Source organism: Ambystoma mexicanum, chromosome 10, assembly GCF_040938575.1.
Source record: "Ambystoma mexicanum isolate Mex_15411 chromosome 10, UKY_AmexF1_1, whole genome shotgun sequence".
NCBI classification, from domain to species: Eukaryota; Metazoa; Chordata; class Amphibia; order Caudata; family Ambystomatidae; genus Ambystoma; species Ambystoma mexicanum.
Window position 1 is genome coordinate 6,268,724 of NC_090932.1, and position 144,179 is coordinate 6,412,902.

Sequence of the window (144,179 nt, forward strand, 5' to 3'; positions counted from 1 at the left end):
CCTGTTTGAATTAACTCTGATTAGTATGCGAAGCTGTCAGCAGCAGCTAACAAAGGACAGGGCAGATCCATGGAGCCTTTTTTATTTAATTAGGCTGGGCATGGCAGGAGGAAGGTTTTTTCTTCCCCTTCTGAGATGCCTCTTTTACTCTTGGCTGTCATATTTCAACTAAATATGACAGGGAGGACGGCGCCTGTAGGCTGTGTCCACCTAGAGTACACAGGTCTATGTGTATGTTATGCGGTGAGGATTAGCCCCACACATTTTCTGGATATTGATCTAGCATCATTCAATTCCATTTAAAATATCAAAAAAGCAAAGGCGAGCGCACACCCACCGTGCGGACGGTCGAATTCCTCACAGGTGCCATTCAGATACGGTAGTGAGGAGATGTTTTGAGTCATCCTTGAGTGGGCTAGTATCCCTGAAACTGTACTGTGCTCTAGCACCTTGAAGCATCTTTTATGCTAGATGGAGTTACAAATAATGATCTGAGACCAAAAAAAATAATCGGACAGACTCTAGGAATTTGGCAAAGTACTACTTTATTCTCATTTAATAAAGCAGGGAGAACTGAAAGGCATCAGACAGATGCTTGCACACTCGCACGGTAGATCGATTACATAGAGGTCTTTCTACCCCAATATGTGTCATCTATGATATCATTCAACGTAGCAAACTATAAAACCTATCAACGTAAGGGATTAATTAAGGGAACATATCCACGTATTACATGGCCACATTAGTGGCCATGTAGTTATGGTTAAGTTGCTGTTTCCATAGGAAGAGCACTTTTTGGGCGGCTTATAACTTCGCTCTCCCTGGACGGATCCTCACCAAACTTTGCAAAAAAAGTAGTTGGGTCACTCTGAATTCGTTTGCAAAGTTTGGTGAGGATTCGTCCAGGGGGGGCAAAGTTATAGGGGGGTCCCAAAACTTTTTTTTTTCCCATAGACTGAATGGGAAAAAACTTTGCGCACGGCTACAGCCCGAACCGCTGGACGGATTTACACCAAATTTGTGGCAGGAGCGGCGGCCTGGTCCCAAAAGCGTGCTTTTGTAAATTTGGTGTAAATCTGTCCAGTAGTTTTTTTAAAAATGACTAAAATGTAAGGCAAAAAAATTAGTGATATCTGCGTTCGCTTCGCGGACGGACTTCCCTGTTCGCTCTGCGGACAGCACCCCCATTGGCCCATGGGCTTGCGTCATGTCTGCGGACATGCGACGTGTTCGCTGATTGGACGGAGAGGGGCGTGGAGCGCGTCAGATTTTCTGCGGCGCCCGCCATCTTGTATTCGCAGTCGACCGCGTACAGCGCAGTGAAACGTGGATAAAAAATTGTATTTAGTGCCGTGTGTTGGTGTGTAAGAGTGTTTGGGGAGGGTGGGGGAGTATGAGATAGGTTCAATGCTTTGTTTTTTTATGTGCTAGACATTTTTGTTGCGTTCGATTTGTCTGCGGAGAACACAGCTGTTCTGACATTTTGTAAATAAACTAAATGGTGGGGTGTTTAGAGGACGGAGTATGTGTCATTTTTGTTCGCAAGGAAGGTAAAAATGAGCTATGAACACTCGCAGTGTACTTAATTGTTCGTAAATACACAAACTGGGGGTGTCCTCAGGACGCTGTCCGTATTGTAATCTGTCTAGTTGAATGTGTTCTAAGAACACTCGCAGTGTCCCGAAATGGTTGCAATTACACAAAATGGGGGTGTTCTGAGAACGTTGTTTGTATTGTTCGTTGTCAGGGTGAAAGTGTTTTAAGAGCACTCCTTTTGTCCGCTAATAGTACAATTTCCTAGGGGCGTCAACTGACTTTTTGTCCACTAAAGAAAAGATAAATCCAGCTGGTGTGCGTCGACATTATGTCATAATCCTATGACTGGCGCTATTGACCTGGCTCACTTGCTTTTGCGACACTAAATCATATCTCCCGCCACTAAGCCTGATATTATCAAAGCATTCATATTCCCCACCTCTCTCTGTGACGTTACAGGGTGCGTAATGAAACGCGCCCAGTCGTCTCCAGTACTACGCGACTTTACACAGAACCCGGAAGACAACACACATTATGTCACAACACAGCATGCCACAATTCGGAATATGAAACTGTAATTTAAAAGCAAAGAGCAAGATTGTAAATGTTGTAAAGTACATTTATTTGACATCAAATGTTTAGAGAATATTCAGCAATTTGCATTTGTCTTTGTTGTCGATCCGCAAAAGTTCATGTTGAGACACGCGATGTTCCTTTGCGGTACAGAGGGTGTTAGATCAGGTTACAACTCAGTGCGCCACAATTCGGAATATGAAACTGTGGTTTAAAAGTAAACAGCAGGATTGTACATTTGGTAAAGTACATTTATTTCACATGAAATGTTTAGTGAATATTCAGCGATTTGCTATTGTCTCTGCTGTCGATCAGCAAAAGTTTATTTGGAGCCGCGCGTTGTTCCTTTGAGGTAGATAGGCTGTTGGTTTATGATAAAAGCAGTAAATGGTCTCTCTGATAATCGGAAGGTTGCTCCAACAACGAGCCATTAGACCACCGTATTGGTTGGTATGTTGTTTGTAGCTGCTAGTACTGCGTAAGGGCATATTGGTCCTTGGCGATTGTCCCATAAAATGGTGAGGGTCATGAAGTTGCATATTTGGACTTGCACCTGGCAGTTGAAGACCCCATCCGCTGGAGTCTGTAAATCGTGACATAGACAAAACAGGGCCACGTACCTGTTTTAAAAAACATAAATTAGTCTCACCAGCCGATCTTCATTAAAAATCATCATTTTATTTATTAGGGCGTGAAACTATTTGCTATCGAAGATAGTGCAACAGAGTATGTTAATAATACAATAATAATATTTTCCCATTCATATAGCGCTAAGAACTGTGAGGTATCTAAGCGGTGCTTATTATTAACCACGGTGTGTGGTGCTCATTTATCGACCACGGAAGGATGAAAGGCTTAGTTTGGGCTTGCCGGGATTCGAACTTGCGTTAGCAAGCTGTGCACGGATGTCAAAGCGAGCGCTGTACTCGCTGTGCCACTTGACAGGCTACAGTAAAGTGGCACAGCGAGTAGAACGCTTGACCGCCTATAGACCGGTTAAATTATTTCTATTAACCCACTCTGTGTCGCCTGCCTTTTTCAGAGCCCTCTAAACGACAGGGGATCAATTCGGCGGTGATAGTACGCGGTAGAAAACATTATGCCACTTTCAACGAACAAGTTCAACTTCAGCGGTCTTTAATGCTACGCTATTGTAATTATATTTGGTATAAAGTAATGTAAAGGGTTACTTACAGTACAATTGCAATTTCCATTGTCTACGAGTGGTGCAGTCCGAAAATACGACTCCGCGTGTGCCAACGATCTTTCGCATAGTGATATAATATGTAAAAGTGGTTTAGTTTCAGAAATTTCATCTTTATCTTCTCTTACGTTTTAGCAACACTCCTTCAAGAGAAGTCTTTCATCACAATCTCTGTCTGTCAAGGTGAAATCACAATACAACCTTATAGTCTGCTTCGTGAGCCTCTCCGGGGACCGAGAAAAAAATGAAGCAGCTGACCTTCACTGTGAACGAGCATAAATTCTTACTTTGCAACATTCTGTGTAAAGCCATCTGTAGAAGTTGGTTTTTGCACGCCATGTTTGTATATTGTTTGCGTGATATTAAAAAAAGTTTGTTTAAAGGACGTTATGGTTCTAAGTACAGCCGAAAGACCCCTGAAAATAGCAAGTTATGGTAAGCTATGAAAAATAACTCGCGCCAACACCATGCACTGCTAAGACTAACACCCAGGACATCAAAGATGACATCGCAAATGTCATTGATGAAATCACTGATGACATAACATGTGTATGTACTTTTCATGGAATTTGTGTACTAGGGATTTTCATTATAATGTTCCGAAAAAAGTGTCAATGATATTGCAATAAATATCATACCGTTATTAGTGCTTTGAACGATGCATTTATATCAATAAATAGCATTGTATTATGGGATTCTATGTAGTATACTGAGCTGCTAATGGAGAAAGATAGCATTGTGTGCAGAGTACAAGATAAAAGTATAATATTTGTAATGTTAATATGTAGAATAATGAAATGATAATTGTCCTGAAATGTTGGAAAATTCACAAAATGGGGGTGTTCTGAGGACGTTATTCGTATTGTGTGATTGCTTAGCTGTATGCAATGAGGGAATGGTACAGAGAGTAAAGTGGACGCCGTCCGCGGACACCGCGGCTGTTCGTGGACAGGGTGTGGTAAATCCGTGTTTTTCCAGGAAATCCAACATGGAAAGAAGACTGTACGGATCAGCCAATCAGATGTCGAGGTTGTGGATTTGTGTTGAAAGAGACTGTGTGTGGTGAAGATGGCAGAAGTGGAGAAAGTCAGGGTGTTGGTGCTCGGAGATATGTTTGTGCATGGTTTACAGCAGTACGCTGAATGCAGGCATGTTGCAAAGAACTTTGATGTCAAAGGAGTGGAGGTGGTGTGGAGCACTGTGCCTGATTGCAATGTACAGGGAATTGTACAAGTTTGTGCGGATATGGCCACGATGAACAGTCCGCATGTGGTAGTTTTGCACTATGGTGCTTTCCATTTGGGCAACGTCAGTGCCCCTACTTTGTTGGCTGATTTGGAACGCTTGGTTCAAGCCGTAGTGAAGATCCTTCCAAATGCGAAAGTAATTTTTTCTGGATTACTATCTAGGGCAATATGGGACAATAGTTCAGTTTTTTGTCCTCAGCAAAACATTGCTAGGTGTGTCATCAACCGAGGCATGTGTGCCTTCATGCTTAGAGCTGGTATGTTCTTCTGTAACAATGAGAATATTGATGCCAGTAATGCTGTTAATTTTAAAGAAGATGGCATTTCTTTATCTTTTACCGGAAATGCCTTTTTATTTTGGAATGTAAGGGTTGCTTTGGAGAAGGTTATGTGAAGATTTTAGGAGTAAAGTAAGAAAAAAAAACAAGAAAAAAATATAAAATAACAGGTGTCTGTCAAGCATCTGTAAAAAAAACAAAAGACGGCTCTTTTTAGAGCCAACTTCAAAAGGGAAATGGGGCACACTATTTAAATTTACATTCACCATGCTCAGATTTTCGATGTGTCCGCGGACATGGCGGTAGTCCGCAGACATGAAAATCACTACGAGGGGGTTAGTATGTTCTATGTTACATGTCAGGGATATTATGGTAAGTTGTGTTACTAATAACCTATGAAATTCAGTGAAAAAACTTTGTTAAAGGGACGTTATGGTTCCAAGTAAAACCGAAAAACCCTTGAAATTCGCCAGTTATGGTAACATAAGCAACCATAACTCGCGCCACCGTGCACTGCTAACACTAACACCCAGGACATCAAAGATGACATCACAAATGTCATTGATGACATAACTGATGACATCACATGGCTGGCTCTCCCTTTTTGTCCTTTACTGACATATCGAAGCCACATAGTTTTCTACAGTAACAATTGAAAAGGTACTATATTTGTAGACTTGGGTTCCTGTCACATCATATATGAAACATGTACGTAGCGGAAGATACAGGCTTGAAAGAGAGGAATCCTTTCTGTGCATGAAGATAATCATTATGGTATCAGCACTTTCTCATAGTTTTATTTTTATTACTCTACCTTCCCTCAATATGCTCATATTTGTATACATTATAGTCACTCTCCATAGAGTGAATGGGAAAAATTTTTTGCTCACGTCTACAGCCCAAACCGCTGGACGGATTTCCACCAAATTTGGACCAGGAGCAGCGGCTTGGTCCTGAAAGCGTGCTTTTGCAAATTTGGTGAAAATTCGTCCAGTAGTTTTTTTTAAAAATGACCAAAAAGTAGGTAAAAAAAAATTAGTGATATCTGTGTTCGGTTTGCGGATACACTTCCCTGTTCGCTCCGTGGAAAGTGTCCTGATTGGCCAATCGTCTTGCGTGATGTTCGCGGACATGCAAAGTGTTCGCCGATTGGACGGCGTGGAGCGTGAAGCGCGTCAGATTTTTCGGTAGCGCCCGCCATATTGGATTCGCGGACGTCCCCGGACAGCGCGGTGAAACTTTGTTCAAAATGTGTATTTTGTAGAGTGTGTTGGTGTGTAGGAGGGTGGGAGTGTGTGAGATAGGATGAAAGTTGTGTTTTTTATGTATTAGACGTTCTTTTTGTGTTCGATTTGTTTGCGGACATCACGGGTGTTCTGAAATTTTCTAAATAAACTGACTAGGGGGTGTTCTAAGGAGTCAAAATGTGTCCGTTTTGTTCGCAAGCAAAGTGAAACTGTTCTAAGAACACTCGCGGTGTCCGGGGAGTGTTCGTAGGTGGTGTCCTGAGGACGCTGTCCGTATTGTTCTCTGTCAAGTTGAATGTGTTCTAAGAAAACGCGCGGTGTCCTGAAATGTTTGCAAATAAACAAAATGGGGGTGTTATGAAGACGCTTCTAAGAACACTCGCGGTGTCCGGGGAGTGTTCATAGGGGGTGTCCTGAGGAGGCTGTCCGTATTGTTCTCTGTCAAGCTGAATCTGTCCTAAGAACACTCGCGGTGTCCTGAAATGTTTGCAAATAAACAAAATGGGGGTGTTCTGAAGACGCTTCTAAGAACACTCGCGGTGTCCGGGGAGTGTTCGTAGGGGGTGTCCTGAGGACGCTGTCCGTATTGTTCTTTGTCAAGTTGAATGTGTCCTAAGAACACTCGCGGTGTCCTGAAATGTAAGCAAATAAACAAGATGGTGGTGTTCTGAAGACGCTTCTAAGAACACTCCCGGTGTCCGGGGAGTGTTCGTAGGGGGTGTCCTGAGGACGCTGCCCGTATTGTTCTTTGTCAAGTTGAATGTGTCCTAAGAACACTTGTGGTGTCCTGAAATGTTCGCAAATAAACAAGATGGGGGTGTTCTGAAGACGTTTTTGAGAACACTCCCGGTGTCCTGGAATGTTCGTAGGGGGTGTCCTGAGGACCCTGTCCGTATTGTTCTCTGTCAAGTTGAATGTGTCCTAAGAACACTCGCGGTGTCCTGAATTGTTCGCAAATAAACAAGATGGGGGTGTTCTGAAGACGTTTTTGAGAACACTGCCGGTGTCCTGGAATGTTCATAGGGGGTGTCCTTAGGACGGTGCCCGTATTGTTCGTTGTTAAGTTGAAAGTGTTCTAAGAACTATCGCGTTGTTCTGAAATGTTCGTAGGGGGTGTCCGTATTGTTCGCTGGCAAGCTCAAAGTGTTCTAAGAACACTCACATTGTTCACGGACATTAAAAGTTTCCCATAGATCATAGTTGAAATGTTTGACTCTATGCCCTGGCAACAACCACCGCAGCATATCACATTCATATTTGTTTATAACTTTGGGTGAAAAACAAATGTATAAGGAACAAAGGTATTAGATACTATGGATGTGATGTGCTGCTATGGTTGTCCTTATTATTGTATACTTACTGTTTGGTCTAGTAATGGGAGTCCATGTTTTTTTCTTCATTTCTGTGATAAAAGAAAATAGCATGTTAGTATTAGTATTTTGTAATGACTTATTACATTGAATAAGCAATATACTTTTATTTTTTTCGACCCTCATATTTAGTAGAGTACAAATCAGAGTACTGTGCAATTTGCTCAGTTTCTGTATTTGTTGCTAAAATCATTGGGTCTGTGGGAGAAAAAAAAATCCATGTTGGATTTAAAAAAAACCCTTTTTCTGTTATGCTACAGTTTATTTGTTTGTTTGTTTTCAGTGTTCACTTGTTGTTTCTGGCTAATGCTTTATACTTTGCTTTGTTGTATTTCTTTTGGAACAGTAATAGATTCTTCATTTGTTTTGATATTATAAAATTTTGGAGCAGTTAGATACCAATTGGTGTATTCTAACTGTCTATTTTTTTAATATATTGTAGTGGTTTTCATTTACCTATTTGGATATTGTTAAATTTTGGGACAGTTAGATACCAATTGGCGTATTCTAACTGTGTATTTTTTGGCCTAATTTAGTGGTATTCATTTATCTGATTAGTTGTTGTAGAATCTTTGAGCTGTTAGATAGCTTTTGGAGTATTCTAACAGTTTATATTATTTTAACACACATTTATAGTTTTGGGACAGTTAGATACCAATTGGCGTATTCTAACTGTGTATTTTTTGGTCTAATTTAGTGGTTTTCATTTATCTGATTAGTTGTTGTAGAATCTTTGAGCAGTTAGATAGCTTTTGGAGTATTCTAACAGTTTATATTTTTGTAACACAAATTTACTTAAAGGTTTAAATACAGTTTATTTATCAAATTTTGGTTTTAAGAACATCAAATAAGCGTTTGTAAGATTTGCTGGTAATCTCTGCTTTAGAGTAATGGTACTATCATTACATTAAAACCATCCACATTTCTTTTTTATGTATGCAGTGTAGTGCCCTGAATTGGTTGTGGCTCCTGCGTGGTAGATTATACCTATTGTTGTGAAGGTTTTCTTACCAAGTGATATTTGACCATGTGTGAATCCAGTCAGCTTGCAGTTGTTTTTGGTACCATCTGCATTGTAACGTAGAAGCATTAGTATTACGTATTTACTATGTGTTTGTATTACTAACGTGGAGCGATTATCTGAATTGCAGGTAGAGCATAATCTACCATGGTTTGCATTTTGTACAAGTTGCTGAAATGGGATGGATTCACAATTTGGTATTGATATATATATGAAGCGTTCATTGGGGATTTCTTCTTGTGTCACATTGTTGCAGAGAGTGCATGTATGTTTCCACATGTATGAAATCTGAAAGATTTCATTTATAGGTATGTTTTTGTTTTCCAGTACTTGTAGTAAGTACATTAGAAATTCTTGTGGATCTTCCTGTGAGTTTATAGTGAATTTCACCATTCCAGCACAGTAGTCCAATTGTCGTCCTATTCCAAAAACAATATCAAGCCGATTCATGGAATAAATGTGCGCCGAAAATCCCGGCGCAGAGGGGCCAATGCGTGCGCTGCGCCGAAAATCAGCGCAAAGCGCAGGGAAACCAGCGCACGTCGATTCATGGAAGTCCCTGCGCAAGAAAAGCAGAGGACGTGCGCGGAAAAAACGCGCGGCGCAGGCCGGCGCACAGGTCAACCAACGTCGTGCGCCACGGCCACTGCGCCATCACTCCGAGCGCAGCGCACAGCTCTAAAGTAGGCGGAACACAGGGCGGGACACTCGGAATGGGGAATAAAATGGGGCACAACACTCGGAATGGGGAAGAATGTGGGCGGCACGGGGAAAGTTCAGGAGGCAAGTGCGCGGAACGCCCACACGCTCGCATACAACACGTATTCATGGAATAGAATAGGGCAAAAAAGCGCACGCTCAAAGCAGCGCACAGGCACAAACAGGCACAAACACGACCGCCACAAGAAAGCAGGCGGTAGCGTGTCTGCGCCTGCAAGAAATGTGCGCTAAAAGGCGCGCCAACAAATAGCACCTATATACAGACATGACCAATGTACAATACTGTTGCCCTCCTGGACAAATGACGTACAAAGGGGTACCCACAAACACAGACACGCGCAGAGAGAAAAAATAAACGTGTGCGTGCATACCGAGGTGCGCGTTAAGTTCCACACGCGATATGGGCTGGGCGGGTACGTGGATTGCAGGGGTGCGCGGGAAGTTCCACACGCGATATGGCAGGGAACGTGGATTCGAGGGGTGCGCGGGAAGTTGCACACGCGAAATGGGCGTGTACGTTGATTTCAGGGGCGCGCGGGAAGTCCCACACGCGATATGGCAGGGAACGTGGATTCGAGGGGTGCGCGGGAAGTTGCACACGCGAAATGGCCGGGTACGTGGATTTCAGGGGCGCGCGGGAAGTCCCACACGCGATATGGCAGGGAACGTGGATTCGAGGGGTGCGCGGGAAGTTGCACACGCGAAATGGCCGGGTACGTGGATTGCAGGAGTGCGCGGGAAGTTGCACACGCGAAATGGCCGGGTACGTGGATTGCAGGAGTGCGCGGGAAGTTGCACACGCGAAATGGCCGGGTACGTGGTTTTCAGGGGCGCGCGGGAAGTTCCACACGCGATATGGCCGGGTACGTGGATTTCTGGGGCGCGCGGGAAGTTGCACACGCGATATGGCAGGGAACGTGGATTCGAGGGGTGCGCGGGAAGTTGCACACGCGAAATGGCCGGGTACGTGGTTTTCAGGGGCGCGCGGGAAGTTCCACACGCGATATGGCCGGGTACGTGGATTTCTGGGGCGCGCGGGAAGTTCCACACGCGATATGGCAGGGAACGTGGATTTGAGGGGTGAGCGGGAAGTTGCACACGCGAAATGGCCGGGTACGTGGATTGCAGGAGTGCGCGGGAAGTTGCACACGCGAAATGGCCGGGTACGTGGTTTTCAGGGGCGCGCGGGAAGTTCCACACGCGATATGGCCGGGTACGTGGATTTCTGGGGCGCGCGGGAAGTTGCACACGCGATATGGCAGGGAACGTGGATTCGAGGGGTGCGCGGGAAGTTGCACACGCGAAATGGCCGGGTACGTGGTTTTCAGGGGCGCGCGGGAAGTTCCACACGCGATATGGCCGGGTACGTGGATTTCTGGGGCGCGCGGGAAGTTCCACACGCGATATGGCAGGGAACGTGGATTTGAGGGGTGAGCGGGAAGTTGCACACGCGAAATGGCCGGGTACGTGGTTTTCAGGGGCGCGCGGGAAGTTCCACACGCGATATGGCCGGGTACGTGGATTTCTGGGGCGCGCGGGAATTTCCACACGCGATATGGCAGGGAACGTGGATTTGAGGGGTGAGCGGGAAGTTGCACACGCGAAATGGCCGGGTACGTGGTTTTCAGGGGCGCGCGGGAAGTTCCACACGCGATATGGCAGGGAACGTGGATTTGAGGGGTGAGCGGGAAGTTGCACACGCGAAATGGCCGGGTACGTGGATTTCTGGGGCGCGCGGGAATTTCCACACGCGATATGGCAGGGAACGTGGATTTGAGGGGTGAGCGGGAAGTTGCACACGCGATTTGGCTGTGAGCTCCCAGGCATTACCTGTACACCCTCCACGGCCCCTGCAGGCAGCACACACCACAGGGAACTACCCTGCACACCTGCTCATGTCTCCCACCACCCCCACCCCCAGCACTGTGGGCAACCTGCCAGCAGGCCCCCACCCATGGCCAACCCATGTCTCCCACCACCCCCACCCCCAGCACTGTGGGGAACCTGCCAGCAGGCCCCCACCCGTGGCCAACCCATGTCTCCCACCACCCCCACCCCCAGCACTGTGGGGAACCTGCCAGCAGGCCCCCACCCATGGCCAACCCATGTCTCCCACCACCCCCACCCCCAGCACTGTGGGCAACCAGCCAGCAGGCCCCCACCCATGGCCAACCCATGTCTCCCACCACCCCCACCCCCAGCACTGTGGGGAACCTGCCAGCAGGCCCCCACCCATGGCCAACCCATGTCTCCCACCACCCCCACCCCCAGCACTGTGGGGAACCTGCCAGCAGGCCCCCACCCATGGCCAACCCATGTCTCCCACCACCCCCACCCCCAGCACTGTGGGCAACCTGCCAGCAGGCCCCCACCCATGGCCAACCCATGTCTCCCACCACCCCCACCCCCAGCACTGTGGGGAACCTGCCAGCAGGCCCCCACCCATGGCCAACCCATGTCTCCCACCACCCCCACCCCCAGCACTGTGGGCAACCTGCCAGCAGGCCCCCACCCATGGCCAACCCATGTCTCCCACCACCCCCACCCCCAGCACTGTGGGCAACCTGCCAGCAGGCCCCCACCCATGGCCAACCCATGTCTCCCACCACCCCCACCCCCAGCACTGTGGGGAACCTGCCAGCAGGCCCCCACCCATGGCCAACCCATGTCTCCCACCACCCCCACCCCCAGCACTGTGGGGAACCTGCCAGCAGGCCCCCACCCATGGCCAACCCATGTCTCCCACCACCCCCACCCCCAGCACTGTGGGGAACCTGCCAGCAGGCCCCCACCCATGGCCAACCCATGTCTCCCACCACCCCCACCCCCAGCACTGTGGGCAACCAGCCAGCAGGCCCCCACCCATGGCCAACCCATGTCTCCCACCACCCCCACCCCCAGCACTGTGGGGAACCTGCCAGCAGGCCCCCACCCATGGCCAACCCATGTCTCCCACCACCCCCACCCCCAGCACTGTGGGGAACCTGCCAGCAGGCCCCCACCCATGGCCAACCCATGTCTCCCACCACCCCCACCCCCAGCACTGTGGGGAACCTGCCAGCAGGCCCCCACCCATGGCCAACCCATGTCTCCCACCACCCCCACCCCCAGCACTGTGGGGAACCTGCCAGCAGGCCCCCACCCATGGCCAACCCATGTCTCCCACCACCCCCACCCCCAGCACTGTGGGCAACCTGCCAGCAGGCCCCCACCCATGGCCAACCCATGTCTCCCACCACCCCCACCCCTAGCACTGTGGGCAACCTGCCAGCAGGCCCCCACCCATGGCCAACCCATGTCTCCCACCACCCCCAACCCCCCATCCACCTGGGGCACCCTCCACCAGGCCCCCACCCATGTCCCCCTGGCCCCTGGTCCTGACGATACACAATAATGGCAGTAATGACCAGCATACCCAGCACAAACACCCAGGCAAGGATTGCATGCACCCACATAGTGAATGCAATCACATGACACAACCCCAAAGGCAAGTAAGCAAAAGAACACATGTCCGCCACACACACATACACAATGGGTGCAAGTCAATGTCAAAACCCATATCATGGCATGTAAGAAACCAAAGAAAAAATGACACAAGTGTAAGATAATATCAAAATGTATTAAAAAATAAAAATAAAGTAAACTCTGACAACTATCTGGTAAAGCAAATAAAAGGTCCATGTCCGGGAACAAAAATGAGAAACCAAAAAACAAAGGATAGAAAAATGAATAGATTTTGTCCAAAGTAAACACATGTAGAATGAAATGAAAGATAAACCATTACGACATGGTGTGACCAATATGAAAGTTAAAAAATTTATCTCACAAAAAATAACTATATTTACAGGATTGTTCAAGGGTCCATGAGCCCAACACCACAAATTAAACCTAATACTAACTATTTAAAAAAATATGTACAAAGAAGTGGCCATTGTCCAAGCGGTCCAAAAAAAAAAAATTAAATAAAGGAAACCTAGCACTAACTAACTAAAAAACTATATACAAAGGCAGCGGGCTAGTCCTGCGGCTCACTTGGTGATGCTGGCCAGGGCATCCTCGAACTCCACGTCAATGTCCTGGAGGCGGGACTCAGTCCTGGCCCCGAGGTCTCGCAGGGACAACCCCATGTGCTCTCCAAATTCCCTGCGAGCCTCCTCGAGGCACTCAGCCCGCCTCAATGCCTGATGCATGGAGATCTCCGCCCTGGCCATGGCGAGCCGCTCCTCTTCCGCCCGCTGCCGCTCCGCACCTATCCGCTGGCCAAACTCCTCCCACACGGAACACACCGCCATGCCAGGGTTGCCCTGCCCTCCGGCCGATGCCTGCCCCTCCGATCTTGATGGCCCTGAGCCATGATGCCTCCCACGTCGAGCCCGCTGCTGCCTGCGACGCCACTGCCTCTGCCAGCACGACGGCATCCAGGCTGATGGTAACCACCGACGCCGTCGTGCACGTGCCCTGCCCGATGATGCCGGCACATCTTCCATCTGCTGGGGTCCACTTGCTGTGTCGTCCACCCCTGCTGGACCTCCGACTCCCAACTGTGGCAGGGATGGGATCCCCACCGAGCTGGCTGCATTGGTCGGGGCAGGTCCACAGGGGGCCATGGTGGCATCTGGGCCGGAAGACGGCAAGGAGAACGACTGGTGGATAGCCTGCACAGAGGAGGAGAGGGCCGTCAGATTGGCCAACACATGCAGGAACCCCCCGAACATGGCCGATCCCAATTGGGCCACGTCGGCACGGTGCACTTCGTGATGACGTGCGTGCTCCTCCCGGGAAGCACGCACGGCATCACGAATCACAGCCGTGCGCATCGCGACCCCAATCAGGACCTGCTCCACGCGGCCAGGGGTTCCCACGGCCGCAGGTGGAGGGGAGTCAGTTGACATGGACATCCCCTCTACCTGCGGACGGGCCTGGGACGGGGCATCCCTGCTGGTGCATGGTGGTGCACTCACAGGGTCAGGGACAGCGACATGCACAGGCCCCTCCACGGTGACCTGTGCTGCCTCCTGCCCCTGGCCCTGGACTGCACCACTTGCACCAGCAGGGATGCTCCCACCAGGGCCCATGTGTGCACCAGTGTCGGCCTCCTCCTCCTCTGTGCAAACCACCAACCTGGATGGCTCCTCACCGTCTCCCGCCGTAGCAGGCCCCTGTGGGGGCTCACCCACCCCTTCCGCTGCAGCCGTGGGGGCATCCCCGCCGCCTTGCTCCACAGCGCCGTCTCCGCCCTCTTCTTCACTAGCCGCTGCGTAGAGGGAGACAAAGAACACAAGCATCAGGCTACTGTACAATGGTCCCCTAGACAGGAAGCAATAGCAGATGAGCACCCCTGTCAAAGTACACTTCCATCATGTCCCTCCACAACACATGGGTCAGTCCAGGCAAAACACACACAGTAACAGGCATGGTGCATGCCATGCACATTTCCATGCATGTCCAATTGACTCTTGAAACATTCAATGAAATGTAACTCACATGCATCATGGCTCATGCATATCACATGCACACACTACACCTCAGTCACATCCATCTGGCCACAATCACACCAAACACAGGCAAAACAAGGGTAAGGTGGGTGCGTCACTGAATCTGTGCATTGTCACACACATGAGTCATGCATCCATGGCATGCACAAGTCACAGACATGCAGGTCAGGCACACAGACATGGCTACCATATATGTACCTGGCATCAGCACCCATCCTCACCCCCATCCATGTCCAGGTACAGAGACTGGCATGCTCTCATGTCCCAAATCTGCATAGTGCTCCCCATGCCGCATTTCTACACATGCAACAACCATGTGGGTCACACATCACTGGTCGCACATGCATTACCATGATGTCCCAGCACACATACATGCATACATGGCACATGGCACACATACAGGCAAGTATCATAGAACCAGCACACCGCAACATGCCCTGTCTCACACAGTGATGCTTGGACACTTACCGCTCAACTCCAGACGGGTCTCCCTCTCAAGGATCTGGGCGTGGAGCGCTGGGCGTACGCGTTCCAGGACCCTCTTCTGGATGGAACTCATGTGGCCCCGGCCCCCCTCCACGAGGCGCCGGGCCTTCACAAGGGTCCTGGACCTCAAGTCCTCCCAGCGCTTCTTGATCTTCAAGACGTTGCGGGTTGCCACCCCCTCCGCGTTGATGGCAACCACACAGTCGGCCCAGATCCTCTCCCGTCCTTCCTTGCTGGCGCGGGACGATCCAAAGAGGGCATCATACTGCCCCAGGACATGCTCCACCAGGACACCAACTTCGGTGGCAGTGAAGCTGGTGCCCCTCTGCCCCTCTGGCCTGGGGTTGCCACTGGTGCCAGATGTAGAAGTGCCCGACATGGCAACCCCAGAGGCAGGTGTGGGTGGGCAACTGGGTCCTGGGGCTGGGCTGTGGAGCGATGTAATCCCAGTTGGGAGTCTTCAGTTCCAGCAGGGGTGGACACAGCAACTGGACCCCTGCAGATGGCTGATGTGCAGGCACCAAATGGCAGGGCACGGTGGCAGCAGGCAGGCAGGCAGGCAGGCAGCAGCAGATAGCACGTGGGAGGCTGCTCAGGGCACTTGGGGGGCAGTAACTCGGCCTTCGGGGCAGGAGCGTGGTGTTCCGTGTGTTTTCGGGTGGCCAGCTTGATACGGAGTGATTTGGCACGTGAAATTCCTGCACGTCAGCGTGAAATCCGAGGAAAGGCCCTTAGCGCGTAAGTGCGTCAGCACGCATACGCGATTCTATTGGACCAGAGTCCCTCATCGCGTAAGCGCGTCTGACGTGATCCGCACGGGCGTTCCCCACTCAGCACGTGAAGACGGAGCACACGTGGAAATCCTGCACGTCAGAGTGTCATCGCGTGTAATTGGCCAAAAGTGCGCGTACACGCCATTGGCCTATGTACGTGTATTTCATCGCGTGTAATTGGCCAAAAGTGCGCGTACACGCCATTGGCCTATGTACGTGTATTTCATCGCGTGTAATTGGCCAAAAGTGCGCTTACACGCCATTGGCCTATGTACGTGTATTTCATCGCGTGTAAATGCCCAAAAGTGCGCTTACACGCCATTGGCCTATGTACGTGTATTTCAGGGGCGCGCGGCCACTTACACAGGCAAGTACGTCAGCGCACCTGTATGCCTGCAGCGTGGGAATTTCCACACGCGATTGGAGTGGGAACCCGATTCCAGGGGTGCGAGGCTCACACGCTGCCTACTACACGCGCAAGGCATTAATTTGCGCACTTTTCAATAAACAAGCCAGATGCCAGGATGAACATACCGTTCCTAGCAGCAGTGGCAGTGGGCTACCAAAGGAGGATGAGGAGGAGAGTCAGGGCCAGAATATTCACACCCAGAACCAGCCTATTCGGGATGCCTGATGACCAGGTGTATGGGAGGTACAGGTTTCCAGCACACATCATATTGGACCTGGTCAGTGAGTGGGAGGATGACCTCACATCACCCACCCTGTGCTCCCAAGCACTCAGCCCCCTGCAGAAGGTCCTGAATGTACTGCACTTCTTGGCCACTGAATCCTTTCAGCGGACAAGTGCCATAGTGGGTGGTGTGTCACAGGCCACGCAGTCACGCTGCCTACACCAGGTCTTGAACATCATCACTGCACGGCCTTCAGTCCGCAGGCACATATATCTCCCCAGGACTCATGCAGAAAGGCGGACGTGCATCCAGGAATTCTATGGTGTGGCTCAATTCCCCAAAGTGCTTGGTGCAATTGACTGCACACATGTGGCTCTACGTCCACCCAGGGCAACAGAGCACATCTATAGAAACCGCAAGCACTGGCATTCCATCAACGTCCAAGTTGTATGCAATGCCAAGGGAATCATCACATCAGTATATGCCAACTATCCAGGGTCCACCCACGACAGCTTCATCTACAGAATGTCTACCCTATGCCGGGACCTAGAGGCTGGCCAGCATGGAGATACATGGCTGCTTGGTGAGCATGAATGCCACTCCACATGCATGCATGTCAGATACTGGGTCATGACACAACACCACTAATGATACCCATCACCACCTCCGCAGGGGACAGTGCCTACCCTATCAGCCCCCACATGATGACCCCAATCCGGAACCCCACCACGCCACCCCAGGTAAGGTACAACACAGCCCACATTGCTACACGGGGCATAGTGGAGCGCACATTCGGAGTGCTCAAGTCACGCTTTCGCTCCCTTGACCGTTCTGGCGGGCAGCTGTTATATGCTCCCCGAATAGTGTGCAGGATCATAGTGGCAGCATGTGTCCTGCACAACGTTGCAACACGCCGGGGCCTGCCCGTGGACATGGTGGTGCCCCCACATCCACAACCACATGCACGCCCGCTGCGCATGGGAGGGGAAAGGGCACGGGGGGAGGCAGCCCGTACGCAACTGGTGGCCAACTTCTTCACCTAGGAATCACAGTGCTGGCTAGTGCACACTGCTCTGGCACATACCATCTGACAATCAATGATGACTCTACCTGACAATGTCTGAAAATTACTTGACAATGAACTGTCAGATACACATCAGCCTGAGATTGTTAACATGGAAGTGTCAATATGTGTGCACCCCTAGCTACACATACACCAGCTATGCATCACAACGCAAAGACACAACTCCATCAATCTAAAATGCATTGCCACAGGCGATTCACTACATGACAACATTGCCATGTCACCCACTCCCTTCACAGTCCCGCCACTGAGGACACCATGTCATGGTATGTGACAGCAAACAAACTGGCCATCACAACATGACACCAGTGTCACAAATAGCAGTGCCCCAAATGGAACATAGCCGCACTTGAGCAGCTAACCGCCCTGGAGCCACTACTACACACCTGTGTAAGAGTAATTTCTATCAAATTACACACCAACCCACCCTGAAGCCCACCCAAACAAGACACATTGCATGTAATCAATGGTAGTCTCATTACCTGATTCAGCTGGTATGTCCTCACCGTCCAGATGTACAGTGATGGCGCCATGCAAAAGTGTCAGTGCACATCTACCGACATGTAGTGTGACTCCAGAGAGTATGCCCTTGTGAAGATCTGTGTGAAATACCTGCAAAACATGAGCAACATATGTAAGTAGAGGCACATATCATACCATCATGCATAGTTAGGTGCAACAACAATGAACACTATGAATGTCTACACAGTATTGACTATGGACTGGCCAACAGCTCATGGGAGTCCAATGTCACCGTGTAATTTGCTGTCACTTGGGCACACCCTTTGCAAGCCCATGGAAAGGGAAGCAGGAGGGGTGTGGATGTCTGCTACCCAAGCATCGAAACCAAACTCAGGACAAGCCTGCATGTGCCCAGCCACAATACAGTGTATGCCCAGGTACCCACACAAGGCAACACTCTTGCAAAATAAAAATGAAAAAGAGAAAAAATGGCCATGAAAGGGCCGGCGGGGGGGGGGGGGCCACCTATGAGGTCCGAGGACAGGATGCACGCCACAATCCACCTGTGTGGATCATGGGAAAGGAAAACACCCCATAGGCTCGTGGCCCACACGGCTACTCTGTTGTGGGAGATGAGTCGCTATGGCTCTGCCCAGACCCTGCAGCTGACTCTGGAGGTGGGGGAGCTGCCTCAGAAGATGGTGTGACAATGAGAGGCAGCCCACGCAAAGCACGAGTTTGCTCCTCCATGGCTGCAAGCAGGCGGGTCTGGTAGTTCTGGTTCTGGGTTATAATCATGCGGAGGTCCCCATGCAGTAACTCCCGGGATGACCTGACCTCCGCACGAGTTGCCTGCATCTCGGCCGAGAGCGTCCGTGTCAGACGCTCCAGCTGCTCCTCTGTCCTTCTATGGGATGAAGCCTCAAGCTCTAACAGGGTCGACCTGAGGTGACGGAGTTCTTCCCTCAGGGCTTCCCTGTGGCGCTGGGACTCCATGGAAAGTGATTCCCGCAGAGTCGCCAGTGCCGCCCGCCTGTCCATGTTGGACGCCAACATATCCTCCCTGTGTGCCTGGCAGATGGACTCTGTAGCCTGCTCCAGTCGCTCCATCAGCCTTTCTGGGGGGACAATGGAAGTGGCCACCCTATCCATGGCCTGTGCAATCATCTCGGATGATGCTGCCTGTTGGGTGGCCATACCGTAGATGGATTGCTCCCATACGGTATTGCCAGGTGGCATACGGCCACCACGTTGACGGGCACCACACCTGCCTGGGGCAAGGCGGACTGCGCCTTGCTGTGCCGGCAAGGCCTCAGGCTGCAGGACTGCATTCCCTCTCTGATCTGCAGCCCCAGGAACAGGATCAGAGATTGGGTGGTGTGGCCCTGCATCCGTAACCACCGGAGGCTGATCTGCCGACACTGACATCCCCATTGAGGCCAATGGCCTGGCTGCAGGTGGGTCGGACAGAGGAGATTCTCTCCCAAGAACACTCACCTGCGACTGCACATAGGTGTCATCCTCCGAGTCTACACCTGAATACTGCTCGGGGGAGGAACCCCCAGAGACACCCCTCGACAGCACGGCCTGCAGCACTTGTGGGTTTTCACCCACAAACACACCACGTCCCTCACTTGTGGTAGGTCGGCCCGGGTTGCCCTCCTGGGACGGCTCCACCACCACATCCCCAGCATCAACAAGTGCTTCGTCCCCTGCAAAGACATGAAAGAGAAAAATGGAAACAGGCATTAGCACCATGGCATGCAACAAGGGCTGATGAACAACATAGGCAGTAGTCCTACGACACATGTCCTACATGACTGGGAGTCCTCCTATGCATTCACCATCACTGGGTCTGTAGGGGAGGCTCAGGGCATACTATGTACTGATTGGAGAGCAACGCCTGCTCACCTTGATGCCTAGCACTGCCATCACACATTGGGCGGTGATTGCCATGTCAAAGGCACATGCCATCACACACATGGCATGTGACATAGCCACCAAGTGAAGAGGGAGAGGAGGGCTACTTTTTTGGATTTCAACCACTCTGGTCCTGACATTGCATCGTCACATCAATTAGTATACATGTTGTACATGGATCTGCTAGTCCAAATTGGCAACGATGCACAGTGCCTTGTCTACATCAACATAATGCAGTAAACATTGTGATTCCACCTCCCCAACACCTGTAACGGAATAATTTTGCATTCGTGAAGCACCGGTCAAGTAATGTTTGTAGGTGCAGCGGAGCACTGAGGGGTGGTGGGGCAGAAGGGGATGCCAGTCAACAATACTACTGGTGCTGGTGTCATTCATGTCACGCAAGTGCAGGGGTGGGTGGCACAATGAAGTGCAAGGGGGAGTGGCGGCTGGAAGTGCTGTACAAGGTAAGTAGGACTTGACGTCAAGGGCAGATGGTGTTAGGCGCAGACAAGTGCTGGGGGGGTGGCCTATAGGGGTACAGAGACAATCATGCTGTGCTGTGGGCTCGGAGGGGACAGGGGAGGTACACACTGCCTCTGGCTCGGCAAGGTCCTTTCAGATTTCTATGTGTCCTGCAGAGTTGTCACATGCCGCAGATATGTGCCCTTGGATTGGGGATCTCATCTTGGTGAGAAGGGTGAGGCGCTATTGCCTTTGGAGCATGTGGCAGGCCAGTTTGCCAGAGGATGGCCATGATGCAGGACATTCCCTCTCTGCCACCCGGCACCTGTGGTTTGGGTTCCCAAGATCCGAGTCATGCCAGGACTCTGCATTGGCATGGGGCTTCAGACAGGTGGTCATGACCGTGGCTAAGACATCCAGTGTACCTGACATGGAGTGGAGCATGGAGTGGGCCCTGTCAGGATGGGAGTGAGCCTAAGGGGGAGCTGGATGGGGGGGACATTTTGGCAGCATGAGCCTCGACTGACACACACTTCATGGGTCGGAATACCAAGAAGGTGTGTGACAGTGGTGAGGGTGGCTTTGCCTGTGGGGTGTTGAGGGTGAGCTGGGAGGAGAGGAGAATGTGATCACTCCAGGAGAGAGGAGTGCAGAGATGGACGGAGAGGGGAAAGTCAGATGAGATCAGAGCATCAAGAGTGTGCCCTGCAGAATGAGTAGGGACAGACGGGAGTCTAGAGGGTGAGAGGGAGTTGCTGAGGTCACAGAAAGGTCACGTGGGGGCGTCAACAGGCATGCAGGTGGATGCGTACCGCACCAAGGATGAGGAATTCTGTGTCTGGGGACATGAGTGAGGAGGAGAGGTGAGGACACTCAGAAAGGAAGTAGTACATTTGACCAGTTTTCCCAGACACAGTACGCACTGTTTGAGAATGTCAAGGTGTGGTGGACAGAAACCTCACACAAGCCATTCCAGAGTGGAGTAGGTCTAAGTAGGTGTGACAGTGGCAGGAATACCCTCAGGGAAGCCAAGGGCACACCCCCCCTGCACAGTAGTGGCGGGCCAAGGAGAGGGTCAAGGATGCAGACAGAGCTGGCCGTCAGACATGTTTCCATGAGACCAAGGATGTCAAGGTGCATAACCTCATGTAAGTGACAGTTATCGGAGGAATGCCTGATGCAGCCGCAGTGAAAGGAGTGTAATTGTGGAGGAGGTTGACAGCCTTGTAGGACTTACGGGGAGTGCTAGAGATCAGAGGTGCCGCATGTGTAGGAGTTGGAGTGGGAGGCGGAGAAGGTTCATGGGAGGGTGCAGGGAGGCAGTGCAGGATTGATGAGGAGAGAGGAGGGGGGACAGCAGGAGAGGTAAGGAAGTTGATGAGATGTGGGTAGCATTTCTCAAGGAGATTGAGGTTGGCCTAAGGGCCTTGGACTGAGACGCTCCCATTACCATGCACATCAATAGTGGTATCTGAGGATTGGAAGGAGGCCAGGAGTACACCCCAACGGGTCCCACCTATGATGGTGGAAGAGGAGCAAGGAGAGAGGACAGGGACCATGTGAAGGGTCTATGGGACAGGCAAAGGCATGTATGAGCAGATGTCAGTGAGAGTTAGCTTAGAGTAGGCTCAGATGCACTGGTCAGCAATAGGGTGGGTCGCATTGGAGGGCAGGCTGCCCTCATTTGACTTTTGGCAAGCAGGTGTCGTGCGTAGGGCACGATGGTCTGAACTGTAGAAGTCATGGAAGATAGACCATGAAGAGCAGCATGGAGTGTGAGGGAATGGGGCTCGAAACCAGACGGTACCAAAGGACCCAGGAAGGAGGTGGATGTCAAGGCTACATCCACAGTATGACTGCATGTTGGTAGGCATTTATATACAGAGGACGCATTAGCATGTGGTATCATTGCATGTCAGGCATGTGAAGATGAAACTTGAATGGCTGGGGGAAAGGAGAGGAATGGTATGTAAGACATCAGATGAATAGACAGGGGAGTATGAGCAACAATGTAGTGACAAAATTACTAATCAAGGGCAACTTCCATGGTGTTGGCCCATATGTGCACTGTTGCCAGTAGGGATAGTGCTGTGGCCAGATGGTGTTGCACTGAACATACTGGATGAGGCACATGGGTGCCACTATCAACTCTGCCACACACCCCCTTGACAGGCACCCAACATGAATGCTTCACACACACACCATGCACATGGATAATACACACATGCATGTGCACTCACCGGATGATGCCTCGTAATCAGGGAGGTCTCCCACACCTTGGAGTTGTCCCTCGGTGACGTAGGATCCAGCTACGGACTCGTGTGGTGTGAGTTCTATTTCCTGTGCTGGGGACCCACCTCCAGTCACCAAGGTTGCGGCATGACTTGAGGCCAGCTTATCCTTTGCCCTGCGCTTAAGGTCATTCCAGCGCTTCTGGCAATCACTAGCTGTGCGCCTCACTACTCCAAGGGCACTTATTCTGTCAGCAATGGTCTGCCAGTGTGCCTGGCGTCTGGCATGTGTGGTCTTGGACCCTGCAACGATGACCATTTCCCTATCATGATCTGACACATACTGAACAAGTGCATTAAGTTCGGCGTCTGTGAAGCTTGGCTTCCTTGATGGGCCGGACTGTGCAGCCGTGTCTGGGGCATCAGCCTGTGCCGGACGTGCACTCTTCCTCTTGCGCTTGGAAGGGGGTGGGGATCCAGAGTGTCCTACGCCGCTGTGGACACTAGGGGCAGGAGCCGTGGTGGACTCTGTACTGGGTGTGTGTGATTGCCCACTCAGCATGGGAGTAGGTGCAGGCATTGGGGGTAGTGGGATGGGGTCAGGCCTGATCTGAGGTGCATGAACTAGGACCGACACAGTCTTGGCAGGGTGTATGAGAGGTGGGGTGGATTGAGCCACACCCTGGCTACGGGGGCCAGCAGATGACCTATCTGGCATAGATGCGCGTGCCCTGATGACACCAATGTGCACCGGTGCACGTGCAGTGGACCTGCTGACCTGGATGTCAGCGATGGAATCACCCTCGGACAGGTCTGGTGCCACAATGGCCTGGTCCGACATGGGCTGATCAGGGTTGGTATCAGCCACATGACTCTCAACTGGGGGGGGGGGGGGGGCATGGGTGTCCCTGACTGTTCCTCCAGACTGGGGGGAACAGGGGCGCCCTGCAAGTCACAACCACGTCCCCTGTTGGATCCTCCACGGCCACCACGTGTGGCTCGGCCACCTTTGCCACCCTTACGGCTTGCACGCCTCCCAACCATGGCACTGATGGTATTGTGCGTATGGGAGTGGGTGTGCACAATTGTCCTGGGCAATTGGGTGTCAAAGGGGTTGGGTACCAGATGGTATTCGTACCCTAGTGCAGTGGCAAGGCTATATGACACCCCTGGGGAAAGATGACGGGTCACGCAACGCACAGGCACCCCAAAAAAGTTAAGGAACGTGCACAATACACCTCCTAGACCACGTGTGCTGATGGAAAACCCTGCACTACGCTGTGGCATCCAGTAACACAATGAACGTATGCGTGTCACACGCGGCCTAGATTGACCTCTGAAGGGGTAGGCTACACACGGGGCAAGCACAGATGTTAGATACGTGCGTGACTCACCGTCTGCCAGGTAAAAGAGCGTGAAAAAATAGCACTTTTGGTTGGCAACACCCCCGCCAAAAGAAGAGGTGTACGCTGTCTGAGGAGACAGGACAACTGTAGAAGGGGACACTGTTTGAGGGAACAGGCCCAGGAAAACCAGTACAAGAGGAAAAAGAGAAAAGAGCTGTCAGAGGTAACAGGGAGTACGAACTGGAAACGCCGTGAAGTAAATCGCGTGTGAAACGACAAGAAGTACCGAATTCACCCACTCGCTCTCCACGAAAAGCACGTACAAGGAAATTGTGTTCAACACTACCTTTTATACAGGCCCACACGTACATCGTCACTTACGGCGTGTACGTGCTTGGCCCATTTTCACCAATCACACGCTTTGGCACTCCTGCGTGTAGGTATCTTTTCACCAATCACACGCTTTGTCACTCCTGCATGTGGATCCTTTTTCACCAATCACGCGCTTCGACACTCCTGCGTGTAGCTCACTTTTCAACAATCACACGCTTTGTCACTCCTGCATGTGGATCCTTTTTCACCAATCACGCGCTTCGACACTCCTGCGTGTCGCTCACTTTTCACCAATCACACGCTTTGACACTGCACGTGCAGGTAACTATTGACGCACATATGCTGGTGACGGGTTTTCGCGCGATGAGTGTGGGGTTTTCAGGTGCAAAATCACTCCCTATCAGGCTGTCCACGCGTTCTAACACGAAAGACCACGCTCCTGGCCAGGAGGCCGAATTTAAGTCCCCAAGAACCCTGAGCACGCTCCCACCTGCCATCGGCTGCTGCCTGACTGCCTGCTGGCCACGTGCCCCACAGTGCTGGTGGGTGGGGGTGGTGGGAGACATGGGTGGGGGCCTGGTGGAGGGTGCCCCTGGTGGATGGGGGTTGGGGGTGGTGGGAGACATGGATGGGGGCCTGATGGCAGGTGCCCCTGCACTGCTGGGGGGTGGGGGTGGTGGGAGACATGGGTGGGGGCCTGGTGGAGGGTGCCCCTGGTGGATGGGGGTGCAGGGGGACATGATCAGGTGTGCAGGGTAGTCCACTGTTTTGTGGGCTGCCTGCAGGGGCCGGGGAGGGTGTACAGGGTACACCTGTGGGGGCCCACCCAGCCTATTCGCATGTGATAATTCCCACGCACCCCTGTGATACACGTACCCTGGCCAATCGCGTGTTGAACTTCCCGCTACCCCTGTAATACACGCACCCTGCCTGTTCGCGTGTGATGATTCCCGCGTACCCCTGTAATACACGTTCCCTGGCCTATCGCGTGTTCTACTTCACGCGTCCCCCTGTAATACACGTTCCCTGGCCCATCGCGTGTTGAACTTCCCGCTACCCCTGTAATACACGCACCCTGGCTGTTCGCGTGTGATGATTCCCGCGTACCCCTGTGATGCACGTTCCCTGGCCTATCGCGTGTTCTACTTCACGCGTCCCCCTGTAATACACGTTCCCTGGCCCATCGCGTGTTGAACTTCCCGCTACCCCTGTAATACACGCACCCTGGCTGTTCGCGTGTGATGATTCCCGCGTACCCCTGTAATACACGTTCCCTGGCCTATCGCGTGTTCTACTTCACGCGTCCCCCTGTAATACACGTTCCCTGGCCCATCGCGTGTTGAACTTCCCGCTACCCCTGTAATACACGCACCCTGGCTGTTCGCGTGTGATGATTCCCGCGTACCCCTGTGATGCACGTTCCCTGGCCTATCGCGTGTTCTACTTCACGCGTCCCCCTGTAATACACGTTCCCTGGCCCATCGCGTGTTGAACTTCCCGCTACCCCTGTAATACACGCACCCTGGCTGTTCGCGTGTGATGATTCCCGCGTACCCCTGTAATACACGTTCCCTGGCCTATCGCGTGTTCTACTTCACGCGTCCCCCTGTAATACACGTTCCCTGGCCCATCGCGTGTTGAACTTCCCGCTACCCCTGTAATACACGCACCCTGGCTGTTCGCGTGTGATGATTCCCGCGTACCCCTGTGATGCACGTTCCCTGGCCTATCGCGTGTTCTACTTCACGCGTCCCCCTGTAATACACGTTCCCTGGCCCATCGCGTGTTGAACTTCCCGCTACCCCTGTAATACACGCACCCTGGCTGTTCGCGTGTGATGATTCCCGCGTACCCCTGTGATTCACGTTCCCTGCCTAGTCGCGTGTAGTACTTCCCGCGTACTCCTGATTTGGAGATTGCCCGCTTTGCTTTCCTTGTTTGCCTGCCCTGTGAAGTGGTCCGGGGTTAGCGCAGCCCTTAGCGATGATTTAGCGCTTTTGATGGCTTTTCCGTGCGCGAGGGCGTTCTTGGGGGCGTTACTGGCGCTGCTGCAGGCTCGCTGCGATTCTCTGCGCCACGGCTGTTTTGGGAGCTTGAAATCCATGAATACGCTGTGCGCGGAAATCTGTTTTAGCGCACGTGCCTGGCGCAGACTATCGCAGGCGCACGCTGTGCGCCAGCCGCGTGCGCTACTTGTGCGCTGGATTCTATGAATTACCCTGTATATGTGTTGTCAGGATTGTTTGCTGCATTTATGTGAAGTACTAACATTTGCAAACACAATGGGTTTGTACTGTGTGAGTAAATGTTGTCAACAATTGGTGGTAATTGAAATAGAATATTCATTGCTACATTTGCATAGCAATTTACACCAACTATATTTGAGAATTTAAATGGTCCAGGTAGTTCTGTATCTAACTGCTTTTTTTGGAGTTTGTCTTCCTTCTTTAAAGAAGTACCTGGTTTACTTTCTCTAATTGATTCTTTTTCGTTTGTGGTACTTGATGGAGTATTAGTTTCTTTTACTCTCTTTGGAGGATTTCCAGTGACGTCCTGTTGCATTTCAGTTTGATTTAGTTAGTTTTCTTTTACAACGTTTTAGTTTTTGTGGAACAGAATATGTGTTTAGATGGGGAGTGTATAGTGAGCGAAGTCTATTATATTCTAAAATGCAAGGAATATCAGCATTTACTTTACTTGCATCAAAGTTGATTAGAAATAGACCGTCAAGTGTACGTAAGCGTGATAGTGCTACGTAGCTCATGCCTTCTTTAAAGACTGTGTTACCAATATCTATCATTACTTTGTCTAGGGTAAGACCTTGTGATTTATGAATTGTGACTGTGCATGCAAGAGTTAGTGAAAATTGTTCTCTGCGTACATACATATCTTTGAAGAGAAGGAATCTAGCTGTTGAGCGTCCTATCCGTTTTACTTCTGAAAGTTTGTCAAAGAGTATATTGACAAACTGAATTTTGTTGTCACGTGGGTATGTTTGAAAGCCAACAACTGTACCCAGTGCTCCATTAACTAGTCCTTGGTCCACGTTAAGGTTACGTTTAAGCATTACTCTGCAATTTAAGGATAATTTTAACATCTTTTCTAAGCCTGCTGTGTTTGAGATTGATTTTTCTAAATTATTTAGTCTTGTTGTGGCTTGGTCACACATGGGTAGTGTCATACCATGTACATCTAGTTTGTCTGTGGCGCTAATTTTCATTATTGGTTGCATTTCTTTACGTAGCATGATTTCATTGAATTTGAAACAGCTTGCAAGAGTTGGCATTAAGGCCATACAATTGACATTTTTGTGGGCTAATTGTTCCATAACATCTGTAGCACATGCATTATCGCCATAGAGTGCATTAATGTGCCGGGTTTTCAATGTTGCTTCTGCTTCTTTAGAAAGTATACCAACTCTCAAACTTTTTAAAATGTTGGCATAAGTGAGATCTGCAGATTGGCGCATGTTTTCTGTTAATTCTCTGTATTGGAAATGTTGCCAAAGGTTGACATTTCCAATGCTGCCAACAGTTTTACGGCAGAGTTTGTGCCCTAATGTTTTAAAAATAGGTTCACCTTTTACTGGTGTTAATTGAAGCAGATCTCCAAAAACAATAATGTGTTTTCCTGCAAAGAGCTCTTCATAGTCTGTTTTGAGTACTTCTTGTAATCTGAGGTGAATCCAAGCTAACATCAGGTTGGAGACCATGCTCACTTCATCTATTAGTAGCATTTTCATTTGTTTCAATACTCTGCGTAATTCCATTGCAGTTTCTGCAGAAAGTTTGTAATAGTCTAATTTGTTCTGGTGTTCTACTGGTAATAGTAGTAATCGGTGTAATGTAACACCACCTATGTTGTAGGCAGCTAAACCTGTGGGGGCAGTGACAACAGCTGACAGTTTGTTGTTTGTCAATTGTTGAAGGAACTTACTAATGATTTTGATTAGGAATGTTTTACCAGAACCAGCTTCACCACTGACGTACAGTAGTATAGGTTTATAATTATGGCAGGAACATTCTTTATTTTCATGTTTTACACCATGTGCAATTTGTTTTGTTACTTCTTGAAAAATGCTACTTTGCTCATTGTTTAGTTTTGATTGTAGTATAGTTAAGTCTTTCTTATATTCATACTGACACATGGGGCCTCATTCCGAGTATGGCGGTAAGGGATAGCGGCCACCGGTAACGAGACCGGTGGCGGTATTCCCTTACCGCCATACTCCGAGTTCCCTCTGCGCCCTCGCCCTTAACGCCTGCTTTGAGCAGGTGTTAAAGTCGAGGGCGCAAAGGGGCCTCCAAGCCGATAACGGTGACCGTAATGAACGGTCACCGTTATTTGCATCTTCCCCATTCCCATTGAGCCCTATGGGGGCTCATTTGGGAATGGGGAAGAGCCTTGGTGAATGGGGAATTACCGCCCGCCAACCTTGGAATGGGGCGGTGATTCCGCCATCCACCAAGGCGCTGCCGGTCCGGGTACGGCGTGAACCAAGGCGTTAATAGCGCCATTGGTTAGCGCCGTACTCGGAATGAGGCCCATGGTGTTTTCTACTTCTATCATAGCTAATTCTGCCTCATTTGTTATTAGTGGTTCTCCCAGTGGTTCTTGGCTTCCTGTTACAGAAGGTTGACTACTGTCAGGAGTATCCTTATCTAGTTGAGCTTGGAGTTCTTCTTCATGTTGCTGTTCATTGTGCAAAATTGTTTTGTACTGTGTAAAGTTTACATCAGTTATAGTGCTTTCATTTGCTTTGAAAGCATCCTCATATGAGTCATAGTTATCTAGTAATTGTTCTTCTTTTCTCCATGGTTTGAAGAGTTGTAGCAGGGACATGTAATATACTTCTTTATGTTGAGGAGTCTTCAATGACAATTTGATATGATTAATTAAATTTGGTTTAGTGAGTTTAACTAAGCTGCGTTCACAGTCTGTCACTCTATATTTACCTTTTTTTTCATCGGGTTTCATATTATTTTTGTATGTGTAGTTTTGGGCTATTTGGTATAGACACATGTTTTCCAAAGTATTACTTCTGTTTGGGTAGTATGTGTCCAATAAATTGTTTTTTAAAATGTCTTGGCTGTTGGGATCATGTTTGGCTATTGTTTCTATATCTTCATATGATTTTAGAACTCTTTTTCTAGATTTAGCTGGACCAAGACTTAGCCATACTATATTTTCAGATTTACCATACAATGAAGTACCAGTTAAACGATCAGCTGCTTCATAAGATCCACATTCTCTATGGGTGAGCATTTTTATGCCCAAGCTGTATAATTTCTGAGATACTGTTTTATCTGATGACAGGTCATTCCAGAGGTCTTGGAGCGCTGTCTTTTCTGCTTTAGTTAAGTATGCTGTGACATATCGTGCAACTGCAGTAGAATTGTCTGCAATGTACTACACATCTATGTTTGCATTCCATAAGTGGGCAATGATTGCATTATAATCATTGATATATTTTTCTTCTTCTTTTCTTTTTATGTAATATGTATTTTTAGGTGACTTTCCTTTAACAGTATGTCTAACTGAAGACATGAGGTTGTTTACTTGACCTGTATTTGTAACTGGTCTAGGGAAACCAAATCGGCATTTGGTGTAGTATTTGCCTTTGTTTTTGTATTTGCGACGACAATATTTTCCACATTTGTGTCTTTGAAATTGTAAAATTTGTGCACACAGATCACTATTTGTGGCTTCTGATGGAATTTGACAAGTGACATATTGTTCAATAAACTGTAAAACAGTGGCACATCTGCCTTGACCAAATTTAGGAGCATTTTTAATCCATAAAAGCATGTGGATATGTGGTGCTCCTCTGGCTTGGTATTCTTTTCTCCAAAAGAAGTGTTGCACTTCTCCAAGGGGAGGAACAGTTTTATTACAAATAAAATGTAGCATAGCAATGAAGCGATGGTGAAAATATCTTGATACATTAACAGGATCCAAAGAACAAAGTTCTCCAGGTGTTAGGATATCTATGTTTGTTTTGTTTTTATTTGATATGCGTAGGAAATCATGTAAATCTTCCCATGCATATTCTGCACAACTTAATGTAACAAACCAAGTGGGTGGGCCAAGGTTTCTGATCATACAACGTGCATCTCCATGACGTCGAAACCAGTACTCTTTAGTACCACACATATTTGCTAATAGATTTGTAATATTTGATTGTAAAATCTCATCCTTTTGTTGCACTTTCTCTAATAATTGTGTAGCTGTCATATTTTGAAAGTGTGATCCTGATTTTAATATGTGTGCAACTCCGTAACATAAAGTTGCTAGTTCACTTTCAAAGAGTAGGTGGAATATGTATTCCACATTTTGTCTAAATCTGTGATCTTCAGAATACATCCGTAATGAGCGGTATTCTGAAGCTGATATTTGAATAGGTCTATCATCATATCTTCCTCCTTTGCCAGTTGGAAAGAGTAGAGGAAAAGCACGTGCTTCTATACTTTTTTTCCATATACTGATTGGCGATCCTTTTGTTTGACGCATTTGGTAAGTTTCCAGTACATCTTGTACGGTGTCATTACAGTGCAAAGGATGAATTGTATACTGGTCTAAAGTATTTGATATTGTAGCAGGATCTAGTAGCTCAAATTGACCAGCTTCTTGTGTTTCTTGAATTATTTCAGTTGTATCTTTCAAGTTTTCTTCAATATTAATTTCTTTGTAATATTCATTATTCTCTTTAAGATATTGGAAGGCTTGTCTAACTTTATATAAATCTACCAGCTGTTGCCATATTTTGTCTTTTGTAGGTACTCCATTTACTAATATAATTAAAGATTGGTGCATTGGACGTTGCACTCCTAGAGTATGCACATTTTCTTTTAGATTTAATGGTAAATAAACTACTTTTCCACGAATGCCTTTTACCAATTCAGAGGGAGGTAATTTTGCTGTTTTTGGTTGAAGGCGTATTATTGCTTGAAATGGGTGTACTGTTTGAATTATGATGCTCTCATATACATTAAGTTGTTGTAGAGGTTTTGGTACTGCGTATAATTTCAAATTATTTGTGATAGAACGTGAAGGAGTTTGGTTGTTGTCAAGTTTTGTGGTGCAATAACTGCAAAGTATTAAGGGCTCCGTTATTTCATATTTGTTTTCTGCTAGAAGGTAGAGAGCTAATTCAAACCATTTAGAATCTTCATTGTCTTCTATTTTGTATGATAGGTCCACAGTTCTTGTGTTACTTTTATAAAAAAATTCTACGGCAACATACACATACATGGTTTGGTACTTCAGCTGATGTACTTTTAAATTTTAGTATTTCTTTTTTGTATGTGTTTAGCAAAAGGTTGCCATGTGTATAATTGTTGCTTAATTGGTTTAAAGCTATTTCATTCTGTAAATGGCTTTCACTTCCAAAATATTTTTTCTGGATATAGTGAATTTCTTCAAGTAGGTATTTTGCTGTACCATGTAGAAGGATGTTATTTAACTTTGCTAGTGCTAAAGCAGGACTTTTAGCATAGTACAGTTTATAGACTAGATTTCTTATAGTTGAATGATGTGTTGATATCCTTTTGATATCATGGAAAGTGGTTTTACAAGTAGGTCCTGTAATGCAGGCCAATGAATGTCCTTGTAGTCCTGTGTACTTGCGCACTGGACAGGTATCTATATTTTGCAGTAATTTAATTTTGATTTTGTCTTTGCTTTTTACATATTTATTGAGGAATTGGTGTAAAGATTTGAAACATTGTTTGGGAATGTTACACATTGACGTACATGGCCATTTGTACACTAGACGTTCTGATTCAGTTGAATGGAGGGGTAATTCTAAGTTTTCAGGGCATATTTTTGTAAGGAGTACTTCTTGTTCCATTATGGTATTATTCACTTTTTCATAACCTCGACCACTGCTATTTATGGCAATTGTATTCGTTTGCTTTTGTTTGTACGCTTCTTCATTAAAATATGGTTCTGTGCTCGTAGTGTGATTCCATTCACCTCTGCAGATGCTTAAGAAGTTCTTTCTGTTGACATTTCGCTTATTGAGAAGTCTTTTTTGTAATTTAGTTATTAGTTGGTATTCGTACCCTAGTGCAGTGGCAAGGCTATATGACACCCCTGGGGAAAGATGACGGGTCACGCAACGCACAGGCACCCCAAAAAAGTTAAGGAACGTGCACAATACCCCTCCTAGACCACGTGTGCTGATGGAAAACCCTGCACTACGCTGTGGCATCCAGTAACACAATGAACGTATGCGTGTCACACGCGGCCTAGATTGACCTCTGAAGGGGTAGGCTACACACGGGGCAAGCACAGATGTTAGATACGTGCGTGACTCACCGTCTGCCAGGTAAAAGAGCGTGAAAAAATAGCACTTTTGGTTGGCAACACCCCCGCCAAAAGAAGAGGTGTACGCTGTCTGAGGAGACAGGACAACTGTAGAAGGGGACACTGTTTGAGGGAACAGGCCCAGGAAAACCAGTACAAGAGGAAAAAGAGAAAAGAGCTGTCAGAGGTAACAGGGAGTACGAACTGGAAACGCCGTGAAGTAAATCGCGTGTGAAACGACAAGAAGTACCGAATTCACCCACTCGCTCTCCACGAAAAGCACGTACAAGGAAATTGTGTTCAACACTACCTTTTATACAGGCCCACACGTACATCGTCACTTACGGCGTGTACGTGCTTGGCCCATTTTCACCAATCACACGCTTTGGCACTCCTGCGTGTAGGTATCTTTTCACCAATCACACGCTTTGTCACTCCTGCATGTGGATCCTTTTTCACCAATCACGCGCTTCGACACTCCTGCGTGTAGCTCACTTTTCAACAATCACACGCTTTGTCACTCCTGCATGTGGATCCTTTTTCACCAATCACGCGCTTCGACACTCCTGCGTGTCGCTCACTTTTCACCAATCACACGCTTTGACACTGCACGTGCAGGTAACTATTGACGCACATATGCTGGTGACGGGTTTTCGCGCGATGAGTGTGGGGTTTTCAGGTGCAAAATCACTCCCTATCAGGCTGTCCACGCGTTCTAACACGAAAGACCACGCTCCTGGCCAGGAGGCCGAATTTAAGTCCCCAAGAACCCTGAGCACGCTCCCACCTGCCATCGGCTGCTGCCTGACTGCCTGCTGGCCACGTGCCCCACAGTGCTGGTGGGTGGGGGTGGTGGGAGACATGGGTGGGGGCCTGGTGGAGGGTGCCCCTGGTGGATGGGGGTTGGGGGTGGTGGGAGACATGGATGGGGGCCTGATGGCAGGTGCCCCTGCACTGCTGGTGGGTGGGGGTGGTGGGAGACATGGGTGGGGGCCTGGTGGAGGGTGCCCCTGGTGGATGGGGGTGCAGGGGGACATGATCAGGTGTGCAGGGTAGTCCACTGTTTTGTGGGCTGCCTGCAGGGGCCCGGGGAGGGTGTACAGGGTACACCTGTGGGGGCCCACCCAGCCTATTCGCATGTGATAATTCCCACGCACCCCTGTGATACACGTACCCTGGCCAATCGCGTGTTGAACTTCCCGCTACCCCTGTAATACACGCACCCTGCCTGTTCGCGTGTGATGATTCCCGCGTACCCCTGTAATACACGTTCCCTGGCCTATCGCGTGTTCTACTTCACGCGTCCCCCTGTAATACACGTTCCCTGGCCCATCGCGTGTTGAACTTCCCGCTACCCCTGTAATACACGCACCCTGGCTGTTCGCGTGTGATGATTCCCGCGTACCCCTGTGATGCACGTTCCCTGGCCTATCGCGTGTTCTACTTCACGCGTCCCCCTGTAATACACGTTCCCTGGCCCATCGCGTGTTGAACTTCCCGCTACCCCTGTAATACACGCACCCTGGCTGTTCGCGTGTGATGATTCCCGCGTACCCCTGTAATACACGTTCCCTGGCCTATCGCGTGTTCTACTTCACGCGTCCCCCTGTAATACACGTTCCCTGGCCCATCGCGTGTTGAACTTCCCGCTACCCCTGTAATACACGCACCCTGGCTGTTCGCGTGTGATGATTCCCGCGTACCCCTGTGATGCACGTTCCCTGGCCTATCGCGTGTTCTACTTCACGCGTCCCCCTGTAATACACGTTCCCTGGCCCATCGCGTGTTGAACTTCCCGCTACCCCTGTAATACACGCACCCTGGCTGTTCGCGTGTGATGATTCCCGCGTACCCCTGTAATACACGTTCCCTGGCCTATCGCGTGTCCTACTTCACGCGTCCCCCTGTAATACACGTTCCCTGGCCCATCGCGTGTTGAACTTCCCGCTACCCCTGTAATACACGCACCCTGGCTGTTCGCGTGTGATGATTCCCGCGTACCCCTGTGATGCACGTTCCCTGGCCTATCGCGTGTTCTACTTCACGCGTCCCCCTGTAATACACGTTCCCTGGCCCATCGCGTGTTGAACTTCCCGCTACCCCTGTAATACACGCACCCTGGCTGTTCGCGTGTGATGATTCCCGCGTACCCCTGTGATTCACGTTCCCTGCCTAGTCGCGTGTAGTACTTCCCGCGTACTCCTGATTTGGAGATTGCCCGCTTTGCTTTCCTTGTTTGCCTGCCCTGTGAAGTGGTCCGGGGTTAGCGCAGCCCTTAGCGATGATTTAGCGCTTTTGATGGCTTTTCCGTGCGCGAGGGCGTTCTTGGGGGCGTTACTGGCGCTGCTGCAGGCTCGCTGCGATTCTCTGCGCCACGGCTGTTTTGGGAGCTTGAAATCCATGAATACGCTGTGCGCGGAAATCTGTTTTAGCGCACTTGCCTGGCGCAGACTATCGCAGGCGCACGCTGTGCGCCAGCCGCGTGCGCTACTTGTGCGCTGGATTCTATGAATTACCCTGTATATGTGTTGTCAGGATTGTTTGCTGCATTTATATGAAGTACTAACATTTGCAAACACAATGGGTTTGTACTGTGTGAGTAAATGTTGTCAACAATTGGTGGTAATTGAAATAGAATATTCATTGCTACATTTGCATAGCAATTTACACCAACTATATTTGAGAATTTAAATGGTCCAGGTAGTTCTGTATCTAACTGCTTTTTTTGGAGTTTGTCTTCCTTCTTTAAAGAAGTACCTGGTTTACTTTCTCTAATTGATTCTTTTTTGTTTGTGGTACTTGATGGAGTATTAGTTTCTTTTACTCTCTTTGGAGGATTTCCAGTGACGTCCTGTTGCATTTCAGTTTGATTTAGTTAGTTTTCTTTTACAACGTTTTAGTTTTTGTGGAACAGAATATGTGTTTAGATGGGGAGTGTATAGTGAGCGAAGTCTATTATATTCTAAAATGCAAGGAATATCAGCATTTACTTTACTTGCATCAAAGTTGATTAGAAATAGACCGTCAAGTGTACGTAAGCGTGATAGTGCTACGTAGCTCATGCCTTCTTTAAAGACTGTGTTACCAATATCTATCATTACTTTGTCTAGGGTAAGACCTTGTGATTTATGAATTGTGACTGTGCATGCAAGAGTTAGTGAAAATTGTTCTCTGCGTACATACATATCTTTGAAGAGAAGGAATCTAGCTGTTGAGCGTCCTATCCGTTTTACTTCTGAAAGTTTGTCAAAGAGTATATTGACAAACTGAATTTTGTTGTCACGTGGGTATGTTTGAAAGCCAACAACTGTACCCAGTGCTCCATTAACTAGTCCTTGGTCCACGTTAAGGTTACGTTTAAGCATTACTCTGCAATTTAAGGATAATTTTAACATCTTTTCTAAGCCTGCTGTGTTTGAGATTGATTTTTCTAAATTATTTAGTCTTGTTGTGGCTTGGTCACACATGGGTAGTGTCATACCATGTACATCTAGTTTGTCTGTGGCGCTAATTTTCATTATTGGTTGCATTTCTTTACGTAGCATGATTTCATTGAATTTGAAACAGCTTGCAAGAGTTGGCATTAAGGCCATACAATTGACATTTTTGTGGGCTAATTGTTCCATAACATCTGTAGCACATGCATTATCGCCATAAAGTGCATTAATGTGCCGGGTTTTCAATGTTGCTTCTGCTTCTTTAGAAAGTATACCAACTCTCAAACTTTTTAAAATGTTGGCATAAGTGAGATCTGCAGATTGGCGCATGTTTTCTGTTAATTCTCTGTATTGGAAATGTTGCCAAGGGTTGACATTTCCAATGCTGCCAACAGTTTTACGGCAGAGTTTGTGCCCTAATGTTTTAAAAATAGGTTCACCTTTTACTGGTGTTAATTGAAGCAGATCTCCAAAAACAATAATGTGTTTTCCTGCAAAGAGCTCTTCATAGTCTGTTTTGAGTACTTCTTGTAATCTGAGGTGAATCCAAGCTAACATCAGGTTGGAGACCATGCTCACTTCATCTATTAGTAGCATTTTCATTTGTTTCAATACTCTGCGTAATTCCATTGCAGTTTCTGCAGAAAGTTTGTAATAGTCTAATTTGTTCTGGTGTTCTACTGGTAATAGTAGTAATCGGTGTAATGTAACACCACCTATGTTGTAGGCAGCTAAACCTGTGGGGGCAGTGACAACAGCTGACAGTTTGTTGTTTGTCAATTGTTGAAGGAACTTACTAATGATTTTGATTAGGAATGTTTTACCAGAACCAGCTTCACCACTGACGTACAGTAGTATAGGTTTATAATTATGGCAGGAACATTCTTTATTTTCATGTTTTACACCATGTGCAATTTGTTTTGTTACTTCTTGAAAAATGCTACTTTGCTCATTGTTTAGTTTTGATTGTAGTATAGTTAAGTCTTTCTTATATTCATACTGACACATGGGGCCTCATTCCGAGTATGGCGGTAAGGGATAGCGGCCACCGGTAACGAGACCGGTGGTGGTATTCCCTTACCGCCATACTCCGAGTTCCCTCTGCGCCCTCGCCCTTAACGCCTGCTTTGAGCAGGTGTTAAAGTCGAGGGCGCAAAGGGGCCTCCAAGCCGATAACGGTGACCGTAATGAACGGTCACCGTTATTTGCATCTTCCCCATTCCCATTGAGCCCTATGGGGGCTCATTTGGGAATGGGGAAGAGCCTTGGTGAATGGGGAATTACCGCCCGCCAACCTTGGAATGGGGCGGTGATTCCGCCATCCACCAAGGCGCTGCCGGTCCGGGTACGGCGTGAACCAAGGCGTTAATAGCGCCATTGGTTAGCGCCGTACTCGGAATGAGGCCCATGGTGTTTTCTACTTCTATCATAGCTAATTCTGCCTCATTTGTTATTAGTGGTTCTCCCAGTGGTTCTTGGCTTCCTGTTACAGAAGGTTGACTACTGTCAGGAGTATCCTTATCTAGTTGAGCTTGGAGTTCTTCTTCATGTTGCTGTTCATTGTGCAAAATTGTTTTGTACTGTGTAAAGTTTACATCAGTTATAGTGCTTTCATTTGCTTTGAAAGCGTCTTCATATGAGTCATAGTTATCTAGTAATTGTTCTTCTTTTCTCCATGGTTTGAAGAGTTGTAGCAGGGACATGTAATATACTTCTTTATGTTGAGGAGTCTTCAATGACAATTTGATATGATTAATTAAATTTGGTTTAGTGAGTTTAACTAAGCTGCGTTCACAGTCTGTCACTCTATATTTACCTTTTTTTTCATCGGGTTTCATATTATTTTTGTATGTGTAGTTTTGGGCTATTTGGTATAGACACATGTTTTCCAAAGTATTACTTCTGTTTGGGTAGTATGTGTCCAATAAATTGTTTTTTAAAATGTCTTGGCTGTTGGGATCATGTTTGGCTATTGTTTCTATATCTTCATATGATTTTAGAACTCTTTTTCTAGATTTAGCTGGACCAAGACTTAGCCATACTATATTTTCAGATTTACCATACAATGAAGTACCAGTTAAACGATCAGCTGCTTCATAAGATCCACATTCTCTATGGGTGAGCATTTTTATGCCCAAGCTGTATAATTTCTGAGATACTGTTTTATCTGATGACAGGTCATTCCAGAGGTCTTGGAGCGCTGTCTTTTCTGCTTTAGTTAAGTATGCTGTGATATATCGTGCAACTGCAGTAGAATTGTCTGCAATGTACTACACATCTATGTTTGCATTCCATAAGTGGGCAATGATTGCATTATAATCATTGATATATTTTTCTTCTTCTTTTCTTTTTATGTAATATGTATTTTTAGGTGACTTTCCTTTAACAGTATGTCTAACTGAAGACATGAGGTTGTTTACTTGACCTGTATTTGTAACTGGTCTAGGGAAACCAAATCGGCATTTGGTGTAGTATTTGCCTTTGTTTTTGTATTTGCGACGACAATATTTTCCACATTTGTGTCTTTGAAATTGTAAAATTTGTGCACACAGATCACTATTTGTGGCTTCTGATGGAATTTGACAAGTGACATATTGTTCAATAAACTGTAAAACAGTGGCACATCTGCCTTGACCAAATTTAGGAGCATTTTTAATCCATAAAAGCATGTGGATATGTGGTGCTCCTCTGGCTTGGTATTCTTTTCTCCAAAAGAAGTGTTGCACTTCTCCAAGGGGAGGAACAGTTTTATTACAAATAAAATGTAGCATAGCAATGAAGCGATGGTGAAAATATCTTGATACATTAACAGGATCCAAAGAACAAAGTTCTCCAGGTGTTAGGATATCTATGTTTGTTTTGTTTTTATTTGATATGCGTAGGAAATCATGTAAATCTTCCCATGCATATTCTGCACAACTTAATGTAACAAACCAAGTGGGTGGGCCAAGGTTTCTGATCATACAACGTGCATCTCCATGACGTCGAAACCAGTACTCTTTAGTACCACACATATTTGCTAATAGATTTGTAATATTTGATTGTAAAATCTCATCCTTTTGTTGCACTTTCTCTAATAATTGTGTAGCTGTCATATTTTGAAAGTGTGATCCTGATTTTAATATGTGTGCAACTCCGTAACATAAAGTTGCTAGTTCACTTTCAAAGAGTAGGTGGAATATGTATTCCACATTTTGTCTAAATCTGTGATCTTCAGAATACATCCGTAATGAGCGGTATTCTGAAGCTGATATTTGAATAGGTCTATCATCATATCTTCCTCCTTTGCCAGTTGGAAAGAGTAGAGGAAAAGCACGTGCTTCTATACTTTTTTTCCATATACTGATTGGCGATCCTTTTGTTTGACGCATTTGGTAAGTTTCCAGTACATCTTGTACGGTGTCATTACAGTGCAAAGGATGAATTGTATACTGGTCTAAAGTATTTGATATTGTAGCAGGATCTAGTAGCTCAAATTGACCAGCTTCTTGTGTTTCTTGAATTATTTCAGTTGTATCTTTCAAGTTTTCTTCAATATTAATTTCTTTGTAATATTCATTATTCTCTTTAAGATATTGGAAGGCTTGTCTAACTTTATATAAATCTACCAGCTGTTGCCATATTTTGTCTTTTGTAGGTACTCCATTTACTAATATAATTAAAGATTGGTGCATTGGACGTTGCACTCCTAGAGTATGCACATTTTCTTTTAGATTTAATGGTAAATAAACTACTTTTCCACGAATGCCTTTTACCAATTCAGAGGGAGGTAATTTTGCTGTTTTTGGTTGAAGGCGTATTATTGCTTGAAATGGGTGTACTGTTTGAATTATGATGCTCTCATATACATTAAGTTGTTGTAGAGGTTTTGGTACTGCGTATAATTTCAAATTATTTGTGATAGAACGTGAAGGAGTTTGGTTGTTGTCAAGTTTTGTGGTGCAATAACTGCAAAGTATTAAGGGCTCCGTTATTTCATATTTGTTTTCTGCTAGAAGGTAGAGAGCTAATTCAAACCATTTAGAATCTTCATTGTCTTCTATTTTGTATGATAGGTCCACAGTTCTTGTGTTACTTTTATAAAAAAATTCTACGGCAACATACACATACATGGTTTGGTACTTCAGCTGATGTACTTTTAAATTTTAGTATTTCTTTTTTGTATGTGTTTAGCAAAAGGTTGCCATGTGTATAATTGTTGCTTAATTGGTTTAAAGCTATTTCATTCTGTAAATGGCTTTCACTTCCAAAATATTTTTTCTGGATATAGTGAATTTCTTCAAGTAGGTATTTTGCTGTACCATGTAGAAGGATGTTATTTAACTTTGCTAGTGCTAAAGCAGGACTTTTAGCATAGTACAGTTTATAGACTAGATTTCTTATAGTTGAATGATGTGTTGATATCCTTTTGATATCATGGAAAGTGGTTTTACAAGTAGGTCCTGTAATGCAGGCCAATGAATGTCCTTGTAGTCCTGTGTACTTGCGCACTGGACAGGTATCTATATTTTGCAGTAATTTAATTTTGATTTTGTCTTTGCTTTTTACATATTTATTGAGGAATTGGTGTAAAGATTTGAAACATTGTTTGGGAATGTTACACATTGACGTACATGGCCATTTGTACACTAGACGTTCTGATTCAGTTGAATGGAGGGGTAATTCTAAGTTTTCAGGGCATATTTTTGTAAGGAGTACTTCTTGTTCCATTATGGTATTATTCACTTTTTCATAACCTCGACCACTGCTATTTATGGCAATTGTATTCGTTTGCTTTTGTTTGTACGCTTCTTCATTAAAATATGGTTCTGTGCTCGTAGTGGGATTCCATTCACCTCTGCAGATGCTTAAGAAGTTCTTTCTGTTGACATTTCGCTTATTGAGAAGTCTTTTTTGTAATTTAGTTATTAGTTTTGTTAGTGGTTTCATTTTGTTTAACAGTAAAATAAATAAATTTCTTTTGAGAAGAATTGCACTGTCCATCAATGCTTCTAAGATTAATTTCCTACGATAGGTTTTAAGCTTTGAACCTGATTTCTCTCCTGTTTTTATAAGATTTTGAAGGACTTTGTGACGGTATATTTTGGCTAAAATACTTTTCTTGGTATGCTTACTTTGCACTATATTAAAATTTGAAGAAGTAGTTTTATCTGTACTGATAGGTGATTTTCTGTTAATTGTTTTTTGGTTTGTTTTACATTTTGATAGAGGAAGCGAAGTTGTTGTACTTGAAACTTTTTGTGTTTCACTAAATGATTGTATTAGCTGTTTTGTTTCAACTTTTTTTTACAAATTCTGCTAGAGATGGATGCTTATGTTGGACACCTTTATTTTCATTTGCTCTAATTTTGCGTTGCTTTCTACGGAGTTGTCTTTTGGTAGGCATTCTTTAGGGTCTGTTGAAAAAAATAAAGAAGATATGGGTTGGGGTGTTCTGGAATGTACGTGTGCTGTGTGCATGAGTGTTTGAGTAAGATGATAAAGATGTATGTAATGGTGTGTGATTGTGCATTGGGAACTAAAACTAGTAGCGGTAGGTATTCTTGAATTGATGTGTCACTAAACTGGGGTTCAGATGACAAAAAAAAAGTAAGCTAGTGGTGTGGAAAAGTACAAATAGTAAATGTAATGTATACAATTAAAACAGTTGTTTGTTCTATAACATGAAAATTGTAGTGGTTCAGTTGGCTAATTTGTGTGTCCAAAAATAGAAATTTGTGGGCCATTCTGGTTGTAAATCGCTGTTTACGACATGGAAATTTTTGGACAAAATGGTACAAAATCTCTATTTTAAGAAACCAAAATAGCTGGTATTAATGTTATAGTATATTTGATTAATAATATAAATAATATGGTGATATTTTACTTACTTTTTTTTTTAAATTAACAGGTAACCTCTTAGTTTTTCTTTCTTCTTCGAATTCAGCTGCTTCTTTTCAGGAAACTGGTCTTCACTGCAACTTTGAAAGCTTCAAATTAGTAACTTTGTTTGTATATAGCACTTTTTTTAATTTAGATATTGATTTTTTTAATTGAAATCCTCAGTGCCTTCTGTAAAACTATTAAACTAATTTATTTACATAAGATACATTGCATCAGTTCAGTGTATATGATATGTTCTTAATGAACAAATTGTATTGAATGACTAACTGTAGCAAAAATAAAATATCTTTACTATGCCTTGTGAAATTTATAATATATTAGTGAATACCACTATTTCTGTAAGTAAACTGTTCTAGGTAATAGCACCTCAATGTCCTGTCTAATTTAAAGTAATTAAGTAAATAAATAAATAAAAACAAAAAATATGAAATTGTATAAGTATTTTTATAAAGGTTTAAACATAGATTGTGTTTGCATGCAATTTTGTTTGAATATATGTAGTTTATGTATTTCATTTAAAAAATGTTAGTTTAACATGATTTGAGTGTGTGTGTTTAAAGAAAGTAAAAAGTATAAAGGTGTATAAGTGGTAGTTGATTTTAGGAAATTGAAAAAAGTACAGTAAATTCATTTAACAGATTTTACAAGGTAAAAGTCTGTTTGAAAATGTGTTCATCTACCATAGCTCTCAAGTCACACGCTTTTGGCGGGTGTCACACGCCCTGTAAAGGGCAGACTCACCCGCCAAGCCTCCTGCACGCCCATTCATTCCAATGGGCGTTTCATCCGCCAAAAACAAAATCGGGTGATTTCACTCGCCTGTAAAACAAAAATGGTTGAGAGCTATGTCATCTAATATACAGAAAATATGCATACCTGAAGTTTGTGTTCATGCATATGGATATGCATGGAGCTGCAAGTAGAAATCTTGAAGACTTGTACAGTATTTCTGGTAGATGCTGCTTGCCAATGATATGACACTTGTACTCAGAGAGATTCAGAGTACATTTGCAGTGCTGATCTATGATGATGCAGTTAGATGTAGAGGTCTTGAATGTGATTGGTGCATGGTCATGTGATTTTTGAGGTACATCCAATGAGGGAATGGCAGAGAGAGTGTAGTGGAAATGGTAGAAGGGCTGTTCATGTTACGATATGTCCGCGGACATGGCGGTAGTTCCAGGACATCGGGAGTTACATCCGGGGATTTTTGGGTTCAGAAGTCATGCAAATGAGAATAAGCACTGAAAGGGATTGGTCAGGAAAGTTTGGTGGGTGTGTTGTGCCAGGAGAGATTTTCTCAGATACTCTTTTTGCTGAGAGAACAAAAGATAGCTATGGCTGTGTGTTTCAGAAAACAGATTGTTTGGATTTTAGGAGATTCGTGGATACATTGGTTGAAGGTGCATGCAGAAAGCTGTGGAGTAGCTGTAGATCTTGGATTCCCACATGTGGAAGTACAATGGCATGGAGTACGTGGGATGAAGTGGTTTGATTTGCTACCTCTCTGTGCTACTTTGGAGACAGAGCAACATCCAGACATAATTGTAATTCATTGTGGAGGGAACAGTTTAGGGCATGTGACTGGAATTTCTTTGCAATTTGCTATGAAATAAGGACTGAGGAAGGTTATGGACATGTTTCCTAATTCGCAAGTGATATTTTCACGGATTGCGCAGAGACAAATGTGGCTTCGTTCTTCTTCATTTGGTCCACAAATGGAAAAAGCAAGGCGCAATGTGGCTTTCTAAGAGATTTTGGCATGTCTTCTTTTCACAATGAAAATATTATGTTTTGTAGTACATACATTTTTCGAGAGATGGAGTCCATCTTACTTATGCTGGCAATCAGATTTTTCTGAGAAATGTACAAAATGCATTGCAACCTTTTTTGGAATTACAACAACGATTTTGAAGTAGATGTTAAGCATTTACAATTTTTGACTTACAAACACCACCCAAAGGCTCTTTTCAGAGCCACCACTTCTTTCCAGAGAAAATTACAATGTTTGTGATGGAGTAGTAACCCAATTCTTTTAATGTTCGCGAACTGTTCGCAGACTTCTAAAAAATACAAAGAGCCCTGCTTCATTTATTTTCACTTCTATTTTTTAACTGGGAAAGGCGGCTCTGAAAAGAGCCTTATTTTTATTTGATTTTTGTAATTTTGTATTTTTTTTGGTTTTTCAGACACGACACAGTAGGGGAGGAGGGTAAAGGGGGGTAAAGGGGGGGGACACCAACCACAGGGATAAGAAAGGGCGAGCTGAGAGAGGAAGATGTAGAGTGGGTTTTATTTGGGTAGTGAGCAGGTCTTCTCGAGCTCTGAGATGATTTTCTCAAAAGCACTCCGAAGTCGCTCCCCCCTGCAGAGTACTGTGTCACAGTACATACATACAACTGTGACCCTCGAAAGGTAAGGGTCATCAGCATTCTGTATGGCCTGTGAGGCAGCTTGAGAAAGACGCTGTCCCACAGAGGTGGACCTTGTGGTGACAGGATCAGAAACAGAGGATGAAGTAGAGGAAATCAACCTGCTACGTTCTTCGCAAGGTACAACCCTGCGAATAGCCCCAGAGTGAAATGACCTCAGGTGTCGCTTCATAGTAGTGGTCCCAAAGCTGTAGTTACCGTGCTTCCCGCGACTGAGTATCATTTTGCACTCATTGCAGGTAACATGGTTCGCACGAGCCTTAGGACCATTCCCATGAATGGTAAATAACCGCCACACCCAAGACTCACGCCTAGTGCGGGTAGTAGGGATTTCCTCTACCTCATTCTCATCATCCTCTTCTTCCTCTTCCGCATCCTCAGTCCTGTTCCCCTCTTCAGGCCCTTGGGGAGGTGGTGGTGGTGGAGGGGGTGGTGGTGGTGCTGAAGCAGGTGCAGCACCAAGTGGCAGTTCAGGAGTCAAGGATGCCATGTCGATGATGGTGTAGTCTGCAGGTGGCAGCAAAAATCACTGTGTTCTGAAGAATAGCCAGAAACACAATGGGAATAAGCTCTTGGGCGTGGTCTTTTATAGGGGTGCTTGTGCGTGGTCCGCGGACATGCGCACTGTGCGTGGACAGATCGAACACAAAAAAAGGATCGGAAAGTTTCAAAACGTATATAGAAAGTCAAGATTGCTATGTGGGACTTGTGGCATGGTGAGATTTTATTGAAAAATATTATGGATTAACTGAAAATGTACTTTTGAATTGTTCGGGGACACGAACAGTGTCCGCATTTCAGGACACACGATGAGCGTGGGCGCGGTCATGTGATCTGTTTGTGAACTAGTCTGCGAAGGAAGCGCCTGTCCGCAGGACACCAAGTGCACGGAGATTGGTTAGCGCATGCGCATTGATGTCCTACGGACACTGTTCGGGTTCTGAAGTAATTAAAAGTGCGTCACACGTGAAACTAATATTTCAGGACACCGCGTGTGTTCTTAGAACAGTTTAAACTTGGTAGCGAACAGTAAGGACAGATATAGTGTTCTTCAGGACACGTGTAATTTAGTTTATGTAGGAACATTTCAGGACACCAATTGTGTTCTTAGAACACTTTCAATTGGGTAGCGAACACTATGAACAGTTGTACTGTTGTTCATGACACATCATTTTCGTGTATTTAGGAACATTTCAGGACAGCAATTGTGTTCTTAGGACAGTTTTAAGTTGATAGCGAACATTAAGGACAGATATAGTGATCTTTAGAACACTTTAATTTTTGTTTCTTTACGAACATTTCAGGACACCACGTGTGTTCTTAGAACAGTTTCAACTCGCTAGCGGACAGTACGAACAGGTGTGGTGTTCTTTAGGACACCTCATTTTTCGTTTATGTACGAACATTTCAGAACACTCGCACTGTCCGCGGACACTTTTATTGTTTTTTTTAAAAAACGGAAACTGTTCACAATACAATATAAAAATTAAAATGTATTTAACATATATTAATAATTTATGACAGAGAAGGTGAGGCAGAAACAGAAACAAAAACAGGAGAATTTGGGGTTTCAACATGATTGGTATTAGGTGAGGAAGGGACGGAAATCTCATCAAAACGTTTTGGATTATGGAGAGGGTTTGGGGATAATTGACTGGGATATGGTGAGGAGGGACAAGTACATGTGGGGCAATGGTATGACGTTTCTGTTTTAAAATGATCTTCAACAAAAGTTTTCAAATTATTAAAATTGGTCAACAGTAAATCAATTTTTTCTTTTATGTTGTCAAGCGTGTTTTCCATAACAGCTTCTTCAGAGGTAGTTTCTATTTTGTTATGCTCTGTATAAAAAATATATATATATGTTAAATGTATACAAAATAGTAATATTTAAATGGTTTATATTATAAAGTGTTTACCATTAGTTTCACTATCTTGTGACATTTTTTCATGTGGGAAATTGTCCTCTAGCCATTCCAGAGTACTAGACATTTCTGTGAGAAAAAAAAGAAAAGATAATATATTTTTTAATCTAATACAGAAAGTTTATAAATATATGAGTAAAATGAAGTACACTTACTATTTCTGGTAAGATAAGTCCTATGTATTCAGTGGGTCTGGTCTTGTTCTCAGTTCTGTTGTGTCTGTGAGGTAATTATGTTGGAAGCCAATTTATCTTCTTGTGGTATATTCCATTTCAGAACATATTGTATTTAAATGAATGGTTAGTGTGTTACATATATGGGTTACATTTCTTATGTATTACTATATATAATGTGTTTGTGTGCTGCTTTTTGAATTTGTTAAATGTTCTTATATTATGATATAACAATCATACATACCCCCCCCAAAGTTTTTAGGTAGTGGTACTGTTCTCCGAACATGTCCGCGAACATTAAATAATTTCGCGGACATCAAGTTCATAAGAAGAGATATAGTCAGTTCCATATGACATGTATATAAAGTGAAAGTCATTATTGTTAAGTTTTGCTACTAAAAACCTATGAAATTCCGTGAAAAAACTTTGTTAAAGGGACGTTATGGTTAAGTTGCGCTACTAAAAACCTATGAAATTCAGTGAAAAAAACTTTGTTAAAGGGACGTTATGGTTAAGTTGTGCTACTAAAAACCTATGAAATTCAGTGAAAAAAACTTTGTTAAAGGGACGTTATGGTTAAGTTGCGCTACTAAAAACCTATGAAATTCAGTGAAAAAAACTTTGTTAAAGGGACGTTATGGTTAAGTTGCGCTACTAAAAACCTATGAAATTCAGTGAAAGAAACTTTGTTAAAGGGACGTTATGGTTAAGTTGTGCTACTAAAATCCTATAAAATTCAGGACGTTATGGTTCCAAGTAAAACCGAAAAACCCTTGAAATTCGCCAGTTATGGTAAACTAAGCAACCATAACTAGCGCCACCACCGTGCTCTGCTAAGACTAACACCCAGGACATCAAAGATGACATCACAAATGTCATTGATGACATCACTGATGACATCACATGTCTGGTTCCGCCTTTTTTCCTTTACTGACATATCTAGGCCACATGGTTTTCTTCAGTAACAGTCAGGAATTAAAAGTGGAAATGGTAGTATATTTGTAGACTTATCCTTCAGGTGTGTTCTTACAATAATTCCCTTAGGATCCAGTCATATCATATGAAACATATACATAGGGGAAGACACAAGCTGGAAAGACAGCAATCCTTTCTGTGCATTAAAATAATCAGTAGAGTTGTCAGCACTTTCTGATAGTTCTGTTGTTTTTTTATTACTGTACTTTCCCTGTATATGCTCATATTTTTATATCTTGTATTCACACTACTTTCCTTAGAGACCAGGCACATCATGTGATATATATATATAGGGTAAGTAGCAGCTTTGAAACAGAGCAATCATTTCTCTGCATACAGGTAATCAGTTAGGTTATGAACACTTTTTGCTACTACTTCAATTTCCTTGTATATACTCATATTTGTATGTGGTGTTGTCTCTTTGTGTTTTATTATCTACTTATCACATGTTTCACAGTATGCAAAAGTCTAATAAGAAAACAGTTATCATTTCTCTATTCAACATGGCAAGCTTATGAATATTGCACCTCCATCATGTATGCTGCACACAATGCCTATGTTTCTACATGAGCACCTTAGTATACTGGATGGACTAAATAGCCCTTGATTTTTATTCCAATGATCATTGACACTTTTTTTTAAATTAACAATACAATAAGAAACCCTTGTACAGACTTTTCATGAAAGGTAAATGTACATGTGATGTCATCAGTGATGTCATCAATGACATTTGTGATGTCATCTTTGATGTCCTGGGCGTTAGTCTTAGCAGAGCACGGTGGTGGCGCGAGTTATGGTTGCTTAGCTTTCCATAACTGGCGAATTTCAAGTGTTTTTCGGTTTTACTTGGAACCATAACGTCCCTTTAACAAAGTTTTTTTCACTGAATATAATATATATAAGGATTAGTACGTCATTGGCTGCCCCTTATCTGTAGGGCACGCCTTGAACTACCTCTAAATACATATACTACTGATTATAGCAGACAAAATGGCAGTGGATTAGTCTAAGCAACATTGTATTTTAAGTTGTCCCTCAAACCTTGCTGTTACTCCTCTTGGCCTATAGACACTTGCTCACTCTACCTTCCATAGAGCTTTTCTTGCAACATCTACTGTGAAGACTGTCTGTCTCTCGTGTGATATATTGATTACAGAACGTTTGGTATTTGAATGCCCGTATCTCTTGGTGTGACTAATCCTAACGAATCCTATTGCTGCATGCAAGTTTTAGTAACTTGCGTTTTAAGCAGCGTTCGCTTAAAAAAAGTGCTTAGTAGCACTAGTTATTTTTCTTGAGTGGAAAATTTCATTTCCCAGAGCGCCCTGCCCTCTACTAATTGGGCATCCAGGCACACCAGCGCCGGCGCACCAGAAGCAAGCCCGGTCTTCGACGGTCCTCGATGTTCTTCAGCGTTATTCTGCCACACCACCAGGTTACTTTTATTGTGATCAACAATTTGTTTTCCCCATTGCTTGATCTCCTTGCGTGCCAGTACATGCAAACCTAGCCTGATTGAAAAAAATAGGTATCTGAGTAAACTCAATGTATTGCTGGCAGAAAAGCGAGCAAGCCGCCTTGCGTTTATAAATAAATATAAACTTCTGAAACTGGACTCCATTCAGGACCTCTCCCAACCTCCAGGAATCCCTCCGGTTCTGAACTCACTTATCTCCATGTCCCCTTTGGACCCCCCTCCGGTCTCCTTATCACAAAACTCTGTCTCGCTCTCCAGGAGCAGTGAGTTCAACCAAATAGCGGAAGCTACAGCTGTAGGCCCATGTTCCCCACCTGCATTAAACAAGGGAAAACAGAGCTACAAGATGTAAGCGCCATCCAAGGACTTGGTCCTGTGAGCGCTAAAAATCCAGTCATGCACTTTAACAGGAACATACTTTAGTGGTGACTGCTCCACAGGTCGATCAATTATCAAGCCCCCTGCCCTTAGGAAGACGCAAAGGAAAAAAATTGCCTAAATGTCTGGAGGCAGACACAAAAATTAAAATGGCCCTCCTCAATACTAGGTCCCTAAATAAATAAACGCACAGGACATACACGATCTTATCTTGGATAGGACCCTGGATGTCATGTTTCTCACTGAGACATGGATCACGCAGGCCAGTGGCCCTAAGATCGGCTTAGAGGTCCCAGTAGGCTACTCAATCCTAAGTAAAAACAGAGAACACGGTCATGGAGGGGGAGTAGCCTTCATTTTCAAGAGTAACTTGGGAATGTTTACCTCACCTTATTACACCATGACTGTGAGATCTTACACATCCAGATAACCCCAACTCATGAGAGCTGCATTAACTTTATCTTGATACATCACCCCCATCTGTAATGCCGGAATTCAACAGCGAAATCTCCAAATTACTGAGTAATTTCTCAGGCCTAAATTACACCACACATTTTTGGGGAGATCTAAATTGGTGGGGAGGAAATCCGACAGACAAGGAACCTTTAGACCTGGAATTGGCACTTAACATCAACTTCCAAGTCTATAATTCAGACCCCACAAATATAAATAACAACATTATGCATTCGGTGGCTGCCAGAAATCACGACGTGTATTGAAGGCACCTCACCATGTATATGGCCAGATCATCACATTATTGACTGGGTGATTGCCAGAAATCTAACAGAGTGTATTGAAGGCACCTCACCATGTATATGGCCAGATCATCACATTATTGACTGGGTGATTGCCAGAAATCTAACAGAGTGTATTGAAGGCACCTCACCATGTATATGGCCAGATCATCACATTATTGATTAGGTGATTGCTAGAAATCTAACGATGTGTATTGAAGGCACCTCACCGTGTATATGGCCAGATCATCACATTATTGATTTTCTTATCCAACTAAAAAGCCCCTTTCGAAACCTCAAAATAACACCAAAAAGGTTACCAGTCGGAAATACAATAAGATACAAACTGTAGATCTTCAAACATGTCTGCATTCAATTATGTCGTGCAGAAAAGCCTCCGATTCAGCAAAGGCCCTGGAAGCTACATTTTCCGGCCAGTTTGAGGAAATGCTGGACAGGATAGCCCCTATGAGATCTAAAGTGCTTAGGGCCAACAGTGGGCACCAAAAGTGGTTTATCACCACAAAAATAAATTGGCGTGAAAAATAGCAGAGAAAGCCTATAAACATAACATTGTGGAGACAAAAATAATTACTTTAATACCCAGATTAATGAGGCCATAAATAGGACCGGTAAACACTTTGAAATTCTGTGATCATTAGAAAAGCCCAAGGCACTTTCACCAGTCTTCCAGCCCACAAATCAGGATTGTGTAATAGTGCGGATGACTTTTGGGGATAAAGTATCAAAGGCTAGAAACAAAATTAAACCCTCCTGATCACATCTGGCCAAACTAAGGAACCACTGGTTATCAACCCTATAACTGATGGGTATCCTAATGTTTCCTTTTTGTCAATATCGACACTTGATATGGAATATATGTTGTTCTCTATGAGGCAAACCTCCTGTTCTGAGAATATACTACCACCTAAGATCATACTGGAGCACAAAAAGCTTTTTTCTCCTTTTCTTGCCAGGCTGGTAAATGCCTCTTTCCGGGACTGTTCTGTCTGTCCTCCATCAAGGCTGTTACAATCACTCCTCTTCTTAAAAACCTGGATTGGACCCTAAAGACCCTATTAGCCTCAGGCCAATCACAAATTGTAACTTTCTCCTAAAATCCTCCATAAATTTGCTACGGATCGACTGCAATCCTTTGTGGAAGCAAATAATATTCTCCACAACAGGCAATCAGGATTTAGACCCTCCTACTGCACGGAGATGGCACTGATCAATCTCCAATCCCACGTGTTAAACATTACAGACAACAGAAAAGCCGCGATCCTAGTGCTGCTTGACCTATCTGCAGGTTTTGATCTGTTAGATCATGATCACCTGCTACATACACTTAATCACCTGGGGAATCGTTCAAAGGGGGCTATCGCGTGGATCCACTCTTTTCTCTCAACTTAGGCGTCCAGAATCCATTGGAGTGAGGCCTTTTCATCGGCAGCTCCCATTGGGTGTGGTGTCCCCCAGGCAGCATGCTTGTCTCCTCTACTGTTCAATCTATGCTTAAGACCACGTTCTGCACTCCTAGAGGACTCAGGGATTTTCTTTACAAACTACGCTAATGACACGTAGTTAGTGCTCGAAGTCAGCAGTGATTATGCCCTAGACTCCTCAACCCTCACTAGTACTTACAACCTCATCGAGGCTAGGATGTCCAGAAACTGGCTATGTCTGAACGGCAGTCAGACAGAATGCCTTATCCTTGGGTCAGAGTCTGCTTTGGCCAAATTGGTACCAGAGTTTAAACATTTCAAAATAAAGAACTGCATTATTCCAGTACAAAGCAAAGTGAAAACCTTGGACATCCAGCTGGAGGCCTCTCAGAACTGCAGTGCCTATGTTAATAAAATGAGCCAAAATTGCAGGTACTATCTTCAACTGCTCAGAAAAATCCGTCCCTACCTGACTGCGAGATGTTGAAATTGTGGCCCGCGCCACTATTATTTCTAGGCTGAACTATTGTAACTCCAATTGGCGCCTCTCAGTCTTGCCTAAATAAATGTCAAATCATTCAGAACAACGCTGTGAGGATTATTGAATGGATCCCAAGAAGAGAACACATCTCAGACCATAGAAAAGCTCTTCACTGGCTACTGATACAAAGTCGTATCAACTTCAAAGTGGGTACCTTAGTGCACAGCTGTCTTTTTGGAAAAGCCCCCTCATGCCTTAAATCCCTAATCTCTTACTATTCTCCAGCAAGGCCCCTTTCCACTCCAGAAAGGCCCCTTTCTTCTCCAGCAATGGCCACTTTCCCCTCCAGCAATGGCCACTTTCCCCTCTAGCAATGGCCACTTTCCCCTCCACTTTCCCCTCCATCAATGGCCACTTTCCCCTCCAGCAATGGCCACTTTCCCCTCTAGCAATGGCCACTTTCCCCTCCACTTTCCCCTCCAGCAATGGCCACTTTCCCCTCCAGCAAGGCCACTTTCCCCTCCAGCAATGGCCACTTTCCCCTCTAGCAATGGCCACTTTCCCCTCCACTTTCCCCTCCATCAATGGCCACTTTCCCCTCCAGCAATGGCCACTTTCCCCTCTAGCAATGGCCACTTTCCCCTCCACTTTCCCCTCCATCAATGGCCACTTTCCCCTCCAGCAATGGCCACTTTCCCCTCTAGCAATGGCCACTTTCCCCTCCACTTTCCCCTCCAGCAATGGCCACTTTCCCCTCCAGCAAGGCCACTTTCCTCTCCAGCAAGGCCCCTTTCTTCTCCAGCAATGGCCACTTTCCTCTCCAGCAATGGCCATTTTCCTCTCCAGCAATGGCCACTTTCCCCTCTAGCAATGGCCACTTTCCCCTCCACTTTCCCCTCCAGCAAGGCCAGTTTCCTCTCCAGCAAGGCCCCTTTCTTCTCCAGCAATGGCCACTTTCCCCTCCAGCAATGGCCACTTTCCCCTCTAGCAATGGCCACTTTCCCCTCCACTTTCCCCTCCAGCAATGGCCACTTTCCCCTCCAGCAAGGCCACTTTCCCCTCCAGCAATGGCCACTTTCCCCTCTAGCAATGGCCACTTTCCCCTCCACTTTCCCCTCCATCAATGGCCACTTTCCCCTCCAGCAATGGCCACTTTCCCCTCTAGCAATGGCCACTTTCCCCTCCACTTTCCCCTCCATCAATGGCCACTTTCCCCTCCAGCAATGGCCACTTTCCCCTCTAGCAATGGCCACTTTCCCCTCCACTTTCCCCTCCAGCAATGGCCACTTTCCCCTCCAGCAAGGCCACTTTCCTCTCCAGCAAGGCCCCTTTCTTCTCCAGCAATGGCCACTTTCCTCTCCAGCAATGGCCACTTTCCTCTCCAGCAATGGCCACTTTCCCCTCTAGCAATGGCCACTTTCCCCTCCACTTTCCCCTCCAGCAAGGCCACTTTCCTCTCCAGCAAGGCCCCTTTCTTCTCCAGCAATGGCCACTTTCCCCTCCAGCAATGGCCACTTTCCCCTCTAGCAATGGCCACTTTCCCCTCCACTTTCCCCTCCATCAATGGCCACTTTCCCCTCCAGCAATGGCCACTTTCCCCTATAGCAATGGCCACTTTCCCCTCCACTTTCCCCTCCAGCAATGGCCACTTTCCCCTCCAGCAAGGCCACTTTCCTCTCCAGCAAGGCCCCTTTCTTCTCCAGCAATGGCCACTTTCCTCTCCAGCAATGGCCACTTTCCTCTCCAGCAATGGCCACTTTCCCCTCTAGTAATGGCCACTTTCCCCTCCACTTTCCCCTCCAGCAAGGCCACTTTCCTCTCCAGCAAGGCCCCTTTCTTCTCCAGCAATGGCCACTTTCCCCTCCAGCAATGGCCACTTTCCCCTCTAGCAATGGCCACTTTCCCCTCCACTTTCCCCTCCAGCAATGGCCACTTTCCCCTCCAGCAAGGCCACTTTCCTCTCGGCCTCTAGAGACTTGCTCACTCTGTCTTGCATAGACTTCCTACACTTTTAATTGTCCAATACTTGGCCAATGCATAGGTGTTCTTCTTCTTTAATCTAAGAGCAATGTGCCCTTCATTCATAGCTTATCTTGGTGAATTCTCCTTGTGCCTTGCAATTTTCCTTAAAATAGGATCCTTGATCCTGGGCCAGCATAGCCATCCTTTTGTGCTGCACACAGAGCCTTCCAGCCTCGCCTGATTCTGCAACCTTGGTCTGTCTCTGAGGTTGCTTTGTTGAATACGACGTGAGCCATCGTCCCTTTTCCTGTATTGGCCGTCATTGCCACCTTACATATTCCTCTATAGCGAGCCTCTATATGTGTCCTTTCTACCTTGCATTACTGCGTGTTTACAGTTATTGGCGCGTAAGTTACTTCATCTTCTTAGTGTTCATGATGACTTCAGCTTCAGTGCATGTTTCTCCTGGTGCTTCAGTTACATTGTTACTCTTAAGTATTTTCGTGTCGTTTCAGCATAGGTTTATATATCTTCTTAATGACATCACCCTGCCTTCGTCAGATTTCACTTAACGTTCCATGACGTCCATAGGTGCGTGCTGACATCCTTCCGTGGCGCATCCTGCCACACTTTCCGTGTGAGGGTACATTCTGTACGGCTGTCTGAGTACATAGTGTCTCTCATACACTTGATGCAGTATAGGAACGATACAGGGGGTCCCATTTACTACTTTTCTTCTGCTGTTCCTGCATGACGGCGGGGAGGGGGCAGGGCTAGGGTAAATGCATCCACCTCCTCCTCTGCAGGGCAATGGCCATGAACTGGTCCTTTGTGTGAGTGGGGACCACAGGGTGGAGTGGAGAGCATATGTAGCCTGAAGCAGTGGACACTGTGTGGACAGTGACTGAGAATAGCTCGCGAGGGACGTTTATAGAGAGATTCCAGACTGGGTAGAGTCCTGTGGCAGTACCTAGGAGCAACTCACCATGCTACATGGTGAAGGGGTGATATCGAGAAGCCAGACCCGTGAATTACATTGGGCACCAGAGACAAAAACACAGTAGGGCACCAACTTCATTGGGCAGCAGGGGGCAACGCCACAGTGGCACACCAGGCAGCACAACCTCACAGGGGAAACATTATAGTACGAAACACAGGCGTAGAGCAAAGCAACAGTTGGACACATGGGAGCAAATCCTACTGCATAGAATCAGAATGGGGCATGTGGGAGGAGGACAGTATAAGGCAGGACATTGCATAACGAGCAGGTTAGCAAGCAATCAGGACTCATGTAGCATGGCATATCATGACATGGGGCTGAGTGCTAAGGGCAAGACAAGGCATAACAAAACAGTGAGAGTTATAGCTAGCAAGGGACTCCTCTCCATACGCCTACCACTAGCCTATGCAGACCGCTGCCCTTTCCCTTTTTTACTTTGCAAGTGTCAGTCTCTCTCTCTCTCTCTCTCTCTCTCTCTGCCTCCCTTTTCATCTCAGTCTCTCCAATAGATACATTCTGCCCCGTGGCCTGCAAGCGTCTGGAAATTGCCAAATGAGGGGAGGGGGCAGCCAGGAGACTCCACTCATGACAATGAGTGCTCATGCTAAGGGCATGCTAAGGGTTCTGGGAGACACACACCTTCGGTAGAGAGAGGAATGCTGCCAAGGCTGCCAGAAAGATGGAGCCCTTCACTTTCCTTCGTGGGGTGGTTGGGAGGCTACGCGTCACTCGCTCAGGGGCAGCGCTCATGGTGTCCTGCTGGGACCTTTGCTTATCAAGGTAATGTATGGTGCTGGTCTGGGGTTCATCAGCTGATGGAGCCCAGGGCAGAACCCCTCTACCTTACTGTTTCCAAAAGGATTCACACCCCTCCACCTTATCGTGCACAGCCACAGGCCAAACACGAATTATTCAATCACTAGCCCTCCATAACTTCCTTTTCAGAATGAGGCTGGAACCCACGCTGCATGAGAGGGGAACCTGACAAGGTAAAAGTTGGAGTGGGGATTTCTCAAAGTTCCCGCAAAGTTGAAGATATCTTCTCTTCAACTTGAGGGGGAGCTACACCTGCAGAAAGGTGAGAAAGAAAGGATGCGGGGCTTTCAGTGTTCGACCCTCAACACCGCAATCTCGCATTCCCATTATCTGCTCCCCTGTTCAAGGTGCCGATATCTGGCAGCCTCAAATCACTCAGCAATAACCAACCAAAGAATGGAACGAGGGCAAAAGTCACAAATACTGATAGTTGTGCCCCAAAAAGGGCAAGATGTGTATACCCCAGAGACCAGGAAAGTGAAGGCTGCCCATAGATGGGGCCAGACCATGGCGGAAGCTATGGCAGGAGGGACTCCAATGTGTCCCATAGAGCAGGGGTGCATCGCCTGCCCAAGCCTAGATTCCCCGGTTCTCAAAAGAATCAGGGATTCCTGAGCAGGTCAGCAGTATTCATCTAATGTGGCGTTACGTGCCCGGTCTACTGGCAGCCCCTGTGGGTAACGGCCCACGGCTCCAGTGAACAGCCCAGCGAAGCGAGGGACATTAATGTGGGCCCAGGGCCATTACCCCCCAGTGTTGCCCGTAGAACGGGTACATAAGAACATTAGAACCCCTGGTTGCCGCTTTGGCAACCTGCGGTGCTAAAAAAAAAAAGATTTTCCTTTGTTGAAAAGGATGTCGCGCGCAACTGATTCAACAAAGGAAAATCCTTCACAAAGATGGCCACCATGGAAAGGGAAGGCGGGGCTTCCCCTCTTCCCTTTCCATGGCAGCCGTGGGACGCTGAGAGGAAGGTGCGGCTGCAGTACGAGGGCCACCGCAGACTAAATAGGGCAAGTGGGGGGGGGTAAAAAAAAAAAATTATTGGACGGGGTGGGGAAGATGGTGGTGGGGGCAGCAGACCGTCAGGCGGCTTGGAGCGCGGGCTTGTACCATTGTTTTAAGTCTGCGGTCCTAGCCACCTGATTGGCTGGCTCACCCCACCCGGGTGCAAATAGTAGGGGCTGTCCGTGCAACGATAGGAAGGGGCCATCAGGCATTCTCCTCTGCACAAGATGGTGGAGTCAGGAGGGAAGCGCCTCACCATGCAACAGCTATTTGCACTACAAACAGTGGAGGAATTGGCTGTCTTTCTGGAATAAGGTGGTGTCCTGACTGCATTTTTTACCTATGCATGTAAACGGTTACACAAGTTGATGTGATTTCTAGCATGATGTGTGCGACATATGTTTGCTTACTTTTGAAATGACACATGATGTTGGCCATTTGGGCTAGTTTGATTGACTGGTCATTTTCAAATATTCAAAAAATGTCTTAAACCAGGACTAGTACCAGGAAGATCGTGGCAATTTCATCCATGTCTCCTGCACTCAGCTTCAATTATCCCGCGCGAAAATGTGTTGCAGGATGAGATTTCAACCCACCTGTCCGTCAAAAGATATGTGTGTGATTGACGGATGCGCCCCGACATGTGAGTTGGAAATGGTTTGCGCTTTTTGACTCAGCATCAAATTCCCTATGAAAATATGGTTTGTCAGATCCATTTGAAGCAAGTTGATATTTGTATAGCCCCGCCTCCTCATTCATTATGCATGTTTCGGACTTCTAAGAATCACCATCAGGTGTTATTCCCAGGCCATTTAGCTCCTGCTCCCAGCCCAGGAGAGCCTGGTTAGCTTAAAAGCAACAGATACCGGAAGGCAAGCCCCGCCAACTGAAGGGATGCCAGATTGGGTGGGAGGGGGCCAGAAACGGCAGACAGCTCGTTGAGGGTAGCCTGAGCTGCCCAATGTTGGTCCTCGCGGACAGGCCTGGTAGGGGCTTGGGGCAGGACCAGTGGCATGAAAAAGTACATAAAAGAGGGCCAGATGCCGAAGGAAGGGATCGGCCCCATTACCTGTATGCCCTTTGTGCGACGTCACCCTCGGGATTCGAAGTTCACACCGTCAGCTGTCATGCTGTTTTCCTGGGTTCTACATGAAAAGACCTTATTTCAAAGGTCTCTCGAGAAAAAGACTGATTTACAATGCCCGATTACCTTTTGATTGTTAAAACAGTGTGCGAAGGTCTTTTTCTCCTGAGACCTTAAAAATGCATTTTTCTTTTTAATATTCGGGGGTTTGATATGATATGATATGATATGATATGATATGATATGATATGGCATACCCCAAGAGCCCTCCATTGTTCAGAGCACAGAGCGTTCTTTCTAAATCGGTCTTTTAATGAAAAGAACTTTATAAAAAAGATATTTTCACTTAGGAACGGGAACGTGCTGCAATTATATTGGCCCAACTAGAATATTGCCAGGGGCACCCAATCCGTGCCTACTTCAAAGTGTGGGCTCCAGTGTACCTCAGTGTACCTGTCCTCCATTACACACCATGCGGTGTGGAACAGGCTAAGATGGCCGTCCTGCCTCATGAATCGACACCTACGACCTTACGAGCCTGAGACCTGCTATCTAAGTCCCGATTGGCTGCCCAGTGCCTCATCTGCACCTATCCCAGACCGGCAGGCGTAAGCCGGCCCACCCCTCTAAGGCTCACCTTCCAAGGCTCTTGCCTGTCCGAAGTCATTCGGACCGTTGACCAGGACCCTTGCATCCTTACACCTGTGCTCCAATGCTCGCATAACTGTAAGTACTCTTTCAACCCTTGTCCCCACAAAAGACTGCCTGCTGCTACCAACTTTTGCGCATTAAGCCTTTCTACTTGCTTGTGGTAATCAGAAAGCACTGCCTCTTTACTGCACCTTGATCCCTGTCTAATATAAACTGACTCCCAAACATCCATTCCGACCTGCATTCTAACAATCCTAAATTGAGATAGCCATAGTTTCGACGTACGACTGCCAAGTGAACTAAGCCACTTGCCAACCCTGATTGTTACCCACTAGCCTAATTTCTGTGCCTCTACTTTAACGGCTGACCGCATGGACTGTTGCCTGCATTGATTGCTTTACACTTTGATTGCTGCCGGAACCCACTTTGCCATTGCATTGTACACTGCCCACTGTCCACACTGCCACATCCATACCTGATTGCCTCCGCCTTACCGTGACTAAGTGCTCGCTACGTTCAGCAACTAATGCCCACTGCCTACGCTACGGTTATCGTTTTACTTGCTATCCGCTGAGGTCCACAAGCCCACTTCCTTTACCCCTGAATTGATTGTTGCCCGTATTGATTGTTCCTACTTGACTGCAGTACACATTGATTGCTGACCGCAACCTACATTGCTATTACTTTGAATGCTGCCCACCTGTGTACCAACCCACTCTGTCTGTCCTGAATTGCACACTGTGCACTGGCCAACCTTGCCCATATTGAATTGCATAGTGTGTGCTGGCCTACCTTGCCTACATTGAATTGCATAGTGTTTACTGCCCTACCTTGCCCACATTGATTTGCATAGTGTGTACTGACCCACCTTGCCTACATTGACTGCATAGCATGTGCTGGCCTACCTTGATACATTGAATTGCATATTGTGTACTGGCCTACCTTGCCTACATTGAATTGCATAGTGTGTACTGGCCTACCTTGCCCACATTGATTTGCATAGTGTGTACTGGCCTTCCTTGCCTGTATTGAATTGCATAGTGTGTACTGGCCCACCTTGCCTACATTGAACTGCATAGTGTGTACTAGCCTACCTTGCCTACATTGAATTGCATAGTGTGTACTGGCCCACCTTGCCTACATTGAGCTGCATAGTGTGTGCTGGCCTACCTTGCCTACATTGAATTGCATAATGTGTACTGGCCTACCTTGCCCATATTGAACTGCATATCGTGTACTGGCCTACCTTGCCTACATTGAATTGCATAGTGTGTACTGGCCTACCTTGCCTGTCCTGAGCTACAAACTAGAAACTATGAATTCCATACCCTATCAATGATGATCTAGACATCCCTGTGCACCCCTCCAGACAGAGATAATCTTCATTAGGATAGAATGACATCTACCCTCATCTATCTGACCACTCTCTGGTCCACAATGATAGCAGTAAACCACCTACCGCAATGCATGCCTACTGCAACTTCTAACTCTGATGAGCGCCAACTGACCACCACCCTAGACACCAACCATCAGTCTACACAATCACCTATCACCCACCACTCTCTAACAAATATCCCGTGTGACACCTTAAGTAGAAACGCCAAATTACATTCAAGATTACCTAAAATCTATGAACCTCCAGCCAGATTAGTCACCACACCTAGTAACAGAAGAAACCTCCAATCCAATGCCACCAAATTAAACACCCCCCCACCCAAAATGATCCCCACTTTATCAGCTCCACTAACAATCACTGGAAATCAAGCAATAGGCCAGCCAAAAAGAAACATCATGTCACCCCAGTGACAGCTAAACCAATCACCTCAATGTCACCCAAACTAAACATCCCTCTGAAGGGTGCCCTTATTAATGCCAGGTCATTAATAGCACATGCCACTGGAATTTCCGATCTTATCCAACTAGGCGACTATGACCTCCTAGCCATAACGGAAACCTGGCTTCACCAAGCAGCAGGACCCGCTCCGATGCTCGCTCTGCCCCCTAACTACAACATTCTCAGAGAAGATAGAGCCAATTCTCAAGGAGGCGGCTTAGCCATCATCGCTAAAAACAATCTTACCATAAAAATAGAAGCACGTTCAAACACTAAATCCTGCGAATCCTTAACCGCTAAACTCTTAACATCATCCTCTCAAACTATCAATATAAACCTCATCTATAGGCCACCAGGTCCTATTGGAACGTTTGAGGAGGACATTTCCATGATCCTCTCAAACAACCTAAAAAATTATTCGCAAGCCATCCTCCTGGGAGACCTGAACTTAGGTTTCAACGACATTAAAGATTTGCAGGCGACTAATATTGCCAATGTCATTACAGAACTAGGGTTTACTCAAAAAATCTCACAACCTACCCATGAAAAAGGCCAAACACTCGACTGGGTAGACAACCACAACTGTGATGTTACCATCACTGATGTCAGCCCACAAATCTGGACAGATCACGTGCTAATAACCTTCCTCATAAATGAAAACACTACCCAACCTAAGGAAAATATACTAGCTCCCCCCTTACCAACCAGAATTAAAAGAAACATAACCACGGATAACTCTAAACTCCCTACCTGAATCACTAAACCCTTCAGCCCTAGTGAATGAATTCAACTCAACCATGGCCATAGCCTTGGACACTATTGGCCCTCTGAAAATGAGAAAAAGTAAGCCCAGAGCTCACCTAAACACCTGGTTCACCCCTCACCTCAAATCCCTAAGGATTGAAAAACGCAAATGTGAATCCGCCTGGCGACTAACTCCATCTGAGACTAATAAAGCAGCGATCATCAATGCCTCTAAGATTTACAAAAACGAAATAAGGAGAGCTAAAAAAGAGAACTTTAACAACAGAATTCTGCATGCTAAATCTGGAACTAAAGAGCTATTCATTATACTAAAGGAACTGGAAAACCCCATCCCTGCCCAGGACAACTGTGACAAAAATAAAACATGGTGCTCCAACCTCCAAAAAGCCCTAAACTATAAAATAGCCACACTCCAAACCAAAATTGAGATAAAGAAACAAAATATTCCTCCCTCAACCAATCAAAAAGGTAAACTACCTACCACTACCAAACCAGAACAAAAATTCAACTTCACCAAAGTAACCATCTTAGAGATTGAAAAGATAATACTCTCGCTCACACCGTCCAACTGTCGAGGGGACCTATGCCCAGCCCAACTGATAAAAGATGCGGCCAGAGACTTATCCCCATTTATCTTTGAACTAATTAATGCTTCCTTTGCATCAGGCACGATACCAGACAACCTCAAACAATCCTGGGTCCTCCCCCTCCTTAAAAAACAAACCTTGGACCCGTCCGTCCTGACTAACTACAGGCCAATTACAACAGTACCATTTCTGTTAAAAATACTAGACAGAGTGGCTTACTTACAGATCCAAAAATACCTGGAGTTGCATCAACTATTAGGCACCAGACAATCAGGTTTCAGGCCCCAGCATGGTACCGAAACCGCACTTATCGATCTCAAAACCCAGGTCGATGAGCAGCTCATCGACCTGGGAAAATCAGCCCTACTCCTCCTACTGGATCTCTCAGCAGCATTTGACCTGGTAGATCATGAGGTACTTTTCACCCAACTGGAATCTGCAGCCCACTTCTCCACACATGCCATTGCATGGATCAAGTTGTTCTTAAGTGGCAGAACTATGAGCGTTTTCTCTACCTCTGCAGCGGCTGACCCAGTACCCATAACATGTGGGGTTCCCCAGGGATCTTGTGTCTCCCCAACAATGTATAACATTTTCACGAAGCCCCAGTTTGATGATCTGGACCATCTGGGTGTCACCTACACTAACTATGCAGACGACACTCAGATTCTCATCCCACTTTCGGGGGATTATGAACAGGATTTGGCCTTGGTGAACAGGATATACCTCATCATCCAGGCATGGATGGCCCGTCACGGTCTATGTCTGAATGATGACAAAACGGAACTCATCATACTGGGGAACACACAAAACATCAAAAAAGTGAACAATGACTATTCATCATTTGTCATAGATGGCAACACCATTAAGGTAGCAAAAGAAGTAAAAACATTAGGTTTCTACCTCGACTCTTGCCTCTCTCTAAAAAAGCAGGTGAGTGCGATGGCCTCCAGCACCGCATATACCTGCAAGCTGATTAGAGCAGCAAAACCTTACCTGTCCACTACCAGTTGCCTCACCCTATCAAGAGCTCTGGTATTATCCAAATTGGACTATTGCAATGCACTATACATAGGGTCTAATTAACACACGCTGCAAAAAATACAAACCTTGCAGAACAACACCCTTTGAGCTGCCTTAGGAATCCCAAGAAGAGAGCATATTTCAGATGTCAGAAGATAATCGAACTGGCTCTCCACAGAGGACAAACTCAAACTGAAAACAGCATCACTAACATTCTAAAGTATTAATGATTTAGCCACCAAATACCTAACAGAAAGGTTCACTAGAAGAACTTCCAATAGACCCATTAGAGAAGCATATACCAACCAGCTAATTGTTCCCCCATTTAAACTGAGCACTGCCGGAGGCACCAGCTTCCCAGTTAAAGCAGCCCAGTTGTGGAACTCCTCCCATCCTCTCTAAGGTCTGACCAATCCTACCCACACTTCAGACTCAACTGTATTAAATGTCTCAAAGAAAACGACTTATAACTATCTCACCTCAAGACCCTTTACATCTCACTCCACCTTGCTTTTTGACTGTCAATGTATATTGTGTATACTCCTCTGTGTACAAATACTTGTGTATATAACTCTGTATATAATTCGTATACAAACTTATGGGGTAATTACTACCTTGTTATCAATGTATCCTGTACCTACTTATAATGTGTAATTGAAACCTGTAAGCTTAAAGTATTCTTGTACACGCGCCCGAATGCCTTTGGGTCTGGCGCGTGCTATAAATAAATAAACAAGCAAACATTTTCCTCTTTCCCCTCGTGAGCCTCCCAGGGTCGGCATATGGACGGTTCCCTGTTGGAGCGACTCCCTTGGCCTACGGACGTTCATCAAGGTAAGTAGAAGTGCAGGGGTGAGGTGGCCGCAGGGTATAGAAGTTTGTGGGGTATCTCTGCACTGCCATCCGGGTGAGGGGGTTGTGGGATGCGGGATGCTGCGATCTAGCTTGGTGTATCGTTGGGCAGTAACCTTGGGGGGAATGGATCCAGAATAAAATCGCAGCACTGATAGCATTGCTATGTGGTAGGGACATTGATGCGCTACTACCGCAGTTAGGTTACCCTACTGACGGTGCTCCACCACAGTGGGCTGTACCCAGCACGGCCCATCCTAGGAGGATGAATGTGGCTCTCCAGGTGGCTTACCTGCCCACCAAGAAAAGAAAGCTGACCATGAAAGCTGGATCGCTCACGCCTCCCCAGCCAATTGAGCGGACAGTCCCGGTAGCAGATCAGGCGGCTGGAGCAGCAGTGACTGGGTCTGGGGAATAAGCCCGCCGGCAGCTGGGCCAGTGCCCATGGAGACACAGTTGGCACCACAAGACAATAATGTGGTGAACATGGAGGGGCCCTCATCAGACAAGGTCGTTTCTGGGTCCCAACACTCAACTATGCAGTATAGACTGCCGCACCTCTGGGGGGATTGTACTCAGGTGCGCAGTGCACAAGGTTGCCAGCAAGGTTCAGGCGATGGGACCGGGGTTGGCGGAGCACCACTTCAGGTCCCAGTGAGTCTGTTTCCCATGACCACTGCCTCATGGGTGTCTCCTCAGACCGGGCAAGAGTTGAGGCTGTTGGGTTACCCCCGGGGATCATTATTGGTGCAAACTCCATGCTGGCCCATTTCGCTTAGTCAAGGCTGGACAAAGGGGTCTCGTTTTAGGTGGACTGAAAGATTACCCAAATAACACACTGGCGATCAGGTAAGTTATGCCAATGTTGAGGTTTATTGTTATAGATTGGTTGTAACTTGTTAAAGAATTGTTGTTACAAGTTAAATGATTGGTGAATTGTTGTTCGTACGTATCTTTCTGATTCAAAAGTTCTCAGTGGTAAATTTCCTAACTTAATAAGTTCAAATAGTCCTTGGAATACGCATCCTCTTAAGAATCTGGCGGTGATGGCCCTATTGTTTAGTCATAGCGGTTTGTTTGTTAGCTTCTGTCGGTTGTCCTCTATGCTTCTCTCCTATGTTCTGTGACCTCTATTGGTTAGTCATAGAGGTTTGTTTGTTAGCTTCTGTCGGTTGTCCTCTATGCTTCTCTCCTATGTTCTGTGACCTCTATCGGTTAGTCATAGAGGTTTGTTTGTTAGCTTCTGTCGGTTGTCCTCTATGCTTCTCTCCTATGTTCTGTGACCTCTATTGGTTAGTCATAGAGGTTTGTTTGTTAGCTTCTGTCGGTTGTCCTCTATGCTTCTCTCCTATGTTCTGTGACCTCTATTGGTTAGTCATAGAGGTTTGTTTGTTAGCTTCTGTCGGTTGTCCTCTATGCTTCTCTCCTATGTTCCGTGACCTCTATTGGTTAGTCATAGAGGTTTGTTTGTTAGCTTCTGTCGGTTGTCCTCTATGCTTCTCGCCTATGTTCCGTGACCTCTATTGGTTAGTCATAGAGGTTTGTTTGTTAGCTTCTGTCGGTTGTCCTCTATGCTTCTCTCCTATGTTCCGTGACCTCTATTGGTTAGTCATAGAGGTTTGTTTGTTAGCTTCTGTCGGTTGTCCTCTATGCTTCTCTCCTATGTTCGTGACCTCTATTGGTTAGTCATAGAGGTTTGTTTGTTAGCTTCTGTCGGTTGTCCTCTATGCTTCTCGCCTATGTTCTGTGACCTCTATTGGTTAGTCATAGAGGTTTGTTTGTTAGCTTCTGTCGGTTGTCCTCTATGCTTCTCGCCTATGTTCTGTGACCTCTATTGGTTAGTCATAGAGGTTTGTTTGTTAGCTTCTGTCGGTTGTCCTCTATGCTTCTCTCCTATGTTCCGTGACCTCTATTGGTTAGTCATAGAGGTTTGTTTGTTAGCTTCTGTCGGTTGTCCTCTATGCTTCTCTCCTATGTTCGTGACCTCTATTGGTTAGTCATAGAGGTTTGTTTGTTAGCTTCTGTCGGTTGTCCTCTATGCTTCTCGCCTATGTTCTGTGACCTCTATTGGTTAGTCATAGAGGTTTGTTTGTTAGCTTCTGTCGGTTGTCCTCTATGCTTCTCGCCTATGTTCTGTGACCTCTATTGGTTAGTCATAGAGGTTTGTTTGTTAGCTTCTGTCGGTTGTCCTCTATGCTTCTCTCCTATGTTCTGTGACCTCTATTGGTTAGTCATAGAGGTCATTTATTAGCAATTGGTGAATGCCCTCAATTTTCCTTGGTTTGTTAACTTGTAGTGATAGTTCACTGTTTCTCGACTTCAAAGAAAATTCTCGGTTTAACTGTCCTAAAAAGGTTGCCCTTATGTTGTTATTAAAATTCTCAAAAATGTCCTCGTCCGCGACACGTGTTTACCTGCTGACATAAATGATTGATTACTTGATAGTGAGGCTCTGTCCTAGTCTTAGTTCAGAATAGGAATAGTTTATCCCTGTGAGTCGATCGTTCTGTCGATTGTAGGGGGAATGCCTTACACTAATGAAATCTGGCTGAATTATCGTGACGGCACTCGCGCTATGTTAACACTCCTTAACATGCCGTCGAGTTGGGATGCGTTTTATTTCTTTGAAGCCTTTAGCACTTTTCTCAAATGCGCTGCAAAAAGCGAGGGCAGTGGGGCTGAAGTCCTGCACTATCTGGACGACTTCCTTTTTATGGGAAAACGGGACACGGATCAGTGTAGGGAGGCACTGCAGGCATTTTGCGCAGTGATTGAGCTGTTGGGGGTGCCTCTTGTGTACAACAAAACTGAGGGTCCGGGTACGTCACACATTTTCAGGGGATTGGAATAGGGGCGGAGTTGGAGAGGCATTTGTGAGTGATGGATAGGGTTTTGAAGATGATTCTTTCACGGACTGTCAGGCAGTGCACATCACGTCAGACTTAAGAGATGTGATCCTGTTTTGGGATGTTGAATGCAGCACGAACGCCATTGTTTTGGATCAGCTGCAATTCGATATGTTCTGTGCTGAGGTTCCTGAGCTGTGGGGCAGTGGGGCAGGGAGCTGAGTGAGCAGACAGAGCTGTGGGGCAGTGGGGCAGCGAGCTGAGTGAGCAGACAGAGCTGTGGGGCAGGGAGCTGAGTGAGCAGACAGAGCTGTGGGGCAGGGAGCTCAGTGAGCAGACAGAGCTGTGGGGCAGGGAGCTCAGTGAGCAGACAGAGCTGTGGGGCAGGGAGCTCAGTGAGCAGACAGAGCTGTGGAGCAGGGAGCTGAGTGAGCAGACAGAACTGTGGGGCAGTGGGGCAGCGAGCTGAGTGAACAGACAGAGCTGTGGGCACGGAGCTGAGTGAGCAGACAGAGCTGTGGGGCAGTGGGGCAGTGAGATGAGTGAGCAGACGGAGCTTTGGGGCAGTGGGGCAGTGAGCTGAGTGAGCAGACAGAGCTGTGGGCAATGGGGCAGTGAGCTGAGTGAGCAGACGGAGCTGTGGGGCAGTGGGGCAGTGAGCTGAGTGAGCAGACAGAGCTGTGGGGCAGTGGCGCAGTGAGCTGAGTGAGCAGACAGAGTTGTGGGGCAGTGAGGCAGTGAGCTGAGTGAGCAGACAGAGCTGTGGGGCAGTGGGGCAGTGAGCTGAGTGAACAGACGGAGCTCCTGCTGTGCGGGAATGTTCTCTTCAGTGATTTTGTGGGAGCTATGTGCCCAGTTAGCTGGGAGGGGTGGGTGGGTGAGTGTAGTGGTAGAGAGTGGGGGGATGGTGAAGGTCACAGTATGGTGGTCATGGGCTTGGGGAAATGGCGGTGATGTCCACTTGGCAGTTGAGGTCTGCTATCCAGTCCGGCTTGCACACTTTTGTATGGGTGGGGGCACTGACGCAGTGGGTGAAGCCTAGTGCCGAGAGAGAGTTAGCCAAGGATGCTGCATTCTGGTCTGCAGGGTCATTAAGACCCAAGTTGAGGACACTTAGGGTAATGTTTCTGGAGGTAGGTTTAATGTTGTGCCAAATGTCTTCTTCAAAAGTGCCTAAGGGGCCTGGTGGGTGATATACAATGTGTAGATGCAGAGATTCGGTTGGTGAGAAGGCAGTTTGATCGAGAGTAAGTTGCAATTATTCATGAAGCCTTTGTCGACTTGTCTGAATGCTAGGGACCCTTCGTAAATTAAAGCTACTCCTCCTCCCCTAATTTCTTGCCGATCATTTCTGCGCATAGTGTATCCAGGAGGGATGGCTGGTGTAAGGACTGGGCCTGACGCGGCATGTAACCAGGTTTCTGTGCTAGCGAGGAAGCCGAGATTGAGATTCGTAATGAGGTCCGAGATGCCAAGTGCATGGGCTGGGATAGACCTGGCATTAATCAGGGCAACGCACAGCGGAGCTCTGCATGCTTTGGGGGTGGTGTCACCCCTTGACTGGCCAGGGTAGCATCTCTAGCCGTGAGGGAGGAATGGGCTGGGTATCTGTGGGTGCAAGGGAAGTATTGAGAAGAGGGAGAGAGGGAGGTAGGGCATTCGAAAGGCTTTGGGAGCCTGTGGATTGGTTAGGTCTGGATCGTTCACCTAACCTGGAGTTTCTCATCTCGTTGGAGAGTCTCGTGGTGACATGGGTGTGTTTGCATCAATGGATGTGGGCGTGTGCTACTGAGGTCTGAAGCCGCATCCTGCGTGCTATTTTTAGTGAACTTAATGGTGGGAAGAGTGGGTGGGTTGGCTGAGTAGTGTGTCCGGTGTTAGCAGCATTAGTGACGTAACTACGCCTTGGGGGTTGCGTGGAGTTGCAGCCCTTTGTTAGGGGGCAGTGGCGTGGTTGGGCTAAGCTTGCCAGGGGGAGTGCACTGAGTGGAGTGCGCTGTGGTGGGTGGGGTTGGCAGCGTGTGTGAGTAGGGCAAGGGCTTACTCATTAAGGTAAGTAGAAGGTGCAGGTGTTTATTGAGTCAAGGGGGAGCTGGACAGACACAGGCATTAAAGGTGAAGTATCAAGCTGCTCCTGTAGTGTGCAGTAGGGTGCATAAATTTGCGGGTCTCAAAGTGGGGGGGCAGGCCTTGTCTCTGAGGTAGGGGTTGGCTGGTCTTTGTGCCTGCTCAGGGTTTGAGATGGAGGGTGGCTGGTGTTTTCTCTGGGAGGTTGGGGGGGGGTGCCAATCCCGAGATTATGTATTGCCGGTGGGGTTGGCAACTAAGAGGAGTGAGCGGGTAAGGTGGGGTGGCAGCAGGACATGAGGAGTGTTTGTGGTAATGGGTGAGTTGGGCAGGTTCAAGCTGTCCGAGGAGTTGCATTTTGGCTGCGCGATTCATCGGCAGGTCTGTGGCTTTTGATGGGCCGGCCCCACAGCCAGGGCGACAGGCATCCAGTGCCGGTTGAGGCAAAGACGTCTTTATGGGAGGGTAAAAGGGGCACTTGCCCCGGGCTCCCACCTTGGAGGGGGCCACAAGAAGGAGCCTTATTAAAAAAAAGGTCAGTTTCCCTAATTCAATAAAATTAAGTATCACACATCAGGATTTTCTATGGTGTGCTGCTAAGGCTAAACCTATTTTCTGTCTGTTGTTGACAAGTACATTTTGTTCTGATCTTTTCATCCTGTAATGCCATGTTCACTGTGGTATCCATAGTTTGCATGGCACAACACCTGCAGCATTCTCACCTTTCTGTGGGGGTTATATTGATCACGTGCAATAGCCAAAGTTGAAATACATATTGATACATTTGAGTTTGCCAATGGTTCAGAGGATAGCTCAATATGTTAAGCACTCATTGCAGAGATATGCGTTCACATGCAAGATTACAAAACCAAATTCCAGCTAGGCAGACCCAGCATTTACAATTTATGAAGTAGCTAAGCCTGCATGTATATGTGCTGTGTTCTCTAGCACTCCAGGTGTTATCATCACCAATGTACCTGCAATAGATAGAGGAGGCTATAGAAACTAACAAAGCGTCAGTATGGTGATTGTCTAGAAATTGGTTTGTTTAGGTGGGGAGTTGAAAAACCTGGGCAGGCACCTCCAATGATGACAATAAAGTGTTAGGGGTCTTTATGTATCCAAATTTCAGACTGTGGAACCAAAGCGTTCATGCTTGGATCCTGGCTTTCCCAGCAGACGATACAGTGATCCTAGACAAATCTTATATCACTGACAGTACTGTACTGCCTTCTATGAAAAGGTTTGCTTCTCACATACTTTTGCAATTTTTTGGCCAATTACCTGATCTTTCCTATCATGTAGGCCATTTGAGTGGAAGGAGTTCTAGACAGAAGAGAGCAGACCAGATATTGCAGGCTTCTTACAAGCATATTTTAAGGTCTGCTTATGTGACAACAAACGGTTTGCTTTTTTGTACAATTCAAAGGTTTGTCTGCCCGTTTTTAAATACCATTGCACACGCCTGTGTTTGGGGTGTATTTAAAGCTTTACAATACAAAAGAGAAACCTATCTGAAGTCTTTGAAGATCTCATCCATTAGTGTGCTGGTATTTATATACTTTCCTTGATGATGGAGACAGTGGAGCTAGAATCATTCCCTATTTGCAGAATATGTTTCTATAACGTTTTGTTTTTTAAATTGTTTATATTGGGCTATGTGATTTTCATATTTTCCAAGTCAGTTCTGTAAAATGGCATTATTTCACTTCAAGGTAAAAACTAGAAAATAAATTGTTAAAGAGCAGAAATTGTGGGTACACATCCCAGCTTCACCTCTTAATCAATGTGTGATCCTGGGCATCCCATTTAGTGCCTGATTCATGGAATTATTTGCGTGAAAAACGCAGATGTGCGCGCCTTTCTGCCCGAAAATCCCTCTTTGAAGTATGGGGATTTTCGGGCAGAAAGGCACGCAAATCTGCGTTTTTCACGCAAATAATTCCATGAATCAGGCTCTTTATCTTGTATTTCTTCACCTGTCAAAATTGCAAGTCCCTAAACCTTTCAAAATTGTCAGCCCTTCAGAGTGATTTCGTTCTCAGGGTATGATCTTTAAAAAAGACTCACTCATGGTTTCACTGGCTACATACAGTGTTGCTTCCTCTATAATGATAGTGAGCATTGATATATTACACACCACAGCCACCTGCTTCTTTGCTTTCGAATGGCAACGCTGCTTGAAAACTATGTCCCACTTATAATCTCAGTCTGTTTGGATATGGACACCTTCCTGGTATCTTCTAATCGTCATCCACTCTCTATGCGATGGTATGTGTAGTTTTATCTCTGCTTCCCATTGGTCGCCTGTATCCATGCCTGAGCACTTTTGCTGTCTCTGAGGCAGCTAATCTCAGACTATTCTGGATGATGTGTACCGTTGTCATAAAATCTGTGTCCTGCAGTTGTACTATGTCCAGAATACCTTACACGTGGCTGCTATTGATGAAATGTTTGCTATACCTATGCTTGAACACAAGTACCCTCGCGTAGACTGTTAATGTTGCCCTTGAAATGCTACTTGTTTATCACTCTGATTACAAGAATGAAGAGGGTGAGGTATCTGAAAGGGAGATTACCAGGCTTATTTTGATCTCAGCGCGGTAGCATATCAAGCTATGGGATGTTATTGTGATACGGGGTGCGGCGCACTAGATATTCTATATCCCTTAATTCCTTTGTTCTGTTGGAGGGGGGGCCACAGAGGGGTCCATGCCCTGGGCCCCCAAAGTGTTTAAGATGGCCCTGGGTTGAGGCACAGATCAGTGTTTGCAAGCAGAGTGCGAGGAGACTCAGAGCTGCGAGGTAGTGGCGCTATAAAAGCTGGCAACAGTGTGGGTTTGGCGAAGGTGAGGGGGTAGTGGCATAGCGAATGTGGTATAATCTGGGTACCTTTGGGAGCTGTAGCCTTTGAGGCCAAGGGATGAAGCAAGGAGCGAGCGAGTTAGCACGATCAGCGGCACAGGTCTGCGTAACTGCACATGGTGCGGCCTGCACAGAGCTGCAACCTGGGGCAGGTAGTGCCACACACTGTAACGGCAGTAGGCGGTCATGGCGCAGAGTGGCAGAGAGTTGTGATGGCCTTAGCGGCAGGCCTTGCCTTAGGCGGGCTTCGCCATCCGACTTGTAACTGGATTCTCATTTGCAGCATGAAGCAGCCAATCAGGCTGGCCGGAACTCAGAGGCTGGCTGCAGTGGAGGGACCGGAAGCGCTTGTACTGCTCTGTCCAGCGCAGGTCTGCAATCCTGCCGGTCCTGGGGTCGCGAGTAGTCGCTCTACGCTTTCTCTTGGCTGCAGACCCTCTTTTGACGCTTTGGGCTTTTCTGTCCTTTCTGGGAGAGCCAAGTATAAGAGAAAGGGGGTGTTTGCATAACCGTGAACATGTTCTCTTTATGCTACAGGAGTTGCACTGCATGTATATTCTTTTTATACAAACTGTATTTATATTGTCTTGATCCCGAGTCGAGTGAATTGGAAGCACGGAAATGGTGGTTTTATAACTGTGATGAATTGTGTACCTTTGTTATCTTAGGATGTATTGTGTTGTTATTGTGTGTGATGGATAATCTACCCGAATAAACATATCGACTGACTGGTTATCTTACATCACTCCGTGTTTGTCCCCTGTTCATCGCAGCTTATGGTTCCATACCCAGGCAGCTGGGGCATTAACTGGCAGAAATAGTCCAGCCCGGGTTTGAACCGTGGCTGTGATTTTGGAACTCGACTGCATATTTTCTCAGCTATGCCTGGTACACATGCGAGTGCTAAAAAACCGATTTCATATTGATGACGTGAAAAGTACCGACACGGAAAATTAAATCAGGCATCCTTCTAGGAGGATGGCAGCACAGAGTTCGTAAAATGTCCTGAGATTTACAGCTGTGCTTCTAGCGTGAGCGGATCACCTGCTTGTAGTCAGTATGCGGCACGGCGATGCAGATTCTTACCTCTCAAACGTGACCTTCTATTAAATTAACTTGTTGCACGTGCCAAGCACACAACATTGACTAAAGGAGGTGGTTTCAAAATGGGTACATTTTGTGAAGTCTCAGTTTAACTTTCTCGACAAGTGGTTGGCGCTTCTTCCCCACATATAGGAGGCACCACTTCAGTCGAGGGGGTAGGAGGGCCCTGGTCTGCCTTATCCATTCACCCCCTAGCCCCTCACTTCAGACTGTAGTGTGCTGAATGTAGTGTGTCACCCTGTGCACCTCTCAGCACCCTTAGAACATATCGGGGAGCGCACAGGGGCCCTTGAATGCACCACATCTTCCCATGACACCACAGTGCAGACCAGAGGGAGGTGCAAGGGAGCAGAAAAGGCTGAGGGATTTAGGGTCATTCCTAGCATGGACGCCCCTATGTTGATGTTCAGAGCCTCTGTGGGCGGCTTTGCAACCTATGTGGTTTAACTAATTAAAACGCAAATTCTTCAAAACGTCCTTAGCGCTACACTCCCACAGTTATTTTAGCTGATTTCATGCCTGTTGCCATTGGGCGACGCAGGCCGCAGGGCCAGCCACTGAAACCAGACGATTGGAAGGCGCTCGGCCGCATTTATTACACCACCAAATGTGACACAAAGCCGTACATGAATGACATCATAGAACCTGTTATGTCATGAATTACATACTTGAGTATGGGGTGTGGCTGTGACCATTGTTGGGGGTCGGTCTGCGCCCCCTCCCGATGCCCGTGAGCCCACAGCACACCCACAGACTCAGCCCTTGGTCCCCATTTGACTACCACGCCCCCGCCGGGTCGTTCAGGATACCTGTCCTAACATGTGGTCGCTGAGGCAAACAGGTTTCCCTCGCCCTGTCCTCAGGGGGTACCTCCTGCACGCCCCCGGCACGGGAGTCCATCAGCGGGCGTCCCCTCGGCTGGAGAAGGAGGGAAGGGTCCGACACCCCTGCCCTCGTCGGGCACCTCCACATTTTCTGGGTCCTGGGGTATGTCAGTTCACGTTTCCCCCAGTCTCTTGAAAAAACTCACATTCCGGGTGACTGATGATCTACCATCTGTGGTTGTCACCATCGAGCCTTTCACGGCTATGACGTCCAGCGGCTCTGGCTCATAGGGCAAAAACAGCTTCCCATGGGGGTGCCTGTTTCTAATCAGCACCTCGTCCCCGGGCACCAGGTGTTGGGGCCAGAGTCCTCTCCTGGCGTTCTCTTGCTTGGTCCTCAGCCGGCAATCTTGCTCCACTTGCTGGTCATCAATGACCCCTGGTTCTTTCTCCCCGACCTCTGGCAGCAGCCCCCTTGGGCACCACTTGAACAGCTCTTCCGCTGGGGCCACCACCGTGGATGTGTGGGGAGTGGACCGGTAGACCCGCAGAAATTGGTAGAGAGCTTTTCTCAGGCACTGTCCTTGGCCTTGCGCTATGCGGAATGTGTTGTTCGGAGTTCTCATTAGTCTTTCCGCCTCCCCATTGGCTCTTGGCCAGAGTGGAGTGATCTTTCGATGTTGAACCCCTTAACCATCCATCAACTCAGCGAACCACTCACCCTGGAAGGGCACCCCATTGTCCGAGCACAAGGCATGGGGGAACTCGTGAGAGGCGAAGACTTTCTCCAGGGCCACCACCACATGCTTAAATGCCACCGACTCGACAAACTCCACCTCTGGATATCTGGAGTATTCGTCTACCACCACCAGGAAGTGTGTACCCTTCGTGGTGGACCCAAAGTCTGCATGTAACACCTCCCACGGACACGTGCCTCTGGGCATCACCTCGATGGCGGGCTCTCGTTGAGCGGGGGCAGCCACATGGCACCAGACGCATGCGGCCACATGCTCATCCACCTGCCGCTCGAGTTCGGGGAACCACACTTTGAGGCATAGTCGGGCCTTGGTTTTCACGGCCCCTTGATGTCCCTGATGGGCCAGACTTATGCCTTCCTGGATCTTGGCCTGGGGCACAACAATCCAGTCGCCCCTCAGCAGGAGACACGTGGCAGAGAATGATAGCTCTTCCCACACCTTCCACAGCTGTTCTAGCACCCCTTTCACTTCTTGCGTGTGCCCCTCCAAGGATTCAAGCACACTCTTCCACGACCCCTGTTGCATGGTGGTCTTTAGGCTGCGAAAGCACTCATCTTGGGCAGCTGCAACCTCTAGATCCTCCAGTGGCAAGGCGTTCGGAGTTGCTGCATCCACCACCGTCTGCCTCCTCAGCACGTGTCCCGTGCGTCTCCGCTGTTGCTTCCCAGGTGGCGGGACAGGTAGTCCGCCGCATTGTGGGAGCCGGATTGGTACACCAACGAGACCCGTTACTCAAGCAGTGCGAGCATCCATCTTTCAATTCTCGCCGGTGGTTTCGAGGATGACCCAGCCAGAATGGGGAGCAGAGGCTAATGATCTGTCACAGCAGTCACGGGTCTGCCCAGCACGTACAACGGTAAGTGCCTGCACCCCCACAGAACAGCGAGGGCCTCCTGCTCGATCTGGGAATAGCGCTGCTCGGTGTCCGACAGCGCCTTACTTTCATACGCCACTGGGCGGACGCTGTCATCGGGGTCAATCTGCGTCAAAACTGCCCCCAGGCCGAACGGGCTGGCATCCACGATCATCGCCGATTGGAGGGTTCATAGAACGCCATTGTGTCCTCTGTCGTGAGGGCGCCTTTGATGTCTTAAAACGCTGCCTGCTCGAGTGGACCCCACTGCCACACTGTCTCTTTCTTGGTGAGGGCGCTCAGGGGCTCTGACCTGGATACCAAGTTCTTGATGAAGCGTCCGCAGTAGGTCACCATCCCTAAGAAACTCCTCACCTCGGACACACTTTCCGGGGGGCACGCATCTTTAATGTCCTTCACTTTCCTGGGATCCGGGGAAACACCACCCTGTTTGGATATGAACCCAAAGAATTTGATGGTTGGCCTTAGAAATTTGCATTTCTCCCGATGGAGCCCCTCAGAAGTCTTGGCCAGCTTGCGTAGATGGTCCACCTCAGTCTTTGCAAATACGAGGATATCATCGCTGATATTCAATACCCCATCAAGATCTGCCAAAGCGCCTCTGATCATGTTTTGGAATACCTCGGCTGCCGATGACACCCCGAAACGCAGTCTTTTGTACCTGTACAGGCCTCTGTGGGTGGTGAATGTTGTGATATATCTCGACTCGGGATGTAACATGACCTGGTGGTATCCGGCTCTGAGGTCGAGCTTTGAGAAGAAGCGAGCTCCCTGCAGCTCAGTGATAATGTCATCAATGGTCGGTGTTAGGTGTTAGGTGTCGCTCCCAACGTATTGCCTGGTTGGGTAGCCTCATATCGATGCCGATGCACACTGAGTTGGGTTGTTTGGGCTTTCTTGCAACCACGATGGGGGACACCCAAGGTGTGGGACCTTCCACCTTTTCAATGATGTCCAGGTTGACTAAATTGTCCAATTCCTTATCACTAGGTCTCTCAGGTGAAAGGACACTCTGCAGTGTTTCAGAGCGATGGGCTGCACTGACTCATCGATGTGTAACCTCACCGGATCGCCAGCCATCTGTCCCATCCCCTGGAATAGGCGAGACTACTTGTCTAGCAGGTCGTGAATGTCCTCCAGGTACACAGAATAAGCAAAACTCACTATGCCCAGGGCCTCCGCTGCCGGGCATCTCAGCAGCGTGTTGGTGCTGACTGGTGTCACGTAGAACCGTGCCATGATCCTTGACCCAGCATGCTCTAACCTGGGCACAAACGCCCCATCCAGGGGGATTGGCTCTGACCCTCCGAATGTAAATATACAAGCTCTGGGGGTGGCCAGCTTTGATGGACTGTCCATGACATCATAATGTCCTCGGGCCATCACATTGACAAGCTCTCTAGATGAATGCAAATATTTAATCATTAGGCATGTTTATATCTAATCAATTAATTTGAATTGAATTTTCTGTTATAAATCCCTCCTGATGAGCCAACAGATTTGGTGAAACAAGTGTAGAGGGCACTACTATTTAAGAACAATTTTTGGAGGATCATTTTTGGAATAAAAAAGCCTCATGATACAACAAACATGATTTTTGGAACATCATTTAACCTATAGTTAGCGTTAACTTTAGGTGCGCTAGAAGGTGACTTGAAAATTCTGTTCTTCATAAATTGTGACACACTCGGCAGTCTGAGTGTTACTAGTCACCACCAAGCAGCACCCAAATTACCTTTATCAAAATAAAAACACTGTCAACCAGAGACCAATTCGCTATCAATTGTATTTGAGACTGCAAATGTAGAAACACATACCTTAAAGGGGCACCACCACAGCCATCACCACCCACACCCCGGGAACGGACTTGAGGGAAAGAGGTGACCCCGGAAACTGACCAATCCCCCAGTTCCGTCCCCCCTTGCATGGACCGGTGAGGAACTCTCAATGAGCGCCTGTCATGACACCTCACCATTAGGCGCAGATCTTTGCAACATATCATGAATCTTCCTGACAGTGACCCCAATTGTTGGGCCCGTAACTTAGTTCAATGCAATGTGCCCCAACATGCCACCACAGGGACCCTGACCTAGCGGCCAGGGTCACTCTCATCTCCACAGGAGTCCAGTCGGAGCAGGGAGCACACCTATCGCTCTCTCTTTAAACACCACTGGAGACGCCCTAGTCCCATGCTTCTGGTGCGACAGGCAGCTCATGAGAATGATGTCATCACTCAGCGCGCACCAGAATGCCCCCTTTACATATGCCACTCACTCCTCAGCCGGCCACCACACCTCACAAACCACTGCCCTGGCTCCTAATAATAGTGCCAGTGAAAAGGGTAATAACAACTATTATTACAACGCTTAGGAGACAGAGGAAACTGGCATGAAGTGCTATATTATTACGAATTCACATATAATGTTTTTTGTATTTTACTCAACCTGCACTAGCACGTTGTCTGGCTCCAAATGAGCGGCACGTTGTTTCCATTGATGTCATCGGCGTCACGTGATCTGAGTTGGGCGAGCCTTTGGATTTAGGTAAATGACATCAAGGTGGGCCTATCTGTGAGAAGGTGGCGAGGTGCAGCTCTCCGGCTCCGGCGTTTTCTTCTTCTCCTGTTTGCAGCCCCCCTAAGCTTCTGATAATGAAAGATCTCGCGTGAAGCCAGGGGGAGGACCAGTGCTACTCCCAGTCGCCATCCCTGCACCCTGCAGGTGCGCCCTAATGGAGCAGACATTTAGGGCTCCAAGATGAGTCTGTCAGGAGCTAATCCATGGGCGAATGTGAAACTGGAGCTGTGTCCATGAAATGGGGCCAGGGGTGTAATGAAACCTACATTTCGGGGCGTGCGGGGGCTGGGGATGGGAGGGCAAAAGGGGCACTTGCCCAGGGCCCCCACCTTGGAGGGGGCCCCACAGGGCTGCTTGATTTGAAGAAGTAAGATTCCTTTGGTCACCAGTCTTAAGTAGCAAACATCAGGATATTTTATGGGGTACTTCTGAGGCTCTAACCCCATTTCTTTTCGGTTTTGGCAAGTGCATTCTGCCTTGATCAATTCACCATTCATTGATTTCTGTGTTCACTGTGGGATACATAGTTTGTGTGTTCCTTATGGCACAACGCTGTAGCATTCTTTCCTTCCTGTGGGAATTATGTTGATCATGTGCAATAAGCAACGGTGAAATGCATATTGATAAATTGAGTGCCACAATGGTTCAGAAGTTAACTAAGTGTGTGAAGCACCCATTGCAGAGATATGTGTTCATATGCAAAATTAGAATATTACATTCCCGCAAGGCTGGCTGAACCTTTCCTATGTCTGAGGTTTATAAACCTGCCTGCATATGTACTTGCTTTTGCAGAATAACATCTGCTTTTATCAGCAATGTACCTACCTGTACAAGATCGGGCTTGCTATAAAAACTAACATATCATCCGTATGGTGAAGATCTAGAAATTGGTTTGTTCAGATGGGGTGTTATAAAACCTAGGAAATCGCCTCCAACGATGGCATAAACTGTTAGTCCAAAAGGTGAATAAGTATCCAAATTCAAGACTATGGAACACAAGCATTCATGCTTGTATCACGGATTTGCCAGCAAACGATACAGTGATCCTGGTCAAATCATCTAACATATCTTACATTACTGTGCTGTCTTCTGTGAGGTTTGCCTTCTTGCATGCGGATGGCATCATTTAGCCCATTACATGATCTTTCTTCTTATGTAGGCCATTTGGGTGGAAGGGTTGGTAGACAGAAGAGAGCGGACCATATGTTGCAGGCCTCAGGCAAGCATATTTTGAGGTCTGCTTGTTTGACACAAAAAACGGTTTTTGTGCACGTTTATAATTGAAAATGTCAAAGCCATTGTTTTGGAAGTATTTAAAGCTTTAAAATACAAAAGACAAAACCAGGTTAAATTTGTTAAATCACATCGAATGGTAGGCTGGTACTTATATACTTCCCTTGATGATGGAGAGCATGAAGCTAGAACCATTCCCATTTTGCATAACACCCTTCTATAATATTTAGTTTAAAAATGGTCATGTTTGGTAATGTGATTTGTGTACTTTCCAAGTCCGTTTTTATGAAATCAGATTGCTTTAGTTCATGGTAAGAACTGGAAAAGAAAGTGTTCAAATGCAGAAATTACAGAATTGGCACACATCCCAGCTTCACTCCTTCACCCCTTAACCAAAGTGTGATCCTGGGCATCTGATTTAATCTTGTATTGTCTAACCTCTCAATATTGCAAGTCCCTAAACCTTTCAAAATTGTCAGCCCTTCCGAGTGATTTCCTTCTCATGGTATGATCTACATAAAAGGCTTGTTCATGGTTTCACTGGCTATAGGGTTGCTTCCACTTTAATAGTGAGCATATTTATATTGCACACCACTGGAATGTGTTCCTTTGATATCTAATGGCAACACTATTTGAAAACCATCTCCCACTTCTTATTTCAGTCTGTCTGCATACAGATAGCTTCCTGGTAGCTTCCAATCTGCCTCCACTATCCATGCTATGGTATGTGTAGCGTTCTCCTTCCTTCCAATTGGTTTCCTCTATCCATGCATGAGCACTTTTGCATTCTGTGAGGCAGCTACCGACAGTTCTCTGTCTATTATGGGCGACATGTACCTTTTACATACGGTCCTGCATTAATACTACAGGATGCATACCTTTCTGGATGTTATTGATAACAATTATCCTGTATGCACTAGAACAGAAACATCTTCGTAGACTGCTAATGTTGGTCTTCAAATGCTACTTGTTTATCATTCTGATTAGAGCAACAATGAAAAGGGCGATGGGACTTAAAGGGAGTAAATGTGCTTATTATGCTGTGAGACAGCTTATCAACCTATAGGTTGTGAGCGCAATTTGTAGTTTGCGGGGGGCGTGACCAGTGTTCTTGATCCCTTAATTCCTTTGGTTTGGTGGAGGGGGCCCCCAAAGATGTCTGTGCCCAAGGCCCCAAAAGTGCTTAAGATGGCCTTGTACTGTTAATGGGAGGGGCCACTTCAGAAAATAAGCGGGGCAACCTTGGAGGCTCCGCCCGCACTGTTCTACCCCCCTAACCCCATGGTCTGGTGTGGGGACCAACTATCAAATAGTATATTTTGAAGCACAATATGCAGAGAGGTGATGGAAATAGCTTTAAAGTTTTGCTGTGTTTGTTCAAGTAAATTTTTCTGAACAAACACAGTAAAACTTTAACACCGCCATTTTCAGGGAAAGGCTTCCCTCCCCTCTCTGCTTAACAAAATGCAAGTGCGCACATCCAGGGGTGCACCTAGGCACCTAGGCTTAAATGTAGTTGCACTCTCTCTTTCATGCGCCAACTTGAACAAAGAAAACTCCACTCAATCGGAATATAGAATACATTTCTGTAACTATGGGAAAAGAATCTGAAGCTTAGCGCCAAGAACATGTTAGACCTATTGGTTGAACATGCCACCAGAGAACATAAAAGAATTACTGAACAGATAGATACTATGAAAAAGGAGATTCAAGAAGCTAAAGCACTGGAAGTTACAAAAGAGAAAAATTATCAAAAGATGTTCGAAATTTTAAAGGCGTATCAAGATGAAATCAAATTAAGAAAAATGAGGACATTTTTCAGAGATGATCGTGATTACCAAGATGATAAAGTGTATACATTTCATGATAAATACAAACAACTGTCTAAACGAGTCTCGAGAGAGAGAGTACACCGACTTCATCACCAGGCAGCTCGGATGCGGATTCAGAAGGCGACCAAGAAAAAGAAATGGACAAGGAAACAGATACAGGCAATCAACCAAACACAGGACTTGGTTTTTTTAACCAAATTAGAAGATTTAAAAAAGGCAACCGTTCCATGTACCAGAAAAAAGTTAGTTTTTTACTTCCACCTCAAACGACGCAACAACAATCCGTCACAGGTCCAGGAGGAAGCGTGGGAGCGGTAGACTCAGGGAATCCCGACGCATTAGAAGATTTCAGAAGATTTACAAGAGCTGCGGCAAGAGAGGCAGCAAAAAAGACCAAGTAGATAATCTTGTTCTCAATTTATCCAACCGACCCCTAAAAACAGAAGAAATGTCCTTACTGAACAAAGGCTTTTCTTTTGCCCCGACAATAGATTACAATACCACGGATGTTCATATAGATCTGTTTAAATTTGTCAGAAAACTCAAACTTAAAAAATGGTTTGCTACTCAAGTGACTAATACGTATCGACAGAAGGAAGTTCCTATTATGCCAAGTGAACTCACAATAGAAGATCTCAATTATATTCACTTACTCAGATCTTTGGAAGACAACACTGAACGACCAATACATGAAACGTTACATGAATTACGTATTCAACAAAGCAGCCTTGCGCCAAAAGAAATGAGAAATAAATCAAGATTTACACCTCAGCTAATGCCAGATAACCTAATAGATGTGTTTTACAAAACAATGACTAAGAATCTCAATGATGCATTTGACACAACAAAGTTTAACAGAATGTCAAATATCAAACACAAATTTGACAACCTGTCACGAACAGAAAGGAAAGCTCTTCAAGACTTGCAACAAGATTCCACACTAACGAGTAAACCAGCCGACAAAGGTGGTAAAATTGTGGTGATGAACCGCGAAGATTATATAACAATGGCCTACAATCATTTAAAGATACCATCCTGTTATGAGAAGTTAACATCAAATCCTAAATTAAACATTATTGAAGAACTCGTGGGAGCAATTACATGCTGGCACCGTCAAGGTCTTCTATCAGATGAGGAAAAACAAGCATTGGAAATCAAACATCCTACAATACCGACTATTTACTTTTTACCTAAAGTCCATAAGCCATTTGAGTGAATTCCAGAAGGGAGACCTATCCTCAGTGGAATATGTTGGGCTACGGTTAATATGGCTGAATACATTGATAATATTCTCAGGCCCGAAGAAAATCTAACAAAGTCATTTATTAAAGACACAACAGCAATTATCAACAAATTAACAAGTGTCATTTGGCAACCTGGTTACAACCTAGTTACATGGGATGTTACTGCACTTTATACTTCGATCAAACATAACACAGCTTTGGATGCTATAGACTACGCTTTCTCTCAAGATACAGCGTCAATTTACCAATCAATACAGATGCTTAAAGAAATGCTGCTCTTGACTTTGAAAAATAATATTTTTCTTTTTAACAAGGAGTATTATAGACAGACCTGTGGTGTAGCTATGGGAGTAAAATATGCTCCAGCACTTGCTAACCTTGTAATGGCTATGTACGAGGATCAACATATTTACTCAGATCCTAACTATGAAGAAAATGTTGTTTTATGGAACCGATATATAGATGACTTTTTTTCATCTGGAAGGGCAATGACGACCAGCTGCAAGAATTCAAACTACAAGCAAATCAAAACACCTTAGGAATACAATTTACTGTAGCATCCAGCACATTAGAAGTCAATTTCCTAGACCTAACAATTTATATAGAAGAAAACGAGCTTATGACCAAAACATACAGGAAACCAACAGAGGCGAACTCAACTTTGTTTGAGACAAGTTGTCATCACAATCCCGTAATTAAAAACATCCCTAAGGGGGAATTCATGCGAGCTCGAAGGAACTGTTCGGCAAAAGCAGCCTTTGATCAGGAGTGTAAGCTACTTAAAACCCGTTTTCTAGCCAGAGGATATGCCACGAAGAATATTGCTAAAGCACGTGTTCAAGCAAGGGGACTTAACAGAGAGAATACACTTATCTCTAGTAGACAAAATCAAAACAAGCCAGAATGGATCAGATTCATTACAACTTATTGTGCCAACAACTCTGTAATAAGTAAGATCCTCAAAAAGAACTGGGAACTCTTAAAATTGGATCCACATATCCAAAACTATATTGAAGAAAATCCTTCTGTAACATTTAAAAGAGCAAGAACTTTGAGAAATATCCTCAGTCCTTCATTTTTACCGGAAGAAAAACATGTAGAGTCAACTTCATGGTTACCACAATTACCTGCGAGTTTTCGGAAATGCAGTTCATGCTCCATGTGCCAATATGCAATGTGTAATACTGAGATTTTTGAAGATTCCTTTGGCACTAAGTACAAAATCATTGACTTTATTAATTGCAAAACTAAATGTGTGGTGTACGCAATTATTTGTCAATGTAAAAAGATGTACATTGGGAGCACCATTAGAGAAATGAGAATCAGAATCCGTGAACATATGTCTAGCATTGGCAGTCAGAACATTAATTTACCACTGGCAACTCACTGGCAAAGAAAACATCAATTAAGCAACAAACAAGGCATTACATATTTGGGTCTCAAAAAAGTAACACTTGGACCAAGAGGAGGTGATCAAGAGAAGAGACTAAGACAAGAGGAGGTGAAATTAATATGTAGATTTCGGACAGTAGATAGAGGTTTTAACTCAGACAATGAGATGTCCTCCTTCTTATGAGACATTTGAATTTTGCATAAGCTATGTATTTTGTGCTAGTTACTTATCACAAAGCCAATGTATAACAAGCTTACCCTGCATTCCAATCAACAGCTCAGAATGCTAGAATTACCTTACATTATTTTATTTTTCCATTTAGCCTATTAAGTATCTTAATCTGACTTAATATCACTTCCAAAAGATATACTCTAATGGCCCTCATACTTGTTAGTGAGGTGCCTATTAGTGACCCACTCATCATACGCTGCTAATTCTTAGCAGTTATTGCGTACCTTGTTCAAATGTAATGTACTTTATGATAAAACATATGGAGGAAGCAACAAATTTAATTTAACAAGTTTAAAATTAGTGCTCTTATTCTCAATCTTATTTTATCCATCCAGAACATTAACGTCCGGGATAAACGTTCTTCAGACTGATTATATTGGTTTTGTATTTTAATGACATTTCTTATTTTCACTTCACATATACCTTTAATACATGTTATGTAAATTGTATTAATCTGAAAGCAAGATCACACGTAACCGTGGACAATAGGCCGTATGTTTACACAACACTAAAAGATGGCGCCCATATTAGTAACTAACAAAGGACCATTGCGGTTGCTGTGACAACCACACCAACAACTTTTTAAGCCACCATTTTGGATTCTTCCACGAACGTGGAAAGAATCGTACGGAGGTGTTAATGCAGTACTGCAGAGGTAAAACACGCTTATGGGATTTTCTCGCTGCCCCAGCCCGCACGGCATGGGAGAAGACTGGTCTAATGAACACACGCAGCACAAGGAGATATAGAAGCGCACCCTCTAAGCAGCTCTTTGTTAAATTGAATGGTACAACTAATTAATCAGACACCCGGAATCTTTTACTCTCTCGTTCACTAGGAGCACGAAAGATGTGCTTTGTTTTTATTTATAAATAGACACAATCAAATGGAGATACTTAATCATATTAAAAGATAAACATGATGCATTTAACCGGTCATTACACTTTATATGAACGTAAGCATACCTCTAAGAACACTAAGTAGACAGCCATAAGCTAACAGATGTGCCAATAAAAAATATAATAACCCTAATTTTGTTTGGCAGGCTGCGATTGATCCTGTGAATCTTTTTATTAAGCTGAAAAGCAACGTTCCAAATTAAGCAACTTATAATATTGGCTAAGATTTGTTTATTCTAAAAAACGATTTTATATTTAATTTGCATACTCATGTTTTCAGAGACAAATGAACTCATGGCATTTTAGTTGTTTTTTCTTTCCAACCAAACCCTTTTCCATTCCTATCCCGCTTTTGTCTCCAATTTGTTTATTGAATGGCATTACACAATGTTTCAATTTCTGATTTGATGCTTAATGGCAGACTGTTCATCCCAATTTATCCTTCCCATTTCCCACCCTCTCTGTCTGTGCTGCACTTGACACATTGATTCTTTTTAATTGTTCTTTATGGACTTCAACTTTTTTGTTTTTTGTATTATATTATTTTTGAACCAATAGCCCTGATTTGAAAAAGACGGCATAGTCCGTTGTAACACGTGTCATCACAAAGGGCACTTACCCTCACTAATACAGAAATGTATTCTATATTCCAATTGAGTGGAGTTTTCTTTGTTCAAGTTGGCGCATGAAAGAGAGAGTGCAACTACCTTTTTCTTTTTGGATTTACAAAGCGGAGTTGAAGAACCACATTTTCTCTGCTTGTCATGATGCCTACCCCCGGGGACCCAGACCAAGTCCAGCAACCCCGGAAGCAGGCATCAAGTTATCCCAAGCAAGCCCAACAACCCCTGCTAGGGGCTATTTGGGTGCAGTCCTGGCGCCTATGGCGCCAGGCTCATATGGAGAGTCAGTCCTGGCGCCATAGGCACCAGGCTCATAAATTAAAACTTACCTGATGCAGACCATGCTGCAAACTTACCTGATGCAGACCATGCTGCAAGAGCTCCAAGCCAAAAGAGGCTTGGAAGGGACTACTTTACCTAGGGACTATTTTTTTACTCGGGTGGGGCTGGGGAGGAATACTTACCTGGGACTACTTTGGAGGCTATTTAAACCACGCCCGAAGAGCAGCACACGCTTCGCGTTATTCTGCATCCAGCAGCGTAACGCTCACCGTGCCTGCAAGTCTGCATCCAGTCTTCTGCCACGCCCGCCTCAAGTTTGGAGCTCCTAGAAAAAGGGAGAAAGAAGGAGAAAAGTTTAGAACAAGAGCAATACCTTTGATCCTTACCTGAATTCCCGATCCATCGCACCTTCGAGCTGGAAGAAAGAAGTTATTTTATGCGTGTCGTCTCTCCTGCTGCAGCGCCGCGCTGAACTCACCGGCCTTCGCACCATCTTCACATTCCACTGCATCCCCCTGCATGTTCCCGTCGCACTCCGGCACCTAAGGAGAAGACAAGAACAGCAAGGTGAGCCAAGGGAATACACAGAGGAATATTAGTTACCCCCCCCATAGACTTACCTGATTCTACCACCGGGGGTACTATTCCTCTTCACGGGTCGGTGCAGCTTCCACTGCATCTTCGCCGAACCCCAGCCCCTAAGGGGAAACAAAAGGACAGCAAGGTGAAACAAAGGGACTAACAAGGGGAACCCTCCTCACCACAATAGACTTACCTGATTTTACCGCCGGAGGTATTATTTCCGGAGACTTCATACTTTCTCTCAGCGGCTGAATAAGGGAGAAAGCAACAGGTTACATATTGACATTATTTTATGGAACTGTGTTGGAAAATATAAATCCTTACCAGAATACTACCGGTTGCCACGAGGAACTCTTCGCTAGGGTCAAGCTGCAACCTGCAAGGAATCGGACAAGAGTGAAAGTCAGGCATTTGAACTCTTACGAACTACATACTTACGGCGTCTTGCCGGGAATCTCGGAGTCATTATTGTTCTGGAACTCACCAATTCCTTCGAGCCAGTGAAGCATCTGGTTATCAACGCGCCCCTGCGCTCAATGCAGGATGGAGAGCTCATCTTTTCAAACCATCAGTTGAGACTATAAGAGGGGACATCAAAGGTGATCTGTGGGGAGAACAGCGGGGGTGGGGGGATTTACGCTCAACTCCACGGGTGGTTAATTCCCTTTCTCCATTTGCAGAAGAATATTCCTACGGGCCAAGCAAACGAAGCTAGGTGTGCCAGTCCAGTCCGTCATCTCGGCCCTACGCGTCACGCTGGTGGAGACCGCAGCTGTCCAGTTCAGATCGACACCTCTGTGGGAGCCAGATGAACGTAACACCGCTGTTGCGCAACTCATGCGACACAAAATACCTCTGCAATAGATCATAGGGCACTGAGGTCCATTTTTTATAAGTGTCCCTTGTAGAAAGGTTCCTCATCGGGAGTTACTTTTTAGGCTTAAATGTAGGCAGGGGCTAATCCTTTAAATGTTGGGAGAGGCTCTAACTTCACGGGTGTTGCATGGGCAAACTTATTTGTGGGGGGGCATCTAACTTCTTTACTCATTGTAATGAGAGTATTCTAGTGCAGCGTCAATGTTACAAGCAGTTAACTCTCTCCTTTCAGTCTGAAACACCCATTTCTTGCAGATCCCGAAGGTCCTAGAAAGTGTGACCTAGCATAACAGGACATAGCAGAGTGTGGGGCAGTACTGTGGACGGCCCAAGCAACTTCAGTGGCTGGGAGCAACATGCAACACAATGTAATGTTGGTTCTACCACAGTTACTCCGCTATATTAGAATCTCTGGTGCACTGACTGGCTGGTGAGACTGTCTGCCTGTCAAATCAAGTGATACGAGACTGGGGAGGGCCAGTGCAGCAATAATGCAATTCTATGTGAGAGTACTGGAGCCACTAGCAGAAGAGCACCAGGGTACACCAATGTGTCCCTGCACTTATTCAGACTGTCCTATTGTAAGGGTGTAAACGTAATCACTTATAGGCACTCCAATTTTTTGCAGTTGAAGTCAGGGTGAGATTACGTTATTTGCCCGGGATCACACACTTGCGCTAAACAGCGAAGCAGGGATTTGAACCAACTCCGCAATTTGGGCACAGCCACCTTCTTTCACGCTTTACTTGGAACAAATATTTCAATTTTGGGTGTCAAGACCTACAATAATACTTTCCTGTAGACTTTACTTGCAAAATATGCACATTGCACAGTAAAGAATCATGACTACATCTAAACCCTTATAGCAGCAGCACGTTGGGCCAAAATAATCAGCGCACCTTTATTTTCCACATACTGAATGCAACACTATAAGATGCAAAAGGCAAAATATCTATTTACCCACTTTATTTTCACTTCTTTAAGACTCACAATAAAATAAGTTGTGTAATAAACTCACTTAGGTTTGGAGATTCTTTACAACCCTCCAGCGTGTTCTTATGTATGGTTTTAAAACATTCAACTGAGGACATGAAGGGGGCTTTATTGTGTTGCTCGGTTTAACTATCACAGATTTGCAAGGTGACTGGTGGTCTTTCAGTTGGAAATTCCCCATCATGCATAAGAAAGTCTCTGCTGCTGATGACAAAAGAGAGGTGGCTGCAGAGCCAGGGGCCCAGCCTGTGTGTCTCAGGGGGGCTGTGACTCTGGGAAACGGGCAGTGCTTCATCATCCGATGCAGCAGATCCTAGCCGCCTCCTGCACCTAAAGCAGACGCTTCAGCGCTGGAGAGGTACCGGCCTAGCCGCCTGCTACACCTAAAGCAGCCGCTTCAGTGCTGGAGAGATACCGGCCTAGCCGCCTGCTGCACCTAAAGCAGACACTTCAGTGCTGGTGAGATACCGGCCTAGCCGCCACCTGCACCTAAAGCAGAAACTTCAGCGCTGGAGAGATATCGGCCTAGCCCTCTCCTGCACCTAGAGCAGACACTTCAGTGCTGGAGAGATACAGGCCTAGCCGCCTCCTGCACCTAAAGCAGACACTTCAGCGCTGGAGAGATACCGGCCTAGCCGCCTGCTGCACCTAAAGCAGCTGCTTCAGAGCTGGAGAGATACCGGCCTAGCCACCTGCTGCACCTAAAGCAGCCGCCTTAGCGCTGGAGAGGTACTGGCCTAGCCGCCTCCTGCACCTAAAGCAGACACTTAGCGCTGGAGAGATACCGGCCTAGATGCCTACTGCACCTAAAGCAGACACGTCAGCGCTGGAGAGATACCGGCCTAGCTGCCTGCTGCACCTAAAGCAGACACTTCAGCGCTGGAGAGATACCAGCCTAGCCGCCTCCTGCACCTAAAGCAGACACTTCAGTGCTGGAGAGATACCGGCCTAGCCGCCTGCTGCACCTAAAGCAGATACTTCAACGCTGGAGAGATACCGGCCTAGCCCCCTCCTTCACCTAAAGCAGGCACCAGTGCTGGAGAGATACTGGCCTAGCCGACTCCTGCACTTAAAGCAGACACTTCAGCGCTGGAGAGATACCGGCCTAGCCGCCTGCTGCACCTAAAGCAGATACTTCAGCGCTGGAGAGATACCGGACTAGCCCCCTCCTGCACCTAAAGCAGACACTTCAGCGCTGGAGAGATACCGGCCTAGCCGCCTCCTGCACCTAAAGCAGATGCTTCAGCGCTCGAGAAATACCGGCCTAGCCGCCTGCTGCACCTAAAGCAGCCGCTTCAGCACTGGAGAGATACCGGCCTAGCCGCCTCCTGCACTTAAAGCAGACACTTCAGCACTGGAGATATACCGGCCTAGCCGCCTGCGGCACCTAAAGCAGACACTTCAGCGCTGGAGAGATACCGGCCTAGCCACCTGCTGCACCTAAAGCAGCCGCCTTAGCGCTGGAGAGGTACTGGCCTAGCCGCCTCCTGCACCTAAAGCAGACCCTTCAGCGCTGGAGAGATACCAGCCTAGATGCCTACTGCACCTAAAGCAGACACATCAGCGCTGGAGAGATACCGGCCTAGCCGCCTGCTGCACCTAAAGCAGACACTTCAGCGCTGGAGAGATACCAGCCTAGCCGCCTCCTGCACCTAAAGCAGACACTTCAGCGCTGGAGAGATACCGGCCTAGATGCCTACTGCACCTAAAGCAGACACATCAGCGCTGGAGAGATACCGGCCTAGCCGCCTGCTGCACCTAAAGCAGACACTTCAGCGCTGGAGAGATACCAGCCTAGTCGCCTCCTGCACCTAAAGCGGACACTTCAGTGCTGGAGAGATACCGGCCTAGCCGCCTGCTGCACCTAAAGCAGATACTTCAGCGCTGCAGAGATACCGGCCTAGCCCCCTCCTTCACCTAAAGCAGACACTTCAGTGCTGGGGAGATACTGGCCTAGCCGCCTCCTGCACTTAAAGCAGACACTTCAGCGCTGGAGAGATACCGGCCTAGCCACCTGCTGCACCTAAAGCAGATACTTCAGCGCTGGAGAGATACCGGCCTAGCCCCCTATTGCACCTAAAGCAGACACTTCAGCGCTGGAGAGATACCGGCCTAGCCGCCTGCTGCACCTAAAGCAGATACTTCAGCGCTGGAGAGATACCGGCCTAGCCCCCTCCTGCACCTAAAGCAGACACTTCAGCGCTGGAGAGATACCGGCCTAGCCGCCTCCTGCACCTAAAGCAGACGCTTCAGCGCTGGAGAGATACCGGCCTAGCCGCCTGCTGCACCTAAAGCAGCCGCTTCAGCACTGGAGAGATACCGGTCTAGCCCCCTCCTGCACTTAAAGCAGACACTTCAGCACTGGAGATATACCGGCCTAGCCGCCTGCGGCACCTAAAGCAGACACTTCAGCGCTGGAGAGATACTGGCCTAGCCACCTGCTGCACCTAAAGCAGCCGCCTTAGCGCTGGAGAGGTACTGGCCTAGCCGCCTCCTGCACCTAAAGCAGACACTTCAGCGCTGGAGAGATACCGGCCTAGATGCCTACTGCACCTAAAGCAGACACATCAGCGCTGGAGAGATACCGGCCTAGCCGCCTGCTGCACCTAAAGCAGACACTTCAGCGCTGGAGAGATACCAGCCTAGCCGCCTCCTGCACCTAAAGCAGACACTTCAGTGCTGGAGAGATACCGGCCTAGCCGCCTGCTGCACCTAAAGCAGATACTTCAGCGCTGGAGAGATACCGGCCTAGCCCCCTCCTTCACCTAAAGCAGACACTTCAGTGCTGGGGAGATACTGGCCTAGCCGCCTCCTGCACTTAAAGCAGATACTTCAGCGCTGGAGAGATACCGGCCTAGCCACCTGCTGCACCTAAAGCAAATACTTCACCGCTGGAGAGATACCGGCCTAGCCCCCTCCTGCACCTAAAGCAGACACTTCAGCGCTGGAGAGATACCGGCCTAGCCGCCTCCTGCACCTAAAGCAGATGCTTCAGCGCTGGAGAGATACCAGCCTAGCCGCCTGCTGCACCTAAAGCAGCCGCTTCAGCACTGGAGAGATACCGGCCTAGCCGCCTCCTGCACTTAAAGCAGACACTTCAGCACTGGAGATATACCGGCCTAGCCGCCTGCGGCACCTAAAGCAGACACTTCAGCACTGGAGAGATACCGGCCTAGCCGCCTCCTGCACCTAAACCAGACACTTCAGCGCTGGAGAGATACTGGCCTAGCCACCTGCTGCACCTAAAGCAGCCGCTTCAGCACTGGAGAGATACTGGCCTAGCCGCCTGCTGCACCTAAAGCAGCCGCCTCAGCGCTGGAGAGGTACTGGCCTAGCGCCTGCTGCACCTAAACCAGCCGCCTCAGCGCTGGAGAGATACTGGCCTAGGCGCCTCCTGCACCTAAAGCAGACACTTCAGCGCTGGAGAGATACCGGCCTAGCCACCCTGCCTCGCTGGAGAGATACCGGCCTAGCCACCTGCTGCACCTAAAGCAGCCACTTCAGGGCTGGAGAGATACTGGCCTAGCTGCCTGCTGCACCTAAAGCAGCCGCCTCAGCGCTGGAGAGATACTGGCCTGACCGCCTCCTGCACCTAAAGCAGACACTTCAGCACTGGAGAGATACCGGCCTAGCCGCCTGCTGCACCTAAAGCAGACGCTTCAGCACTGGAGAGATACCGGCCTAGCCGCCTGCTGCAGCTAAAGGAGCCGCTTCAGTGCTGGAGAGATACCGGCCTAGCCGCCTGCTGCACCTAAAGCAGCCCCTTCAGCGCTGGAGAGATACCGGCCTAGCCGCCTGCTGCACCTAAAGCAGTTGCTTCAGCGCTGGACAGATACCGGCCTAGCCGCCTGCTGCACCTAAAGCAGCCGCTCCAGCGCTGGAGAGATACCGGCCTAGCCGCCTGCTGCACCTAAAGCAGACACTTCAGCGCTGGAGAGATACCGGCCTAGCCACCCTGCCCTGCTGGAGAGATACCAGCCTAGCCGCCTGCTGCACCTAAAGCAGCCGCTTCAGCGCTGGAGAGATACTGGCCTAGCTGCCTGCTGCACCTAAAGCAGCCACCTCACTGCTGGAAAGATACTGGCCTGGCCGCCTCCTGCACCTAAAGCAGACACTTCAGCGCTGGAGAGATACCGATCTAGCCGCCTGCTGCACCTAAAGCAGACACTTCAGCGCTGGAGAGCTACCGGGTTAGCCGCCTCCTGCACCTAAAGCAGACACTTCAGCACTGGAGAGATACCGGCCTAGCCGCCTGCTGCACCTAAAGCAGACGCTTCAGCGCTGGAGAGATACCGGCCTAGCCACCTACTTCAGCTAAAGGAGCCGCTTCAGCGCTGGAGAGATACCGGCCTAGCCGCCTGCTGCACCTAAATCAGCCGCTTCAGCGCTGGAGAGATACCGGCCTAGCCGCCTGCTGCACCTAAAGCAGCCGCTTCAGCGCTGGACAGATACCGGCCTAGCCGCCTGCTGCACCTAAAGCAGCCGCTTCAGCGCTGGACAGATACCGGCCTAGCCGCCTGCTGCACCTAAAGCAGCCGCTTTAGCGCTGGAGAGATACCGGCCTAGCCGCCTGCTGCACCTAAAGCAGACACTTCAGCACTGGAGAGATACCGGCCTAGCCGCCTGCTGCACCTATCAACGCTGGAGAGATACCAGCCTAGCCGCCTGCTGCACCTAAAGCAGCCGCTTCAGCGCTGGAGAGATACCGGCCTAGCCGCCTGCTGCACCTAAAGCAGCCGCTTCAGCGCTGGACAGATACTGGCCTAGCCGCCTGCTGCACCTAAAGCAGCCGCTTCAGCGCTGGACAGATACCGGCCTAGCCGCCTGCTGCACCTAAAGCAGCTGCTTCAGCGCTGGAGAGATACTGGCCTAGCCGCCTCCTGCACCTAAAGCAGCCTCTTCAGCCCTGGAGAGATACCGGCCTAGCCACCTCCTGCACCAAAAGCAGCTGCTTCAGCGCTGGAGAGCTACCGGCCTAGCGGCCTGCTGCACCTAAAGCAGCCGCTTCAGCGCTGGAGAGATACTGGCCTAGCCGCCTCCTGTACCTAAGGCAGACACTTCAGCACTGGAGAGATACCATGCTAGCCGCCTGCTGCACCTAAAGCAGCTGCTTCAGCACTGGAGAGATACCGGCCTAGCCGCCTGCTGCACCTAAAGCAGACACTTCAGTGCTGGTGAGATACCGGCCTAGCCGCCACCTGCACCTAAAGCAGAAACTTCAGCGCTGGAGAGATATCGGCCTAGCCCTCTCCTGCACCTAAAGCAGACACTTCAGTGCTGGAGAGATACAAGCCTAGCCGCCTCCTGCACCTAAAGCAGACACTTCAGCGCTGGAGAGATACCGGCCTAGCCGCCTGCTGCACCTAAAGCAGCTGCTTCAGAGCTGGAGAGATACCGGCCTAGCCACCTGCTGCACCTAAAGCAGCCGCCTTAGCGCTGGAGAGGTACTGGCCTAGCCGCCTCCTGCACCTAAAGCAGACACTTAGCGCTGGAGAGATACCGGCCTAGATGCCTACTGCACCTAAAGCAGACACGTCAGCGCTGGAGAGATACCGGCCTAGCTGCCTGCTGCACCTAAAGCAGACACTTCAGCGCTGGAGAGATACCAGCCTAGCCGCCTCCTGCACCTAAAGCAGACACTTCAGTGCTGGAGAGATACCGGCCTAGCCGCCTGCTGCACCTAAAGCAGATACTTCAACGCTGGAGAGATACCGGCCTAGCCCCCTCCTTCACCTAAAGCAGGCACCAGTGCTGGAGAGATACTGGCCTAGCCGACTCCTGCACTTAAAGCAGACACTTCAGCGCTGGAGAGATACCGGCCTAGCCGCCTGCTGCACCTAAAGCAGATACTTCAGCGCTGGAGAGATACCGGCCTAGCCCCCTCCTGCACCTAAAGCAGACACTTCAGCGCTGGAGAGATACCGGCCTAGCCGCCTCCTGCACCTAAAGCAGATGCTTCAGCGCTCGAGAAATACCGGCCTAGCCGCCTGCTGCACCTAAAGCAGCCGCTTCAGCACTGGAGAGATACCGGCCTAGCCGCCTCCTGCACTTAAAGCAGACACTTCAGCACTGGAGATATACCGGCCTAGCCGCCTGCGGCACCTAAAGCAGACACTTCAGCGCTGGAGAGATACCGGCCTAGCCACCTGCTGCACCTAAAGCAGCCGCCTTAGCGCTGGAGAGGTACTGGCCTAGCCGCCTCCTGCACCTAAAGCAGACCCTTCAGCGCTGGAGAGATACCAGCCTAGATGCCTACTGCACCTAAAGCAGACACATCAGCGCTGGAGAGATACCGGCCTAGCCGCCTGCTGCACCTAAAGCAGACACTTCAGCGCTGGAGAGATACCAGCCTAGCCGCCTCCTGCACCTAAAGCAGACACTTCAGCGCTGGAGAGATACCGGCCTAGATGCCTACTGCACCTAAAGCAGACACATCAGCGCTGGAGAGATACCGGCCTAGCCGCCTGCTGCACCTAAAGCAGACACTTCAGCGCTGGAGAGATACCAGCCTAGTCGCCTCCTGCACCTAAAGCGGACACTTCAGTGCTGGAGAGATACCGGCCTAGCCGCCTGCTGCACCTAAAGCAGATACTTCAGCGCTGCAGAGATACCGGCCTAGCCCCCTCCTTCACCTAAAGCAGACACTTCAGTGCTGGGGAGATACTGGCCTAGCCGCCTCCTGCACTTAAAGCAGACACTTCAGCGCTGGAGAGATACCGGCCTAGCCACCTGCTGCACCTAAAGCAGATACTTCAGCGCTGGAGAGATACCGGCCTAGCCCCCTATTGCACCTAAAGCAGACACTTCAGCGCTGGAGAGATACCGGCCTAGCCGCCTGCTGCACCTAAAGCAGATACTTCAGCGCTGGAGAGATACCGGCCTAGCCCCCTCCTGCACCTAAAGCAGACACTTCAGCGCTGGAGAGATACCGGCCTAGCCGCCTCCTGCACCTAAAGCAGACGCTTCAGCGCTGGAGAGATACCGGCCTAGCCGCCTGCTGCACCTAAAGCAGCCGCTTCAGCACTGGAGAGATACCGGTCTAGCCCCCTCCTGCACTTAAAGCAGACACTTCAGCACTGGAGATATACCGGCCTAGCCGCCTGCGGCACCTAAAGCAGACACTTCAGCGCTGGAGAGATACCGGCCTAGCCACCTGCTGCACCTAAAGCAGCCGCCTTAGCGCTGGAGAGGTACTGGCCTAGCCGCCTCCTGCACCTAAAGCAGACACTTCAGCGCTGGAGAGATACCGGCCTAGATGCCTACTGCACCTAAAGCAGACACATCAGCGCTGGAGAGATACCGGCCTAGCCGCCTGCTGCACCTAAAGCAGACACTTCAGCGCTGGAGAGATACCAGCCTAGCCGCCTCCTGCACCTAAAGCAGACACTTCAGTGCTGGAGAGATACCGGCCTAGCCGCCTGCTGCACCTAAAGCAGATACTTCAGCGCTGGAGAGATACCGGCCTAGCCCCCTCCTTCACCTAAAGCAGACACTTCAGTGCTGGGGAGATACTGGCCTAGCCGCCTCCTGCACTTAAAGCAGATACTTCAGCGCTGGAGAGATACCGGCCTAGCCACCTGCTGCACCTAAAGCAAATACTTCACCGCTGGAGAGATACCGGCCTAGCCCCCTCCTGCACCTAAAGCAGACACTTCAGCGCTGGAGAGATACCGGCCTAGCCGCCTCCTGCACCTAAAGCAGATGCTTCAGCGCTGGAGAGATACCAGCCTAGCCGCCTGCTGCACCTAAAGCAGCCGCTTCAGCACTGGAGAGATACCGGCCTAGCCGCCTCCTGCACTTAAAGCAGACACTTCAGCACTGGAGATATACCGGCCTAGCCGCCTGCGGCACCTAAAGCAGACACTTCAGCACTGGAGAGATACCGGCCTAGCCGCCTCCTGCACCTAAACCAGACACTTCAGCGCTGGAGAGATACTGGCCTAGCCACCTGCTGCACCTAAAGCAGCCGCTTCAGCACTGGAGAGATACTGGCCTAGCCGCCTGCTGCACCTAAAGCAGCCGCCTCAGCGCTGGAGAGGTACTGGCCTAGCGCCTGCTGCACCTAAACCAGCCGCCTCAGCGCTGGAGAGATACTGGCCTAGGCGCCTCCTGCACCTAAAGCAGACACTTCAGCGCTGGAGAGATACCGGCCTAGCCACCCTGCCTCGCTGGAGAGATACCGGCCTAGCCACCTGCTGCACCTAAAGCAGCCACTTCAGGGCTGGAGAGATACTGGCCTAGCTGCCTGCTGCACCTAAAGCAGCCGCCTCAGCGCTGGAGAGATACTGGCCTGACCGCCTCCTGCACCTAAAGCAGACACTTCAGCACTGGAGAGATACCGGCCTAGCCGCCTGCTGCACCTAAAGCAGACGCTTCAGCACTGGAGAGATACCGGCCTAGCCGCCTGCTGCAGCTAAAGGAGCCGCTTCAGTGCTGGAGAGATACCGGCCTAGCCGCCTGCTGCACCTAAAGCAGCCCCTTCAGCGCTGGAGAGATACCGGCCTAGCCGCCTGCTGCACCTAAAGCAGTTGCTTCAGCGCTGGACAGATACCGGCCTAGCCGCCTGCTGCACCTAAAGCAGCCGCTCCAGCGCTGGACAGATACCGGCCTAGCCGCCTGCTGCACCTAAAGCAGCCGCTTCAGCGCTGGAGAGATACCGGCCTAGCCGCCTGCTGCACCTAAAGCAGACACTTCAGCGCTGGAGAGATACCGGCCTAGCCACCCTGCCCTGCTGGAGAGATACCAGCCTAGCCGCCTGCTGCACCTAAAGCAGCCGCTTCAGCGCTGGAGAGATACTGGCCTAGCTGCCTGCTGCACCTAAAGCAGCCACCTCACTGCTGGAAAGATACTGGCCTGGCCGCCTCCTGCACCTAAAGCAGACACTTCAGCGCTGGAGAGATACCGATCTAGCCGCCTGCTGCACCTAAAGCAGACACTTCAGCGCTGGAGAGCTACCGGGTTAGCCGCCTCCTGCACCTAAAGCAGACACTTCAGCACTGGAGAGATACCGGCCTAGCCGCCTGCTGCACCTAAAGCAGACGCTTCAGCGCTGGAGAGATACCGGCCTAGCCACCTGCTTCAGCTAAAGGAGCCGCTTCAGCGCTGGAGAGATACCGGCCTAGCCGCCTGCTGCACCTAAATCAGCCGCTTCAGCGCTGGAGAGATACCGGCCTAGCCGCCTGCTGCACCTAAAGCAGCCGCTTCAGCGCTGGACAGATACCGGCCTAGCCGCCTGCTGCACCTAAAGCAGCCGCTTCAGCGCTGGACAGATACCGGCCTAGCCGCCTGCTGCACCTAAAGCAGCCGCTTTAGCGCTGGAGAGATACCGGCCTAGCCGCCTGCTGCACCTAAAGCAGACACTTCAGCACTGGAGAGATACCGGCCTAGCCGCCTGCTGCACCTATCAACGCTGGAGAGATACCAGCCTAGCCGCCTGCTACACCTAAAGCAGCCGCTTCAGCGCTGGAGAGATACCGGCCTAGCCGCCTGCTGCACCTAAAGCAGCCGCTTCAGCGCTGGACAGATACTGGCCTAGCCGCCTGCTGCACCTAAAGCAGCCGCTTCAGCGCTGGACAGATACCGGCCTAGCCGCCTGCTGCACCTAAAGCAGCTGCTTCAGCGCTGGAGAGATACTGGCCTAGCCGCCTCCTGCACCTAAAGCAGCCTCTTCAGCCCTGGAGAGATACCGGCCTAGCCACCTCCTGTACCTAAGGCAGACACTTCAGCACTGGAGAGATACCATGCTAGCCGCCTGCTGCACCTAAAGCAGCTGCTTCAGCACTGGAGAGATACCGGCCTAGCCCCCTCCTGCACCTAAAGCAGACACTTCAGCGCTGGAGAGATACCGGCCTAGCCGCCTGCTGCACCTAAAGCAGATACTTCAGCGCTGGAGAGATACCGGCCTAGCCCCCTCCTGCACCTAAAGCAGACACTTCAGCGCTGGAGAGATACCGGCCTAGCCGCCTCCTGCACCTAAAGCATATGCTTCAGCGCTGGAGAGATACCGGCCTAGCCGCCTGCTGCACCTAAAGCAGCCGCTTCAGCACTGGAGAGATACCGGCCTAGCCGCCTCCTGCACTTAAAGCAGACACTTCAGCACTGGAGATATACCGGCCTAGCCGCCTGTGGCACCTAAAGCAGACACTTCAGCGCTGGAGAGATACCGGCCTAGCCGCCTGCTGCACCTAAAGCAGCCGCCTTAGCGCTGGAGAGGTACTGGCCTAGCCGCCTCCTGCACCTAAAGCAGACACTTCAGCGCTGGAGAGATACCGGCCTAGATGCCTACGGCACCTAAAGCAGACACATCAGCGCTGGAGAGATACCGGCCTAGCCGCCTGCTGCACCTAAAGCAGACACTTCAGCGCTGGAGAGATACCAGCCTAGCCACCTCCTGCACCTAAAGCAGACACTTCAGTGCTGGAGAGATACCGGCCTAGCCGCCTGCTGCACCTAAAGCAGATACTTCAGCGGTGGAGAGATACCGGCCTAGCCCCCTCCTTCACCTAAAGCAGACACTTCAGTGCTGGGGAGATACTGGCCTAGCCGCCTGCTGCACCTAAAGCAGACACTTCAGCGCTGGAGAGATACCGGCCTAGCCACCTACTGCACCTAAAGCAGATACTTCAGCGCTGGAGAGATACCGGCCTAGCCCCCTCCTGCACCTAAAGCAGACACTTCAGCGCTGGAGAGATACCAGCCTAGCCGCCTGCTGCACCTAAAGCAGCCGCTTCAGCACTGGAGAGATACCGGCCTAGCCGCCTCCTGCACTTAAAGCAGACACTTCAGCACTGGAGATATACCGGCCTAGCCGCCTGCGGCACCTAAAGCAGACACTTCAGCACTGGAGAGATACCGGCCTAGCCGCCTCCTGCACCTAAACCAGACACTTCAGCGCTGGAGAGATACTGGCCTAGCCACCTGCTGCACCTAAAGCAGCCGCTTCAGCACTGGAGAGATACTGGCCTAGCCGCCTGCTGCACCTAAAGCAGCCGCCTCAGCGCTGGAGAGGTACTGGCCTAGCCACCTCCTGCACCTAAAGCAGACACTTCAGCACTTGAGAAATACCGCCCTAGCCGCCTGCTGCAGCTAAAGCGGCCGCTTCAGCGCTGGAGAGATACTGGCCTAGCGCCTGCTGCACCTAAACCAGCCGTCTCAGCGCTGGAGAGATACTGGCCTAGGCGCCTCCTGCACCTAAAGCAGACACTTCAGCGCTGGAGAGATACCGGCCTAGCCACCCTGCCTCGCTGGAGAGATACCGGCCTAGCCACCTGCTGCACCTAAAGCAGCCGCTTCAGGGCTGGAGAGATACTGGCCTAGCTGCCTGCTGCACCTAAAGCAGCCGCCTCAGCGCTGGAGAGATACTGGCCTGACCGCCTCCTGCACCTAAAGCAGACACTTCAGCACTGGAGAGATACCGGCCTAGCCGCCTGCTGCACCTAAAGCAGACGCTTCAGCACTGGAGAGATACCGGCCTAGCCACCTGCTGCAGCTAAAGGAGCCGCTTCAGTGCTGGAGAGATACCGGCCTAGCCGCCTGCTGCACCTAAAGCAGCCCCTTCAGCGCTGGAGAGATACCGGCCTAGCCGCCTGCTGCACCTAAAGCAGTTGCTTCAGCGCTGGACAGATACCGGCCTAGCCACCTGCTGCACCTAAAGCAGCCGCTCCAGCACTGGACAGATACCGGCCTAGCCGCCTGCTGCACCTAAAGCAGACACTTCAGCGCTGGAGAGATACCGGCCTAGCCACCCTGCCCTGCTGGAGAGATACCGGCCTAGCCGCCTGCTGCACCTAAACCAGCCGCCTCAGCGCTGGAGAGATACTGGCCTAGGCGCCTCCTGCACCTAAAGCAGACACTTCAGCGCTGGAGAGATACCGGCCTAGCCACCCTGCCCTGCTGGAGAGATACCGGCCTAGCCACCTGCTGCACCTAAAGCAGCCGCTTCAGCGCTGGAGAGATACTGGCCTAGCTGCCTGCTGCACCTAAAGCAGCCACCTCACTGCTGGAAAGATACTGGCCTGGCCGCCTCCTGCACCTAAAGCAGACACTTCAGCGCTGGAGAGATACCGGCCTAGCCGCCTGCTGCACCTAAAGCAGACACTTCAGCGCTGGAGAGCTACCGGCCTAGCCGCCTCCTGCACCTAAAGCAGACACTTCAGCACTGGAGAGATACCGGCCTAGCCGCCTGCTGCACCTAAAGCAGACGCTTCAGCGCTGGAGAGATACCGGCCTAGCCGCCTGCTTCAGCTAAAGGAGCCGCTTCAGCGCTGGAGAGATACCGGCCTAGCCGCCTGCTGCACCTAAAGCAGCCGCTTCAGCGCTGGAGAGATACCGGCCTAGCCGCCTGCTGCACCTAAAGCAGCCGCTTCAGCGCTGGACAGATACCGGCCTAGCCGCCTGCTGCACCTAAAGCAGCCGCTTCAGCGCTGGACAGATACCGGCCTAGCCGCCTGCTGCACCTAAAGCAGCCGCTTTAGCGCTGGAGAGATACCGGCCTAGCCGCCTGCTGCACCTAAAGCAGACACTTCAGCACTGGAGAGATACCGGCCTAGCCGCCTGCTGCACCTATCAACGCTGGAGAGATACCAGCCTAGCCGCCTGCTGCACCTAAAGCAGCCGCTTCAGCGCTGGAGAGATACCGGCCTAGCCGCCTGCTGCACCTAAAGCAGCCGCTTCAGCGCTGGACAGATACTGGCCTAGCCGCCTGCTGCACCTAAAGCAGCCGCTTCAGCGCTGGACAGATACCGGCCTAGCCGCCTGCTGCACCTAAAGCAGCCGCTTCAGCGCTGAAGAGATACCGGCCTAGACGCCTGCTGCACCTAAAGCAGACACTTCAGCACTGGAGAGATACCGGCCTAGCCGCCTGCTGCACCTAAAGCAGACACTTCAGCACTGGAGAGATACCGGCCTAGCCGCCTGCTGCACCTAAAGCAGCTGCTTCAGCGCTGGAGAGATACTGGCCTAGCCGCCTCCTGCACCTAAAGCAGACACTTCAACACTGGAGAGATACCAGCCTACCCGCCTGCTGCACCTAAAGCAGCCTCTTCAGCACTGGAGAGATACCTGCCTAGCCACCTCCTGCACCAAAAGCAGCTGCTTCAGCGCTGGAGAGATACCGGCCTAGCGGCCTGCTGCACCTAAAGCAGCCGCTTCAGCGCTGGAGAGATACTGGCCTAGCCGCCTCCTGCACCTAAGGCAGACACTTCAGCACTGGAGAGATACCATGCTAGCCGCCTGCTGCACCTAAAGCAGCTGCTTCAGCACTGGAGAGATACTGGCCTAGCCACCTCCTGCACCTAAAGCAGACACTTCAGGGCTGGAGAGATACCGGCCTAGCCGCCTGCTGCACCTAGCAGCCGCTTCAGCACTGGAGAGATACCGGCCTAGCCGCCTCCTGCACCCTCAGCAGAGAGTCAAGGAGATGTTCTGCGATGCACAGAAAGAGACAATTGAATTGAAACAAACTTTATTCGGCCTTTGGCCCATCAAAGTACATACTTAGACTAGACCAATTGTCTTACTAGACATCATCGGAAAAATATTTGCCTCACTGATACTCAGCCATTTCAAAGAGTGGGCCAAGAAAATCACCGGCCCTAGACATTCTGCAGACCGGCTTTCAAAAGGGAGCGGGAACAGCAATAAACATTCTGATCCGTAACACCATCAAGGCCAAAGTGAAGGGAGGCGCCCCAAACGTCCACATGGCCATGATTGATTTATCGCGGGCCTTCGATACAGTGGACCGAGACAAACTATGGTCCAAACTAGCAAATTGGGAATGTCCAGGGCCAATTCTCGACCCAATCAAGGCCCTGCACACGAAAACATCACTCCGAGTTCGACTAAGCCAACAGGGAACCCTATCAGACAGGATTTACACAAAAAGAGGCGTCAAACAAGGCTGCCCGCTGGCACCTGCACTTTTTATAGCTTTTATCGGCGACTTTCAAACAACAGAAGATCAGGCGCGAGCCTTCCCTCCGAAGCTGGGAGAAGTAAAAATATCAAGACTGTGGTATGCGGATGACTTGATCCTATTGGATCAAACGGCCATTGGCCTCCAAAGACAGATTGCCAACCTATCCACATATATGGAACATACCAACCTAAAGATCTACTCAAAGAAAACCAAAATCATTTCTTTATGCAAAACCACTAAAGAATCACAGACGGCACACTCATGATATCTGACAAGTCAAAAATCGAATCAGTGAAAGAATTCAAATACCTGGGCGTTGTGATTGACAACACATTGAAAGATAACTCCCTCTTGAACTCTCTGTAGGAAAAAATCAGAAGCCTAACAGCCCAAACTCGTGCTGTAGATAACAAATGTGGAAAATTCTCGTGGTCACCAGCGCTCCAGTTTTACAAATCCAAAGTAATACCAGCACTAACCTACGGAATGGCGGCGAATCTGAACCTACCACCGGAAACCTGGTCTAAGCTCGAAGGTTACCTGTGGAAGTCAGTCCTGGCTTTGCCAAAATCTGCACCTATGCCAGCCATACAACGTGACTTAGGCTTACCATCTGTAGCCTCACTGGTTACCCAAAGTGCTGTACAACTGTACAGGAAAATTTTGTCTCCCAGCTCGCCGCCGATTTTTCGACTCATGGAAACCGAAATCTCCAAGGGAACCTGTAAACCTCTACTAGAATGGGTCAAAAAAATACACGAAAAACTGGACGAAGTGGCATGCTCGACTGAAATGCTCCTAAGTAATCCTGGGAGAGTAAAGAGGAAATTGGAAAAACCAGGACTGGATCAACACCAGTGAAAGGATCCTGCAGTACAAATCCCTAGAGCACCTTCCTCCTACCCACAATCGTCCGAGGGTCCCTTTAAAATACTGCGAGAGATTCCCAGAGAAGAAGCTGAGGAAAATGTTTATGAGTGCGCGACAAAATTTACTGAACACAAAGGAAATCTTGGCTTCACAAGCTCGTGTCCCTGATTCCCACTGTCGCCTATGTGAAGATACAGTTCAAACTGAAACGATCTACCATCTTCTTATGTCGTGCCCAGCCTTAGAAGCAGAAAGGCAAAAATACAGATGAAACTACACTGGACGAAGAAACTCGCTGGTATCGGCTAATCGCAGGAGACTCCCCCAGATGGTCCAGGATGACAGCTAAATTCCTGGACGTTGCACTCAGAAGGGCCAATACTCCTGTCACAAATGGCCTACCAGCACGCATGGAGTAGAAGTGCTTGCGAGCTCGACAGGGAGTCTGCTCGCCGGACAAAAGTGGTGTCCCAAGTTGAAAGATGGATTTTTGATTTTTGTAAAAACCAAAGAGGTTAAAACAAATAAATAAAAAATAAAAAAAATAAATAAAAAAGTACATCCTAACACAAAGATATACTACAATTTACTAATTGTTTACAAAACTACAAGCCTGTGAGAACTCATGAGTTCCAGCAAAAGGAATAATCCCCATTACAGTCAAGGTGATTATGGGCCTCCAGGACCCCAATACCACATTGGTTTCCCATCAATCTAGTCCCCAGGACTGTAAGGTTCGCGCCAGATAGAACATAGTTGAATGGGGTACTTTCCAGTAAATCCCCTGGTCCCTGGGGGGAGGCTGAGCTCATTTGAATGCTGCTATGGCGTCTGATCATTGCTCCCAAGTTTCCCCAATACACGTATAGCCATTCTCTGCTCCCAGAAGACTCGTTTTACGGAGTCGTGGGGGTTACTCCCCTCGCCAGACATTCGATGACAATCCACTATAGCTTCCCTGGAGACAAAGTGACATCCCACAACAGTGCGGGCCCAGTGCATACATGTGTTGAGGAGAGCGTCCTTCGGTTCTCGCGTGTTGCTGGCTAGTTTGGGGACCCCATGGAGGAAAACCGTGGCGATTCTTCTTGGCCCCCCACTATCGGGATGCCTGGAGCTTCTCCCCCTCGGGCTGTATCTCCGGGATCCAGGGTCCTTCACTCTGTTCTATAATGTTCTCGTTGCACGTGGCTCCCAGGCCTCTGGAGCAGTTGGTACTGGACTTGTGGGAGGGGTCTTGCTGGGCCTGTACTGCTCTCATTTCTCGAGCTGAGACGGCGCCTTGTAGCTCTGAGCTCTGTGCTCGCGGGAGGCGTTGGCCGGGGTCCCCTAACCATTGGAAGAGCGCAGGGGACCTTCCGATGTAAAGCCTCCCCCTCCCCTGGGCCTCTGTCATCACTAATAGCAGGTTCTATACTTCTGCCCCTTCCGAGAGCCCCTGTGCAGAGTTACATCCCTGTGTGGTGCCAGCCTCCTTGGGCAGGGGTTCAGTGGTTGGGCGAGATCCTTGTGTAACTGGCTTGGGCGCCCTGAGTGGAGTGAGGCGGAGAAAGCAACTAGTAGGTGCCGCGGGTGAGGCTAGATGGACGCATGTCCAGGGGGCATCTTCAGTCTCCGTGACCGCCTGGTCTGAGGGAGGGGCACGAAGCAAGAGTGGGCAGAGAATGATCGCGGGGTGTCGGGGAGGAGGGTCTGGCATCACCCGACACTGCTATTGGCGGTTTCTCCCGTCCCATTGTTATGCCGCCGGATGGCAAAGTAGAGTGGAGTCCAGAGAGGCCGGCAGAGAATCGAGGGGAACACTGTGCAGGATCGTTGGCGCTGGGATTAAGGACGGAGAGTCTTTTTTAATAGCCAATGCCTTGACCTTATTATTATCAGTAGCCATAGGCATACGGTCAGTATCCCCGATAGGAAAGAGAGGGTGTCCACGGGTGGCTAGTTCATCCCCGTCTGTGGCTTTAAGGCATCCTTCTGAGCAAGGGACAGGCCAGTCAGCCTGGTTATTGGGTATCCCCCCACCCCCAAGGCAATGGACCACAGCAGTTAATGCCTCTCCCAGGGCATCTTGACTGGGATTTCGTTCCCGTGAATGTAGGGGTGAACCCCTCCACCCCCCCCACCGTACGGTTGGAGGTGCTGCTAGAATTACTGCTGAGTGTTCCCTCAGAGCCAGAATCAGTCGCTGTGGGGAGTTCCTTGCCACGGGTCTGTGGCCGGATCCCCCCGCCTCTTCTCACTGTCAACATCTTACGTTTGGCCCTGGCGTCCTGATCATCCAGCCGGTTAAATTGGGGGACGGGGTGCTTACAGAAGAGGAGTGGGGGATAAGGGGAAATGGGTGAAAGTTCCGTCACCTCCATTTAGCCGCACAAGAGATGCTGTGCAGTCAGATTGTCAAGCAGCACTCCCCCATGCCAGCCCCAACTCCTGACCTTGTGCACCTTCGTCTTGCGGCCAGTATCCAATGGAACATCCAGTCTGGAGACGCCGCACTCCAATGTTGTGGTGGACCCAGGGTGGTCGCCGAACACCTGCGGCCCCTTACACCACGCCCTTACCCCACTGCGGGCTTCACTGCTGCAAGGTGCTGCGGCCAATTTTGTGGCGGGGGGAGGGGGTGGGAGGGCGCAGTCAATTCAGGAACCAACGAGGAGCAGTCCAGAGTGTCCCAGAGGGAGCACCACACACCACACCCTTAGTCCACGTGAGAGAGCACACGAGCTACCGCCACCTGGACTCCACCTGGGAAAGTTGGAGAAGGGATTAGGAGTTTAGTGCCATTAGTTGGAAGAAACATTTTTCTCTACTGCACTAACTTGAGGCAGTTCATAAAACAAGCCTGGAAGTTGCTTTACTGCGTGAGAGATTTAGATGCAAGAACTACGTTTACTCCAGAATTCTAGCAGTCTAGTACCCACAGGCGTGCCTGCCACGGTTCTGCCTGCTTTACTGGGGTTAATTTGCACGCTGTTTAGGGGTAGTGCTAGATTTAAAGGTCTACTTATGCATTCATGGCTCACCGACTGGTAGCACAGGATGAGCTCAAGACTTACCTCTTACAGTGATGCCGGGGGATACTGGTCGTTAGCCTGCTTGAGCACCCATGGCTCACTTATCAGCTATGCAGGCTGAGATCAGGATTTACCCCTGCCGGTGGTGCTGGGGGATACTGGTCGTTGGCCTGCCTGGGCACCCATGGCTCACTTATCAGCAATGCAGGCTGAGATCAGGAATTACACCTGCCGGTGGTGCTGGGGGAGGCTGGTCTTTGGCCTGCCTGAGCACCCATGGCTCACTTATCAGCTATGCAGGCTGAGATCAGGATTTACCCCTGCCGGTGGTGCTGGGGGATACTGGTCGTTGGCCTGCCTGGGCACCCATGGCTCACTTATCAGCAATGCAGGCTGAGATCAGGAATTACACCTGCCGGTGGTGCTGGGGGAGGCTGGTCTTTGGCCTGCCTGAGCACCCATGGCTCACTTATCAGCTATGCAGGCTGAGATCAGGACTTACCCCTGCCGGTGGTGCTGGGGGAGGCTGGTCTTTGGCCTGCCTGAGCACCCATGGCTCACTTATCAGCTATGCAGGCTGAGATCAGGACTTACCCCTGCCGGTGGTGCTGGGGGAGGCTGGTCTTTGGCCTGCCTGAGCACCCATGGCTCACTTATCAGCTATGCAGGCTGAGATCAGGACTTACCCCTGCCGGTGGTGCTGGGGGAGGCTGGTCTTTGGCCTGCCTGAGCACCCATGGCTCACTTATCAGCTATGCAGGCTGAGATCAGGAATTACACCTGCCGGTGGTGCTGGGGGAGGCTGGTCTTTGGCCTGCCTGAGCACCCATGGCTCACTTATCAGCAATGCAGGCTGAGATCAGGAATTACACCTGCCGGTGGTGCTGGGGAGGCTGGTCTTTGGCCTGCCTGAGCACCCATGGCTCACTTATCAGCTATGCAGGCTGAGATCAGGACTTAATCCTACCACAGGTGCTGCGGCTGGCGCAGCTGAAAATGCCAATGGCAACACACATGCAATAAAAAAAAAAAAAAAGAATGCCCAGACAAGAGTATCTGGGAGTATCGATAAAATAGGGGATGTTTAATAGCTCACAACCCCACAAATATATGAGCAGCTGCCGTGGGAAGACTCTCAGGCGATCAGCTTCGGAGTCCTGTGCTTATGTATGGGAAGGTGGTGCAAGGAGGCCCGCTTTGTATTAACTTACCAGGCCCACCTGGGTATTGAAAGTGGGCTGGGGGGAAGCTTGTCCTGCTTGAGTACTGGTGTTGGCTCCGGGGGTACCTCCCTCTTTCGCCCACGTGACTGCCCTAGGGCCCAAGGAAGCCCATGCCATGGTGTTCGCTAGTGACATACCGTTAAAAAGGCTCTAGACTATTTTAGACAGGTGAACTGGATGATCTCCAAACAGCCCTTTAAGATGAGTATCAGTACCCCCGAGATAGATGGGGGTGCAGATTCATACTCAAGCATCAAATAATCAAGAGAACTCAATAGTTTGGCAAAGGGAGTCCGTTTAATGACAAGTTCTTAAAACGGAGAGTACAACCAACATCAGCAATCGCTCGATCTTCTCGCTCTCTTTACGTTTAGAAAAAACACAATATTTATAGAAAAAACTCGTCATCGCTGACGTACAACCTGTGCACGTACTAACGTCATTCTACGTGGCAATCTTAAAAACCTAACATGCAATGTGATTGGTTATAGGAAGGTAACTTGACATAGGTACTATATCTCTATATGTTAACGAGGAGAGGGGATTGTCTAATCAATGTCAGGAGGGGCAACTAAGACCTCCCTTCAAAATGGCCACTATGAACGTCCCTATAAGTACAACGTCCCATTGGCTCTACTCACTATAGGACCCTAGATTACATGGTCCACTATGATTGGGTTGGCATCAACCCCACTAATACTTTTTCACCTACGTCTAGCAGCACACAGAAAAAACATCCAGGTGCAGAGAAGCTCGTATGCACCCCAGCTTCCCGCCAATTATGCAACAATCAATCATCACTTCAGTAGTCATGTGTCAATTACTTCTTTGTAGTTTAGCCACAAGTCTGATCTGTGCTCTGAGAACTTTTAAGGAGTATGGGCATGGCGGGGATCCATGTGTAGGTGGGAAAGTTTCACTCTTCCAGCCTGCCTTTGTCACGTGACTGGACACAGTGTAATCGGCTTTTCTCTGTCTTTTCGTATATTACATTTAATTCTACCAGTTCTCTGACGATTGTGGCTTATCTCAACCTTTCTGAACAGGATCCTCTGTTCTCGTCTCTCCTTAATTGTATTCAATGTCGGCTTATTCTAGCCAGATAAGGCCTTGGCTTCTTGGCATGGTCATCCTTAGCTGAGTTTTGCTCTGTCTAGTTTCTTGATTTTCTTGCTGCAACACACTCCGTCTGAGGCCTTTTGTAACCTTTGTTCAATTCTGCTCATGTGCGTAGTGGACTTTCATTCATACATAAAGTGCTTCTTGAGGTATATACTTGTAAACGTTGGCGCTTGCCGCAATCTATCGCAAGCTTCACGATTTCTTTACCTCTTGCAGTTACTTGTATTTGTACACGTTTAAACTAACTAAATATCTTAATCATGTATGTGGCAAAAGTTTCTTCATCTTGACATCAACTTCTTCACCTTGGGCTCAAGATGTCACTTATCCATGGTATCTCCTTGGTATTTCGTCTCTTGTCAGTATTCTCTGGTCATTATATCTGCTATATGTGCGTCAGTCCGATTTCTTATGACTTCACCATTCATCTTCCTTCATTATCTTCTTTCCTCCTTCGGGTATTTTATTCAAACAGCCGTCTTATTATTTAGAATGTAGTTATGGCTTTTTTAATGGATACCTTACTGTCGATGTTTTCTTAGGTATATTAATAGGTGCTGTTATACTGATAGGTACTGGGCAGAGCCCATGGGCTGCTCTCTGCTGATTTCACTGTTCTTCACACGTCACATACTTTGGTGTGAACTCAATAGGCAATGGGAGGGGACCAACTGGAGTGGGGGCGATACTCGACACTTCCTCTTCACAGGTTTTCTGACTTTTCTCCAGTCTTCAGAACACACCGTTTTAAGTAAATTAAAATGGGCTTGTGCTGTTTGAAGGTCTGAGTGGAGACAGCTTCAGCTCTCAGTCAGAACTAGTCCCCCTGAAGTGAGACATCAGAAAGCGAGCAGAGCTGCTGGCGCTGCATGAGGATCAAGGCCACCCATCCCTCGCTTGACAGCATCTAGCAGCCACTTGACACAAACAAGAGCACCTCACAGCATAGCCTGGAGGGGCAGCAGAGAGGCAGAGGTTAACAGTGTCACTCACTATTTAACTCTTTTACTGCCAAGGCTTCAAATGCGTGTTATGTGAATTAAGATGTATATACAGGGTCGGATTGGCCCCTCGGCCTTTCGGCCCGTGGCCGGGCGGAAATCATCCCTGGGGAGTGGGGGCCAGTTTCTGGCCATGCCTGGGGTGGTTTGAAAGAAAAAAAATAGAAAAAAAAATATTTCTTGTAAAAATGAATTTTCATTTTTTTTTCCAAAAAGCCTTTCTTCCTTCTTAGGTCGATAAAGGAGTACCAACACAGGTTGGGTGATATTGTATGTATATTTGTTCTATAAAAAAGAGCTTAATAATACATATGGTGAACCATTCTTGTATGAAATGTAGGTCACATTAGTGAAATCATAACCATATTTTTCGTAGTATACTTAGGAACAATACTATTTGATGCCACTTCCTGTTTTGTCAAGGGGTGAAAGGTTGTGTTTCATTGCTGCCCGGGATGTCACTTCGGGATGGGGTCAAATGACATCAGAGGTCAAGGGTCGTGAGACGACGGGTGGGCCACTTTTTTGAGGCAAGGTGTGGGCCACTTTTGTTTGAGTGACCGGGCCTATTTCTTGTCCCAGTCTGACCATGTATTTATATACATCTGAAATGAAGCTTACGAGTATTTTCACAGTGCTGCGAAGACACATGTGTACCTTTCTATGCTCAGGAATGGGGGTGTCATACTTGGGGATCCGGGGTGATGAAACAATCTCCTGCAAAGCAAAATAAGGGAAATATTCAGTGGTTTCAAACTCACTCATTTTGTGGAAAATGAAACAGGTTTCCTCTCCAGAACCATGACTCAAAGTCTGGGTGGTGTGGCACATTGGCTACTGGGGCTGCTCACCACGTAGGTGGTCGCCATGTATGTGGTGATGGCCTTCACTGCTGTGGTGACTGTCACTGTGGTGGTCATCATGGCCCTGGTACCTTGGAGGTCCCAATTTCCCTGTGGGGGTGGGGGGCACATTGGCTACTGGGGCTGCTCGCCGTGTTGGTGGTCGCCATGATTTGGTGGTGGCCATTACTGCACTGCTGTGGTGACTGTCACTGTGGTGGTCACCATGGTCCTGGTACCTTGGAGGTCCATGTGTCCCTGTTGGGGGGGGGCATTGGCTACTGGGGCTGCTCGCCGTGTTGGTGGTGGCCATTACTGCTGTGGTGACTGTCACTGTGGTGGTCACCATGGTCCTGGTACCTTGGAGGTCCATGTGTCCCTGTGGGCGGGGGGGGACACTAGCGACTGGGGGTGCTCACCGTGTTGGTGGTCTCCATGCATGTGGTGGTGGCCATCACTGCTGTGGTGACTGTCACTGTGGTCGTCACCATGGTCCTGGTACCTTGGAGGTCCATGTGTCCGTGTTGGGGGGGGGGGCATTGGCTACTGGGGCTGCTCGCCGTGTTGGTGGTGGCCATCACTGCTGTGGTCACTGTCACTGTGGTGGTCACCATGGTCTTGGTACCTTGGAGGTCCATGTGTCCCTGTGGGGTGGAATGGGGGGCACATAGGCTACTGGGGCTGCTCGCTGTGTTGGTGGTCGCCATGCATGTGGTGGTGGCCATCACTGCTGTGGTGACTGTCACTGTGGTGGTCACCATGTTCCTGGTACCTTGGAGGTCTATTTGTCCCTGTGGGGGCGGGGGGCACGTTGGCTACTGGGGCTGCTCACCGTGTTGGTGGTCGCCTTGCATGTGGTGGTGGCCATCACTGCTGTGGTGACTGTCACTGTGGTGTTCATCATGGCCCTGGTACCTTGGAGGTCCCAATTTCCCTGTGGGGGTGGGGGGCACATTGGCTACTGGGGCTGCTCGCCGTGTTGGTGGTCGCCATGCATGTGGTCGTGGCCATCACTGCCGTGGTGACTGTTACTGTGGTGGTCACCATGGTACTGGTACCTTGGAGGTCCGTATGTCCCTGTGGGGGCTGGGGGCACATTGGCTACTGGGGCTGCTCGCTGTGTTGGTGGTCACCATGCATGTGCTGCTGGCATCACTGCTGTGGTGACTGTCACTGTGGTGGTCACCGTGGTCCTACTACCTTGGAGGTCCATGTGTAAATGTGGGGGGTGGGTGGGGACATTGGCTACTGGGGCTGCTCGCCGTGTTGGTAGTCGCCATGTATGTGGTGGTGGCCATCACTGCTGTGGTGATTGTCAGTGTGGTCGTCACCATGGTCCTGCTACCTTGGAGGTCCATATGTCCCTGTGGGGGGGGCACATTGGCGACTGGGGCTGCTCACCGTGTTGGTGGTCACCATGCATGTGGTGGTGGCCATCACTGCTGTGGTGACTGTCACTGTAGTGGTCACCATGGTCCTGGTACCTTGGAGGTCCATGTGTCCCAGTTGGGGGGGGGGCATTGGCTACTGAGGCTGCTCGCCATGTTGGTGGTGGCCATCAGTGCTGTGGTGACTGCCACTATGGTGGTCACCATGGTCCTGGTACCTTGGAGGTCCATGTGTCCCTGTGGGGTGGAATGGGGGGCACATTGGCTACTGGGGCTGCTCGCTGTGTTGGTGGTCGCCATGCATGTGGTGGTGGCCATGACTACTGTAGTGATGACTGTCACTGTGGTGGTCACCATGGTCCTGGTACCCTGGAGGTCTATTTGTCCCTATGGGGGCGGGGAGCAAGTTGGCTACTGGGGCTGCTCACCATGTTGGTGGTCGCCATGCATGTGATGGAGGCCATCACTGCTGTGGTGACTGTCACTGTGGTGGTCACCATGGCCCTGGTACCTTGGAGGTCCATATGTCCCTGTTGGGGGGAACATTGGCTACTGGGGCTGCTCGCTGTGTTGGTGGTGGCCATCACTGCTGTGGTGAGTGTCACTGTGGTGGTCACCATGGTCCTGGTACCTTGGAGGTCCATCTGTCCCTGTGGGGGGAATGGGGTGGCACATTGGAGAGCCATTGATGACGTAGCCACTGAGAAACTTTCATCCGTGAACCCTTCGAGACAGAGTTGCCACACAAACTGCAGAAGGCGATGGTGGCAGCAGTGATGGCTTAATCACTGCCGGTCGGGTCCATCTTGGCATTGCGCTGGTCACCGCTGCTGCTGCTCGTGCGACGATAGATCCTGAGGATGTCCTTGTCCTCTTCCTCCTGTTCCTCCTGTTCCTCCTCCTGCTCGTTGTGTTGACCATGTGACCCTCCACTTCCTCTTGACTAGCGATGCAAGGATTCAGCATCTGCAGCCTATGGGGATCTTGGAGGGATGGGGTAGCACCTGGCTGGGTGAGATATGCTTGAAGCTGATCTTGGAGGGACAGGGTGGCACCTGGCCAGGTCAGATACGCTTGAAGTTGATCTTGGCGTCTCAGGGTAGCACCTGGCTGGGTCAAATACGCTTTAAGTTGATCTTGGCGTGTCAGGGTAGCACCTGCCTGGGTTAGATATGCTTAGAGTTGATTTTGGAAGGACATGGTAGCACCTGGCTGGGTTAGATACGTTTGAAGGTGATCTTGGAGGGACAGGGTAGCACCTGGCTGGGTGAGATGTGCTTGGAGTTGATCTTGGAGGGACAGGGTAACACCTGGATTGGTCAGATACGCACTGGCTGGCGCTTGAAGTTGATCTTGGAGGGACCGGTTTGCACCTGGCTGTGTCAGATACGCTTGGAGTTGATCTTGGAGGGACAGGGTTGCACCTCGCTGGGTGAGATACGCTTGGAGTTGATCTTGGAGGGAAAGAGTAGAACATGGCTGGGTCAGATACGCTTGGAGTTGATCTTGGAGGGACAGGGTAGCACTTGGCTGAGTCAGATACACAGACTCTGCTGTGACATTTTTGCAGTTGTGGGTAGTTCTCTGAGGGACTTGGTGGATAATCCAACCAAAGTTTAGAAGCTTTTATTTAGTTAGGACTGGACTGAGAAACCTGTGTACCGACCCATCAGCCAAATTGCAGCGAGACCATAGAAAGCTTGGCGCGCTAGGCCCTTACTCAGCCATATATCTTGCCAAGTCTATAAGGCTCCTCTGGAACCTGGTCCTGACTGAAGAGATCCTGGTAAGATACAGCATGTTGGTGTACTGAGGAGACCCCCAGCCGGCCCATAGAGCCGGGGTTTGTTCCAAAGGTACTTTAAGACAAGATAGCCGCACCTTGAGATGGATGGGGGTGCAGATTTATTACTCCAACACCAATCAATAAGGACAACTCAATGGTTTGGCAAAGGGAGTCCGTTTAATGACAAGTACAAAAAACAGGGAGTTATGGATATCAGCAGTGATGTGATCGTCCTTCTCGCTTCAACTCCAATGAACTTCATAAAAAACACATTGTTTATACTGAAATGTTGTCATAAGTGACGTGTAACACTCAAAAGTTAATAAGAATTTTTATTGGTTAGGAAAAAGGTAACTTTAATAAAGGTTCTATATCTGTATATGGTAATGGAGTGAGGGATTGGGTAAAACACTGTCAGGTGGGCGTCTAAGCCCTTCCTTTAAAATGACTACTGTAGACATCACCAAAAGTACGACGTCCCATTGGTTCTAGTAACTATAGGACCCTAGATTGTGTAGTCCATTGTGATTGGGTTGGCACCAATCCCATGCATAAATTTCCACTTTACTTAGCAGCATGCAGAATGGTCAGCCAGGTGCAGGGTGCCACATCAGCTACCCGGCCTTCCTCCAATTAAAGTTACAATCAATCATCACTTCAACAACAATGTGTCAATTATGTTACTGTGGTCGGCCTCGAAACTGCATCTTCTGCCTGAGAAAGTTCTGCTATCTTCTCCTGGGCGGATGCAACGTGTAGGTGTGAACTTGTGCTTCTCCTCGCTCGGATGGTCACGTGATGCAGACACCGTCAGTTTGTCTAGTTTCTCTCGATTTGTGCATTTAATTCTTATTCGGCTTGCTACCTGCCTACGCTTCCTTATTTTGACCTTTCAGAGGCAAAATATTCTGTTCTTAAGTTTCAAGTAGATGTAGCTACTGTTCGTTCCTTCTATTGGTATGCCCTTGGCTTCTTTGGCATGAGTAGCATCTGCTGAGTTTTGATTCAGCCGTCCATTTTCTTTTTGCTAGAATATGAAGTTTGTCGTGCTTGGCCTTTAGTAACCTAAGTTGATTCTGCTTTTCGTGCAAAGGGGACTCCCACTTATAATACTGTGCTTCGTTTTGAGGTAGATTATGTAAACATGGCGCTTGCCGCGCTATTCTTCTACTGAGCATAGCAAGCTGTACTGTTTTCTTAGCTTTCTTGTGGTTTTAAGCATATGTACAGGTGTTAGCTGGTTGGGTATCTTCATCCTGCTTACAGCTTAACTCTCTTACACTTTGATAGTTTTCATTAACTATAGCTCACAATATCTTTTCTCATGGTGTTTCGTCTCCTTGTGTCATTCTTGGTTCATCATTTGTTCTATCTGTTAGTTCGTCCGGGCTCTTATGACATCACCATTCATCTTCCATGAAGACCTTTTTGGTTTATTCCGGGACGGTACTTAGGCAATCTTTATTTCATCTCTTTTGTTGGTAGGGTTTTCTCAATGGATACCTTACTGCCCATGGTTGTCTGGTTATTGGTACTTCAATAGGTGTTGCTCTTCTGATGAGTACTGGGCAGAGCCCAACTGCGGCTCTCTGCTCGTTTATTTGCTCATCATACATCACATATTTTGGTGTGAATGTTCCTGGTACTTCAAAATGGGCGATGGGAGTGTAGGTTTTATTTGGGACCTCCTCTACACTCCCCCCTCTGGGCGATTCATCAACCACTTTCACCTCCTCCTTTGGATACAATTCACTTGATTCTTCTATGTTTATCTTCACTCCATCGCCTGGGCTCATTCATTCTTCATCTTCTGGATCTATACATGATGGTTTGAAGAAGTGTCTCTTTGGAGCCCATATTTTTATTTTTCTTTTCAGGCTTCCTGCTGTCCTTACATGTTCGTCTTTATTCCATGTCATTAGTTGACATTGTCCATTTGGGCTACAGTAAACCCATTTTTCCACATAGTTCCTGTGCTTCCTGGGATAGAGAAACTCTGTACCTTCTGGCGCATGCCTGCTGGCCTTCACAAAGTCTCTTATTTCTTCATCGGTCAGGTCTTTGGGCTTCCATTCTGGCTTGACATCAATCATGATCTTCATCCCTATGGCTTTCTTCGCAGTTTTCTGGCATTGCGAGATTATTATTCTGATAATGCAAAATCCTAGTAATATCATCACTAGCAGGGCTCTTAAAAACTTGAATATGTCTGCCATCCATTGTGGGACCCAAGACAATAGTGATCCAAACCAGCTGTCATCATCAACTTCGTCAATTTCATCGATTATCTGGTTCTGCAGCTTCGTCAGCTTACCTATGTCTTTTATTAAGGTTCCATTTTCCTCATCGTGAGAAGGTATAAATGTGCAACATGATTCTCCTTTTTTTGCACAAACTCCTCCATCCATGGCTGTGATCATGTCAAGCACATATCTGTTCTGGAGAGTCATCCGTCGGATGGCTCTTAACTCTTCCTTAATTGCATTGAATCCTTTTATTGTCGGGTTGATGGTCTGTAGTAACTCCCATCTGGTTATCTGTAACCATTTAGTTTTTGCTCCAACTGGGAATCTTGGCATGAAAATGGTTGCGAACATTGATGAGGTGAGGCTGAATAGTCTGTGTTCATATGGGATTGCATGAAAAGCTTCTTCTGATTTAGCAGACAACTAATTCTCTATCTTCATCCGAGTTATCAGTTCCACAGATCTCTTCTTCCTCATGTGAGCATCTGCTTTTGGGAAACTGTCAATATTCAGGTCACTTTTCGGGATCACCAATGCTGGAAATTGGACGTTCACTATCCAGTGATCCAGTATGCCTCCCCAGTCTCTTGGCAGTCTGATGTATGCTTTGGACCCACACGCCCAATAAATGATCCATAATCACTGCAGTTCCATGTACCATTCCTGGAGCATCGAAAACTCATCCACAGTTCTGATTCTCTCCCATCTTCCTTGTGCCTTTGTTCCTGAAGCAGAACATTGGGCTTTCTAGTGGCACTATCTGGAGGGGTCCTCCTCTGTCTTTGACCCATGTTAGTAGTTTTGCAAGTTTTGGCCATAATGGCTTGCATCCGTTTCACACTATGCTGATGGCTGGCTTGTAGTGACCAAAGACCATCAATGCTCGGCATATCACTACTCCTTTCTCCCATCCGTCTGGTGAAAGCACTGTTCCTCTATTCTTCCACCTCCGAGCTTCCTCTGGAGTTTTTCTTTGGACATTTAGCTTTTGATTTGCTTCTCTTCTGATTTCTGCTCCTTTAACTCCAGGCTTTTCATATCTGATCACAATGTGTTTCGTCTTTCCATTGTTTCGTGCCTTTATGGCCTGGACATAATCGTCTTCATTTGGATCAGTTGCTACAGTTGCCCATTTCAGAGAGGCATCACTACCCATGAACTGGCCCCGGTCTTGCACTTTGCTATGTGTGACATACAGTGTGCTGTCTGGACATTGATTTCTACAGCTACAAATATCTTGGACTCCCCATGCTGTATGGTAGGAGTGCACAAACAAAGCATTCTCCTTCTGAACTTCGTCTTCCAACTTCTTTCATGTGCTGGTACCAAATGTTTCCCAGATGTGCTGTGCTGTGCAGGTAGTTGTTTAGCTCATTGTCATCTCCATGCATACTTCTCTTGATTCTTAAGGTTTTCCTGTAGTTGGCTATGACTACATCCCTGAAGGCATCAGTATGGCTTTTTCTTGCTGGAGGATTCTCAGGTATCCTGGTCCATGGTGCAGGCCTTCTCATCTGCGCCATTTGAGTGGACAAGAGTCTGGTAGCTCTTTACCTCTCTTCATGCATTTTTCTCTGTCGGATTATACATGTTCGTATCCATTCTGGCCTTGGTCTAGTATATGGTTGTACTGTGGAACTAGTACTTGTCCCTTGCATTGGAATGTGTATGCTCGGTAATACAATCTCTGCGATTTTGAACTTCAGTTCCTCTTGTAGTTCCCTAGCTCAGGCTATGTGCGGAACTAATGAGTCTACTATCAGTTGGGTCTGTACAGAGAGTTTCTCAGTGTTGGCTCTTGTTTTCTTAAGAGTTTCTGATATAACTGTTCCTGTTGGTTTTTGCTTTAATTCTTGTTTTCTCACAACATCTGCTGTGGAGTTTCTTGTGGCAGGCAGTCTCTTTTTTCCTGCTGCTTTGGTTTGTGGTTCTGCAGTCATTGACACTAGGCCTGTTTCGTGTGCATTCAGTGTTTGCGTGCGTGTAGTTGTCAGTGATGTTACTTCATTCATTCCTTGCCGACCCTGTCTCTGGCTTTTCCTTTCGTTCGTTACCACAAGTGTGTGTGTATCATTGCTAATTACATCCATTTCAAGTCCATTCACTCCACCGTCAGATCTTCCAGGGACTGGAATTACTTTATAAGGTCTGGGTGCCTTTGTGGGTTTTATACGTGCATCATTAGGTGGTTGTATTGAAATTGGGACGCTTTGTGCACGAATAAAGAATGCAGTTCTGATCGTAATGACAGTAAAACAATAATGAATATGATGCATGGATACATTATGCCCCTGTAGGTCAGGCCACAGCATTTTCTCCCAGGGAAGCGGTGTTGCCTCTCTTCTTGTAGGAGGACCAGATTGCTGTTCTGGACCCCCTTCTCGATCATTCAAAAAATGTCAGTGTTTGTTGTTTCTGTGTTTTAAGAGTGTCGGGTACTTCACAAGAGCCCCCCCTCTTGTGAGTTACAAACTGTCTCTTTTGTCAGGATACAGTTCCTTTGCTAGACTATGGGAAAAATCAGACGTAAAATAATATTTTAGTGAGTCCTTTTAATGTGCATGTTCAAAATAGGTAGGCTCCCAATCCACTCCCCTTATTTGCTTCAATCCTGAGGACATGGTGTTTGCCGGTCAATACGAAGGATTAGGAACAAAAATAACAACAAATATGACACGTGAAGTTCTTGGCACCGCTTCCTTGATCTGTCCCTCGGCGGAAGGTTCTTAGAATCTCCTTAGATAGCTCCTCTGATGGTTAGAAAGTTCCACTTGGAGTACGATTCCGTGTAAGAGCATTCACATCTGTGCAATATTAGCTGGGTCTCTGATGAAAGTGAGGACGTCAACATCGATTGGTCTCCCCACTGGCTCTGGAAAGTCAGTGACTAGGCGAAAGATAACATTATGGGCCAACCTGGTGTCTTCTGGTGACAGGGACATCCGTCCTGCCTTGTTGAGGTTCAGGATTATATGTTTTCTCCCAAATGTGAACAATGTCTGCACTGTCCGGTCACATGGAGTGCAACTAGAATGCTTATCTTATTTAAAAGATGGCTTGAATGTTCTGTATTTGCTGGATCTCGAAGAAAGGTGGGTGTGTCTGCTGTTCTTCCGATAAGCGTTGGACAGTCTTCAATTATGCGAAAGAACAGTGTGTTGATGAGCTAATCTATTTCCGCCTGTGTTGGGATCATTTGATTCTTTCTCACTGTACTCAGGGAGGAGGATAAATTGTTCGTCAATGACAGTGAGGAGTTGTCTTATTGTATTTTTGTTTTCAGGATCTTGTAGGAAGTCAGTGACACTGGTGAGCCTCCCTACCAATGACAGGTATGATCTTAGCATTAGATCAAGGTAGATTATTATGTCCTTTGTGATGGCTCTACTGTGGGATACCATAAGTGATTCCGAAGAGTGTCTAAGTATTAAACAAATCGGGATACTGTATTTGCTTCCAATGTAAGTGTCCTCGGTCAAAATTTGGCATACTCTTTTCTCAAGGCTTAAGTGTACCTCAGTTCAAAGTCGTCCGACTGTGTTGTGGTTTGTGCGTGCAGTTTTCTTCTTCACCCTGCAACTAGGATGCACAGAGTGTCTGTTTTTTATGTCCTTATCCCCTTTCTTGCTTAGAGGAAAGTGTCCACTATAAGCCATCATTTGCAAAAAGTTCTTTGTCTTTTGTCTGGCTGGTCATGCGTCCTTCTTCCACGTCATGGATCTCGTCTGAATGTGCTGTGGTACTTCCCCATCGCTCGTCGATTCCTCTCATTGGGGCGCAGGCAGGGGGCCTTCTCTGATGTAGGTTTTTATATCGCTGAGAAAAATCCAAGCGCTCCTGCCTTGTAGTTTCACTGCGGATGGAGTGCAGTCCTCCACTGTAAAAGGACCGTTGAACCTTGGCTCGTCCCACTTTTTCCTTGTGTGATTTCTTACAAGGACGGTGTCTCCAGGGAAGATGGGTGGAACACGTAGACCTTAACCTTGGCCTGTTGTAGTGTCTCCTTCTGTGTTCTGTGCTGCACTGCACTCTTTTCGTCGTCGCTGCAGCTGGTCTGAAATTACAGTAAGGCAAGATGTCATGCAGGTCAGATAGTTTCTGCATTTCAGACCCTAAAACCTCTCCTGTTGACTGGGCATAACATCTAGTTCTATCTCGGGGTGTCAGAGGAGTTCTCATTCTTCTTCCTGTGGTTATCTCGTGTGGCGTAAGGTGATAATCGGATCCTAGTTGGTTCCGAAGAGCATACAGTGCCAGTGGAAGGCAGTGCAACCATCCCTTCTTTAGAGTGAGTTTCAACTTGGCTTTCCTTTCCTTTAACAAGCCGTTGAGCTTCTTACAGATTCCATTACCTTGTGGATGATACACCGATGAGAACTTGTGCTTTATACCAAGCAGCAAGCTAATCTGCTCGAACACTGCATTGACAAAATGAGAGCCATTATATGACCTCATGACCGCGCACACCCTCCATCTGGGGAACACTTCTCTCACTAAGAATGTGGCCGCACAGGTAGAGTCTGGGTGTGTACATGGACCTGCCTCAATCCATCTAGAGAATGGACACACCACAACAATTAACTATCTGTACCCGTTACATACTTGAATCATGTCGACGTAATCGACATACAAGTGTTGAAAAGGCCCATTTGGCCTTGGGATGATTCCTCTCATTACTTTTAATGTGTGCCCCACCATAGATTGCTGGCAGATTATACAGTTCACTATAAAGAATGCAACATGCTCGGTTAAATTCGGTATAAACCAGTCTTCTGCGAGTGTTGCTGCTAGGTTCTCTTTTGTCATGTGCGCCGGATAATGTAACTGCTCTAACACTATTGTTAATAGGTCTACAGGCATTACTGGTTTACCAGTGCTGTCTTGTCACCACAAGCTGACAGAGGGGTTTAAAGAACACCCCCAATGTTTCCACATGCCTCCCCTTGGAGTTCCATTAGCTGTGTTTGCCCTAAATTACTATAACTTTCAGGTGCAGTTCGTACCACCATAATTCGTTTGTTGGTATGGATAACTTCCACTTCCATGATCGTCTCACTTTTGGATGCCATACGCTTGGCTTCTGTGTCTGCTGCTTGATTTCCGCGTGAGATAAAATCTGTCCCTTTCGTGTGGGCAGCGCATTTCATGACCGCTATGCCCACTGGGAGCTGTAGTGCCTTGATCAGCCTGTCCAATAAGGCTGCGTGCTACACTGGCATGCCATCTGCTCAGAGGTAACCCCTCCTTTTCCAGCGCACTAAGCCTTGTGCACTGTTGACGTCACATAGGTGGAGTCACTGTACACCGTTACTTCCTGGCCTGCGTGATTCTCAATGGCGAGTATCAATGCCAATAATTCTGCAGCTTGTGCTGAATAATGAGATGGTATTTGTGCACTAAGAAGCACTGGAAATTCCCCATTCATTGTGTGTTTCATTACAGCAATGCCTGTGTATCTTGGCCCATCATTTTGGTCAATCCTTGAGGACCCATCAATAAAGACGATCTCTCCTCCTGACAAGGCATTTTCCTTCACCCTGGGAATTTCATCATAGAATTCTTCATAATTTGCACAATCATGTATGGGCTCTCCTTCAGTGACTGGCTCTGCTATAAACAGAGCTGGGTTCACTATCTTACATCAAACTATTTTAACCAATGGATTTGATATGATTACTTAATAAGCAGAAGCTCTCTGAGATGTCAATGTGCCCTTTGGTTTCTCTAGAATGGCAAATAGCGAGTGCTCAATGTACAACGTCATTGAGCATCCCATTACAATGGTTGTAGCCTTTTCTATGGCGCACGCTGCGGCAGCTAAACTTTGTTCGCATGGGAAGTTGCCTCTCATCACTGGGTCCAGATTCCCGCTGTAATATGCCAGGGGCTTGTACCCCAACAAGGTTCTTTGAGCGAGCACTGCCGTCATAACGCTGCCATTTGTGTGTGAAAACAGGTAAAATTCCTCTGCATATTGATATTGATATTGATATTTTATTTCTATCGCGCTCGTACACAAGTGTTTCAGAGCACGACAAGGCAAGGGAGGGGAACAGGGGAGAACAAAACAGCGATCTTACTAGGCCCAGTGACATTGAGAACACGCAAGTGCATGGGAGAGGGGAGGGTAAAGTGCATGAAGGGGGGAGAAGTGGAAAGTGCGAAGCAGAGGAGAAACTGTTATTTATCTGTTTCTCCTCTGCTTCGCACTTTCCACTTCTCCCCCCTTCCATGCACTTTTACCCTCCCCCTCTCCCATAACAATAAATAAATAATAAAGGCAACAAACAGTGGTAGTGCAGCCATCAATTTGCAAGTGCTAGGTTTAAGGCAGCAGACAGGGTAGGTCTGATAAGTGCTGGAAGAAAAAGGGGGGCTGTATGGGTAAAGATACAGACCCCAGTGCAAGCGGTGGCCCGGAGGCAGTGCGGGAGGGTGGCAGGGTGAGCAGGTACCTGGGTCCGGAGGGCAGAGGGTGGCCAGGTGCACAGTGCCAAGAGAGAACAGAACAGCAGGGGAGAGGGGAAGCGAAGGCAGAAGAAAAGAGGAAGATCTTGAGGTGCTTCCGGAACCAGAGATGGTTCTCCTCAAGTTTTAGAGTGGCATGGAGGCTATTCCAAAGGGTGGCCCCAGCCGAAGACAGAGGTCTACCCCCAGCTTGTTTCTTTGAAAAACAACTGACCCTGAGGGAGTTGGAGGTAGAGGAGCGAAGAGATCGAGAGTTGAGGTATTTGCAGAGGGATAGCTGAAGGTATTTTGGACCCAGGCCCCAGAAAGCCTTGTGGACAATGCAGAGGGTGTTTAGTTTAATCCTTGCATCCACTGGGAGCCAATGGAGAGATTTCAGAGCTGGAGAGATACGATCCCAGGGCTTGAGGCCAAGGACAAGTTTTGCAGTCCTGTTCTAGATTAGTTGCAGAGGGTGGAGAGTAGAGGCAGGTAGATTTAGAAAGAGGCTGTTACAATAGTCCAAGCTAGAGAGAACCAGAGCTTGGGATACCATGAGCTTCTGGAAGAAGGAGAGGAAAGGCAGAGTACCTCGGAGGAGGTGCAGTAGGAAATTTGACTTGGGGATCCCTAGAACTGGTGCTGTGCAGATGACTCTTTTGAGTTCAGCAAACCCTTTCACCATGGTCTCAGACCTTTCTATCTTTTCCTTCGTCACCCTGGCCTTCTTTAGGGCCTGAAGTAAAGGCTTGGTGTAAGAGCTGTAATCGAAGACCCATGCCCTGAAGTAGTTGCATAGGCCTAAAAAGCTCTGCATCTGCTTTTTCCTGTGTGGCTTAGCCATGTTAAATATGGCTTCAGCCCTTTCTGGGGTCACTTTCTTTCCTTCATGTAAGATCAGCTGGCCTATGTACTTCTTGTTGACAATATTGTAACTTTTCTTTGTCAACTTTGTATCCTTTCTCAGCCAGTATAGTCAATAGCTGAACAGAATCGTGCCTGTGTCACTCTTCTGTGGTGCTGCAAATCAGGATGTCATCCACGTATTGCAGGATGACACTTTCTAGTGCAATATTGCTCAAGTCCATCTGCAGGAATCGGTTGAAAATAGAAGGAGACTCACAGTACCCCTGTGTCAGCCTCGTGCTTTTCAGACGCATTTGTCTGAATGTGAATGACATCAGATCTATGAGTCACTGTGCAACGGGATTGAGAAAAATGCATTTTTCAGGTCAATCACCTTGAAATATTTTGCCTCAACAGGCATATTACATAGAATTGTAGCCGGGTTAGGGACTAGAGGGAACTTGGCCTCAACAATATAATTTATTGGCCTAAGGTCTTGAATTAGCCTCCACGACCTCCCTTTACTTTTTTTCACAGGGTACACTGACATATTACATGACGATTCTGATGTCACTAAGATGCCTTCCTTTAACATGGCAAAAATTGTCTTAAAAAGCCCCTCATCTGCCTCTCTGGACATGGGATATTGTTGTTCGTGCCTTGGGTAAAATTGGTCCTGGTTTCAGTTTAATCTTCACTTCTCCAACCCCCTTCAAGAGGCCTAAATCATAGGGTCCTGTACTCCATACTGAGACAGGCACCTTGGCCATGTCGTCATCAAAATATTCAGGATGGGTTTGTGCCAACATCATTCTCTGCGGTACTTCTCTTTTAATCATTTTTACCCAAAAGGTGAGACTCACTTCCACCGTTGTCTCTCCTATATCTGTTTGCTCTTCAAACAGATCGTCATCGGTGACGTCAGTCAATCGATATCTTTCTTCGATGGCGATTACTGCGCACCATTGTCCGCCCTCGTGGTCATAACCATCGATCAAGGCCACTCCCCCTTTCACTGCAGCCGTGTGTATCATCAAGGGAAATACTTGTCCCTCCTCCTCGTGTATGGGTATTCTTGGTCTAAATAGGAACTCATCAAGGGTTCTGATGATTCTGTCTGCAAGGCCTGGCAGCCCTGCCATAAGCACACACATACCATATGCGAATATTTCTGGCTCTAATGGTATAGCCCTCATGGCTGGGTGTCCCGCGTATGCTTTGATTATCTTGAATACGTTTGAATAGAGCATTCCTGGAGTTGAACATACTATGCCCTCCTCCATGAATGAGATTCTCATGTTTAACTTCGTCATCAAATCCCGAACCAAAATGTTTACTGGTGTCTGACGCGAGTATAATAAGGGCACATTCATTTTGTACTCTCCTATAGAGACTGGGAGTGCATTTGTAAATGGAACACGACTCGTCGCTCCTGTGAAACTCTGAGTATTTATGGCCTACTTAACTTGACTTCACGTATGCACGAGCGTGTTGTACCTGTGTCAACTAAGAAGGAACATTCTTTATCCCCTATAATGACATCCACCCTAGGTTCCCTGTGAGGTTCTGGAGTCACTGATAGGATAGAACATATCAGGGTTCCCAGTGAGCTGTCCTAGTTTATATACAAATTTGGCCCCCGATTCCCATTGTTACTCCCCATTCCAGGGTTCGTGGTCTGCCCTGTGCTCATTGTCTGTGATAGTTGCAGCGGTGCCTGTTTGGATTGTCATTGTGGACAATTCCCCATGCTTTGCGGTTGCACACCTTGTTGTGCTCCTGGTGCTTGTTGTTGCACTGTGTGATTCTGTGCACCACCCTGCTGTAAAACTGCAGGTGGATTCACCGTGCCTGCTCCTGTTCCTTGGCCGCTCTGCATCATGCCTTGATTTCTGCACGTTCGCGCCAAATGCCCTGTCATTCCACACAGCCAACATACTGGCGGTGGTTGGATCATTTGCCCATTGCACATATCTTGGTTCCCATTTTGCATATGTTGAAAACCTCCTTGATTATTCTGGAAACCTCCTTGATTGCTCTGCCATCCTATTCCCTTGAATCCTCTTCCTCTGGGATAAAACCCTGTATTACCTTGATTATTTTGCTGTGGACTAGCCACCTGCTGCATGCTTGCTTCAGCTGTGCTAGTTATCATAGCTCCTTCAAGAGCATATTTTGACAATTTCTTCTGCACCAGTTTCGCTTCCTCACCCTTTTGAGTTGCTTCTTTTTTGCAATTCTTTTCTTGCAGCAATCTACAATAATGTGCAGTGGTCAACTGTATTTCAGCCCAAGGCTTGGCTTCAATTCCCACCAATTTCTTGAGTTGTTTCTGTATCGGTTCTGGCAACCCTTGATACAATATATGGTAAAACACAGGTATAGATTTTGTCCATGATTCATGAGTCTCTAGCACCCATGCATCTTGAAAATTCTGTATGTAAATTAACGGATCTTCAGACTCCTTCATCTTTCGCGTCATTATAGCTCCCATATCAGAAGTGTCTGGGTAAAGCACTTGCAGCGCTTTCCATACTGTGGCCCTACAATTGTTAAATGGAGCTCCGTCATGCACGGTATTAATTGTGGTTACGCCAGGGTAGCCTGCTCGTGCCCACACGTCATCTGCTCGCTCACCAAGTATGGCGATTAGGAGACCTTTGATGTCCGCTATGGCTAACGTGTTTCCTCCTGTAATTTTTTTCTAACTCATCTATCCACTTTCCTGCTCCCGATGTCAGCATTGGAAGCTTGTTTTTCCAATTTTCTCGATCCATGTGTGGCCATGGTATATATTGCGGTCTTACTCCCTCCTTCTCAAGCTACGGAAATTGGAATGTGTTGCCCTCTCTCTCTTCTCTCATTGTTCTCCTGTCTATGCAGGGGTAATATTCCCGCATTGCCGTCTACCTGGCAATGCCCTTAGTCTGTCCACATAGGGCGGCGAAGACACCCCCCTCTGACCGTGAGATACTTCTTCATATTGGTCAGGCTGCATGGCAGACTCTGATGCTCTCGGTGCAGATTCGCTATTGTCTGACCACCTTATCCCTTATTGCCTCAGGAGTCATCTTTGCCTCCTTCACTCTTCCTCATTTTCTTCACGCTCCTCCCTTTCGGAGTCAGACATTGTCTATCCCCAACTAGTGCGACTTCTCGTCTCCTCTTTTTTCCTACTTATTTCTAGTCTATCCAGGGATAGCTCTCTATTCCCACTACTTCGGGAGACATCCTCAGTGTCATACAACTGAGTGCTCTCTAGGCACTCGTCCTCCCCCTCCCCTTGGGTTATTTGTTCTAGCCCCACTTCATCATATATTCTATCGATCGTTTCTCCGATGCTTCTGGTGTCGAAGTCATCGTCAATATTTGCCCTAGACGTGCCTGGTACTGAATCATACTCAGGAAAGAATTCTTCAATGTCTTTCCAGTCTACAACTGGAGTGGGTTTTTTAACCTCTTTCCCCAGATATGTAAGATCGCGTTCTCTCTGTCTTTGCTTATGTTCTACGTCATCATCAAATTCTTTGCGTTTCTTCGCCTCTTCTCTGACCCTATCTTCTTCCTTTCTCTTTTCATTTCTACGTTCATCTGCCCTTTGCATTTCCTCATCTCTTCATCGTTTTATTCTTTTCTCATGTTTCCTTTGCTCTTCCTCTAACCTTTGCTGTTTCTGTCTGTCTTGATCATTGGCTGCTCTTGGGTTGCGATTGAGCTGTTTCTCTTGCTCTTCGCGATAAAGCTGTTCTCGCCTTTGTCTGTCTTTCTTTCTTATCCTTTCATCTCTTAACTCCTTCACTTTCCCCTTTCTTCATGTCTCATCTAACCTCTCCTTTTGTTTCGCGTCATCAATGCCTTTGCCATCGAGTTTCAATAAAATGTGTCCTCCCATCCATTCATCTTTTGCGAATGCTATCTCATCAGTTCTATCTTTGCTTCCCTTCCATCGCTTCCCTTCTCTTTCTTTGTCGAGAGATGCACTTGTCTGTGCCCGATCTCTTCTTTCGTCATCACGTCTCTCCTTGTCCCTTGGGACTGCGGAGGTAATATTCTTGTCCATATCTTTCCCTTGATTTCCGTCACTACTATGTGTAGGTGACTCATATGCAGGGTTTCTATATCCCGTGGCTGCTTTAAGCTCTCTCAGCGGGTATAATCCCTCGTCCTTACTTTCTTCAACTTTCATTTCGGGTGCGGCAGGTGGTGCAGTAGGCATCTCACCCCCCTCTGTACATACATTAAGTATCCAATCTGTTGGCTGCTCTTCCTCCTTTCAGTGCTCATACATTTTCCACAACTCGAGAACTGCAAGGCGTTTTTCTAACTTCTTGCCTGTATATGTGGCATGCAAATATGCCGTCATATGTTGTAAGACGGCTTTAGATAAAGACCCATTTTGTGGCCATGGCATAAACATCTTGTGGGCGGTACCTTTAACCCACTTGGTATTGTATTTCTTTAGCATTGGTGCATGTTTTGTCAATTGCTTGCATAAGTGTGCCAATGGAGTCATGTCTTCCATGCTTAAATCTGTTCCCTTTATTCTTATATAACGCTTGTCAATGTTTCCGTGAGGCTTAAACAACTTCTAACAATATGAGCGAGCACCAAACACTGCAAGCTCCGATCCAAATGTTCACAAAACTTTATACTTTCTGAGTTATTTAAAAAAACATCAATTCATATGTGATTTTATCTCAGCTATCCAATCGCACAAAATTCAAATCTGTTTTCTTTAAGATTTTTTTTTACATATGACGTCACAACAAAAACATGTAAGACAGACGCTTGACAGACTAGACAGACACCAGCTGAACATAGATATCTCTGCCTCTAATTATTACCCCTTCATGGGGTGTAAACGTACCCCTTTCACAATGTCTTTAAATGTTGTGGTAGTCTAATCGTTCCCCATTATGTGGCACTCTGGGTACACGTTTCTTCTAGCCGCTTGTATTAAAAGCGTAGGTATAAGGCAAATCTTCTCACTTCTCGGGTGTCTGCCCCGGTATCCTCTCTCTTCTCGGGTGTCTACCCCGGTAACCTTTCTCTTACTTTTATTATTTTTGAGTCATTATCCCCTTATATATATATATATACAGTGTTCTCTACTTTTAACTATATTTCGTTTTTTCCCGTCTCCCTCCGTTACCTTTTCCCATTACTTGTTCTAAAGCATGCACTTTTGCTAGAACATTAGTATTTTTCACTCACCCTTCGCATGGTTCCTCTCTGGACCCTCGGGATCACCGCCTTTGTTACTGCCTTCTTCGACCACTCAGCTCAGCTGCCCGTAGGAATGGGAAGGGATGCATGGGGAACATGGGCCCCTTCAGGCCCACTCTACAGTATTTCTCTTTAATCTACCACTGTCTATGGGGACCTTCACGGTCTACTCAGCCGAATGGCAAAGGACTCGTGATATTGCCGAAGACCTAGAGTTACTTTATGTCGACAGTCAATAGGTGTCTTATTCAAATCAATAATTGATAACCATCGTGGGCTACCAAGTGTACTGAGGAGACCCTCGGCCAGCCCACAGAGCTGGGGTTTGCCCCAAAGGTACTTTAAGACGAGATAGCTGCACCTTGAGATGGATTGGGGTGCAGATGTATTACTCCACCACCAATCAATAAGGACAACTCAATGGTTTGGCAAAGGGAGTCCGTTTAATGACAAGTACAAAAAACGGGGAGTTATGGATATCAGTAGTGATGCGAACATCCTTCTCGCTTCAACTCCAATGAACTTCATAAAAAACACATTGTTTATACTAAAAATTTGTCATAAGTGACGTGTAACACTCAAATGTTAATAAGCATTTCCATTGGTTAGGAAACGATAACTTTAATATAGGTGCTATATCTGTATATGGTTAAGGAGTGAGGAATTGGTTAAAACACTGCCAGGTGGGTGTCTAAGCCCTTCCTTCAAAATGACTACTGTAGACGTCACCAAAAGTACGACGACCCATTGTTTCTACTAACTATGGAACCCTAGATTGTGTGGTCCATTGTGATTGGGTTGGCACCAATCCCATGCGTAAATTTCCACTTTACTTAGCAGCACGCAGAATGGTCAGCCAGGTGCAGGGTGCCACATCAGCTACCCAGCCTTCCTCCAATTAAGTTTGCAATCAATCATCACTTCATCAACAATGTGTCAATTATGTTACTGTGGTCGGCCTCGAAACTGCATCTTCTGCCTGAGAAAGTTCTGCTATCTTCTCCTGGGCGGATGCCACGTGTAGGTGTGAACTCGTGCTTCTCCTCTCTCGGATGGTCACGTGATGTAGACACTGTGAATTTGTCTAGTTTCTCTCGATTTGTGCATTTAATTCTTATTCGGCTTGCCACCTGCCTACGCTTCCTTATGTTGACCTTCCGGAGGCAGGATATTCTGTTCTTAAGTTTCAATTAGATGTAGCTACTGTTTGTTCTTTCTATTGTTATGCCCTTGGCTCCTTTGGCATGAGTAGCATCTGCTGAGTTTCGATTCAGCCGTCTATTCTCGTTTTGCTAGAATATGAAGTTTGTCGTTCTTGGCCTTTAGTAACCTAAGTTGATTCTGCTTTTCATGCAAAGTGGACTCGCACTTAAAAACTGTGCTTCGTTTTGAGGTTGATTATGCAAACATGGCGCTTGCTGCACTATTCTTCTACCTGGCTTAGCAAGCCACACTGTTTTCTTAGCTTTCTTGCGGTTTCAAGCATATGTACAGGTGTTAGCTGGTTGGGTATCTTCATCCTGCTTACAGCTTAACTCTCTTATGCCTTGATATTTTTCTATAACCTTAAGTTCACAATCTCTTTTCTCATGGTGTTTTGTCTCCTTGTGTCATTCTTGATTTGTCATTTGTTCTATCTGTGAGTTCGTTCGGGCTTTTGTGACATCACCATTCGTCTTCCATTAAGACCTTTTTGGTTTCTTCCGGGACGGTACTTAGGCAATCTTCATTTCGTCTCATTTGTTGGTAGGGTTTTCTCAATGGATACCTTACTGCCCATGGTTGTCTGGTTATTGGTACTTCAATAGGTGTTGCTCTTCTGATGGGTAATGGGCAGAGCCCAACTGCGGCTCTCTGCTGGTTTATTTGCTCATCATACGTCACATATTTTGGTGTGAATGTGCCTGGTACTTAAAAATGGTCGATGGGAGTGCAGGCTTTATTTGGGACCACCTCTACATTGGGGATGGATCAGGTGGCTTGCCGCTTTTTCAATGTGAAACTCTTGAGAACTTGATATTGTTTTGTCCAGCTGATCGAGGCTTAAGAGGGAGCCACCTAAAACAATTCTCAGAATTATTTGTGCTGGGGATGTCTGGCGGGTCATCCTCAACAGTTCTTGCATGATCCATTTCTTAAAATCCTTGAAATTGGACGTTATGTTAGAATGGTGTTTTATGATCTGTATGAAATTGTGATCCTGGTATAGAAGGAAATTAGTGTAGTTCAGATGTTTGTTATTCTTTTTTGTGTACTAATGTACTTTTTGCTTGTAATGTTCTCTTTGTATTTGTTTTACTCTTCTGTTTCAAATTTGTTAAAGGTTAAGTTTTCATAGCCATATAACAATAATAAAAAAGAAAAATAATGTAGCCGCTTTATTATTTGCATGTCCACGTGATAGGGCAGTAGTAGCAGGGGGGATTATGGGAAATGAAGGGGCCTGTTCCGCCGGGAAACAGTGGCGGAAGGATGCTGCTGCTGCTCCTCCCCCCAATCTGCAGGTGTCTCCAGGCTCTCTCCACTGGCAGTAAGAACAGGAGAATGGGAGAAGTATATGGCAAGGGCCAGAAGCTCTCCTGTCCTCCACAAAGTGAATGTTCAAGAGGATTCAAGTGATGTGTATATTCAGAATACGCCTACTGTGCATATGCGAGAGAAATACTACAATAAATACATGCAGCCAATGCTACTATGCGACTTGCCTTTACTGTGCATGCGCAAAAGCTGCGCGCCTCTCTTTGGCTGCTAGTCCTAATGCTGTTGTGAGCACTAGCTCCGTTATCCATGTCCAGGACAGGACATCTCCCCCTGTGGGGCAAAATAAAAGTCACTCACGTTTCAACTCTCGCATTTCTGCAATCAGCCTCACAGGTCTTCTGATGCATCTTGTTGGCCTTGTCAGAGGATCTTTGCTCTCTTCTACTGTCTCCTCTGTTGGTGCTTCTCCTCGGGACGGTTCTTCATTCTCCTTCTCCGCACAACTTTCTTGTTCTTCTTCTTGAAACAGCTTGAAGTGAGAGCTATTCCTCGCAATTACTCTGCCTGGAGAACAGGATGTTATCATCGAGCCCTTTACATGGGACACCACCAGAGGACCGGGATCGAAGCTTGAGTCTGCTTTGCTTTCTTGTTTTCTGCGTGCGAGGACTTTGTCTCCCCTTAGTACTTCACCTCTTTGCTGGTGCTCATCACTGTGTGAGAAAGCCGCGTTCTTATTCTCCCAAAGAGCAGTTCAGAGGGACCTTTTCCTGTTGTCCCATGTGGTGAATTCCTGTAGTCTCGGAGCATGTTACAGACAGCCTGATTGAGTGACATGGCTGCCCATGAACCTTTCCACCATGTCAGTAGCATGAGGCCATAGTGGAGTGATTTCCCTGTAGTGTATGCCCACGTACAGCATGCACTTATCAAATTCTATGCCACTGAAGGGCAGGGCATTGCCCGAACTTACACTTCTGGAATGCCCCATGCAGAGAACACTGGTATGACGGTGCTGGCCATGTGGAGGAAATTGGTTGTGCAAGGGGAAATCGGGCGTATTCGTCCATGATGAATATCCAATACTTGCTGTCTCCAAAGGGTCCAAAAAATCAATTGCTGAATATGCCCCTTTGCCATTCGTAGATTTCCTGGATTTGCGGGTCTGTTTGTGCTTTGGCACAAGTGACATGCATTAATAGTCTGCCCCACCATCGCATGTATTCCAGGGACCCACACAGTGTCCCTGATCTGACGTTTCATAGCTACCATACCTCTATGACCTTCATGTACCCAGTCCAGACCTTGTTGCTGTAGGCCCGAGACGATTATGATTCGGTTACCTCACATGACAAGACCTGTTGCTGAAGGTGATAACTCCTCCCATACGTGCTTGAATGCTCTCAACTCGGCAGGAGATCCAGCACACTGATGAGTGTTTTCCACATCCGCCTCCCTCCATCTTCTGGATTTGATCAGTTCTTAAATTCTTTTCATCGTAATATCTCGCCGTACATGCTCCTGTATGGTTTCGTTGGTAATGGACTTAGGTGGGCCGTGTTGGGTGATGACGTTGATGTATTCTTCTGCCATTGATACATTAGAGGACAGATCTGGTAGCGGATGCCGTGACATACAATCTGCCAGATTGTATTCTTTGCCTGGTTTGTGGAACATTTTGAAGTTAAAGTCTTGTAATCATAGGCCCCACCTCTATATATGGAGCAGTATTTTTCACTTAGGGTTTCCACAAATAGTCACTAAAGATTGTTGATGTGTGACTATGGTGAAAGATTGTCCCAAGAGAAACATCTGAAAATGTCCCCAGGCCCACATGACTGTCAGTCATTTACTGGTCTTGGAGTCTTTTGCCCAGGTCCATGTTGCACCAGTATTGCTCCTAGGCCGACAGGGCTTGCATTCACCATCAATTCTGTTCCCAAGTCCAGATCAAAGTATGTCATGTGTTCTGCTGACATAATACAATCTTTGATTTTTACAAGAGCTTCTTCTCACTCATGAGACCATTGAAAAGTTTGACCTTGCTTGGTCAGCTCCCTCAGTGGGGCACTCATAGTTTCGAAGAAACTGAGGGATCGACTGCAATAACTCGCCATTCCTAGAAATTATCTGACCTCACTGACGTACTCTGGAGGCCAGATTTTCGAGATGGCAGTTACCTTTTCTGGCTGATCCCCTTGTTCGAAAAATATGACCAAAGAACTTTAAATGAGACTTGTGAAAAGCACATTTCTCTGCATTCAACATCAAACCTGCTTCCACTAACGCTGCACACTTGATCATGCTGGTCAGTGGTGTTTCCAAATACTAAGATATCGTCACTGTAATTGAAACCGTTTTTTTATGTGACAAATGACCTTCCTGACACTTTCCTGCAATATTTGGGCTGCCAAGGAGATGCCAAAGCTAAGTCTCTGGTATCGGAAGAGTCTGACATGTGTGGCAAATGTGGTACTGTACCTGGACTCTTCATCTAGTTTGATCTGGTGGTAGTCTTTGTTCAGATCAAGTTTTGAGAATATTCTGGAGCGGTTTACCAGACTAATCATGTCATCTAGATGCATACCTGGATGACATCTCCATCCCAGTGGCCTTGGCTGCACACTGCATGTCCATGCATATGTATATCTTATTCAGTTTGCCTTTCTTTGGGACTGCCACTAAATGAGATACCTAAGGTGTCGGCCACTGGCTGGTTCTATGATGTCCTCCTGGAGTAGACATTTGATCCGTTTTTGACATGCGGCTGTAGATGGAAAGGTATTCTCCTCAAATATTGAGCTACTGGGACTACAGATTTTCGATGCGCCTCTCAGACCCCAAGACCCATGAATAAGGCTGCCAAAGTCTGGGTAATCAACAGGTTTTGCTGCATCATGTATGTTACTGCTGCCACCTCCATCTCAATGGCCATGGGTGGCGGCCTTGCAAATGACTCCCAAGGACTTCTTGGAAAACATGAAGTTCACCATGTGCCCACCTTCCTTTATATGTAAGTGTAGTGGAGTATTTCTTGTGATTCCATACTAGCCCTTTCGCAGCCCACTGAACGACTTTGAGATCAGAGGTGGTCAATTGCAGAGGATGCGTCATCTTGTGAAATTCTGACACACAGATGACACACACACATAATATTTAGCGTGGCACTAGTGTAAATGACGAATTTGGCTTGATGATCCCCCACCAGAAGGTCAACATCACTCTCCTACGAGGTTGTGTGCTCATTCATCATGTAAACGTAATCATTCTGGTAATCATTCTGATCTCTATCTATGGACGGCATGGGTGATGGAGATCTACCAGTGACTTGTCTTACATGTCTCACAAGGTCCCTTCTTGCACCTGCATCTCTTCTTGGAGCTGGACCGCGCACACCATGATCTTGCCTGGCGGTCATGAAACTGGGTCCTTGTGATCTGCTTGGTAACGACTTGCAGAGGGTTGCTAGATAGTGCTCTCTGACACAATTGGTGCATTTCTGTCCAGAAACAGGGCATCTCACTTTTTTTTTTTTTTTAATGAGGAAACGGGGAAGACCACATCGTTAGCATCTTCCTGTCGATGCTGATTGCTGGCGCCAGGTTTGTTCCTTCGTCCCTGTGTGATTTGATATATTTGTTCTTTCCCAGATCCTTTGGTGCTTTCGATCTGCGAGGCTTGTGAATCTGCTCTGGGTTCTGTTCTGGTCATTTGTAATCCGGTGACAAGAGGAAGTGCTTCCCGGCGCAGCTTCTTCCAAAATGAGGACGACAGACAGCCGCCAATGATTCTCAGTGCAATCGCTTCCTCATTTGTGAAGGCATGGAATTCACATTGTGCCACTAGTTTACGAAGGTGGGTTGTGAGCATGTGCATGGAGTTGATGGGGGTCTTTTCAATTAAAACCGCGGAGACCATGAAAGCTGAACATCTACGCCAAGGACTTAAAGGTGAAGTTCGCTCAAAAATTTTACTGTCCTAATCGTACGGGGTGTATTTTTAAGCATCCTGTAATCAATTTAAAAAACATGTCCTATGCATCTTGCCTTAGTTTTCCTCACTTTTACAAATGCAAAAACAACGGGTTGGGTGCTGCCATCTTTTGCTAATCTTATCAGTTGACGCATCACCCTACATTCAAGTTCCCTCGTGTCAAGAATACAAATTACCCCCCTCAAACTGACATCACTAGATGCTTACGCCCCTTTATACAACACCAATCTACATCTCGTGTCAACGTACTCTGTGTGCAAACTATTGATGTGTCTCTATGGAAATGCCAGGACGCCTCTTTCCTCGACAAGTATAAACAGACCCTTTCTGAGGGGGCAACATTGCAGTTGTTTTTTTCATTTGTCTCGCTGTATTTAGCTTCAATCACTTGTGACTCGTTTCTGCACTGTTCAGCTATCTTCCTAGTACGACATCTCGCAAACAGGTACTTACACTAGCAGAACTGATTTAACTTGGTACTTGCATTTTATTTAAATATTTCTCATATTATGTACCAATGCCTTCACAAAACCTTATTTAATTTCTACTTTAACATGTGAACATGGGAAATGTCAAAGTTTGTGCCGATTGTACATTTACTTGCTCTATGGGTATTGTTAACATTATAATGTATTTTCTTCTCTTTCTTTACCAGTAGTTGCTACATACAAACAAGAACACTGTTGATTGTTCAATTTTCAGGAACTATGGCAAAAATACATCCCTACCAGTATGAGCCTGAATATTCTGAAGAAGAATTAATTGAAAGAGAACGAAGCAGAAACGATGGGGAATGGGACAATAGTTGGAAGATGAATCACCGGAGCATGAGCCTGAGCCTAGTCGCATGGAAGACGTTTGCACCTGGTGTACCTGCAATCGTTGCGAGGTCGTGCCAACCGAGGTGGAGAACTGTTGCTGACATGAAAACTCTGCATTCTTGGCCTACATAGCCGAAGAAGACACCCCACCGCTATGCGTTACCGAGCTGCATAACTTCCGGGCCGCCTCCCTCACAAGGTCTGTGTTGCGGGTTATGATGGTGTTCATGCACAAACTTTGCACAATAGTTCGCACTCGGAATTCAAGTAACGAGTAAGTATACTGTAGATGTGATGTCACTTAGGCCACTGAGGTGACTAACATTTCATGTTGTTCTCCTACATTGTCGTAACTACGATCGATCACTGGCGAATTAATTTAGTCTGTAAATTGAATATATTCCTCGTACTTATTGCAAATCAGAAGTGTTCATCCCTTATGTGTCTTTCACTTTCGACCTAAAAACAATATTTCTCTATGGCCCAAGCTGTTCCGGCTCGAATAGGTGTTTACTTTTGTAATTTGTCGATACTTCAAAGCACGAGTACATTTTTTCGGAAAAAGTGACTTTTTTAAGGGCAACTATGCCATAGAATTTAGATTGCATTTTCCACTAAGGTGGTACACTTATCGGGTTCATTCAATGAAAAAGTTTATGTTTCTCTTTCACAGGTGGTACAGGCTGTGTCCTACCGTTCGTTTACACGTTGGCTTCATGGGAGGCTTGGATTCCACGTTCAATGAGTAATAACCGCCTGTATCGTTTGAAACATTCGTGCCAAATTCCCCAGTGACAGCGGACAGTACCGGGGATTTTTAAACACTCTGCCGCAACCTCAAGTATACAATTTGTATTTTGATTGTGACATTAACATCACCAAACTAAATAAAATAAAAATGAGCTAATATGAATAGCTGTTTGAACACGCCCAATCATCTATGAGGTTCAGGAATGAAGGGTTGGTGCCCTTTTGCGCTCGCTTCTTCCCCATCCAGTATCAATGGCAGTTAGCACCTGTGGCTGTGCGCTCGCAAGGGGGCTGGGTGGGTGACAACTCTCAAGGCACCAAACACCATGTGCACCTCAAAGGAATCTTCCACACGATGACCATTGCCCACATGGCCTCACCAGAGTGGTTGTCTTCCGACTCCCCTTTCAAGACCCCATCCCAGCAATCAACATAAGTATGTGTCCCTTGAGCTGTGTTATGGGCCTTTAGTGCTCATCTCGTCCATATCCATCCCTCTCCCTCCCCAGTATCAATGGAATTTCACACCTGTGGCTGTGAACGCTCAAGATGCCAACCACCATGTACACCTCAAAGAGGTCTTCCGCACAGTGACCATTGTTCACATGGCCTACCCAGGACGGTTGTCTCCAGACTCCCCTTTCAAGAACACGTCCCAGCAATCAACATAAGTTTGTGTCCCTTGAGCAGTGTTCCGGCCTTTTGTGCTCACCTCATGCCCATCTGTCCCCCTCCAGTATCAATGGCAGTTCGCACCCATGGCCATGTGCTCGTGACGGGTCTGGGTGGGTGTGAACGCTCAAGGTGACAAACACCATGAGCACCTCAAAGGAATCTTCCACACGGTGACCATTGGTCACATGGCCTCCCCAGAGCGGTTGTCTCCAGACTCTCCTTTCAAGACCCCGTCCCCGCAATCAACATCAGTTTTTGTCCCTTGAGCAGTGGTCATGGCCTTTTGCGCTTGCCGCGTCCCCATCCATCCTCTTCCCCAGTATCAATGGCAGTTGGCACCTATGAACAGAGTCAAACTGGGCCATAAAATTGTCTCGTGCATCAATGAAAATGTGGCCCACAGTTCAAAGTCGCTATTTATTCCTTTACGGACACTGTTTCTATAGTACCAAAAGGGGAGGATTTGGATGAAAGGGTGATGCAAATTGTGCATTAAAAATATATATTTATTCAGCAACAGTGTTTACTACTACTAGTCACATATTGAAGTAACTCATCAAACTGCCCTACATTGACCAAAATCTGCCCACTTTGATAAAACAAAATGGCTCACACAAGCATTTTGTGTTTGTGGTTCCGCCCTGGCCCTATTGCCATATAGGCTGTACAAGCAGGCCTATGCCTGTGCGCTCGAAAGGGGGCAGAGTGGGTGGGTATGGCAGATGTGAAACATTGGCATCGAGGCTGAGTGGGTGTCAGCGAAACATGTCACACATTCACATACACACCCACTTTTCTAAGCCTTTATAAACACCTTGATATTTACCAAGAGAACACCTCTGCAATCCACAAGGTATATTGTCGCCGATCTACCTTTTCCCCGGATACCTGTTCCATGGCTACTTGTGCCCAGCTTGCTGAATCGGTTTATTTGTTCGTCCAAGTAAGGGTAGGTCACCTATTTGGTTCTGTACGTTCATCGATTGCGGCTCTGAAAGTTACTATCGATTTCCACCTAATCTACACAGTATTCTAATTTTCATTGATCTCAAAGTCTTCACCATTATCGAATGTTTGATGCATTTTGATTGCGGTAAATAACACATTACATCATTATGCATTGTAACAGAATGAAATGTTTCGTGGTCCATCTTTGAAAGCATGCTTTATTTTGGTGGATGAAAGTTCATTCAATGAACCAGTAATACGTTACAACTTGTGGTATAACAATCATTTCTGGCAAAAGTGATTGCTGTGTTAATTAGACGAGGTTACACAGGTTTTTTTTTCTTTCTATGAAACAATCTTTACAGACAAAGCTGTGTAATAGTTGCTTTATTGACATTCATATATTATTATATGTAGTAATGAATTATTTACTTCACATTACTTTATTAAATTTGTACCGCTCGCAATGGACCCAGAAGAATGATGGCGCATACAGACAAACAAACACAAGAAAAATATAAAACATGAAACAAAAAGGGTGAACCGGGTACAATATAAAAGAAGCAGAGTACAATATACAAGAGGCAGCACACTCACCAGAAAAAAATATGAGAAACCACACCAACATGAATAAGGCGATGACATAGGGGTCAGTTAGGCATGAAATAGAGGTCCCCCTGTTCAAAAGAGAGCATCAGAGAATTAGTTGACAGCTCGAGCAGCCCCTAGGGAGATATTTACATATGAGGGTAAAGTGCTGAACCCACAGCCCACTAGGACACAGTCACTTGTCTGCTGGGAGCACCAGTCACTTAGGTCAATCCTGCACAAGATCTTCAAGTCCAACATTCTGACGACTGCAGGCACTGTTCTTTGTCGTAGCCATGCGAGCACCTTGTTTTGCAGTGCATCTCTAGACTCTTTTCCTTCCACCTTCTCGATGTTGGTAAGCACAAAGTTCCTTTGATCCATGACAAAGGGTTTAATACCCATGTTATCAATGTTGGGCATTTGTGATTTCCTTATGTGCAAGCTCTTAAAAATCACCTGCTTAGGTTTGGCGTTCACTGCGGCAAATTGTATAGGAATTTGGCCTGGTTTAGGCTCAGGCACATCGTAGGCTTCCTATGGTGGTTCAACCACCAGACAAGGGGCTGACAAGGCAGCCTTCACCTGCAAGGGCAGGCCTGGGAAGGGGACGCAATATGGTCTGTTTGACAGCCCTGATGAACACCGTACAGGAGGAGGGAAGTTTGAGATGATTTTTCCATTCCTTCACGTTCTGTTTGGATAGGCTTCTGCGGGTGTGGCAGTGGTAGGGTAAGCATGTTAGGACCTACAGACAATACCCATCTCTGAAAGTCTTCCATGTTAGAACAGGCCGCAAGGTCCCGCAGCGTCTGTTCCTTGAAAAGTCACTGATATCTTGTGGTCAACCATCCCCATGTCTATATTTAATAATATTTTTACCCCTTTAAGATCTCCTTTTAGTATTTGCTGGGATATCCCAGACTGGGCACCCCTCGGGATGTAACCTTCGGGTTTGTCAGTTTCCTTATTCTTGGGAGACATCCCATAACTCATTATATTTTTCTACAGATTTTACGGACTTTTCAAGAATGTATCGTTTTCGGTTGCCTTTCTGTGAGCCATGTCAAAACTCTGGGCACTGTCCTGCATATATTCCCAAAAGATATTGATTTAATAAGAAGATTACAAACTGCGGATTTCCACTGGACGAGATTGAAAGTAGAGCCAAAGCTGTCTTGGGAGACGTGAGGGACAATCGATTCCACGTTTCCGTCCTGCACATTACCGACGGTATGTACGAACAATCAAAGTACACTAAAAGGTGTCGACCCAGAAATCTTCCAAAATTGCTTGCAAATGCAATACCGACTCAATTTTGGCACACGCTGGCTCAGGTAAGTAGTGGACGATGAATTTGTTATGTTGGACAGTGGTTTGTATAAATATGTCTTCTCATTGACCTCTCCATCAATTAAAATAGTGTATTGAAAAAGGTAACTTGATGAACGGTTTAGAGTTTTCGGGGGGTTTACTTCCATCAATTTTGTATTACCCAAGTTGCCCTCATTACCAGAATTACCGAAATGTTCAAACGTTTCACTTTAGACTACTTTCTCTATCCCCGCTTTCGGGACACTCTAATAAATCATTGAAATGTGACCCTTACTAAAAACTTCAATAGTGCCCTTTAAAAGTCACGTAATGTTTTGCAAATGTGTTTATTGACATGTGCTTCTTTACGTATCGCTCACTGACTGAAGCACAGACCCTCACCAGTGATGAAACCACAGACACGTCTAGTATCCCGATGGTGAGCCCAACCGACATGCACGAAGTGATATTTTAGAGCGCTGGATGTGGCCTAATTTTTTTAACTAATGTACCTTTTCCATTGTACTCTTTTCTGAAAATGTGCAAAAATTGAAGGAGCAAGATTCTTCATCGATGACGTTTCCGTGGTCAACACCAATCTCCCTCGCCTGTCAAGTAATTATATTGTACTATTCCTTTATTTTCGACTGAACAATCCATGCATGTGTTATGCCTGGAATTTAAACATATTGAAAATGATTATGTATACTATTAGTTATTTACATAAAGTGTCATGTATGGGTGTCATAATCCACAGCTCCTGTTTTCGGTTTAATTTTGCCTTTGCGTCCCTGTTAACACAAGCACTATGTAATAGGGGGATGCTGGAACTTTCACTACAATCACTTCCTGGTTTGCAACAGGTCCAAACTCTGAGGTATGAATACTTAGAGTTTCCTGCTATAATGAAAGTAAATCCTACAAAAGATATACTTTGAAACTGAAATGCATGTAAACTTGCACTGTTTGAAACTTTTTTTTTTGGTACTAACATTACACTTCCTCCCTAATGCAGAATACATTCAAAAGGAAACATTAAAAAGCAAACTACTATTGAAGGCAACTTTCTAATCACTATGTTTTGCAGGGTGATCTCAGATCAAGTCCATATGTCATCTTGGAAGGTTACCAGGTGAAATTTGAAATGTATATTATGACTAAATCACATACAGAGTTTTCGAGGGTTATGTTCATAATAATGTTCCATTTCTGTTGCAACAACAAACCCTATAGTATAAGGTTCGCAAACATTGTAAAGTACTTTGTGGAGAAGTTCTCTGTGCGATGAAAGATTTTACATTTAAGTTTGATTGACATTTAACTTTTTATGATTCTTCTCTCCAAGGAATGTACTGAAAATTTTGAAATTGAAGAAACACGTGGATCAGAGGAACACTTAACATCATATGAAATACAACTGGGCATTACATCAGATTGGGATGACTTTTTTAAAATTTTGAAATGCTTTGATGTCCGTCAAGTTGGTTCTGTTTGTAGATATGTACATGTGCACCTTTGAGTCGACAAGAAATGTGCTCGATTTGAACCATAGAAAAACGCTCTTTTTTCAGCTTGGTGTTGTGGTCAGCAAAGCAAAGTCCACAGTTTCGAAAGCGAATTAAGAAAACAAGGGTAAAGAACAAGCAAGTTTGTTTTGGAAAAGTTTTTAAGCAAATGTTTTTGTCATATTATGATTTTAGTTGGAAAATTGTATCTTCTGTATGTGTGCTATACATTGAGCATGTTTTTCTATAAATCTGTTAGAGTCCCAAAAGGAGGCAGAGTATAAAAACTCAGACAACAACTGAAACCAAAGATGTCGCTTCCCAAACAGATTTCAGAATGGAGCAACTACTATTTGAGGGGGAGCGTGGTCCAGTCAATATTCAGAGTCATGAAGCATATGTCCAGTGGCTGGAAAATTAATGGACTCTCACTTGCAAACCATATAAAGTTACCATTGCTACTTTGTGAAAAGTCGCACAGACGAAACTTAAGACACTGAAGATGCATTGCAATTGCTTGCAGACCCATTGACAGAATTTACACTCTAAACAAATGTTCCACCCACCAAACATTCAACGTTACATGTTTCTCCAATTCATATGGAAATATCACAGCCCAAACTAACAGAGGCATCAATGCAATTGACTGATGAAGCTGCTCAATATCTCGACTTCAGTTTGCCTAGTTTGGGAGACTTGTCCACCACCGGTGAGTCCCAAAACACAGTACTGCATGACGATTGGCTATTCAAGGAGCAAAAATACATTGTATTCGACTGCTGCCTGCTAGAGATTTTATAATTGATTAAATGTGATCATATATTAAGTGGGAGCATATGCGGGGAGCCATTGGTGAATTTCTCTTGTGTATTCAAAGGCACCAACATGAAAATCCAGGTCAGCTGTGTCCACCTCCATAATACATTTTCATGGTCTGCTGAACCGATGCTCGGTAAAGTGCCTGCTGGCAATGTACTCTGTTCAGCAGCTTTACTGTTCAGCGGATCGACTTTCAATAAGATTTCCAGTTTCTGTCAATTTGTGGGACTTGAGCTCCTTGCTAAAACCCAGTTCTACAAATATCAGCAGAATTTTGTTTTCCCCGCTATTAGCCAGGCCTGGAATCTCAAAGAGATATCAATGGACAGTGCATTCTCTGGCAAAAGGGTCAGGCTAGCTGGTGACAGGCAGCGTGACAGTCCAGTATTTTCCGCTAAGTACTGCACTTACCACTTCCAAGACATGCAAAGTAAAAAACATTGTCAGTTTGGTCATTGTGCAGGTGTCTGAATGTACATCATCTGTGGCCATGGAGAAACATGGTTTCATTAAATCCATCGAACATCTGGAATCCGGCGGAATGCAAATAGACCAGCTAGCCACTGACAGGCACTTTTCCATAGCCAAGGCCATGAGAGAGCAGTTTCCACACATACAGCATCAATTTGATGTATGGCACCTTGCCAAATCCATCACTAAAAAAGGTTCAGAAAACCTTTTAAAGTGGTCTCAGTCTATCAGCAACCATCTTTGGTGGTGCTCAAAAACGTGTGACATATCTCTAGAAATTCTACTTGAAAAATGGTGTTCATTGATGCACCATAGTTCCAACATACACTCATGGATAGAAAACAAACCTTTCCATGAATGTGCACATGGACCTTTATTGAAGGAGGAAGAACATAAGAAGGGGTGGTTGGTGCCATGTTCCCCTCCACACACAGCACTTGAGAAGATTCTGTACGATAAAACACTTTCCAGACATTTGAAGGGATTCACCAAATTCTGCCATACTGGAGATTTGGAGATGTTCCATAATATGTAAAGGTCAAAAAGGTTGCATTTCGGCATAGATGGTATGAAGGCCAGAACAATACTGGTTGTACTTGCTGTGAGAAACCTGAAGGTGTCTCCCTGACTAGTCCCCGGGATATGTCATCAAGGTGGCCAGGACATGGCCATCGCTATTGGATCCAGTTACTGGGGGTGGACCAGTGAGGGAGGATCACCTGGATGGGGGTCCTTTGGGACTGAAAGCAGGACACTGACGGGTGAGACGCTGTATCCCCCTTCTAATAACACCTTTACCCCAGCCTACCATGCAGGATACTCAGACACTCTACCCCCGCCCCCTTTTCCGACACAAATACTTTAATACACCACGAAAGACAATGGAGTAACACTAGAGTCATTTATCTGACATGTCTCAACACAAGGGTCAGGCAGAGTCAGGCAACTGACCAGAACCACACACACCTGACAGCCCTTTCCCTTCCCCACAGGGATAAAAGTTGGAGCATGAGAGCACACGACGAGCAAGGCAGACCGCACAATGAGACAGCTATTTAAGCACGGCAGTTCAAGATGAGAAGAAAGGCGGCGAGAACCGAAAGGGTGGCAAGGAGAGAAGCGACTTTGCCCTTTCCGACCCAGACCAATGAAGCCTCTGTGGAAGGAAACGTAAGACCACGAACAATAGCCGGGTGTGTTGCAGACGATGTCAACAGTACATTGGACTTTTTTCCATTGCCACAGCAGCTTTATGGAACAACCTTCCACTTTTCATCAATGTATCTAGCTTTTAGAAGGCTGGTGAAAACATACTTATTGTAGACCTGCCCCAAAGTGTTTTGCTTCCTCTCTCTCTGAAAGTACCAAGATACTCTTGGGTGATCATGCGCTCTATAAGAATACGTAACATAACATAACATAACGTGCATGGAGCATGCCTACACTGATAATCAGAACAGGGAGAGTCTCTTGCTACCGTGGTACCGGCCTTGACTCCAGAGACAAGACAAGCCAAGCGGTTCATCGCAGCCAGTGAGTCGAGGGGAGATCCAATAAGAAACCGAACTGTGTTCACCGAAAATTACAAATGGCAAATTAAGGAAAGTTCATCAAAGAACTGTTAACATTAAGTGAAAAACCAGCTGGAGAGGGATCCAGCACCACATGGGTGCTCATCCGAGAGACCGTGGTTGATCCCATGTTTGTTGAAACTACCGATACCAGAAGGCCCTAGGAGAGCCACAAAGAAAATGTCAAAGTGGTCATAGAGGGGTCTAGCAAAACCCACAGTACAGTCGAAAGGCTTTGACCTGCACGAAAGCTAAGGGAGATGAACCCTGCATAGTGAGAAAAGAGAAAGAACTGTTGATTGGTAAGAGTGAACCTGACAGCGGGATATCCACAGTGAACTGTTTAAAAAGACATTAAGGCTTGTGAAAGCCATAGGTGAAAGTGTTTTGAGGAAAAGCCGTAGTGAACCTGACAGGAGGCTGATATTCGAGAGGGGTCTGATCCCGGGAGAGGGGGAGCCAGGGGTGAAACGTCAGCACCCAACGTACATTTGGAAAGGAACTGTTTGTTTGTTATTTTGAACACTTCAGGCCCTCACAGGCAAGAGATTTTTTGCAGA